The following is a 121,932-nucleotide window of genomic DNA, read 5'->3' on the forward strand; positions in this document are numbered from 1 at the left end:
TCTGCAAGGTTCTCTCTCCTACCTTTGAACTAATTCAGATCTATCAACCACTTAGTCTGATGGGCCTTCCCTTGGCACAGTGTCTCTCTTTTTCTGAAATTCTGCCTCCCCGCCTTTACCCATAACACAGTTCTAGGAAAGAGGCCCATTACAAAACAAATGTTTCTTTGGCCTTCATTGTCAACATGCTGCCTATAGAATGAAAAGAGGCCAAAATCTCAGGACCAAACCCAAGAAGATAATAATCACTCAGCAAGCTACTTTATCTATTTTACCACAGAGAACAGACATCCCACACATTCACTAGCCTTACTGCACCTACTGTGTGCTGGGCAATGTGCTAGAGCTGTGGAATCTAAGGTGATTATGATGATGTAGTTTCTACTTTCAAAGAGCTCCAGACTAGCAAATCGATGCTAAGGAACAAAATACAGTTCAGAGCTATGTGCATCATATTGATGCTAACAGTGAAACCATCCAGGGATGAGCAGGGGTCACCTGGGAAGTAAGCACCTCAGAAGTGGTACATGAGCAGGGTCTTGAAAATGACCAGCAGTTCCCACAGAAGAGGTACTGTGGGCAAAGGAAAAATCCATCACATAGTCAGTGGCAGGTGGGAGAAACAGCTTGGAATGGGAATGATATCTTCGGCTGCCAAGAGCAAGATTTCTTTTTGCAGCCATGCTAAGCCATTATTAGGTAGTGAAAAGGTACACTTGCATTGTGTTTGGATTTACTGACCAGGTGAGAGCTGGCTTGGAAAGAAGCAGGGGTCCTGTATGAGGACATGAACAATGGAGACTGAGGGAGGCAACCTAGGAAGATAGCTCAGGGGTAAGGCTTTCCTGAGATGCCTAAGGAGAAATCCCTAAAGTTGTGAAATGACTCTGGATTTATTGGCATACAACTATGACCTATCCATCTGCCTAAGTGACTGAGTTTCTGGGAGACATTGCCTTGTTACAAAGAAGGAAGAGAAGCAAGGATACTTAGTTCAGTTGTAAGATCTGCTATTGCCTCTCAGAATGTACACCTACCCTGCAGAGTTACTTTTAGATCTGAATGTCAGGGCCCAAATTCAGATCTAATACAGCTTGCATAGAAATTTAGAAAAATTTGATGGAGCTTAGATAGATGCATGTTCAGTACCTGACTTGATCACTTATCAACGGCACTTGAACAAGTCTTTGACTCACTCAGCTTCATTTCCTTTGTATTTAAAACAGGTAATTATTACTCACCAGGGCAATGGTCAGAATCAGAATCCAATTGAAAAAGTAAGTACATTTACTGTACTACATAAAAATTTAAGGCTCTATAAAATAGGAGGACTTATTATTATTATCTCTTGAAGGTATCTAAACCAGATGGGGTGTGTTGGTACAGGACATAGCAGCGTCATGGGCTAGACTTGGTGCTCTTTTAATCAAATGAAATATTTTAAGACAGTAATGACAAAAGTCTCTCTTCATCCTATCAGTGATGTGTTAGTCTAGCCTCCTCTCATCCTTCTTTTCTATGGCTCAACAAAAGGGCCAGAGCCCAAAGAAGTGTTCTGGTAATATACATGTGCATGCAGGTTCTTCACTGCACAAGAACTTCTGAGGCCTCATGCAGCTAAATATAGCCAGAATTCTACCTGATAGGCCGCTGACCCACCCACCTAGCAGCTGAGTCAATCCACAGGTGACTTCTTTTCTAGTCCTCCTGAAGGTACCAGTTTAGCAGGTGGTAGTTCTAAATCTGGACATCAGTTATAACTAAGGTGTATTGTGGCTTTCTCTCATCCCTACCAGTGTAGCCAGTATACTGAAAAGATGCATGTGTATCTCATACTCCAACATAGTGGAGTTTGAATATTATGCCAGCATCAAGATTTTTAAGTCAGCAGAGGCTGTTTGTGATGAAAAAGAGGAAGTAACCATAGATTCAGCGACTTCAAATGGAAAAAAAAAAAAAAAAGAAAGAAAAAGAAAACCCTCCAGAGATGAACCACCCCTGCCTGCCCTTTCACTTCAGAGATGAGCAAACTGGGGTTCAGAGAGGGGAAGTGAACGCCACAGTCATAAAGCCAGTTTGTGGAGGGGCCAGCACCCAAGTACCATTGCTTTCTTTTCTGGTATACCCACTTCCATCTAAGGTTGGCATCATATGGACAGCTATACACAGGACAAATGCAGAGAAAATGAAAAGATCACATATAAAGGCTGAATCTTCTTAGAGTGCATTCTGGGGGCAAACGCCAGATCTTGAAGTGACTCAGCTAAACCTTAAAGTTTTTTGTTTGTTTTTTTAATGATTATTATTATTATTACTTAGTTTGTTTTACATACCAACCAACCCCAGTTGCCCCTCTGTCCCCTTCTCCTGCCCCCTTACCTCCTACCCTTGCCACACCCTATCCACTCCTCGGAGGGGGTAAGGCCTTCCTTGGGGAGTCAACAAAGTCTGGCATGCCAAGTTGAGGCAGGGAGACCTCATCTTTTAGGACAATATCCAGACAATCCCTGTCTCTTCCTTTTCTGCAACTTTAATCTTTAACTGTCCTCAAGAGTTTCCAAACACTGTTTGAGCAGGGGGACCACATACTGCTCAGACAGTGCCCTGAGTAACTAAAAGCCTTTCAGTGTTTGCTCAAATAACCACGAAAACTGGTCTCAGATTAGAGTGTGCTCGGAGACCAGCAAGAAGTTCCCCTTCCTCACCTGATAGCAACATGTGACTCATTTGCTTGATGAGAAAGGCTTCAGGTGAACAATTGGAGAACATGACCCTGGTCATGGTGACAGTAAGAGAGATAAGGACAGTGGCAAGAGAGATCTCTCCCCTCTCTAAGCAGCAAGGGAAAATCGACAGCACACACTCTGCAGGGCAGTCCCTAGGGCCACAAACCAGCTTAGGTGTCTGTCTTGTCCCCAACACTGTCCAGTGCTGTCTGAACAGATAGTCAGCTGAGGCTGTGGAGGAGACATTCAGTGGAGAACTGAATAGGAGAAGGAATTGTGTACAAACATGGGATATCTTTGTCAAGGCAAGGTCTCAATGGACCATGGCAGTATCAAGACCCAATTCTCATGTCTGACCAGGCACTTGCTCCCCCTATTGTAAGCAAGCTACCCCTGGAGTTTTTTCTTTGAGAGAAGAAAGGAACCATAGCCATTCCTACATTTCTTGGTTTAAACTTGAAGAAAAGGTATGCTTATACCCCACTCGAGGCCTGCCCTCACTCTTAACTCTGTAACTTCCCCTTCATTGCAGTATTTTTCAGTTGAGTTCCTTCTCTCTTCAGAAAGCCTCTCATTTCAAGATGAAGGGGTTTAAGGAAAGCCAGCAAGCAATTCCTTTTAGGGATCTTTGTTTTGGGTTTTGTTTCGCTATTAATAAAAGTTGGCAGAAGACAGACAAACATTTGAACGACTATGATAGGATAGTTGCATAGTAGAGACTTTACAATCTTCAGATGGTTCTGCAGGGAAAAGGTCTAGGGTCATGGATATAGAGATGGGACAGAGGGTAGGCCTGAAGGCAGGCAGAGAAGCAGTAGGAACTGGGAAGTTCCATCGGTGTTAGTAAATGGAGCAGAATGACACAAGGGACGTGCTGTGGATGGACCTAAATGACATGTGACAGTGGCAACAGTGAGTAAGAGAATTCAGCCATCTGAGTCAGAAACATCCCTGTTTTCTCCCCAACCCAAGTTAGACACTGAGTCTAACTCCCTCTTCCTATGATCCCTCATCTTTCACTCGCCCATGTACGGGACAAAGCTTTCAATAGTCCTTCAGCTTATGGTCTTCAGACACCCAGAGCCTTAGCCATAACCTGCAAGCCTCAGCCAGCCTGAAACCACACAGGAAGTAGTGGTAGTTGAAGTGTTGAAGTGACCTTCCCATGAGAACAGAGTAAACAAATGTTCACCATTCTTTCTGGGCTCCTCAGAGCTTCTGTGTGCATACCAGCCTCTCAGTAGTTTCTTTCAGGAGCCCTGTTAAGAATTTGAGGCACTCAAAGATGACAGCCATCATTGCCTTCTACCCTCCAGATTGCCTAATGAACACATCACAATATATTTGCTTGGTTCTTCAGCATTACACTAGGGAGAGAGTTCAAAGAGAACAGAGAATGCATCTTAAATCTAGTCCTGTGGACTGACACCCTGGCTTCCATCCCACCCCCTGTCACTCCCACCGCAGCTGCCCTTTGCTCTCTCCACTTTCCACTCCTAAACTAAAACATTACCTGCTGCCTGAAGCTGGCAGTCTGCTGAGTAGAGGTTGCCAGCTTAGCACAGCATGGCCTAGATGAAAGCCTCCCAGGTTAGTCACATGGGTGACCCCCACCATCCAAAAATGAAGGCTTCACTGGGAAAGGCGGCCTATTACTCTGCCACCCCACCTAGACACACACAGCCTGCTCTGAGATCTCCTGGCTTCTAAATTAAAAAGTCCGTCTCTGTTTTGTGGGATATTTGGACCAAAGCCTACTCTGGGTCAGGAAGAAAGCAATGCCCTGCCTGGTGGCGCAACACACAAGCTGACATGCAATGACTGCATTCTTCTTGGCACAAAGACTATTTCACTGGCCTCTGAGGAAAGGGATGGATATTTTAATTTCCATGGATGGATGGCACCACGTCCCCATGGAAAGAATACCTCTCTTTCAGACTGTCTGGGTCAAGGGAGGAGACCAGTCATGGGACATGCACCACACAGGGAAGGTGAGGTGTTCCTGGCTGGCATTTTCCAGGAACAAGAGATTAGTGTTTTGAAAAATATTATTCATTCAAGATGGGCCCCAAGAGTGAAGGGAAAACATCACCGATGTGTGTGGTCATTAAACACCTGATATTGGTATAGGCGAATAAATTCAGAGACCTTTAAAACTCTTTACACTCTTCAAATAATTAAAAGTGATAGCTGTACCATCATTTGTTTTCAAGAAATTTTGTATCATCTCTTGTATCTTTTATTGACATGAAATTAACTGTTAAAAAATAAGCAGTTCAATGGTAATTATTACCATGCAACTACCACACCTGTCTATGTCCAAAATATTTTCACTGTCCCCATATGACATCATTAAGCAGTCCTCCCTGCCCCTTCTTGGTCTCAGAGACTCTGACCTACATTCCACCTCTGTGGACTTGCTGGGAATTTCATATCAATGGAATTATGCAGCATATAACATGTAGTGACTGGCATTTTTCACTTAGCATGTTCTTAAGGTTCAGCTGTGTTGCGGCCTCTATTAGCATGTCATTCCATTTACATCCTAATCTTATTCCATCATATACACACATCACCGTTTGTTTAATCTGTCCATCGGCTTATGGGCATCTGAGTTTCCGTCTTTCAGTTATTGTGGATAATACTGCTGGATTCCCTTGAGCACCTGTTTGTAGCTCTTTGGGGTGTATGCCAGAGTGTAGAACAGCTGGATCAGATGATAATTCTATGTTGAACTTTTTCAGGAATTTTCAAGCTACTTTCCTTTTCTGTGAATGTTTATCTACACACTCACAAGTTCACTGTGCTCCAAAGTGTGCCAAAGAACATGGCATAACATTTGATGCCTGGCCTCTTATTTGATGCCTTTGAGCTTAAATTTTAACCAGAGACATGGTCAGGGACAGGGGTGGTGTCAATAGCTGTTCCATGTTCAGATAGCCAGAGCTGGGGTAGGCAGGACGGAAAGAGAAACTCAGGTCAAATAGGGTCGCAAACAGGGCACCCTGCTAAGTGGAACTGAGATCACAGAAATCCCCTCCATTGGGTATACCCATCTTACACACCATCCCTCAGCTCTCACCCACAGACTGGTCCAGCTATTTCCCAAAACCTCATTTGGTTTCCATAAACTTACGCTAAATATTGGCAGTGTTGCTATGCAAGCTCTCTCCTCCTCCATTTCCCTTTCTCCCTCCCTCTGTCTCTCCCTCTACCCTCTGTCTGTCTGTCTGTCTCTTTCTCCAGTGTGTATGTGGGGGGTGTATAGTGAAAAGAGAATGAGAATCTCTTTGAACCCAACCAGCTTTAGTTGCGCAAGGCCTTGTGACTGATCTGAAATGAGAATTACATCAAATTTAAAGGTGTGCAACAACATAAAGCATGGGTGGAGTAGGGGACGGGGGATATAGAAAAACCACCACTGTTCACTGCTTCCTTGATCAAACATGAAAAATACTTGAGGGTTTTCAAGCCTGGTATGTCAGAAGTGACTCCCCACCCCTGGACTTCCAAGTCATAATACCTCATGAAATATGTAGGAAAGCAAGTTTCCCAATAGTCTTCTCCATAGGCCATGGCCCTGAGGAATCCCTGCCATGAGCCAGGGTGCTCCCTGGAATGCCCTGGCATTTAAAGCAGCTGGAGCAAGGCCCAGGAAGAGGGAGGGCCAGAGGAGGAGACAGGTTGAGCATTGTCATAGTAACAGGGAGGTTGGAAACCTCCAGATCTGAGCTGGCGCCTGGGCCACTTTAATTGGATTCTTCCTTGGGACTACCTCTCTCCTTTAGCAAGCGGGACCACCTTCCCTTCCCATCCCTGCTGCCTTGTCATCTTACAGATGCCCTCGCAAAGCTCACCTGCCTGGATCCTTCCATACATCCCTCACACAGATTAACCCATCCTGCCTTGCTGCTACCATAACAATTTGTTTGAATTCCCTTTGGGACACATAACTAATCCTGCCTTACGGTGCTTCCCTGTGCTCACCCGGGGTGCCCCAATAAGAAACAAATGTCTAAACATGATCTGTCTTCAGCTCGGGTTTGAGTCTTTTACCCACAGAGCTTCACAGTGTTTGTTTTTCATTGTGCAGCATTTTCTGGGAAGTCGTAAAAAAGAGAGATGTCCTTTGTGTATATAGTAGGTAACAAGATGTAACTGAAACAAACTGTTGTACTGCAGGGACCAGAAAGAAATGGCAGCTCTTGGTTTCTTCAGCCTTAGTGATGTCAACAACCCAGGTTCAATAATGGAGACTAGATGACAGCAAAGAGAGTCCCTTTGGGAAGAATTGGACACAGACATTTTTGTAGTAATAACAATGGGGTAGTGAGATACTACACACACACACACACACACACACACACACTCAGTTTGTGTGACAGCTGGTGTCACTATGTGAAATGTCATCAGTTCAAGAACAGAGATATGTCAAACACATGAGCAGGCAGGGCTTTCCAACAACATGGGAGCAGTCATGTTCAAGTAACATCATCTTAAAACTCCATATGGTATCCTACGAAAGGGCCAATGTCCACTGAGTCTAATCACGTTTGCCTGCAGAGTGTGCCTACTCTGGGAATCCCAGGAACATCTGGCATCTGAGCAGTGGCCGGGCTAAAAGAGTTCTCCAGTTGCAAAATATTGAAACTCAATTGTACACTTTTTCTGGGTATCTTTTCTTTGCTGTATGTGAACCTAGACATCAGTGTGCCTGGGCAAGAGTGCTAGGTATTCACAGGTAGAAATTTTTGTAGTGGCATCTTTGGACAAGTGAGACTTCGGACAAGTCATTAAATTTCAATAAGCCTCAGATTTTTCTCATCTAGAAAAGTTGTCCATTGGTTAACTTGGTAAATATTTCTGAGGAATAAAATTGATACCATATATTGGAGATCCCATGATGAGAGTAGATCCCATGTGGAAAGAAGAGAGGGCAGTTGAATATAAAAATTACCCTAATGCTGACATGGGCTGTGTCAAGAGTACACACACAGTGAGGGGCACAGAGCTGGGACTCAGACCTTGAGCATGACCCGGGACATTTTCTCAAGAGGAACAAGGTTTTAGCTGAGGTCTAGAAGATGAGTAGACTAAGAAACTCGATGGTGTTGGGAACAATGATGGGGTACAGATAGAAGAGCTTGTGTGGGACTCCAAGCAAGAAGGAAACCACAGATCAAGAGTTTGATAAAGAGAAGACTCCATAAACTTCCAAAGTGATTAGTGGCTGCTGTTTGTTGCTTTTTAGGCATAGCGGGGAGAGGAGTGTATTATATAGGGACACAACAACTATAGCCTGTCTTCCTGTGACAACACAACAGCTTTATAACTCTGAACAAATTCTTTATTCGCCTGTGAAATGGGGCAAGCAATCCCTCCCTTTTCTACTTTACAGTGCCTCAAGGGAAAAATGTTTGCAGGATCCATTAATGAGTCCCTGAGCTGAGTGTGATAGCGTAGGCCTATAATTCTAGCATTAGTGAGGATGAGGCCAGAGAAGCTCCAGTTTGAGGTCAGCCTGGGCTACATGATGAGACCCTCTCCCCAACCACCCCCAAATCCAGAAGTTATAAGTATGAAGTTGTAATAATACTCAGTTCAATCATAAATAAAACTAAGCCCATTTGGTGTCAGTTCAAAAGCGAGAAGTGAGTGCTCAGGTGTCCTTGCTCCTGCCCCCATTCCCAAGGCGTCTGGAGATCAATAAATAACACCCCCTTTCTTGTTTGTTTGGTGATATTACATTTCAGATCATAACCAGACTTTTGTCTAAGGGAAACAGTGTGCTCTCAATTGAAGTTTTTAATTGCAATATACATAAATACTCAGCCTACAGACTGCCCCAGGGGTGGTTGCTTAAAGTTGGGTAACCCTGACTTCTAGCAAGGTGTTCTTTCATTTATGAGAGAGATTAGGTAGGACCACTGGCATTATCAGGTCTCTGGCCACAACTTCTAGAACCTCTGGGGGTTCATTGCACTGAGCCTATATCAAGCACTCAAGAGTCTCCCCGATGCCTTTTCTCATATGTTCTCAGAAGGTCTCCTCCCTGCTGGTTCATACCGACACTCTATGTGTGCCACTGCCCCGGTCCCTCTGTAGTAACTTTCCTATGTAGTCTTAATTCACCCCAGAGCCCCCTTTCCCCATCATCATGCTCAACCCTCGTGTAAAGACTAAATTTAAACACAGGCCAGCACAGCCTCTGTTCCTCTTGCCATCCACTTTAGAGCCCAAATCCATCTCTCTAGTCTGACAAACTCACATTGTGGCATTTGCTGGCTCTTAATTTAGCATTTGGATACTGCTTAGGGGGGACTGGGGATGTAACCCAGTGAGTAGAGAGTTCCTGCCTAGCATCCACACAGCCTTAGGTTCTATTCTGCTGAAAAGCATAAAACCAGCACTTAGCTGGTCAAGAATGGTGATCCCATCATGGGAGTAGATTTCACATGGACAGGAGGTAGGATGACAGAACACGAAATTACCCTAAGGTTGACATGGGCTATGACAAGAATATAGGGACAGTAAAGGTCACAGAGCTGGGACTCTGACCTGTAATATATCCAGGGAAATTCCCCAAGAGGAACAAGGTTTTGAATGAGACTTAGAAGATGAAAAGATTTTAAAAAACAAAACAGGTTTGGGAAGAGTATGGTACAGTAGAGGCAGGGAGGTCAGAAGTTCAATGTTATTTTATCCTCAGTAAAATAACAAGTTGGAGGCTGGCCTGGAATGCAGAAGAACTCTGCCTCAAAACCACAAAAGCTACTCTGCGTGGCATTTTCAAATTACAAAGAATTCACACGTCTATTACTGTGGGCTTTGGGATTAATACTGGATGATGAGTGAAGCCAATGCTATTATTATCTTCTCTGATAAGAAACCAGAGGCTTCTGAGGCTGTATGACTTGACCTACCCTCTGGCTAAGCAAAACAGGAACTTGCAATATTCTAAGGTTCATGAAGAAACTCCCTTAAGATAAAAGCCATGTCATAGCTCTTACCCCTCCTGCCCTTTAGCATATACCGATCACATAGTAGATACTTAACACTTCCTGACATGAAATCCATATGCCATCTACAAGGAAATAATTCAAATGGCATATTGCATCAACACAAATCAGTATCAGCATCATGAGCTTCTCTGAGTGTAAAGAATGGTGCTTGTAGTGTTGCTTTTATTACAGAGACTCAGTAAACAGCCAAGGGAGACCCACCAGTATTCTCTAACCCAGACAACACAGAGCAACCAGAGGGCAGCCACTAGTGTCCCTCCCTCTGTTCTCATGAGCAACCCCACTGCCTCCCAGTAATGGATGGAATGTGCATGTCAGAACTTGCCAAACAGGGTGGACATGCTGTTAGTCCTTGAAAACCCCCAGTGCACACAAGGACTCAAATTTCCAGCACCTAGACATCAAGTAGGCCTCAGCTCCATTACTCTGGCGGGAAGAACTTCTCTGGAATTAGGCAGAGTGATGACTGACTACCCCCTTTCATTCTGGAAGAATGCAGGGAGACCTCCCATCACTGGGATACATTTCCCAAGAACTCTAGGCTGCTCTGGCCCTGGGCAGAGCCAAGGAGTCAAAGCCCAAGCTGGAGGCTTGGGACCCACAGACTTCCCAACAGTAGCCTAACTGCTCACCTTGCTTAGTACTATAAAGAATTCCCCTCCTTAGGGCTGCACTAGGCCAACCCGCATCCCCAAGAGCCATCCCTGCCTGCTAACAGGCAGGTCCAGACCCACTGTTCAGGCTGTTCTCTAGGGCAGTGTTCCTTCCCCACCCCTGTTCCTTCAAGATCAGTAGCATGACAGGTGATGTAATAATCCACGCTTTCTGGTGACTGAAGAGAGAAGAAATCCAAAAGCCCACACCTTAGAATCCCTAGGGATAATTATATCTGAGGTCCCTACCCTCTCCCATCATCTAGAACATCTGGAATAAGTGTTAGGTGAGGACAATGCGTGTGTGTGTGTTTGTCTATCTTCTGTCTATCTATGCCTGCAATTAATTTTAGCTTATTAGTCATAGTAAATTATTAACAGTAAAAATAATAAAATAGAGTAATAATAATATATTGAAATAGGCTAATATATATTATTGGCAATATATATTGCAATTATACTATCTATAATATACTAAAAAGATTTTTGCATATGTATATATATGTATCTATGTACATTACCTAGCTAATCCAGATGAGGTAAATATTTAATATTTAATTTAATCCTATTAAAATACATTTATTTCAGTATAGTATAACATATATAAATGCATAATATATATAGGTATATATTACCAACATCAGTACCCATTATATTAAATGAAAAGCATTTGAACACAGCACTGCCATACTTCAGCAGGCAATCTCATAACCCAGGCAGCTACTAAGGGAGTAACAGGTAGGTAGTATATACAGTATGGAAACAGTGCAAGAGTGATTCATACCCTGAGCTGTACACACTGGCCAGTGAAGATTTCATGACAATCCCCAGAACGGTACACAGCTTAAGATTTGTAAATTGTGTGTCCAAAATGGTTTTTGATGGCAGGGTATTAGAACTACAAAAAGTGGACCCTTGGGTGAAGGAGAACTCTTGCAAATGTGTTTTCCTTTAAGAGGCATTTCAGACATGAGGAGGCACATGTTTGTTATACAGGGTAGATCAGGTAAGGAGTGAAGAGATGGAGTAGAATTAACAAGAAGGCAGCCACATCTGAAACAAAAGAAGTATCTTTGGGAGAAAGAGTACTAGAATGGTAGGCTAAAAAGATGCTATTTACCTGGCACTTGGTTGGTCTCAATATCTCAGCACAATGATCAAAAGGGAAAAGTCTCCATGCACCCTTAGAGTTACACCCATGCAGAGAACAGGTGAGGATTCACCCTCTGGGACAGAGGAGGCTGTGACCCAAAGCTGGGTGACTCTGAATCACCACACTATGCAATATATTCCACAAGGGCGACTTACTATTGAAATGACAATAGTTCTGCTCATTTGCCCTATTTGGCATGTGCATTTGAAGCCTTAACACTGTAATAAGGTAGCATTTGACTTTTAATTGCCTTGAACTTCTGTTAACATTAAATGAAGGGAGGAAATGGAAAGGAAAATAGAATCCTATCTGTACAGCTTTCAAGTCTCATAATTGTATATTTTTGCCACACCATTAGTTTCCAGCCTGAAAACCCTTTCCCCATCACCACTGAGAAAAAGAAGTCTGCCATTCTGTTAGTGCTGCAGTTTGTGGAACTCTAAATACCCTTCTCTGGTATTTAAAAAAAAAATAGGTAATGTTTTAATTGCCACTCATATAGGAACCCTTGAATCACATAAGGGTCTGGTTGTCCTCTTGAAAAAAAAAAAAAAAAACCACTCTCCCCTCCAAAAGGATATGACATTGACGTTGGAAGACTTAAGCAGCAGTGGCTGGAGTTCCCTAGGAGCTGAACTCTCCCTTTATCTGTAGAACAGAAACAGTGGCACCCCGCCCTAACCACTCCTAACCACTCCCAACTCACAGATGACCTCAGAGGCATGAGCCTTCCAAAAATAAAACCTCACCTAGCTGCTTTACCACACCCACAAAAACTGGCTCCAAACTTTCACCAAACACTTACGAAAGGTAAAAATGAGAGCTGGGTAACGGTCTTTCACCATGACCACGGCTGCAGACTTTGTGGGGACTAAGAGGAGGGTATGACCTGACTGGATGTACAGACGTGTGAGTGGTATCAGTGTGCATTCATGGATCCTCAGCCTTGGAAACCCAGCGCCTGATGACCTGAGAGTCCTGAAGGACCTGGGGGAGGAGTGGTGCGGGAGGGTGGAGCACGGCCCTGGGAAGAAAAGCTCAGGTTTTCAATTCTAGGTTTAATTCCATCTTTTTGGTGTTGTTCCTTAAAATGCCACTACCTGGCATTTTGATTGTGATTTCCCCCTCTTTAGTGTTCTTTTGAATGTCTTGTCTGTTCTTTACAAGAGTCTTGAGGGATACCCAGAGCAACAACCTCGTTTCTCAGTCAAGGAAAGGGTTCAAAAAGCTTAACTGATGCTGCCTAAGGTCAAAGACAGGGAAGACAACGGAACTGGGACTAGCCCTGGTTCCTGTGACCCCCAGCTTAATATTCCCTGCGCTTCACCCCTTTACCCACATTGTGTACCAAGCCCAGGGATATCACCATATGTACTAAGTCCACGGAAATTATTCCTCATCTTTCCTCACACTAACCAGACATGAAGCTCAGTCAACGAGGATTGCTGGCCCTTTGTCCTCATTTATGCTTTCCCAGCTGTTTCGTGGCTCTCTCTACAGTGATGGTAGCACAGAAAATATGTAATGTGGTCCCTACGCCAGGAATTTTATAATTCAGGCTGCAAGCTTTAAATGCCTCCAGGGACCAGTAGTGAACAGGACTAGATGAAATGGGGATCAGAGAGAACTCTGGCCCTTTTAAAGCTCCACAGGCTATGCATCCATGGGATGTGAGTACAGCTCAAAACTAGGGCTAGCTAAAATCCGAGGACTTTATGTAAGTGAAAAGGGACAGTGATTAATCATCATCATCATAAAGCAGAGGCATGTCCGGTGTGAGTCTTGAAATACAAGTGGGCATTGTGCCCATCACGAAGGCTCATGCTCTTCCCTCCTGCCATGTGTGGTCTTGTTAAAATATGAGCCCCATCGGGAGGTATAGCCCAGGGATAGAGCATTAGACGGCAGATCAAGAGGTCCTTAGCTCAAATCCAGGTTCCCCCTGCTGAAGTATAGTTAGGGCTAGAGAGATGATGCAGTGGTTAAGAGCACACTTGTTTTTCTGGCAGAGAATGGAAGTTCAGTTCCTAGCACCTACAGCAGGTGGCTCACAAACACTGTGTGTCCTAGGGTCTGATGCCCTCTTCTGGCCTCTGTGGGTACTGCATGCATATGGAACACACACACACACATACACATAAATAAAACTAAAATTTGAAATATGAGCCTGTTAAAGTCAAAATGTAAATATCATAGGGGTATTTCCATAGGATGTGACACACGAGGAAGTTTTCACATGTTGTAGGGAGCTACTGGGTGAGAGATCATCATCCTTACAGAAAAGGTCCAGAAACTGGTCCTTAGTCTCCTGAGAACGGAGATCACATAACTGAGTAGCTACAGCAGAACCCTTGTGTTCTACTGGGATTAGATTAAAACCTTGTTTTGCCTTTTGGTAGCTCCATGGCCTTGGACAGATTTCTTAATCTCTGATGGCCTCAGATTCCTCAAAGGAAATAAAAAAGGATTGCCTTCAGTTGTTTGATTCAACCTTGATGAAAAGGCTTAATCTCTCTCTCTCTCTCTCTCTCTCTCTCTCTCTCTCTCTCTCTCTGACACACACACGGAGGTGGGAGCAGACTTATGCGCTTAGCAAGACCTCAATAAATGGTGGCATTTAAGTCAACAGATTGTCTGTTCTTGTGAAAGGTGTTAGGACATTTGCCAATGCTGTTAGGAGGCTTTGACCTTCCGGAGCATCTAGGTCAGAAGCGGGGTCAAACAAAAACAAGTGAGTATTTTAGCTGAAACTAAGATGAGAGAGACTGATAGTGATGTCCAAAACAAAGCCCACCCATGCCCCCTGAAATCTGATCCTGGGGGTTAGGAGGGCTGGGTGAGGGGCAGAGTCAGCAATGGATGGAAAGACAGTAGAAAGAGCCAAGTGTGGCTGCCCTGGCTTCCTGGGAGCTGGTCACTGCACCCTTTAAAGCAATCCAGTGAAAAACTGATCCAACGGGGGTCAGCACAAAAATGATTTGTTAGTAAGAGGATGTTATGGAATACTATGATGCTTTGCTCTCTTCAAGGTCACTTCTAGGCACACACTGTGTGAAGGGTAGTACGTGATTTGCACACCATCAGACCCCTCTCACCTAGATGTGTTCTCTGGTTAGTCACTCAGAAGATGTTGTCAGTCCACATTCCACCAGGTACTGTGTCAGACTCGGCCAAATGCTGCAGTGCAATGGATAAACACCCTACTCTCTAAGCCAGAGGGAAAAGCGGCACAAAACAAATGGGCATCAATGCTCCCACACCCTCTACCATGCTGGCAGTAGAGACAAAGTTCTTGGCTACACATTTTCTGGCTGATGAGAATACAGGCTAAGAAATGTCTCCCTTATGATCTCTGGGGCATAAATCTGAGGATGTTGCGTAAATCTGAGGACGTTGCAGACTTGCTATGGGCTGGAGATGCTGTGCTCACCATCTAAGCACAGCTGGTTATCTCAAGGAATCAGAGAGCCATGCTCACCAGGGAATGTGCCTGAGAGCAGACCAAGTGGGATGCACTGTTCTCTGGGTCTCTAGCACAGACCCTTTGGAGGTAATGCAAAGGTGAGAAAAGAAAGGGAAGAGGAAAAAAAGACAGTGAAAACATACAGAATAGAGGAATTGGAGACTCCAGACCTTCTGTTTGTTTCATAATAGAAAATCAAAGAAAGTCCAAATAAAACCCATTTTAAACTCTTTTCTTTGTTCCCGAATCACTTGCTAATTATTTCCCTGGTATCATCTTTAAGAAGAAGGTATCTCTGACTCTCCCTGTATGTCCTAGCATGGCTTAATTAATACTTGATTGATTGAGAGATTGACTCTTTTGAACCTGAAATGAAATAGAGCTTTTTAATTTTCTTTTCTGCTGAACCTGAAATAGAGCACATAGTAATTAGGAATGGTCCCTTGTTATCTGGAAGTCCTGGCTACAATGGGCTCTTTGTAACTGAGCACATGGGACGTAGGTGATTATTTAGAAGCTGATAAAACATATACCATTCCCATCTGCTTTCCTGATGAGGGGATTTTCATGGTAGTTACTTCCCTCTCAAATGAATTCTTCAGCTGGAGGTTGTGACTAGACAGTGCTAAATGGATGGGCAATTATCATCAAAAAGTTCAGCTGTGATCAGTGCCCATCTTTTATATCCTCCATTCCGTTCTTTCTCCCAGTGATCTGAAAAACTGACTCATGTCCAGTTCAGACCCCCTGGGTGAACTTCATTCATATTAGCTACCTGCCAAAATCTGGGCATACAAACAGAAAAGCCAGGCAAAAGGCCTGGTCCTTATGTGGCTTTAAACATGTGTATCTCCATGTGCAGGGTATCATGTAGCGAGGGGTGAAAGGAGAAAAGGAAAGAGAGAATGAGGGAAAGAAAGGGGGAAGGAGGATAAAGTAGAAGACAAAAACGATGAAGAGGAGGAAAGAATCAAAGTGGGGAATTTCAAAGTCATACTGCAAAGGCATTGAGGCGATGGCAGAGGAAGCTCCTGGTTGAGGTATCATTGCAGGAAAGTTGAAATTCATTTGTGCTAAGACCTGAATGTTATAAAGTAATATCAAGCTCTGAGATTACATGGACCAAGCAAAGAGAGATAAACAAAATTTTGAGCAGGTAGAGAATCCCAGGATAGGGCAGGATGAATGAAAGAGAAAGGAATTCAATACAATGTCAGAGACAGAAACAGGACTGGACAGTGGAGACAAGGACCAGATGACAGGATACACATGGCGAAGGCAAGGACTAGATCATGGGAAACAGGGACCAGATGATGGAGGCCAGAGGCAGACGATTGGGGCATTTGTGGGATATGAAATAGTATTTACTTATCTTTTGCCCTTCATGTGATGGGGTGTCATGGAACATAAGCTGAAGATGGGAGCAGTGTGGCCTGTTCATGTATTGAGAACAAACTAGAGCAAGGGAAAAGTGGAACCAGAAAGACTGGGTGTAAGGAGTAAGGTTTTTCCTCCCGCCGCTGGTCTTGTCCCACCGCCACACCTGCCCCAATTAACACACCAAGACTCTGTATTTGATATAATGCTATTGGCCAGGTACTTGTTTCTTATTGGCTAGCTCTGTCTTAAGTATTAACCCATTTCTGTTGATCTATATATTTCCACAAGGTCTTACCGGAGAGCCGGCTGGCATCCTGCTCTCTCCAAACTCTCCATCTTGACCCCGCCTTACTACTTCCTCTTTCCTACTCATCTCCTAGTCCCTCCTATCTTCCTTTCCTATTGGCCAACTGTACTTTATTCAATAACCAGTATGAGAAACATATTTACAAAATGACATCTCCCATCATTTCCTCTTTTCTGTCTAAATAAAAAAAGGGGTTTTAACCTTAACATAGCAAAATATGTAACAAGACAGTTATCAAATAAGAACCACAGTTAACAATATTTAGTTAATTAACATTTACCAAGATTTAAAGAAAATATTCCATCATCTATCTTACCCTTGTGTGTTTAAAGTCCTATATTTAACTTATTTGTAATCCTAACTAAGGAAAACTATAACCATAACTATCTGTCTTCAATTCCATCAAAGACCACAGAAGGATAATATATAAACTCTAGAAATGACAGAGACATCATGCCTGGTCAGTCACCTGAAGTTTTTCTGTAATCTTCCATATTCAGCCCATAGGCCATAGTGTGTCTGGCAGACTCTTCAGCAAAGCAGGAAACTTTAAACTGTCTTCTTGTATTGGCAGTTTGTCAGTCACTTTTCTCTGTGCCCTGTAGACTGTCTGGCAGACTCTTCCATGAAGCAGGAACTCTGTAGCAATGTCCATCTTGAATCAGCAGTCACTTTTCTGTGGGTCCTGCATGTCCAGTTTATACAGCATAAAGTCAAACAGTCCAGACAAGAGCAGAATCTTGTCCAAATGGCTAGTCTTGCCATATTGGAAGCAAACTCCATAACGCGTTCCTTTAAGGTCCATCTTCCATTCTGACGCAGGTAGTGTTACCAGGAGCAGTAATGTCTCATTGTCAAGAAAAACCCTAAGCCATTTTAAATGCCATATTCTGTAGGTCTTTGAAAGATTTGAAGAATGCCTATCTGTTTATTTTACTTTTTATTTTTTTAGTTTTTTGAGACAGGGTTTCTTTGTGTAACTTTTATCTGTCCTGGAATTCACTCTGCATACCAGGTTTACTTTGTAATCATAGAGATCTGCTTGCCTCTGTCTCCTGAGTGCTTGGATTAAAGGCGTGTGCCACCACACCCAGCTCCTCTCTGTCTATTTAAAACCATTTTATTCCTTTTATCTCCCAAGTCTACATATATATTAGAACTCACTGTATACCTGTAGTGCTTTTTTTTTAAAATGTGAATCTGTCTTTACTGTAAATCTTTATCTATTTGTAGCCATGAATCTTTTATCTGGTAAACAACAACATTGCTAAAATGAAAGTCATAGTTGTTTCTGCCGCGGTTTATCAAAGATGGAGGCTGCTATTTTACCACCAGCTGTGCTCACTGCCTTGGTCTATGCTACATCCAGCAGCATGCTGCTGGCTTGGAGATGTGGTGGTCACTGTCATTGCCAGCTCTCGTACACACCAATGAGTTGTTAGCAGAGCTCTTTAAAAGCCTTGCAGTTTTTTGCCGCTTATGCTGAGCCAGGAAACCTCCCTTAAAGGAGCCGCGGAAATCTTTGTCTTCGCAAAGCAGAGTCCAACTCAGAAAAATGCTGCTACTAAGAAACCTTGTTTGTCTCTGTTTTTTGTTTGTAAAACCCCTTTTTTAAGCTTTTGTTAAATTTTAAGTGGAAGTTCTTATTAGCCACGTGGGCGCCACATGTAAGGAGTAAGGTTTTTCCTCCCGATGCTGGTCTTGTCCCGCCACCACGCCAGCCCCAATTAATGCACAGAGACTCTGTATTTGATATAATACTGTTGGCCAGGTACTAGTTTCTTATCAGCCAGCTCTGTCTTAATTATTAACCCATTTCTGTTAATCTGCATATTTCCATGTCTTACCGGGGCAATGGGCTGGCGTTGTGCTCTCCCCAGTCTCTCCATCTTGGCTCCTCCTTACTACTTCCTCTTTCCTCCTTGTCTCCTAGTCCCTCCTATCTTCCTTTCCTATTGGCCAACAGTACTTTATTCATTAGCCAGTATGAGAAGCATATTTACAGAATGACCTCTCCCATCAACTGGGAAGGAGGCTCCTGGAGTAACCCAATTAGCAGGGGGCAGTGATCTAGCCTTTGAAGTGCAGAGAAATGGATGAGTATGAAAGGCATTTGGGAGTTAGAATCCAGATGATGGGGTTACTCTTCTGCTTGGTTTAAATGTCAACACAATCCCTTTACATGTCAAATATTCATTATCACCTGTTATGTGAGACACACAAAGCTAGAACTTCAGGCCATACAGAGGAGTGAGAATCACTGTTATGAGGAGTCTAAAAGGTGAGCATGAAAAGCAAGTCAACAAACACAAGAGTGTTTGAGACTTATACAACACTTTTTCTGAATTCTTGCAATTTTTCAAAGAAAACACAATTATAATGCATTGAGATCAGGGCTCTGGTAGGTAATTGCTTCTGTGGAAACTCAGGAGGAAAAGCAATCATTCAGTTAGGGGTCAAGAGATCTGGAGTCACACCTCAAGGAGAGGCCTGAATGGGCAAGAGTCCTCCTGAAGAGTGCATGGAGGGAGAGAGGTGGAAGGACATCAGGCAGATGAAACACTGTAGAGCATGCAAAGGAGAAAGCCAGGAATGATGCTGGGAACTTAGTGATGGATGGAGATGACAGTGGGGTAGAAGATGAGGGCGGGATGAGAGGAGGAAGCTAAGCCAAGCTAAGAAGTTGTGATTTCCATTATCACCAAGACTTAAGCAGTGGGTACAAGTCACATATGGAGTTTAGAAAGATTGGAGGCAGGAAAAAAACAGAAAACAAAAAACTAGAAAGTAGTTTAAGCACTTGGATGAATACAGAAGCAATGGATTTGAAGAGAACATGCATTCCTCTACATCTCAGGACCCTTCCCCTAACATTCCTCTTCCCATCTACAGAGCCTGTGCTCACTCACTAAGCCCTGCTTAGACTCTGATGCTCACCTTTGGCAAGTGTACTACTTCCCTTATTCCTGGACATCCTATTCTTTCCCCCTGAGGAGCCTCACCCTTGTTGCTCCTGCCTTCTGGGGGTCCTTGTCTATAGCTCTGTGGATACATGGATATTTGTCACCTCCCATCTCGTCTCTGCAGAGACCACTATAATTATTTCCTTTATAGAAGTGAGAACACATTTGTGTTTATGTCTATGTTCACTTGTCTACTGTCTTCTCCCTATAGAGAATAAGTTGCGTGGCCATATCTGTCTCGTTCATGAGTCTGTCAGAAGTGCCTAGGATGCAAACTGGCATGTTCATGCAACTCATTAAGTACTCTGGAAGAAGGGAGAGGAAGAGGAGATAAAGGATGGTATCACATGGATATGACAAAGCAGAACTGGGTACCACTCCTGTGTGAGGTCTATGAGAAGATGAAGAGATTTTTCTGCCTCTAAGTGATGACAATTCACATTTCTAGAATCAATGGTTAGAAAAACAGCAGTGAGTGAGATACTTAGAAAGACTGTCCATGTTCTAGGAAAAATAGAGGAGACAGAGTCTCTTTTAGAGTCTTGCATATCCAAATTATTACATTAGAATCATGCTGAAATTTTAACAAGCAAACAAAATCATCATTAGCTGGGGATCTTGGGGCTGTTTATTTTAGCCAGCAAGTCTTTTCACTTGGGGTCAAATCCTCATATTTATTGCCTAGCTAGACTCAGAGACACTCTACCAACTGGCAGTTATTTCTAAAAGCACTCTAGTACTATTATCTCTGTTTTACAAGTGAGAAAATTGAGCCCCAGAGAGAGCCAGAATCTAGACCAGGTCATCTGGCCTCAGAACCACCAGTTAAAGGCACTGAGGTGACCCATTCTTAGGTGAAAGCTGCTCTCAAGGAGCATTGTAGAACTCATCACACATGTTGTAAGCAGTATCAGTGTGAGCTGTTTGTCAGCTGTATTAGTTGGGATGGGCTAACTACTGGGTGGGAAGGGGAGAAAATACAATTCAGTGGCTTCCCACAACAGTTAAGTTCTGCCCTATGCTCATTCAGATAGATACATCTTTATCTCTGATGTCCCTGGGATCGTGCTGTCTTTCCCTGGACATATGAGCAAACAGAACAAGGAGAGGACCTTGGCCAGCATCCAATGCCCAAGGAATACAAAGGGGCTGCAAGGTCTTATGGCCCACATCCAGAAAGGCAGCACACAGGTACACTTTTACAAAACATCACCTAGGTGACATTTTTAAGGACTTATTTGGAGAAAGCCTGGCAAGGTGAGCTGGGAAGAGGTTGAGAGCAGTTCTGGCTCTGACTGTGCAGATTGTTAGTGGCTGACCTCCGGCAACAGACTCCAGACTCCTCACTAATGGACTAAAGCAGTCTCACTGGTGGCCCATCTCAGGCACTTCTAATCCAGGAAGCACATTATAACAAAGTTAACCTTTGATTATTTTTAAGAACCATAATCACTTCAATATTGACAATCTATTTGTATTTCTGTTCAAAATTGTAACCATAATTGCAACATTGATTCTGGAGGAAAAGACTATCTATTTTCTTTCAACAATCAGTTTCTAGTTATATATCATAAATGCACGCTTTAGGGCAAGAACAAGCCTCCGCCTTTTATTAGAAGTAGTTATGTGAAGCAGTGCATTACATTGGAGAAATATGCTTATTTTTATAATGTCTAGGGCTGGGTTTCAGTAATAAATATAATGTTCTGCATGCAAATTATTTGCCATGATACAACAGGTTTTGTTCAACACAGTTCTTCCATGCATTAGACAGCACCTATTCATTCTAGGTTCGCAAGGCAAGAATTGTCACTAAAATACAACCCAGGTCTGCAGAGTCAATACCACTGGCTAAGGCTCCACTCTGTGCTCTCAAAGCCAGAGATGCTTGCTTTGTGAACTGTGTGATGTCCTAACCATGGGGATTTTGTAAGGTGGGTGGTTTGAGAGCTGGGGTGAGGTTTGGGTAGACAAGGTAGGATAAGATTATTAGAGATGGGGTCAGGAACTGCTTGATGGCATTCCTCTTTGCGAATAAAAGAAAATGTATATTTACACACACACACACACACACACACACACACACACACTGCCATTCAGACTCCTCATAGGAGACCAGAGCTAGAAGAAGGAAAGTAGAGTCCAAGTTCTCCTCCTCCCATCTGGAGAACATCTGAGCCACCCTCTCCACCATTATCATCCTCTGCCCTGTCTCCATTCTCTCCAAACAACTGGAATGGCCTCCCCACATCCGCCTCTCCAGTCTGTTTTCCCACACCAGCATGACAGCTTTTTCATGGAGTACATACTCATTATAGCCAAGTGCTGCCTAAAATCCAAGGCTCCCACAGCACACACCAGCCTGTGCACAGCCCTGGACACAGCCCTACAGCAGCTTTTGGCTCAGAGATTCAATTCACACTCTCTGAGGAATGAACGATGTGCATGTACTCACTCTCACATGTCCCAAACCCTGGTAGCAAGGCTTGGGTCTGCAAATGCCAATCACTGTCCTAAAGCTTTGCCTATAAGCTCAGCAGTCCTCTAAACACCAGCAGGTTTCCCTCAGGTGACCTTTCTCTCCTGTCTCTGGATGTCTGAGTCTAGAATTAAAGGCATAGGCCTGCAGGCTGGCAGCAAGCAGGAAGCCCCTCATGAAGCCCCTTTCACTTGGTGGGGTTAGGAGCTTCTTTTGGTAAATATTGAAATTATAATTACATTTCACCTTCCCTTTCTTCCCTCCAAACTCCTCCCATATCCCTCTCTCTGCTCTTTCAAATTTGTCCTTGCTTTTCATTGTTATATAATACATAAATAAACCTGCTCAGTCTGTGTAACAGTAGTTCTCCACCTTCCTAATGCTGTGACCCTTTTAATACAGTTCCTCAGGTTGCAGTGATCCTCCAACAATACAATATTTTCATTGCTACTTCATAACTGCAATTTTGCTACTGTTATGAATCATAATGTAAATATCTATGTTTTCCAATGGTCTTAGGTGACCCCTGGGAAAAAGTTTTTTGACCCTAAAGGGCCACAACCTACAGGTTGAGAACTGCAGCTGTATGTTATTTGTACAAATGTTTCCAGGGCTGACCATCTGATATTGGACAACCAATTGGTATGCTCTTCCCTGGGAAAAACTGTTTCTACTGCTGTTTGAATTCCTTAGTTGGCTATAGCTCTTTGTGTATGGTTGGGGCCTCATGGACTTTCTCCATACACTTTGGCATGTCTGTTGTTGTTGTCCTTCAGCTCATGTTGGTGAGATTATGTGTGTAGTTCCTGAAATTTGTAAAGATACTCTCCCAGCAAACTCCCTGATCCTCTGGCTTTTAAAATCTTCCTGACCCCTCTTCCACATTGATCCCTGAGCCTTAGATGTAGGAGTTGTATTACAGATGTAGCTATTGGAACTCTCTGCATTTTGATTGGTTGTAGTTTTCAATTATGGTCTCCACCTGTTGTAAAGAGCAGGAGTGTTTGTTTTATGAAGGGTGGAGGCTACTATATGTGGGTATAAGAACAAATAATTCTAATGTAGTTAGTGTTGAACCAGATTGACTGAGACGATGTGGAAATAAAAGACGGAATATAATCTCTTCAAGAGCAGCTTACTCTTCAACCAGAACACAGAAAGATACCACTCTATCCCTTGAGTAGAGACTCAGTGCACATGGTGCTGGGGGTTGGATTTTGGCAAAAGGGACTTTGGGAATGGAAGATTCCATTTTCAAGTCAGTTTCCCTGTACTCTCAAAGTGATAATTACCAAAGCAGGTTGGTATGTTCACCTTATCAGGAGGGGATGTTTTCTGAAGAAAGATTAAATCCCTTTGTTTAGGATACACCATCCTTTGTACTCCCTTATCAGGAGCTGCCCAGATCCTGACAGCTAATATCGGTGTTATTAGTCAAGTCAACCTTCCTGTCCAGTGTTTATCAGCCCTCGTGAAGCTATCCGGGCACTAACTCTTCTGTCAGGGACTATGCTGGTTTAGTCAAGTAGTAGTGGTAGGTTCTCCTCCAAGATCCATGCCCTCACTAGCCCTAGGTAGTTATCTAGGTTTCCAGTATGAGGCATGGTTTCCTCTTGTTGAGTGGGGCTTAAGTCCTATTTAGGAAACTGTTGGTTACCACCAAGATATGTGTGCACTACCAGAATCTTCTGCTCATCTTGTCATGCTGATCATTGTTGTTGTCCATAGGTGTCATAGCTGGATGGGGTTGTTGGTTGGGTTGCCTCCCTCCTTTGGAAGCTTCGTCTGGTACTGTCGTACATTTGGAAAACTACTCAGCTGTTAATAAAGGTTAAATCATAAACTTTACAGGTAATGGGTGGAACTAGAAAAGATCGTATTGAGACAAATGTTCTCTCTCATCTGAGGCTCCTGGCTCCAAAACTTCAGATGTGAGTATATAGCCTGGAGTAACTGCAGAAACCAGGAAAGTGAAAAGGGACCACTTCTGGGGTGTGAGTATGGGAACACTAAAGAGGGGAATGGCAAGGTACAAATAATCTGATGGTAAAAATGAGAAAATGGAGGGGACACTAACTAGGAATGAGGAGGGAGATAAATACAGAAGGAGAGTAACATAACAGTAACAATATAGGAAAAAGTCATAAGGAATTATACTAGTAACAATCTACCAAAAAACAAAAACTCTACGATGTACACATCTGTATATAAATACACATATAGAGTTTAAAAGAAATTTTCCCATCTGGGTTTATAGTTATCCCTCCAAGAGCCAAAGACCACCTAACAAAAACCCAATACCAGGTATCAGAAGCCCTTTTTTAGTTGGCCAAGGCTGTCCAAGAGATTTACAAGACATACAGCCTATTGCTGTCGCCTTTGTTACCTCCCAGAGATGGAAGGTAAGGCCCTGTTACTAAGGACATCATGCACTTCAGACACAGGTCCAGAGGCCTCTGAGCTGGAACTGACCTGGAAGCCCCCTCCAAGGACTACCAGCTTTCGGGGTAGTACCTCTTTAACAATGAGGACCAGGCTTGGAGGTAAGGGAAAGGAAGCCAAAGTTCAAAGCTGGAATTAACCTGTCATTATTGGAGATAACCTATTGTTTTATGGGTCATGTTTGTCTCTTTCACAGTTTACAAAATGCATGAAATAGGCTAGGCTGTTCTGATCCTCACCTCATCATAGAGATGCTTACTAGCTTCGTTTTGTGGTTGAGGTTCAGTGACTTGCCACAGTCACACAGGTTAATCTGAGGCTCGAATATTCTGGCTGTAGTTATCACTTTTTCCCTCACACTCAGGCAGATAGAAGCTAGTGGGTAAACAGCAGTGAATGAATGGCTCTTTTCCTAGCTAGATTCTACAGAGGATTGTAGAAATTAATGATATTTTGTTTCTAGGGAACTGAGGTAACTTCCCCCCATTCTCTCTCTCTCTTTCAAACCCACTCCCACAAGCACAAACACGAAGATTGATTGACACCTATTGTTCACTTTATAAGAATAGATGAATGACATTTCTGTGTCAGTGATACTTGAAGCAACAAAAGGAGAAGCTCTTCCAGCAACTTCTTCTTTTGCGTACTATCCCATGGAAGCCTGACTTTTCATTCATACCACTGAGGAGATATTTGATTGTTTCCTGAAAATGTTAATAACAGAAAGCTCATAAATACTAATGAAATGCTATAGATTAGTAGAGCTCAGCAAGTAACCTAGGGAGCCTAGACAAGAATTCTCAGATTAAAAATATAAAGAATACCTTTTAATCGAATTTTTCCCAGACTGGGTTCCCAAACGTTCTCTCTGGCTGTGTGGAGAGCTGACTCTAACAAGTATCTTTAAGAATGCAGAAGTGAATTATTGACTTAGCTTTAGTTGAAAAGAAGTCTATTTATTCAAAGGCTACTTTAGGTGCTAAGGGGTGGACATGTTTAAGACAAAGGTGGGAGGGTAGGAGAGCCTGGGACATTGAGATAAACACATCACCCAAATTCATGCTCCTATTTCAGCCAACTAAGCAATCTAAGTTGGAGTTTGCTTATTATATTTGTCTTTTATGACACAATTCTTCAATAATAATAATTGTCCTGGGCTCCAAAAGCTGGAGTTAGAAACCATAGCTTTGTCATTCATTGCTGAATCTACTATGCCCAACATGGACTCTGGCCGAAATCAAATGCCCAATAAATGTTTGTTAAATGGATAAAGGGCTCCCTTATAATATATTACAGTGCTTTGCAGATCTGTAATCTTGTCCTAAATGTCAACTCGGATCTCTGTGACTTCTACAACGCTCCCACATTAGACCCATTTTCTACCCTAGCCACCATTCGTCCTCAACTCCTCTTCCAGTCCCCTCCTCTCCCAATCTGGGCTGTAGTCTCATTGGAAGGCAGCCTATTTTGCCATCCATGTTCTAGACATTGGTCTTCCTGAGATGTTTAAATATCCTTTTTGCCCAGTTCTCCATCAAAATCTTACCTATCTTTAAGTGGTTGGAAACTAATGTTCTCCATGGCTCAGTACCCTTCCTCTGGCTGTTTCCCTTCTCCTCCTTGCAGAGCTCAGTACCACCTGATGCGGAACAGTTTATGAGTAAGTGTGGTCTTGGTGTCACTATGTGTGAATCACAGATACTGTGGAAGGAGCCCTTGACCCCAGGATGGCTATGTGTGGGATCAAGTAAGAGGAGGCCACCCCAACCACCCTCCCACAACAGAACAGAAAACTTTCTCTAAGTCTGTGGTTCTCAACCTGTGGATTTAGACCCCTTGGGAGTCCCATATCAGATATCATACATATCAGATGGTTACAATGTTTACATTATGATTTATAACTGTAGCAGTTTACAGTTAAGAAGTAGCTACAAAATACTTTTATGTTGGGGGGGGGACGGGGCTGTCACCACAATATGAGGAACTGTAATAAAGAGTCACAGCATTAGGAAGGTTGAGAAACTTTGTTCTACATAAACCAAAAAATACTGGGTATACAAGACTGAGGGAAAGCAAAGGGCCATGGGAAAAAGACAATGGAAGTTCAGAGAAGGTCTTGTGTGTGGGGGGGGGGAAGGGCACTATGGAGTTATGGCTTAAGTGTGTAGATATGGTGGGGGCACTGTAGAGTTGTGCGTACGTGTGTGCGTGCGTGCGTGCGTGCGTGCGTGCGTGTGAGTGTGTGTGGCTGGGATGGGGGATTGCCTGTGGAGTTAGAGCTGCACCAATTGTTACTTTTCTTTCCAGGAAGCCTGAAGTCTTGGAATTGAAATGGAACTTAGGCAGATAAACACCACAGGGTGTCTCCAGCCCTCCCAGAGCTTTAGGAAATAACTCCAGTGAGAGAACATGGCTCTCTAGAGTACTTTTTACTTTGGTGCAAGTTGAATTTAGTTTGGGCTTACTCTTTCTGTAAACCCACACTTAGGAAGGAGTTGGGTTTTGGGTCTTTATGCATTTGGGAAGAGTCTCACACTAGAAAATCAATCTCATTGCAGATTGCTCTACAGTAAAATGGGATAAATGCTTAAGTCAGTCTGAAGACTAGCCAAGGATTGTAAGACTGCAAATCCTGGGCTGCTTGCCAAAAATGGGTTAATTCCATACAGAGGACTAGGAGGCCTGGAGCAATGCCTGTGCACAGTTCGCTGGAGCTCTGAAGGCAAATTTTCCAGAATGAAGAAGTCTAGCTCTGCTACTCATGTATCTTGTGACTTGTGCCTCCATCTCTAGCTGAAGGATGGAAGATGATGATGTTAAGTCAAGGAGTGTAAAGTGAATTAATAGGTAGAACGTGCCTAGAACAATGCCTCACACATAATAAATGCTTTAAAAACATAGGCTAAAATCATTGTTGTACTTTTTATAGGATTTCTTTGGTTCCTGTGGGCCATGGGGTTCTATAATAGGTGCCAATCTGTGCAAATAATACCATTTGGATCAAGGCCAAATGTCAGTAGACCAGGCCAGGTAGAGCTGGGATGGGCATATGGCCACTGAGTATATGGGACAATAATAGAGCATATTATCCAAGGAATTATAGCTCCTCTAGGACAACATGTAGGGCACCTTGTAACCTATTACTATGTGAAGCACACCCTAGCTTCTAGGCAATAGTACCCAAACCTGAACTAATCTGGAATTTGGAGCTCAGCATATGCACAGGGCTCCTGGTGCACCTGTCTATAGTACAGCACCATCCTATTGCTCACTTAGAAGACAACATGCCCCAACCATTCAGGAGTTTATGGCTGGAGACTAAGTTCAAGCCTACTCTGGTTGACATATAGAGACCCTGTTTATCAGCAAAGCCCCGAGTAAAATGCAATATAATTCATATCACTATCATCCTCTGCTGGCAGCATCCTTGGGAGGATGCCAGATTTATTACCCCAAACTCTGGTCATTCCCTACAGTCCACGTAGCCTTGGACATCCTGCTGTACCACCCTAGACCTCATATAATCATCCTTAAGTGAAAGAACTGGCCAGAAAGTCTCCAGCCTGAAAACCAGTTGTTCTTGCTATTTGAGTTCAGGGTAATGTGTTAACACAACAAGGGGTTTCCTCACTTCCTCTGAATCATTTCTGTTCCCAAAGTCATCTCTGATCATAAGAACCTGTGAATTCCAGAATCCACAGGACGGACCCTCTGAGACGTTATGCTCGAATGTTGCTCCCTGACATGTGTGTGGAAAGGAAAATGTGAAGAAAGAGAATCTAATTGTATGAGAATAGGAGATCTTCTGAGCTTGGAATATGGCCCCCATGCCTATTCCCAAGCATCAGTTCCCAGGGGCTGTTAGGCTTCTCTCCCTGGGGAAAAAAAAGGACCAGGTAGGGGAGAGGCTGGGAAGGTTTGCTTGGAAATAGCAAGTGGCATGATAAAGAGAGAGAAGGCAGAAAGCAGAAAGGACCAGATACAGGAGTAGGGTGTAAGGAGAAAGGGAGCTAGGGGGTTGGGAAAAGAACAAGCACCCAGTAAGGGTGGCAGGGATGTGGCAAGATGAAGATCAATGACCTCTTATCTGGGAAGAGGAAATCTCATCCTGTGTTTAAGCTTTAGGAAGCATTACAAATGATAAGCTGTGCTCCTAGGGAGTCATACGTGAAGCTATCCTATGGGAAATACACACCGTCATCTGCCAGGTGAGCTACAGTTGAGAAAAGTCTTAAGACTTGTCACTTTAGAGGACATAGGGGTAGAATTAACTGGAAAACACGTGGTATACACACTGATTAATTTATCCAACAACTGCTGAGCACCTAGTGTCTACCAGGTCTGACATAGCATTCATTCTTTTATCCGAAGTCTAATATCATGTGTATCCATTATGAGAATAGGCTGATGGCTATTGACTCATTACATGCACTCGGCAAACTGTTGATTCCTTCTTCTTTCTAAGCATAAAGTCACCGACACTGAAAATGATGAGCCAGCTCTCCGCATTTCTCTTGAATCATGTTTTACTCTCTCCAGGTGCTCCTGGTGGCATGTCCAAACCCGAAGCCGAGAGAGGAATCAATGACAAGAGACCAGCACTGTTTTCTCTGGAGCCCAGGGCTTCTTAGGTAATTGAATCCTCAGGCTCAACACTAGCCCTGCACCATGGAGAGAAATAGTTCCTTCTTCAACTCTATCTGGGAAACTATCCAGACCAGGCATGAAAGAGGCATCTTCAACACCGTCTGCCTGGCTGTTCTCCTGGGGCTCCCCCTAGTGGTGGTTCTTACACTCCTCTTCGTCTGCTGCCATTGCTGCTGTAGCAGGCCACCCAAGAACGGTCAACAGTCAGACCAAAACAAGAAGAAGAAGAAAAAGAAGAAGAAGAAAAAGGATGAAGACCTCTGGATCTCTGCTCAGCCCAAGCTCCTCCAGATGGAGAAGAGGCCATCACTGCCTATCTAGTGAGCAAGGAAGCAGAGTGTCCTCCCTTTTGAGTCCAGCCTCCTTCCAACCACAGCAACTTGGGGGTAGCCTTAACAGTGATGCACTCATACCTACAGATTACTTAACCAAGGAACAAATGTCAGACTGAGCACCCCAATGGATGGGAGCATATGGACAATTCTTATACTGTCTTGGCAGCTATGTGTCCAATAACAGTACTCTGTGTTGTAGTCCCAAGCATGTATTACACTGTCTCTGGTATACTCTATCACAAAAGCACAGAAAACATGTATACATGCACTTTAAAAGGAGTCTGAGTATATACTCATAGCCATTGTATGTATGTATATTTGGACAACAGGTACATGGGACAGTATCTTCTGTGGCCATTTAATACATACTTTGCTCAAATGTACACACTTGCAAAAATGTCTCATGGGAAGACATGTCCAGATTTAGCCACATGCACAATTAAACAGGCATGCAAAGCTGTATGCTCTGTCTATATACCATTCAGGTTGGAGATGGGTGCTTTCCTATTCCTATACCTACATAGTATTTTACAGTAAATACATTTGGACATTTCAGGAACCTGGTACAGTCCCCCATCCTAGTGTATATTGATACAGACATAGATAGTGGTTCTCTATGCTTCTGACCTTTCACCTGTGCCTAAAAGTTTAAAGTATGATTCCAAGTCCATTCAAAGCTCTTTGCTTGCAACTCTCCACAAAGTCCTCATTACCACTGGAAGGCATTTAATGTGGTTCAAGACCTCTTGGGGATAAACAGCTCTTGGCAGTGACTACTAGAAAGCTATGGAAACCTATATATTCTCTTCAATAGGCTGCAGTTATGTGCCCATGCAATGTATACACAAATAGTACAGGTAAGGAGATGCCCCACATGAGCTAGCTATGTTCTGTGTAGATAAAGGTTTTCAGAATGGAAAAAGGCATGAAGTCATCACAAGTCCAGTCTCAAAAGCAGAACACACCCTGGAAGCAATCTTCTGTACTTGGAGCAGTACATGGTGTGTTGCAGGTGCAATATAAAAGCCATAGGTTAAATGAAAGATTAAACTATAAAGTTATTTGTTGCTATTTATGTTGATGTCAGGCAAATACCTTATACACAGTAGGTACTTATAAACTGTGGGTAGATATACAATGATGTTAAGGATAAACTTGTAATACCTCACAGTTTCCCCCAAGTGACTTGTTCTTTTAAGATACTCCACTAACAGTTACAAAAGATGAGACCAGGTATTGAGACCAGGGTTGTATTGACATATGTGCCCTATGGTACCTGAGGACACATCCATAAGATCTTTTCTGAGGGGAGGAATTCCTTTCCTCCCCAGGCTAAGAGAATGAACTGCTTGGTGTTTTGGTTATACTGTGGCCATGTTATAAAGGCAGAGAATTCCCAACTAAGAGCTAATTTGCACATCTACTGGGGAGCTCTTTAAATATTTCCCCCATGGAGACCATTGTAGAAAGTGCCAAATCACTGTCTAATTAACGGCATAGCCAAATTATGACATGACAGTAGCAAGAAAAAAAAATCCTGAATGTGATGAGACTATGGATGAAAAGCTGTACTCTGACTGCTCACTTCAGCTACCTGGTACTCACGGTGCTACTCCCAGACAGTGGAGAATGACTAGCTAGTGGGTCTTCTAACAGACGGAGCAGTTGTATTCACTCCCTCATCCTACCAAAGCCCCAGTGTCCCTAGGCAAACAGGCCTCTTTGACCAGAGCAGCACATCCTGACTCTCTGCTCCTTTATCACATGAGGAGCTTCTTGTGGTGCATCTGGCTATACTCCACATGTCATGGAATAGTCTGGCTTCTCCCCATGCACACACCCCTCTCTCTGCCAATTGCTACCCACCAGGTGTCCTTCCCACCTCTAACTCTCAGTCACCCTAAGACAGAAGACCTGGGGTAGAGATGGAGCTAGACAGCAGAGATGGGACGTCAGATAACACTCTGCAAGAATGGATCTCCAGGATCAGAGACCACACAAATAGCATGGTTTCCGTGACAACTGCCTGCCAGTTTGAATTGAGACAGCAGTCAGTTGTCACTGATGCCATAACAAGGCCTCTGTCTCTAGGCAGTGTACCTACTGCTTTCAAATCAAATGGACTTAAGCCAGTTCCTGTCACGAAACACCCGGAAAGTCGATTCTCAGTTGAGCATCTTTTCCCTGGGATCCGGGAGTGAGTCCCAACCCTGACTAGATCACCACTTCCTGACCCCTTCTTGTCACAACTTCTCTGGCAGCTTCTATAGAACAGCTAGGATGGTTCAGGGACAATGATGACACTGGGGAGCAGAAGCCCAAAGCAGTGCTTTGCTGTCCTGTCTCCCTGCTTCACTCTGTTCCATTCTACTTATTGCTTCTTCAGCCTCCGTTACGCCAGTCCATCCCTCATGGCTCTCCACCTTTCCCCCACAGTCCATCCCAGGGCTGGCACAGATACAGTCAAGGGGTGGGGGTGGGGTGCTCAGGACCTGTGTCTGCCTGACCCGTCTGGGGAGGGTAAATTATTGGAGAACATAAGAGGCTTCATGGGTAGCTGGAAGGATGGCTCAGCAGTCAAGAGCACCTGCTGCTCTTGTACAAGACCCAGGGGCCAGGCACACACATGGTGCACATGTACACATGCAGGAAAATATCCGTACACATAAATCTCTTTAAGATTTTTCATAGAGAGGATTCATTCATAAAGAAGAGGCATTCTAAACTGGCACAGGCTTGGGGAGGGGGGTGCCCCCATACAGGACTCCTAGCCTGCCTTGATCACACTTAGATACAATCAGAGGGGTCTTTTTCCATTGTTCAGTGAATTCTGTTGGTTTATTGTGAGGAAGAACAAGAACAGGAAAATGTAAAGAAAGGGCAGTCACTTTATCAAGAAGAATATATAAATGATCAAAGTTGTACAGTATCTGTCAATTTTTTCTGTAAAATTCAAATAAACATGAAGTTTATTTAAATAAATATTTTGAAACTGAAATCCCCCTCGCATGTTGGAGTGTGTTACTTGCTGTCCTATCACTAAGATGCTATTCTCACTAGAACGACAGATGAAGGGATTCTCCCTGATTGGTCACTTCCCTTCTAGGGTCCAAGGACCAGGAATGCTACATCTCTCGCCTCTGTGCAAAGGCAACTCTGGAGACCGAACTGGGCAATTGATGGCTACAGAAAAACACACTTAGAAAATATTTCTCCAGTGAAGTCCACCAGAGTCTTCTTAAAGGAAAACGAAGAAATATTATAGCTCTTTAAAAAAAATAATGTCAGGACTGGAGCCCCATCTCTAGGTCTCTGCCGGAGCACTGGGCCTCTGCTGGAGATCCTCCTATCCATGAGTCCCCGCCTGCCTGATCTTTGACCCCATTGCTGGGCCACTGCCTGAGGAGAGACCTCCTAGAGAGCTTGGACAACCCAGAGCTATGGACATCAAACTCCTGACCCACCTATGCTCTCCAGGAGAATAGCTAACAGAGAGAGAGATTCCACCTGCACCCAATGGAAAAAGTGATGAAAAACAGCAATACAAGAAAACATCTAACAATAGAAAGACAAGCATGATAACACCAGAATCTACTCTACACCAACTAGACCTGAACACACCAAAGCACATGAAGCAGAAGAGAATGACTTTAAAAATATCATCATAAAAATGATAGAGGCCCTCAAAGAAAATATGAGAAAATCCCCCCAAAGAAATGGAAGAAAAAACAAACAAAAAAAAAATGGAAGAAATGAACAAATCTCTTAAAGAAAGTAAGGATAGCCAAGAAAAAAAAAAAAAAAAAACAAGTTCAAGACTTGAAAACTGAAATAGAGACAATAAAGAAAACACAAAATGAGGGAATGCTGGAAATAGAAAAACTGGGCAAACGATCAGGAACTACAGATGCAAGCATAACCAACAGAATTCAAGAAATGGAAGAGAGAATCTCAGGCGCAGAAGATAAACTAGAGGAAATAGATTCATCGACCAAAGAAAATCATAAATCCAACAAATCCTTAACACAAAACATCCAGGAAATCTGGGACACCGTGAAAAGGCCAAACCTAAGAATGATAGGCATAGAAGAAGGCGAAGAAGCCCAGCTTAAAGGTACAGAAAACATATTCAAGAAAATCATTAAAGAAAACTTTCCCAATCTAAAGAAGAACATGCCCATGAAAGTACAAGAAGCATACCGAACACCAAATAGACTAGACCAAAGAAAAAAGACACCTCGAAACATAATAAACAAAACACCTAACATACAGAATAAAGAAAGAATATTAAGAGCAGCAAAGGAAAAAGGCCAGGTAACATATAAATGCAGACCTATCAAAATTACACCTGACTTCTCCATGGAAACTCTCAAGGCCAGAAGGTCGTGGATAGATGTTCTACAAGTACTAAGAGTCCACGGATGCCAGCCCAGGCTACTATACCCAGCAAAACTCTCAATCACTATAGATAGAGAAAACAAGATATTCAATGACAAAGCCAGATTTTCACAATAATATCTACAAATCCAGCCCTACAGAAAGTTCTAGAAGGAAACCTCCAACCCAAGGAAGTTAACTATGCTCACAAAGACATAGGCAATAAATGATCCTACTTCACCAGAACACAAAGGATAAAGCAGGGCAAATATATTCACAATACTACTGTCAACAACAAATCTAAAACAAACAAGAATTAACAATCAATGATCCTTACTTTCCCTCAACAGTAATGGTCTTAGCTCGCCTATAAAAAGACACAGGCTAACAGAATAGATATGAAGACAGAATCTATCCTTCTACTGCATAAGATAAACACATCTAAGCTACAAGGACAGACATTACCTCTGGGTAAAGGGTTGGGAAAAGATCTTCCAATCAAATGGACCCAAGAAGCAAGCAGGTGTGGCTAGCTTAATATCTAACAAGTTAAGATTTTACACCAAAATTAAAAGAGATGAAGACAGTCATTTCATATTCATCACAGGAGAAATCCATCAACACAAAGTCTCAGTTCTGAACATCTATGTCCCAAATGCAAAGGCACCCACATTCGTAAAAGAAATGCTACTAAAACTCAAAGCTCACATAAAACCTCACACACTTATAGTGGGAGACATCAACACACCACTCTCAACACTAGAAAAGACCACAAATCAGAAACTCAACAAAGAAACAAAAGAACTAACAGAAGTTATGTCTCAACTGGGGTTAACAGATATCTATACAACATTCCATTCAAAAACAAAGAATATACCTTCTTCTCAGCTCCACATGGAACCTTCTCTAAAATCGACCACATACTAGGTGACATAACAAACCTAAGAAGATACAAAAGAAATGGAATAGTCCCCTGTATCTTATCAGACCACCATATTTTAAAGTTGGAATTCAACAACAACACAAATTGCAGAAACCCTACAAACTCATGGAAACTGAACAATGCAAAATTGCACCACACCTGGGTCAAAGAATAATGAAAGAAATAAAAGATGTCCTAGAATTCAATGAGATGAGGACCCAACATACCTGAATTTATGGGACACCTTGAAAGCAGTGCTAGGAGGGAAGTTCATTGCACTAAGTGCCCATATGAAGAAAATGGAGGATAGTGACATTAGAGAATTAACAGCACAACTGAAAGTCTTAGAAGAAAAAGAAGCAAACTCACCCCAGAGGAGTAGATGCCAGGAAATAATCAATTTGAGGCCTGAAATCAATAAAGTAGAAACCAGGAAAACAATAATAATAAAAAAATTGCAACAAAGAGTAGGTTTTTTGCGAAAAATCAACAAAACGGACAAACCTTTATCCAAACTAACCAAAAGGCAGAGAGAGAACATGCAAATTAACAAAATCAGAAATGAAAAGAGGAACATAACAATTTTCAGGTCATACATTGAAAGCCTGTACTCCACAAAATTTGAACATTCAAAGAAAATGGACAACTTTCTAGATTACTATCTCTTACCAAAATTAAATCAAGAACAAATAAGCAATTTAAATAGATCTATAACCCCTAATGAAACAGAATCAGTCATCAAAAGCCTCCCAAAAAAAAAAAAAAATCCCAGGGGCAGATGGCTTCAGTGCAGAATTCTACCAGAAATTCAAGGATGAACTAATACCAATACTTCTCAAATTGTTCTACACAATAGAAGCAGGAAAAAAAAAAGAACTACAGACCAATATCCCTCATGAACATTGATGCAAAAATACTCAATAAAATACTGGCAAATCGAATCCAAGAACACATCAAGGAAATCATCCACCATGACCAAGTAGGCTTCATCCCTGGATTGCAGGGATGGTTTAACAAAAAAATCTATCAATGTGATCCAACATATAAATAAACTGTAAAAGAAAAACCACATGATCATCTCACTAGATGTTGAAAAAGCCTTTGACAAAATCCAACACCCTTTCATGATAAAGGTCTTGGAGAGATCAGGGATACACAGGAACATACTTAAACATAATAAAAGCAATATATAGTGAACCAACAGCCATCATCAAACTGAATGAAGAGAAGCTTAAGGCAATTCCTCTAAAATCAGGAACAAGACAAGGCTGCCCTCTCTCTCCATATCTCTTCAATATTGTACTTGAAGTTCTAGCTAAAGCAATAAGACAACAAAAGGAGATCAAGGGGATCCAAATTGGAAAGGAAGAAGTCTCTATTTGCAGATAATATGATAGTTTACTTAAGCGACCCAAAAAACTCTACCAGGTAACTCCTACAGCTGATGAACACCTTCAGCAAACTAGCAGGATACAAGATAATCTCAAAAAAAAAATCAGTAGCAGACGACAAAGGGGCTGAGAAAGAAATCAGAGAAACATTACCCTTTACAATAGCCACAAATAACAAAGTATCTTCAGGTAGCACTTACCAAACAAGTAAAAGACCTAAATAGCAAGAACTTTGTGTCTTGAAGGAAAGAAATTAAACAAGATACTACAAAATGGAAAAATATCCCATGCTCTTGGATAGGTAGGATAAACATAGTAAAAATGACAACCTTACCAAAAGCAATCTACAGATTCCATGCAATCCCCAACAAAATCCCAGCACAATTCTTCACTGACCTTGAAAGGATAATAATCAACTTTATATGGGAAAACAAAAGACCCAGGATAGCCAAAACAACCCTGTATAATAAAGGAACTTCAGGGGGCATCACCATCCCCAAGTTCAAGCTCTACTATAGAGCTATACTCCTGAAAACAGCCTGGTATTGGCACAAAAAAAAAAAAAAAAAAAAAAAAAAAAAAAAGACCAGTAGACCAATGGAATCAAATAAAAATTCCAGACATTAACCCACACACCTACGAACACCTGATTTTTGACAAAACAACTAAAAGTATACAATGGGAAGAGGAAAGCATCTCCAACAAATGGTGCTGGCACAACTGGATGATGTGTAGAAGACTGTAGATAGACCCATGCCTATCGCCATGCACATAACTCAAGTCCAAACAGATCAAAGACCTCAACACAAATCCAGCCACACTAAACCTCTTAGAAGAGAAAGTGGGAGGTACCCTTGAACAAATTAGTATAGGAGACTGCTTTCTGAACATAACTCCAGTAGCACAGACACTGAGATGGACAATTAATAAATGGGACCTCCTCAAACTTAGAACCTTCTGTAAGGCAAAGAACACAGATTAACAAGACCAAATGGCAGCCCATAGATTGGGAAAATATCTTCACCAACCCTACATCTGACAGAGGGCTGATCTACAAAATATACAAAGAACTCAAGAAACTAGTCAACAAAACACCAAATAACCCTATTAAAAATTGGGTACAGAACTGAAGAAGAGAATTCTCAATAAAGGAAATCAAAAAGGCTGAAAGACACTTAAGAAAGTGCTCAACATCCTTAGCTATCTGGGAAACGCAAATCAAAACAATTTTGAGATACCATCTTACTCCTGCTAGAATGGCTAAAATTAGAAACACCAATGACAACTTATGCTGGAGAGGATATGGAGAAAGGGGAATACTCCTCCACTCCTGGTGGGAGTGCAAACTCGTACAGCCATTTTGGAAATCAGTATAGTGGTTCCTCAGGAAAATGGGAATCAGTTTACCACAAGACCCAGCAATCCCCCTGTTAGGCATATACCCAAGTGATCCACATCCATGCAACAAAGACATCTGTTTGGCTATGTTCATAGCAGCATTATTTGTAATAGCAAGAACCTGGAAGCAACCTAGATGCCCCTCAACTGAAGAGTGGATAAAGAAGATGTGGTACATTTACACAATGGAATACTACTTAGCAGAAAAAAAAAAAAAAAAAACAATGGAATCTTGAAATTTGCAGGCAAATGGATGGAACTTGAAGAAACCATCCTGAATGAGGTAACCCAGTCACAAAAAGAGGAACATGGTATATACTTCCTCACATATGAATTTTAGATGTACAGCAAAGGATCACCAGCCTATAATTCACACTGCCAGAGAAACTACTGCCAGAGAAACTAGGATACAAGGGGAAAGGAACAAGATCTCCTGAGAATATTGGGGGGGCAGTGAGTGGAGAGGAAGCCTAGGATAAAGAGATGGAGAGGAGAGGAAAGCACATGAGACTAGGAAGATTGAGTCAGGGGAGTAATAGATGAGAGAGAGAGAGAGAGAGAGAGAGAGAGAGAGAGAGAGAGAGAGAGAGAGAGAGAGAGAGAGAGAGAGAGAGAGTGACCAAAAAGAGGGAGCCATTATATGTTTGCAGAGAAAACTGACTCTGGAGAAATGTCCAGAGACCTACAAGACTGATCCCAACTAACAATTTGAGCAACAGTGGAAAGGCTACTATAAATGCCCTTCCCTGATAATGAGATTGATGACTAACTTATCTGCCATCACAGAGACCTCGTCTACTAGCTGATGGAAACAGAAGCAGAGACCCACAGCTAAACACTGAGCCAAACTAGAATCTAGATGCAGAGAGGGAGGACAAGACCAGGCTACAGAAACCCACAGAGACAGCTGACCTGAACAAGGAGGAGCTAATGGGCCCCCAGACTGATAGCTGGGAATCTAGCATTGGACCAACTCAGACCCCCCTGAACATGGGTCTCAGTTAGAAGGCCTGGGCAGTCTAAGAAACCTCAGACAGTGGAACCAGGATGTTTCCCTGGTACACAAAAAGACTTGGGGAGCACATCCTCATGGAGGGATACTCCCTTAGCCTACAGGCAGGAGGGAGGGCCTAGTCCCTACTCCAAATGACTTGACAGATTTAGATGACACCTCCAGGAAGGCATCACCCTCCCTGTGGAGTGGGGGGAGGCTGGAAAGGGGGGATATAGAAGGTATGGGAGAGTGGGAGACAGGGAGGGAGGGAGAGGGAACTGGGATCGATGTGTAAAATAAGGAAAAAAAAAAAGTCAGGACCTCTGGGTAATCTGGTGCTGTGAAACAAAGGACTGAGGACCCCTGCAGTAACTGTTAGGGACACAGATGTGTATGTCTCTGTGCATGGATTTTTAATCACACATACCCCTTTTCTATGTCAACCACAACTTTGCGGTAGTTAGAAAATGAAGTGACTTAGATGTTCCTGGTTCCTCTCTCACCCATGCTTAGCTTGTCATTAAAGCAGAAGCCACCTAGCCTGCTGGCAAGATGGTGGAAATGTTCTCTAAGGGCACCTGCCCAGTCTGCTACATTGGCTTAGTTCACTAAATTTAAATCAAATTAAAATTCAGAGCTCAATCAAGCTAGCCATATTTCAAGTGCTCAAAAGCCACCCCAGGGCTTCAATTCCTGTAATGGCATGGGGCTAGTAGCACCTTGTGGGAAGAGTAGTCACACGTGTGTCAACAGCTGCGTTGTTTTAGTGGGAGCTCACGAAGGAAGATCCACCGTGCAGCTGCACAGTTTTTTGTTTTGCCCGAGGCAGGCTGTTTCACAGTTTCAGTTGATTCTTGAGCTCCTTCCCCTATCACTACTCATTCGTGACAACCAGAGAGCAGAGTCTTGAGTCAGCCTGCTATTCATTCCTCTGGGACATTGCAAAATTTCCAGTGCAGAGGAGGGGCTGCCCAGAGGGTCATAGCACCTCCCAGGCTCCTCATAGGCTCACCACTCCCAGAAGGCGCCTCAGCTACACCTCTCCAGGCCCGCCCATACTCTGAGTGAGAAGATGGAGTTGCACAATGCAATTAACCATTAGCATTCTCAACTCACTGGAGTACTCTATTGGCTGCTTGCCCTTTGGCCTTAGGATTATTTTTTAATTCAAAGTCGCAGGCAAACAAAACTGAACAAAATAAATCCCTTTGAACAACGTACTGTAGCTTCCTTAGGTTCAACTTATTGGGATGTTTTCAGATTCCCATGGGGACAAGAATCATACGTTATTCAGTAATGGTAAGGCATACACATGAAAGTATTTTCGCTTTTACTATGTGCCAAGTCCCAGTTATAAGAATCTGTCCTGATGGGTCACAGCCTGCCTAAAGGGACAGACCACTACAATACAGTGTGCTCACTGCTGTCTCAGAGGCACACACACCAAGGCTGGCATCGCATCCGGCTAACAAAGAGTGGCACTGGGCTGAACTGAGAAGGGAGGTCACCACTGGCAGAATGGATGAGAGTCCCTAGGCATTGTGAGCTAGGACTCAAGACTAGGATGGTCCAGATCCTGATGTCCACACAAATTCTCACTGTATGATGTCATCTATTAAGACATATCTTCAAAAATTAAACAGGAAGGATGCACATAAGACATTTAGCAGGGGCCTGGCTTAGGGAAAGTGCTCAAGTAGAGTGTTGTTAATGTGACTAGAAGGAAAATCACAGCTTGTATTCTAAAAACCAAAGGAGAAACTTCCAGAGGAGGGAATCAAATTACCACCTTGGCTTTCACTCACCTTTCTCCTTCTTCCATTCATCATCCCAATGACCATTCATAGAAAACCAGCCTTGGGACTGGCTAGTTCTATACTCCTATTGAGGAAAAAGAAGAGTCAAAAGTTTGGACTGATGATAGACAGCCTTAAGATCCAAACACTCACCTGCCACCCCAGAGGGCCTTGTAGTACATAAGGACCATTCATGATCACATACGATTCCTACTTCACAAACAAAAAATGAGGTCCCAAGAAAAGAAACCAGTGTGCCCAATGGAGACCACAATCTTCTTCCAGGTGTTTCATGGGACTGGTCATAAGTCTGTAAGTCTCCAAATGTCCTCGCCATGTGTCCCACAGCAAGCCCCACCTCCTTGGCCTCCCTGATAGTTTTTACTAACAAAAACAGAGAACTGTATTCGTTTATTTTTCTTTAAACTTCCAATCCTGGGCTGGACAGATGGCTCAATGATTGGCTCAGTGATCAAGAACACTTGCTATTCTTGCCAAGAGCCCAGGTTTGGTTCCCAGCCCCACATGGCAGCCCACAACCATCTGTAACTTCAGTTTCAGGCCATCCGTGTTTTCTTCTGGCCTTTATAGGTACCAGACATGTGCTGGTGCATATACATATATAAAGACAAAATGCTTGTGCACACAAAATAAAATACTTAAGTCTAAAACAAATCTTTTTTTTAAATTAAAAAAAAACTGGCAAGACAAATGTACAAAGAGCTAAATTTTATAGTACTACTTCAGAACTATTCATTTCTATTTTTGCCCTTACAATTATATAGAAGTTCACCCATTTCTGTGACAAGCAGGGTTTTGTGAGCTAACCTGGCAACTTTATTTACATAACGCTGAGACTGGAACTCAAAGCATACACAGAAAGGACCCACTCACAGAGGCACTTTGGGAAGAATTTTGAAATACCCCTGCAGCTGTCTACCCACTGCCCAGCCCAGTGCAAGGAGGTAGATGGGTCCGGGATAGGCAGAGCTAGTCCAGGTAAAACACTGCCTTAGCAACCACTAAGTTCAGACTGGATGCTGACCCCACTGGTCAACTCTCCTGAGAATGGCACTCAAAAAGGAAAAAAAAAAAAAAAAAAAAAAAAAGTGGAGAACCCTCCAGAACTTTCCCTGTGTGGAGAACTTTTCACTTAAATGGAGAGGCACCTGGTAATGCAACACTGCCATCTCCTGGCAAGGCTAGGTATAGCAGGCCTCTTGCCCCTGGCGGCAGGCTCCAACCATATCAATTGACTCCCATTGACTGTTGATCCTTTCCAAGACCCTGGTGAAAGGCTTATGACGAGGTTTTTGTTTGTTTGTTTGTTTGTTTGTTTGTTTGTTTGTTTGTTTGTTTGTTTTTGTTTTGTTTTTTTAAGTGCAGCATTTTGTAGGAACTAAGTGTCATCCACACCTTTTCACCATCTTTTCTTTTTCTTTAGCTCTTTGCTTGTCTTTCTTGTCGGCATGTTCTAGATTTGCACAGCCCATACCTGCTTTTTTTTCTTTATCACAATTCTTTAAAAAAAAAAAAAAAAACCTCAATCTCTGTCTCTCCTCTCCTCTCTCTGCCTCTGCATCTCTCTCTCCTGTAGTACTCCTGATAATTCTAAATTATAAAACAGCGTTTGAACTCACTTGCCAAACATAAACACCACACGTTTCCAGAGGAAGCAGCCATGACACACAAGTAGTTCCAAGCTCCTTGGTTTGCCAGCTAGGCTTTGAAGGCAGTCTGCCCTAAATCCTGATGGTTCTACAGCTCTCTTCCCCAACACAGACCAAAGGGATCATTACCTTTCCTGGAACTATTAAGGCAGCTGTGAGCTGGTCTGGGAGTCTCCATCCTTTCCCTGTGCCCCAACCCTTGTGGATGGTTAAGGGCATAGGGTGCCATCAGATAGGAGGAATGACTTCCAATGTTCACAGTGCAGTGACTGGCTGGCAAGGACTAACTGTATATTTCAAAGTAACTAGTAGAGAGGATTTTGTGTTTTCTCTACACAAAGATGATAAATGTCTGAAGTGAGGCATATGTCAGCCACACTTACCTGATCATATCACATTGTATTTGCATATTCAAGTGTCACACTTTACCCATCAATATGTGCCGATTAAAAATAACCTGAAGAGTGGGGAGATAGCTCAGTGAATAAATCGATTGCTACTCAGGTGTGAGGGCTTGAGGTAAATGCCAGTTCCACGTGGCAGCCCACCTGAAGTCAGTCTTTACTCATGCACTCACGAGGCAGAGCAAGCTGGCTGGCTACACTGGCCAAATCTGTGAGGTCTAGGTTCAGAAAGAGCGCTGTCTTAGTGAGTGAAGTAGAAAGTAATGAAGGGAGATGCAGGGTAAACCTCTGTCCTCCACACAGGCATGCCTACCCATGTTCATACACACGTGTGCACACATGCACATACACACATACACACATACACACACACACACACACACACACACACACACACACTTTTAAATAGTTCTCAAAAACCCCACTATGTTGCCTTCTCCACTGAACTGGTATTTCCTAGATACTAGCCTGGCACATCCCTTCAAGGTTTCAAAACCTCTGATCGTTGCCCACTTCCCAAATGCTTTCATGGGAACAGTGGCTCTCATACCTGAGTCCATGTTAGAGTCCCCTGGGGAACTTTGAAAAGCTCAGGTACACAGAACTCACCCGAGAAGTTCAGTCTCTGGAGGGGCAGTGAGCAAAAGGACACACATCAAAGCTCACGCTGGCTCTGACTGGCGATGTGAACTGACAGACAGTACAGTGTTGCAGCAATGAATCCCTGCCTGTCCTTCCTGCTGGTTCCCTGGGCTTCTCACACACTGAGAAGCCGCTTGACCTGTCTCAGTCACAGCCTTACTCTCCCAGGTGTCTGTCTTTTTAGATTTGATGCTATCTATCACCTTAGCTCTCTAAAGCTCCTCTGGTAATTTTGGTGGAATTGCACACACACACACACACACACACACACACACACACACACGACTGCCAACCACGTCCCTAGCTCCTCACTTTCCCCTTAAGTCGCCACTGTCCTGATTAGTTTCCAAGCTGTCTTCTCACCATTCTGAGAGTTGATCAGGGGCAGCAGCTGGCTTGCTCATCTCTTGTGCATGAGCAGAATGACAACACTCTGGAAACTTCACCAAAACAGGTGGAACAGATGTCCTGGCCTATGTTCTGCTCCTGGCTTCTAGGGTATTCCTGCTCCTCGAGCCTTTGTTCACTTTGGGTCATCCTGAAGCATGGGGTGGCTCCCGTTAAGCTTTAAAACTTCGAGGATCCATAACCTGGCTCTAAAAAGAGTGAACCTCTCTGAAAAGCAGATCTACCAGAAACCCATTTCATAGGCCCATATTCAGTTACTGGAATGAACTGCTGGGCTGGCCTTGGTAGAGCAAGGGGCAACATGGAGGAAGGTTGGGGGTGGGGATGTGGCCTACTCCTAAACATTGTTTGAAAATAAATTTCCTTCCCTGCTCACATCGGACCCTTTGAAGGTCAGTGTCTTGGTTTCAATTGCTGTGAAGAGACACCATGACCACAGCAATTCCTACACAGGAAACATTTCATTGGGGCTGGCTTACCATTTCAGAGGTTTTAGTCTATTACAATCAGAGCAGGGCATGGCAGCATGCCGGGGCAGCCATGGTGCTGGAGGAGCTGGGAGTTCTACATCTCGACCCACAGGCAACAGGATGCCACTGTGTGCCACTCTGAATGAAGCTTGAGGAAAAGAGACCTCAAAGCCCGTCCCTGTAGTTATGCACGCACTTCGTCCTTCAAGACCACACCTCCTACAAGCCACGCCTCCTATTAGTACCACTCCCCTTGGGGACCATTTTTCTTCAAACCACCACAGTTGCCTAAAGATATCTCCATAGTAACATAGGAGTTTGTTATTTATGCAAAAGATGCTGAAACAGCTCCAGTCTCCCACAGGTCACTTCAGTGACCAGCAGTGGGACAATCCTCGGGTCAATGAATGTGAGATGAACACGGCACCATCTGGTGCGATCAAAGCCACCTCTAGAGCAAAGGCAGCTGTCATAGCAGAGCTACATAAAGAGGCCACCAATGCTAGCCGTAGTTCTAATGAGTCATAACATCTGAGGCGGGAGACCCCCCCAACCTATACCCGTGGTGGTTTGAATAAGAACGGCCCCAGAGGCTCATATATTTGAATGCTTGAGCGTTAGGGAGTGGCTGTTCTGAAAATATCTCCCCACGCACGAGAATGTCTTCAAAGTCCCCACCCCTATCCACCTCCATCATTATCCACCTCCGTGGCTCCCTTCAGTAGTGATCACTTCCTGAGGTTGGAAACTGGTTTTTTTTTTTTTTTTTTTTTTTTTTTTTTTTTGTCAGTCTCTAACACTAGAGATGATTTGTTATTTGCTGTTAATGGCCACCACTAGCATAAAAGTATAATTTGCTTATTGTCAGCCTTTGGCTAGACTATGCAGAACAAAGTATGTCTGTGAATGCTTTGTTTATTTGGATAGGTTTGGCACTTAGAACAGAACCTGGTACAGGATAAGATTTAAGTAGTAAGAGTTGAATAAATGAGCCAAAGAATAAATGACAGCCTCTGAGCTCCATCAGCACCAGGACTGGGTGTGACTTGTGCATCTGTTTCCCTAGCAGGCCACCACTTACTAGATTCTTCAATCAATGGACAAAACACACACACCTGTTTAATGATTCGCCCCAGTGCTTAGTGAGCTTCGTTTAGCCCTCTCATTATCAGATCTAGCTGTTGCTGTGGCCTTACGGGGGAGGGGGTGGGAAGACTGAAACCTTGAAAGCGTGGCCAAAGAAAGTGATTTCCGGTGTGTGTCGCTTCGAACTGACCCATAGGTTAAACCTGAGAAAGCTAAGCAACAGTGTACACTCTAGACCAGAAGGGGTAGTGCAGCTTCTACATTTGCCTTCCTCCCCACCACACACTTCTGCTGCATTGCACAGAGCATGATTTTTCATCACACAGTAAGACTACAGTCAACCACATTCTAGTATAATGCTCAAATTGTCCCTTCACTTGTACTTAAGTTAAATTTAGAATTCAAGTGCACTTAAGTGAAGAAAATAACACAAGGCAATTTTGAAAAGTCAAATGGTTTGTTTATTTTTTTTTTTTTTCCTGAATAAGAATTTAAGTTACTTCAATGGTCACTGACTTGGCTACAGAAAACCTTCCAAAATGATACCAGACACACAAGAAGGAGGAGATCAGGGAGCTTCCAGTGTGGGGAGCAGGGATGGAGGGGGGCTGATGGCTAATAGGCCTGAATGGGAACCAGGAAGACTGGGGGGTGGTACCAGTTATTTAGAGAGACAGATTATTTAAAGGTGAAATGACTGCAAATTTATTTACAACATATGCAGATCTAGGAAAGAGATTATGCAAAGGGGGCAGTTAAAAATAGCAATAAAATGGGAGTTTTGGTCTCCAGCATGCTAGAGATCAGTCAGAACTTAGCTAAATATGAATGCATCATGGCCCCTCTGTACTCTCTCCCTTCTTCATCACACAAGAAATTCAAAAGAAGGAAGACTTATACTTGACTTCCAAACTCAGGGGAAACCAGTGACAAGTTTTAGGCTGCCTCAGCTCTGACCACTGAGAGATCAAGACCTCACTTTTGGTTTTTCTTCTAGAAAGATCTACATTATCAGATGCATATATAGATCTCCACCAATTTCTAAAGATTTCCAGTTGATGATCTACTGGATGATATATTTTTTCAGCCTAATCCAATACATTTGTCATTAAGGATGGACTGAAAAGCCACATGGTTCCAACACTGTGTCCTGTCCATATGTATTGTTCAATTACAACATTGTTGACTTTCTGGGCCCTCAGTAGAGACTGGTAAACATGCAGGTGACATGGTAGGAACCTCTAAAACTTGAAGTGTGATGACATCATTGGCATTGTGAGTATCCAGAAATCTAAGAAGTTAGGGCTATGTGCATCCCTCAAACTTCAGCTTCCCAGTCACAACCACCCACCCCACCCTGTGAAGACAGCTCAAACAGGCCTTCAGAACATCCTTGCTTTTCCTCCTATGGACCGCTTCTTTCTGCCTGAAAAACGGTTTCCACTGTAACCAAAGGGACGGATTTTCAGCTCCACATAAGGGATGGAGAACTCATGTCCTTTCCATGGTTCCCAGTTCACTCCCTACAAAACAAACAAACAAACAAACAAAAACAAATCTACTGAAGAAAAGGTATCTTGGAGAAGAGTAAGGTGGTTTATGGTAGAGGGGATCCTTTCGAGTGAAGTCAATCTCTCTCTGAATGAGAAGGAAGAGGACATTTGAGTAGGCACTCATTATGAGCCAAAATAGGAGGGCCAGGTCATGCACCTTCTCCTAGAATTTGACAAGCTTATGGATGGAGAAGGAAGCCTCCATGGTGGGAAGATGGATGTGGGCAGAGGCCAGAGCACAAGAACGACAAAGATGTCAATCTAGGCAGAGATCAGTAAACCAGCTATTGCCTCACTCTGTTCCTTTCCATAAACTAAAAGGCAAAAATAAACATATTAATTAGCCAATTGTGTAAAATCATTTTCAATTTAAACTGTTTAGATATTAGCGCCAGGGTAACAAATGGCCTGCTGAAAACTAAATTTCATTTTATGTCTTTTGACTAGTGAGCACAATAATATTTAATTCACTTAATAACCTTGCAACCTGGCCAATAAAGGGCCCAAGTGACCAATTTTATGTATTTTAATTTGTGAGGTAAATAATAAACAAGAAGCTAAATGCCTTGCAGACCAAGAAAAGCACATTAACCAGATGAATGTCTTTTATTAGCAAATACAGGGATGGTTTAGGGCATGCTGGCTGCTCATTTCAGATATTTGATCTCTGATCATAGGCTTCCCCCGGTCAGCCCACAAGCTGCCACTGTAATGCATGGGCCAACCCTCCTCATTGTCCTGGGGGGAAATTTCTTCTCTTTGAAAAAAAAAATCACATAAGGATTGGGAATCCTGGATGCCTGGTAAGGACCAAAGTAATAAAATGTACCTGGATTTGAGAAGCACTAATATTTACAGTAATATTGGTATGTGTGAGTTCTGGGGAGAGGTGGGTTCATGAAGGCCAGGATCAGGACCTGGTTGGAAATGAGAGACCCAGGGCAGGTCTATGGATTACAGGAGATTGATGGTAAGTATAGGAAAGTGCAATTTTCAAGAAGCCATGAGGGGTTGGCAGATGTCCTGCAGCCAGCAGAGAGTCACAGTGATATACAAGGATCATGGAGGTGCCAGAAAGTACTGACAGGAAAATTTGCAAGAGAGGAGCCCTTACATACACCCAGCCTTGAACACAGTCCTGAAGGGGGACAAGAACAGGATGCTCACAGCAGACAGATGTTTGGTGACTCGTGTTAAAGTGGAATCAAGGATGGGTCTGACCTAAAGTGGAATCTGTTCACCTAGTGATCAAGGGACTGAGAAAAGGGCTCTGGTGTAATGAGGAGATAAGAGGGAAAGATAATGAAGTGTCCATTTTTGGACAGAACATCTGTATGTTGAAGTTTTATTGTCCCAATTTGGTAATATTCAGAGGCAGCTTTCTGGAAGGTCATTTTTAGATGCCCTCACAATAGAAAATAAAGAGGTTAGAGTGTCTGTATGTATCACGTGAAGATATAGCTAGAAGGTGTCTATTTCCATGTTAAGAAGCAAGGCTCCATCAAGAATGAATATGCTGGCACTCGAATCTTGGATTAGGCAGCCTCTAGAACTGAGGTATGTGTGTCTGTTTTCTTTCTTCTTTCTTTTGACGTGTTTGTTTTTCCAGACAGAGTTTCTCTGTGAAATAGCTCTGGCTGTCCTGGAACTTGCTTTGTAGACCAGGCTGGTCTTGAACTCACAGAGATCTGCCTGCCTCTACCTCCGATACTGGGATTAAAGCCACCAGGTGCATATCTGTTTTTAAACCACCTAACCTGTGGTACCTTGTTAAAGTAACCTAATCTATAACAGGGTCTTTTAGTGAATTACTAAAATACCCTCATAGCTAGGTATGGTGGCACACACCTGTGATCCCAGCCCTCAGGAGGCTAAGGAAGGAGGATTTAGAGTCCAAGGCCAGCCTAGGCTAAATAGCAAGAGCCTGTGAAACAAATGAACAACAAAACTTTAGGCAGATGTAGTGACAAATGCCTATAATCCCAGAATTTACAAGGTAGAGGCAGGAGGGTCATGGTTTATGGTTATTCTCAGGTACAAGGCCAGTGTAAGGTCATCCTGGGCTAGATGAGACCCACCCTGTCCCATAAATATTACAAAAGAAACTTAAGATGAAGTTAGATGGCAAGTGACCAGCATCATTGGTCTTCATATGTGGACAATAGCAAACCACCCACGTGCAGCTCAGAAAGTGTATGGTAGTACAATGCAGACCACAAAGTATCTGTCATCTGGTATATCATGAAGCCTGGACCACATTTTCCTTCCCTTACTGAAAGCTTCAGAGGCCGGAGGCGGGGTGTGTACTATACTAGCTTGGACAGAGTTGCTTTGAGAGTACAGACAAAGCTTGTGATAAAAAGGTGTGCACCTGTCACTTACCTCACTATGCTTGGTCTCCCCATATTTGCCATTAGGGTTGGCCAAATGACAGTTCTTATACCACCAGCCACCATGATGTGTCAGTGCACAGTTGCTGAGGGCAATATCATTGTCTCTGTCAAAAGTTGTGAATTTCCATCCATTGTGGTAGGTAAGGGCATCCCCTGCAGGAGAGATAAGAAGGTAGGCAGTGTTCCAGGGCAGCACAGTGGAACAGGACAACCCTGAGTGTTGAGAGCTTGGGGGGGATGCTGAGCAGGTTTGTAGGCCCACACTACCAAGAACTGGCCAAGAACTGGATCCCCATAGCCACCATGTGGGGCACCATGGGTGCTGTGGTGCTAGTATGGCCATGGACTGGAGGCTGATCCTGGACTAGGTGCCTTACATCAATGAAAATCTAAGAAGGATGATTAGGCAGCCATGCCACCCCACCCTCCTCACACCACTCTTCCCCACCCCTACCCCCTGCCACAAGCCTCTCAGGTGTCACAGCCTGCTGCCTCAGAGACAGCTTAGCCCTGTGGAGGATGCTGAGGGGGTGGAATGCTGAGGAAGCCTGCATCGCCAGTGGGGAGTCTCTGTATTGATGGACACTACCTTGATGATGGATGTAGCATTAAAACTTGTTCTCACACCTCCAAAATGGGGGGGGGGGTAAGAGCCATGTATAAAGTTGTCACAGCAGGAAATATCTAGGCAGGAAAATGAGGACCCAGTTGTACATCACAGGTAGTGACAGCTTTCTCAGAATGGCTTACTAACTAACTTGAGAACATGATGTAGAGAGATGAACAAGTTGTCCTCGCTGGTCTGTCACTCAAACACCAGGCCTGTTTCTCCATCAGCTTCAGCAGTCATATCACTTGGAAGTTCTACCATCACATCAAGTGTCTAACCAACCACTCATGCCTCGAGAGTACACTCTCTTTACCATGGTAACCATGCTCCCTACTGGCAGACCCAAAATGCATACACCTTGCTTGATAAGCCTTTCACATCTTTGATCTAGCCCTGTTTTCTCAAATCACCCTCCCTACCTCTACACAGCTGCCATCCAGGCCTCTTTTCACCTTAGAAAACTGTGCTCCACCAACAACCTTCCCTCTTTCTCTCCATCTCCCAGCCCCTGTGGAAATACCCATTCCACTGTCTCAAGCCTACCATCCTACCTTCTCCCACAGAGATCATTCACCCTCCTCCCTGTGCAGGTTTACCACTGAGATGTCTCCTATGGGTAACCTCCAATTCCATTGTCTCTACTAATGAAGCAAACAGGCCCATTTGCCCTCTGCCCTTCATTAGTCAAACCCTAACCTCCCTTAAAGCCCAGTTCAACTCTACTACTGGGGAAGATTCTCCTCATTGATCCACCTTCTAGACACACACACATACACACACACAAATCACCTGAACTTCTAGAGCCCTTCTGGGGGGTGTATGTACAATTTAATGCTTCATCACATCCTGTCTGGGATCTGCTTTAATTACTTCCCTCAGACTGCACCTATTTCCCTATCACATTTGTCATCCATTTATAAGTTTGCTTTCTTTTTCAGCTCATAAAATGCAATAAGAGCCCATATCAATCACAGGCTTAATCAAGTTCCCCTCCTGCAACAATGACAGTCACATTTACATCTAATTGCTGTGACTCTCACAGGCCTACAAGGTAGGCAAGACCCTTCTGGATCCCAAAAGGAAATAAACACCTGGGGATTAGTGCCAAGACTCAACTGCTGGTTCTCAGATTCTAAGACAATGATTCTTTCTGAAACACAGGTTCAACTGGGAGTCCCCCTCACTCCCACAGAGGGCTTCATTCCTACTAGTAAATGTAGTCTATCTCTGACAGCCTTCAATAATGGTTCTGGAGAGAGTTCCCAAGACCTAAAGGACAGATGTCACCTGAGAACCTACTAAAAATGCAAATTCTCAGGCTCACACAGGGCGAAAGCAGGCCATCTGTGCTTCAATGACCCTTCATGGTCCTGGCACAGCTGCAGCTTCATCCACACACTTATTCAGAGGACATATGCATCGCCTACAGTGGGTAAGCCCCATGCTAGGCTCCGGGATACAAAGCAAAGGAGTTTCTTGTTCTTGAGAACTCAGTTGGGGTAAGTTAGAGTCAATGTGGAAAGAGTTCACAAGGGCAGGGGACATGGGCACAAAGGTAATGTATACTTAGAGAGTTCAATGGCCTCTCAGTTCAATCTTCAGCATTCCTTGTCCCTTAAAAAGTGAATAGCTCCTTCTGCTAAGGGAAAGTCCCAATTTGTCCTTCCGAATCTATAAACTCAATAGCGGTCCCTTCATGTCTCACCCAGCAAAGGCAGGAGCTATAAGAACAGAACTAGGGAGGCTGCTTCTCTGACACCAAATGGCCAGGCCTCCACGGGTTTCTTCCAGTCAAAGAAAGACAGGCTGTCACTTTATTTGTGCATGTTTCCTCCTCCCTTCAGTTCCTGCAGATAATTAACTACAGCTTGAAGTAACACACAATGGCTCCCCTTGTAATATTATTTTAATAAGCACAGCTTTCCTGGTTGGAATATGAGTTCCCAGAGCTTCTTTTCCATGAATCCAGACTAGTGATATCTGGAAGATATCTTCAGTTATCTAACATTGGACCCTGGACTAGAAAAAAGCAAGAGTCTTCAGTCTGTATGGATTTTTTTTTCATTTCTGCATATGGATATTTCTACCTTCAAGAAACTGAAGTCACCCTCTTGTCCAGAGTGTAGAAAATGAGTATGCTCATGAATCGGAAAATAACTGGCCCTGGCTGAGGGAGTATTATGATTCAATTAGTTTATCTTCCTAAGCAAAACCAAGATAATCTGGGTGTGATGGAAACTCCTTAACCTCAAAACTCTGGAGGCAAAGGCAGGTTTGAGACAGCCCGAACTACAAATCAGTTCAAAAATAATAAATTTAAAAAGTAGTAAGCCAATGATGCCTAGAGTCCCTCATATTAGTATTAGGAGAAACTGCTGATAATCACTAGTCTAAGGGCCCTATTCCACTGGTTTTAGAGGTAAACTGGCTCTTCTTATGTAGGGATGGAAGGGTTATAGCAAATTCACAAAAGGTCTAAACCCACACTCAGGGTGTGGTCACCAGGCTGGTCACTGTCCATCCCATGAAAATATCATTCCAAGACCCACTCTCCTCCCCCAGTACTTTGTAGTACAGGAAGAATGATCTGAAGCCATCACCTAAGACCTAAGACCAGGAAAAGCCATAAACATCATACACCTGTTAGTCACATTCAGACACAGGGTTGTGAGTCTAGACCTTGATGTTTTGTCCCTGAGATTAGGGATAGCAAGTAAATAGTGGTGGTGAACATCTAGCTTTTCCTTTTCTCCAAGAATCTATTACTTTATCTTTCATTTTCAAATGCCAGCCTTTTAAAAATCCATTTAAAGAAGCAGACACCCACAGCTAAACACTGAGCCTAACTCCTGGAATCCAGTTGCAGAGAGAGGAATAATGAGAAAAGTGGTCAAAACCAGGCTGGAGAAAACGACAGAAACTGCTGATCTGAACAAGGGGGAGCTCATGGACCCCAGTCTGATAGCTGGGAAACCAGCATAGGACTGACCCATCCTGAATGTGGGTGTTAGTTAGGAGGACTGAGCAGTCTATGGGGCCTCTGGTAATGGATCAGTTTTTATTCCTAGTATATGAATGGACTTTGGGAGCCTATTCCACAAAGAGGGATACTCCCTCAGCCTAGATACATGGGGGAGGGCCTAGGCCCTCCTCAAAATGATATGACAGACTTTGAAGATGCCCCATGACAGTCCTCACCCTCCCTGGGGAGAAGAGAGGTGATAGGATGGAGTTGGGAGGGGGAGAGGGGAGGAGAGGAGGAGGAGAGGAGGAATGAACTGGGATTGACATGAAAAGTAAAACAAGCTTGTTGCAAATTTATATTTAAAAATCATCAAAAAAAGGAAAAAATTCATTAAAAAATATAGAAAACACTGGCTTTGGGTTAAAACAAATCTGTATGGACATTGTCATTCCTGGACCACTTTGTGCTATTAGAGATCCCCAATCACATTCCCAAGTGTCCCCAGGAGGTGAACCCTTCCCTTAACCACCCCAGCATGAGTAAGCCCCATACAAAAGGGACATGAAACAGGCTGTAAGTAGATGACTAGCCCAATGAAAACTCTGAGGCATCTCAGATGAACAGCATCTCAATGGTAGGACTCATAAGAATAAAAAACTAAGTAAGCATTCTGTGGCCTCGCTGAAGTTTTCTTTGCAATAGTAATTAATAATAATAGACCTATAAGACATGACTTTGGTGGAAGTCAGAAGCCATGAGCCCAGTTGGACACAGTCTGAAGTGAGGACAAGCTTGAAGTCTCACCTTTCCACCAAGGCTGTGCATCTCTGCTACAATATAGGCACCAATGAAGCTACACAGGGATAGGTCATACACAGAGAGAGAGCAAGACCTGACCGCCTGTCCTCTACACCCTGCCTTATCATTTATGGCATGAGTAGCCAGAAGCTTCCTAGATTTTAAAACCCTCACCCAAACCAAGAAGCATATGCAGGAAGGCTAAAACGCCAGTGAACACAGCGTCGTAATTCAGAACAGAAAGGTAAAAGTGATGGCACACCCAGGAAGACTAGAATGCTATGTGATTTGAGAGTCTCCCAAGGCTTCCTATTTAAAAAGACATCTTCCACTGACTGGCCCCATTGGCCTGAACAATCTTAGAATGGGAATTATCCCCTAGTCACAGTTAAAATGCAAACAGGGTACCTGGGAGGAGAATCAGATTAATTTAAAAGTATGTTGACTCCCCCACCCATTAGCATCAGCTCATTTGCTGGATTATGTTAACCAGGCTCAAAAAAGGCAAAGTTTAATGATCCAAGAAAGGAAAGGGAAACAGGGGACAAACTGAAAAGATGGATCTGAGTGAAGTCCCAACCAAGAGACCAGGAAGGGTGCCAGGTTTGGGGGAGATGGGAAGGTAGGGGCATCAAAGAGAAGCACCAGACTTTAAAACTTGACCAGGAGATCTCAGGAACAGGGTATGTAAAAGCTGAGACACTAACCTGAGCAGGAAAGGCTAAGTATAGCTGAAGTTTGAAGGATAGCCAGAGAGACTACAGGAGACTGACCAGAGCAGGAGGAAACCCACACAGGCCTCTGAAGACTTACAAGTCCTCCATTATCGCATGCAGACATGCAAGTAAAGCCATTAGGAATTCAGTCTGACCCTATTTAGAGATGAGGTAAGAGTTATATAATGGGCTCAGTCCTCAATGACAGTAAATTTAAATTATATTACTATTAAATTATTATAATCACCATGTGTGATGGTATATGCATTAATCCCAGCACTCAAACAGCAAAGGTATATGCTAGCCTGGGATACACAAAAAGAGCCTGTCTTAAAAATAATAATTATTATGATCATTTAAATCATTCTGTAACTAGCTTGATAATTATATGAACAAAGGTCCATGTGTGTTTCCCAGTTGTATCTGAGCTGCCTTTTCCTCTTCGAATTAAAAGAAAGAAAAAAAAAAATCCTTGCTGACTGGCCTTGTTGGCTTGTGTAGCTGTAGAACGGATATCCCCAGTCAGAGTTAAAATGCAAATAATGCACTCAGGGGACAGCCAATTAGTTTAGAATATGTTGACTCCTTCAACTCACTTTCCCAATAGCCTGCCTTCCAGAACTGACTCCCATGTTTTATATTCCACTTAGAGTGCACGCAGTGCAGCCCATCTTTAGCCCAGAAAAATGGAGATTGCCTGAGGAAGGAAGGGGTGAGTCAAAGCAGAGTGGGCCTTTTTAGCTGTAGTGCCTTTCTATGGAATTTTTTTCTCCCAGGAACAATTGTTTGCACACTCTTTCCCATTCAATCACCACTTAGAATCCATGGACAATTCAAACTTAACCAAGAGCAAACTCCATGGTGATAAGTTCCCATTTGCTCCCACACTACTGTGTCATCAGACTCAGGGTCTATTCCTATAATATGTTAAACACTTATGAGAGTAGATAGAGAAATCCTACTAGAAGTTTCCTTTTTAAAAAACTAATCAACTCTGTACCTGGCTTGATTCTATATACTAAGATACCTAAGATACAAAAACAAAATTTATATTATTGCTTTAAGAAATGAAATTATAGAACTCAAAGAAATTTTCCATTCATAGTTGACCACTCCAGATCATGACCCCAGACCTCAGAGACCCTTGAGGACACACTCTTAAGATGCCCTATAAGTCTTCTGGAGTACACAGCAATCCCCTTGCCTTGGCTTAGTCCTCTATCCCTCCTAGGCTCCCCCAGATATGGTGAGCCCCTTTCTTTTCTCCTTCTGTGTTTAGCCTTCTGTCAGAGCCCACCTCACTCCCCTGTCCTACAGGAAGCTTCCCCCAACCACTCAGGCCCTTGATGGCCCCACCATCTCCACTCCTGCAAAAGTGACTTGGTCTGCAAAAGTGACTTTGTGCTTTTATTCTCCTCTTCCCATGTGCTTTAGAGAGTAGAGACTATATCCTATACAGTCAGCCAATTTGGCTGGTAATACATTCCTATGTGGTTATACCAAAGTCAGAATCAGGCAAAAGGCAGAGGACAGACTTTGTTTAAAAGGCATAAATATAATTTTTAAAATATTGGTATTAAAGTGACAACCAAAACCACACCATCTCTTAAAACATTTGTCAATATAATCCCAGCTTTTCAGTCATGCTACTTAATTGTGTTCCTTTCCCTATAGAACTGAATATGCCACCCACTGGCCCAAATCCAATGGCCAGCTAACTGAAGCTGAAAGAATCCATACTTTTGGCTAAACTGCTCATTCTTAGGTTGCCCCTGTTGTGTAAGCTAATGGGACCTAAAGTTCTTACTGCTTGACTCAGCACTTTCATTTTTCTGTTTTAATTTACAGCAAAATACCACAAAATGTCAAAATGTTGAAATAACACACACACACACACACACACACACACACACACACACACACACATACACACACAGAGAGAGAGATAGTAATACAGACAAACCTAACAGTCACACTGTTTGTGGAAGTCCATTGGAAGGCAGAATGAAATTAAATTGCTCAAAAAGGTTAATGTACAGCAGCGTAACCGGTGGGGCAGTGGGGCATAGAAGAAGGGTCTGGGGGATGGAACATACAAACTTTCTGGTTTTATTGTTAAAGAATGTTTTGACTTCCTTTCCCCTCAAACACCTTCAGAGAGCATGACCTTCATTGTCAGTGAGGACAACCAATCGCTACATACCAATATCCCACAACCCACATCCATGGCACATGGCAAACCAATCCTTAGATGACACGAGAGAGGGAAAAACCTCTTACCTGCTGTGCCTCTGTACTTCCCGACTGACAGCTTGTACCGCTCTTTGCTGGACGCCACTTGGAAGAAATCATATACGGCATAGGCCGATTCATTGACCGTCTGTAAGTCTGCCCTCACCTCATATCGAGTAGGAGTGCCAGTGGTGAGATTGTGTAGTTTATCAAGTCCTAAAAACATGGATGGCATTCTAATAACCAATCAATTCATGTGTGTAAGCTCTCACTATCTGCATCTGAGACATTTAGAGCTAAAGGTCTTAGTATTTATCTTCTCTGTTAACAAAGGGCTTTCCCAACACTTTTCTCCAGGGGTGCTAAAATTCCCATTCCACTATTTCTTTGGCATGGCAATGACTTCATGGAATGCTATCGTGTAGAAAAGGATTCACCTCTCTAAAGCAGAAACAGACCTTCTTTCTATCCACACATCTCACAAGTGGAACAGATCAGCTACTCATCCTCAGAACTCAAAGGAGACTGTACCAAGAAAACCGCAAACATCAACTACTCTATTAGACACTGAATACCCAGATTCAATCTTTTTAATTCTGTATTTCCCAGTAGATGTTTTATTGGCTATTTAACTCTATAAACATCTGCTCCAAAAGAGAGCAGAGGGAAAATGGGCAAAATGAATGTCCTTTATATCTGGCTGCACTAGCAGAACCAGAAGATCTACTAGCACATCGTCTTAACAAGAGCCCAGGATCCAAAGCAACTGACTGTCTTTCTACTGTGGCTATATGAAATGCAGGCTCTGGAGGAAATGTTCTGTAGACCTTAGCCATGGCATAAAAGCTCCTTGCAAACATCCTATCTCTTCACCTGTCCCTAGTGTGCAAGAGCCCTCCCAATGGCATGGCCATATCACACAGTGCCCCTATCCCTTGGTGCTCTCCTTGAAAATGGGTAGCATTCTTAAACAGCCTGAGCAGACCATCAAGAGGGATGTTATTGTCTCACAACCCCACCTTCCTAATTCTCAGAGATCATACCAAGCCAGAACTCCTTCATGGGGTCCCCAAAACCTTCTACATAACTCCGCCAACGCTTGAAGAAGTCCAGCTGCCCAGTATTCCGCCTCTGGAAGACCTAGAAAGGAAATTAATACTTTGCTATTGAACAGACATAACCAAAGGGCTGGGAAATGGTAGTTGTGTTTTCCATGTGGTTCTGTGAGGCAAGAGGAAACTATGAACTTGCACATACACTGATTTCCTAAAGTGGCACATCTTCATGTTTTAGAAACAAATTTATATATCCCAGTATATTGACTATATTGTCTATTACATAAGACTTTTAGGTGATATATGCATTCCAGGTATGAAAATGTGTAGTAGCTAACAGGAAACATTCCTGCCCTCAAGAAATTTCAATCATAGAGCACAAAAAAACTTGGGAGAATCAGTAATATAATATTACTAGTAGTTGGTTGTATAGGACAGAACATTCCAGATTTTTTCAGTCTTTGACATATAACTTTTAAGTGTTTGAGTCAATTGAAGGAATATATGCTGTCTTTTATCTTCCACTTAAATAGTTTGAAAGTGGTATTTGTTTTAATTCATGAGAATCCTAACATAGCAAGTATTTAGTATTTATGAAACAACAGAATTCCATCCAACAAACAAATATTTATTGAGTATTTACTATATAGTTGAAACCATGCAAGGAGATAAACAAAATAAATAAAACAGAAATGGTTCCTGTCCAAATGGATCAAACAGTCTGGTAAATAAGAGAGATGTGAAATAAAAAATCAAATGAAGGAGAATTCCTTTAAATCCATGATAAGAGCTATGAGGGAAAGATACAGAGGGACTGCACCTACACAAGAGCCAAGAACTCTCCCATGGGAAGTAGCTGAGGCCTGCAGGGTAAGCAAGAGCATCAGGAACAGAAAGGAAGGCTGGACCATTGGTGATACTTGGTGCTCATTAAGAAGGAATGGGAGAGGAAGTTGGAATATGGAAAAGGCCAACTGTGATGGGATTCAATTTAGTTGAAGATATTGACCCAATGTAAAAAAGCAGTGGTAATTTTGCAGGATTCTAAGCAGGAAATGGGATCTTCTCCAAATCCTTCTGGCTACAGTGTAGAGAAGAGGCCAGCCAGTGGCAAGAGTGGAAGAAAGATGACCAATCTGGAGACCACTCAGACAAGAAGCTACCCTGAGAACAGACAGAAGTCGGCAGAGGTCAGCTTGACAGATGTGGTGACAGTCACAGTGTGGAACAGAAAGAAGAGAGCCAATATTGAGAGCTGATTGGTTATTGAAATTCCAGTCCATGCTTTTAGGACTTGATAAACTACCCAACCCACTGCAGCACTCCTGTTCTATAGGAGTTTTGATTGCAGAATCGGTAAGTATTACTCAGCTGTTCTTGCAGAAGGGGGATTCTGAGAGAGACAACTTTTGCAAGTATATCATAAGCTCATTTGGGGACACTGTGGGAGTTGGGGTTTCTTTGTTTTCCTTTCTTTTTAGCTGTACTAGCAATCAACCCTAGGATCTTGTGTGTGCTAGGCAAGCAATCTACCACTGGGCTACATCCCTGGTCCAGTATGAATTCTTTCTGAGGTTTCCTGGTGAAGAAAGGTCTCATGTATTCAGTTGAAGGGATTAGGATACTAAAGAGAAACGTGGGCTTGATTTCTAAGGTGAGGGTGTATGTGGGGAAAATTGTAGGAATTCACCAAGTCATTTCATTTTCTTATCCCAAAAACAGAGGACATTTTCCAGCTTTCTTTCCACTTAATAAGAGCAATGTGACTATTTCTACCCAAAAGACTTGTTAGAGGATAAGAGTTCCCCAGGCTGTCTTCCATTGCCATGTGCCATGGTAGAAGCCACATATTTAAATGTCCTAGCCACAAAATGAAAGTAACCTGAACCACTGAGTCACCACTCTGAGTGGTGACTGCCAAACCTACACAGAAGCCACAAAGAGAAATAATGGCAATAGTGTCCAATACTAATGGGAGGTGAAGGAGTGTAAGATCAAAACTCCCTGGGATTTAGAGACATGAAAATCACCAGCTACTTCAGCAAGTGGTGTGTTAGAGAGACAAGAAGCCAGGCAGGGATGGGCTGAGCAGTGAATGGGAAATGAGAAAATGGAGTGATCTGGGTTCTACTTCAGACAAATGGGTTGCTTTCTTTACAAAAAGATCTCTATTTGGAAAAGGAAGGTCAGTTCCCCTTGGAGTAACTCAGGCTCCTTAATATGAAATAAACTTGAAAAGTCACTAAACCCAAACACACTGCACACAGTTTTGAAAATGGCAATGCATATTATTCCACTTGAACTTGAGAGCCAAGCTAAAAGCCATCCTAGCCCACTCAGTAATGATTAGAAACCACTTACCAAAGACTAGTACTGTATCTCTACATATTTTTCCTTGTACTCATCTAAATGAAGACGTTCCCAACACAAAATACTATCTGTGATCCTAAATTTGGTAATATAAGCCTAGTGGTTGTATGATCCTCATGTCTTTCCCTAGGAGGAGTGAGAAAGGGCAGAACCCTGACCCTGCTGAAGTCCCACAGGGGCGCTCACATTAACTCCCTCTGAAGCACAGTGCAGCTTTGTGGCCTAGGAGGTGCTGAACAAAGACACCCATGGGAAGAGAATGTTCCAGGCTCCAAGTTAGCCACAGACACTTCCTGGCAAGGGGATAGTGAGTCAGTCATTTTGGTTTCTGATCTCAGCCAGCTCACTGTAAAGCAGAGATTAAAGAGGGAAAGGAAAGTCTACCACACCATTTCTGGGAAAACTAGATGAGATGGTATGTGCCCTACCAAAAAAAAAAAAAAAAGCCCTATGAATGGAATGAGTTGATGAGCAGAATTTAAGCAGGATTTACAGCAAGCCATTACACACAGTATTAACACTGTTAATCAACACAGCTGTTCTTGATCTGCTTTTCTCAGTTTCCCATTCATTAAACATTCCCCTCCTTTTTTGAGGGGGAAAGGGGGACTTCATTCTTCATTCACCTACTTTTACAACACATTTACTGGACATCTATTGAGTGTTGGCTCTGAGATGGCAAAGCTCAGAAAATTAGCCATATCACACAACCATTTGGTGACTCAAACAGGGACAGCACACAGTCCTACCTTTTAGTGGGAACATTTGGAAATCTAGCCCTCCCATGTCTATTTCCCAGGTAGCAAGAGAAGCACTTGGAAGACTTGTGAACCCCATTCTCAGATTCTGCTTGTATCACAGACAACTGAATCCTACACTGGGATGTGGTCCTGACAATTTCCTATGTGTTTATCCATTGTGTCACTAACATTCCCACTCCAAGGCTGAAATTGTTTCTGAGCCTGCTCTTCTGAGGACAGATGCATTAACAATGTCTCTAATTCTAATCAATGAGCATGTTTGGGGTTTGGGATTTTTTGTTTTGTTTTGTTTTAAATAATGGCCCAGTACGTTCAGGAAAGCTGATTCTGGAATCTCCACACTTCCTAGATGTATCCTTGGCTAAGCTGGCTAATTCCATGCTTAAGTTAGCTAGTTTCATTTTTGTCCCCCAAAATACAAGGTCTTGATGTAGCCCAGGCTGGTCTCAAACTCACATGTAGCCAGGGATGATCTTGAACTTCTAATCCTCTGCCTCACATGTGCTAGCATTACAGTCATGAACCAGCACATCCAGTTTTCCGTGGTGCCAGAGAACAGCCCCAGTCTGTATACATGCTAGGCAGTCACTTTACCAACTGAGCCACAACCACAGCCCAAGCTTCATTTCTCTAAACTGTCAATCAAGGTATAACTAGCCGCTATCACCTAAGAGCTTAAATGGAGGCTTCAGTAAGGTCAGCAAATCATGAAATAGCAGAATCTGGAACAAACAGATAACGATAAGTTGTTATTATATCTCAATGATTGTTAGTTTGCATTTTATTGTATCATATTTAAGTGTGCTGACCACAAAGATAATTTATACATCTTGATCAGAAGGCTTTGATTGAGGCTTTCAGTCAATTCATGGATTAAAATGCTCTGTAATGAACTATGTAAGAATAGTAAAAGGAAATAAGTCTTAAGAGGTGGGAAAATATCTTAAGAGGGTTCTACAATCCAGCATTACCCTTGTTCTGGAGATGTTACTGTCTTGAATGACTAAATCAGGAAAGTCAAGATTACATTTAAATGTCTGTGGAAATAGCCTCTGATGCAGCCCTAGACTTCCAAGACGGAAAGATTGGAGACTTTTAAGTGTTCCCTGATGTTCTTTCCAGCCTCTTCCTGGCAGCCTGGGTTGCCTCGGGGCAAAGTCCTTCTGCCAGTTCATTGAATTAGGTTCCTGCTGCCTGAGACAGAGAACAACTTCCATAAAAGGATTTTAAAAGCTCAAAAGAAGCCTGGGTCATCTTTCAGGGATAGAAGACCCTTGAACCAAGTAAAACACAGAATGGGCTGAGTGAATTCAGTGGTCTTATAATAGACTGGGTTTGAGTCAGGCTCCTTTGCTTGGGTACACAGGAGGTAAGGTCCTTGAAGGCAGGCATCCACCTGGCTTGTTCACTGCTGGGTCGTTAGTATATGAAACAGTGTCTGACACATAGTAGGTACTAAATATTTAATGCATCATGAGTTGTACAAGCAGAGAGACAAATCTCTATCTATCTCTATCTCCATCTCTGTCTCCATCTCTCAGCTGCCTTAGATAAATGATTCCTCCTCTACATAAGCTTGGCTTTCAAAAAGGCCACACTAAACAGTGCAGACATCCTGCCAATGGCCAATTATAGGCACAATGGCAGGAAATTGAGCTGTAGGCACAGTGACTGATGCTTAGAGTTACAATGGTGCTAATGAAAAGCAGCAGGCACAGCCCCATGGGTCTGCTCAGGTGGGGGACCACCCATGTTACAATCCGTTGTGTTATTTTCTAAATAGAGCATTTCTGCCATCCAACCAATTGCTGGATAAAATGGACTTTCAACTATTCTTTGCCACTGAGCAGATATTAAGTTTGCTTCATCGCTGCCCATCAGATGATATCATTTCACCTGTGCCTCCTCAAGAGCCCTGGGCAAATGTGTAAATGAACACAGTTGGGCACTATGATACCAGGCTTTCTCTTTCCCACAATGGGTGGCAATGCACAGCAGGTGAAGGCTGCCTATCATTTGAGAAAATAAGAGCCTCCATCAGTTCAGACACAGGGAGGAGTCAAGTGAGGGAGAGAAATGATCCACCTGCAATCTTCAAAGGTTCATCATAGAACTGAATCAGCAAGCAATGATAGAAGTGGGATAGTGTAAGCAGACAATGGCCCAAGAGAATAAGACTTCCCAATAGAAGGGGACAGCCAGACACAGACCAGACTTCCCTGACTCTGGACTCCACCTTTCAATTCAAAACCCTAGAATGGTGTTTCTGTCCTATAGAGCCGAAGTCTAGACCCCAGACCAGGTCCCCATTCAGAGGACTGATCCATCAAAGAGGCCATGGAATTGACATATTGGTTGATGTAAGATGAGCCATCAGAAAGACCAAGGATCTAGCAGACATGACTCCTGGAATGTGGTTCCAGTAATGTCACTGACATGTGTGACCAACTCAAACAAAGGTCTTTCTCCATTCGTCTCAGCTTCCCTTTTTGTAAAACAATAGTAATAATCCTCTCACACTAAAGCATAATGAGAAGCTCTAGGTGTTTAAAGTGCTTTGAAGAGGATAGAATATAGGAATAGCATACATACCTGGCATTATTAGATGTCAATAAACTCAGAATCATTAGCCTTCTTTTAGCCAAGTCTGTTTCTGTGACCAGTATTAAGCCCTAAATTCTATCCTTATAATGGGATAAGATCTTTCTCCAAACAACTGCAAGCTTCTTCCCCACAGATAGGGAAGAAAGAGAAGTTCCATGGGGCAGCTGTGAACATCTCCCTAGGTTAAGAAATAAGATATTCCATGGAACTCAGCTGGGCACCATTAGGACTCACAATCCAACCGCCTCCATCGGTGTCCATGTCACAGTACACCTGCATGGGCCGGCTGGCATCACCATTTAGGTAGATTGTGTAGAGGCCACTGGCAGCATTGGCGTTCTGCTGAACCTGGCTGCAGTCTGAGGGGTGTGGAAAACGGGCGTCCACTGAGACCAAGCAGAAGGACAGTGTCATTAGAAGGGAAGGGAGGAAGAGAAGACAACAAAGCTTTCCCCATTACAAGATAATTTACTTTGTTCAGAAAGCATCCTACACTACTTTGCTTCTTCCAATTCTTAGCTCATATATTAGTTTTCTCACCCACTCTGTTCCCATCAATTCTGCAAATGCACCTTTAAGTTAGCTTTGTGTCACTAGATGCCCTAGGTTAACTCTCCCAGGTATAATACTCAGTTTTGTCCTCTTTTGTCCCTTCACTATGGGGTGTATTTGTTTGAAATCCATAACCCTACTTTTATTTCTCCATAACTCCATGTTTCTCCCAGGCCTCTCCAATGCCTGCCTCTATTTATTGTCATTTTAAAGGCTGGATTTCACATTACCTGTAGAAAGGGTGGTGGATACACTTCGGCTCCAGCGATCACCCTTAAAGGCAACCAGAGAAATAGGGTAGGTGACACCCTGCTCCAGGTCTTGCAATTCAAACCTCTGCTGGCCTCTTTGAAGCTGCACTTCCTGCAAACAAAGGAGGTAACAGACAATGGGTGATCCGGTTTCTCTTCCTAGCACCCTGGCCATCAACAGCATTTACCAACATTTACTAAGCTCTCCAAATGCTCAGTGGCAGCCCAGAATTCCATGGAGTCGCTAGCAGGGCCATGCATGGAAAATCAGCCCTGCTAGAAGGGCTAGCTGAGAGCCAAGGCCATGGCCACCACCGGAGAACCAGCTAGGTTGCCTAGGGATTTGTGCCTTCAGATACTTGTTGAGACACTGACTATAGCCAGGGCTATCAGCATCAGTTTGACAATGCTGGACTAAGAACATGCTTTAAAAGAGAAGGCAAAACTGGCCATCATATCTGTGAGACACAGAAGTAGTTGGTATTTCAAGAAATCCTTCTGAATATGTCTTACTCACTCTATAAACCATGGACTAACGCAATCAGGTCAGATGCATCCATTGTAATAATGAATAAATTCATGTCCCCTTTTTTTTTTTTTTTTACTTCTTATTTCTTCTGTATCTGTTTATTTATTGCCAAAGAGAGATAATGACAATTTTCTATTGGCCAAATTTGGAAATTTGCTGGACTTAGCTATTCTTGAAAAAGGCTAGCCCTTGGAATAATAGTTATCTATTTATTCAGTGAATATTTATTTGTGGCCAGGAATTGACAAACACCTCTGATCTTAGCTGCTTTCAAGACTGAAGCAGAATTGAGTTCAAATTTAAAGTCAGCCATGGCAATTTAGTGAGACCTCATCTCAAAACAAAAATATTAAAAACAGCTAGGGACATAGTTCAGAGGTAGAGCACTTGCCTAACGTATACAGGCCCTGAGTTCAATCCTCACCATCACCAAAAATAAAATGAAACAATATATTTACACCAACTGTATGCTAAGCCCTATCCTAAATGCTTTAGATACAAAAATAAACAAAATAGGCAAAAAGGTCTCAGTACTCCTGGAACTGAAATGTATTAAGCAGACCCAACAATTTATAGAAGGGGAGGAGGGGCAGGGAGAGAAGGAAAAAGAGCAAGAAGAGCAGCAGGGGGAGGAGAGACAGGGGGAGAAAGAGGAGATGCAGGAGGAGAAGGGGGAGGTGCAGGAGGAGGGGGAGGTACAGGAGGAGGAGGGGGAGGTGCAGGAGAAGGAGGGGGAGGTGCAGGAGGAGGAGGAAATAGCAATATCAGAACTGACAGTAGAGCTTAGTGATATAGAGCATGCCTAGTATGCACATCCTGAGTTTTGGAACTGCAAAACAATCGATGAACAAGTGAATGATAAAATGGGGTCTATGCACAGCCAGCACATGTGTAGTAGCCAGCTAGAAGCAGGCACAGAGATTAGTCCTTGTGATGAGAACACAATATTCACAAATAACATCACTTAGCAATGAGATAGCAACAAGTCAAGCCAACTTGTTCTACAGGCAGGCTGTGAAGAGAAGGCACCAAGAGAAATACAAGAAATCCTCATACCTTCACTGTGCCATTTGGGAACTGGTAAGTCAAAATGTAGCCATCAATCTGAGCAGAGGGGGGCATCCAGGTCAGTACCCCACCAGAATGTGTTACCCCAAATGGACGAAGATTTTTGGGAGGGTCAATTTCTGTAAATGAGATGTCAGGTAATAATTGTCCATAAGATATGCATAATTTTAAGGTATCAGTTTTTATTTTCTTTCTATGTATTTCCCATTTCTCTCCCCACCTTTAAACAGTTGGTAGTCCTGTTCTCACTCAGGGCTTTTCTAGCCTTTGTTTCTAAAAGTACAGATCTGTGGGAGTCAAGAGGATTTAGGATTATGGCTTTGAGCAGTCTGTAGAGGGAGGAACCCTGGGCTTTGTTTCCCCAGTAGTGGTAAATATGAACAATGTAATTTGGCACATGGGTTCTCAGAGGTGGTGGAGCTTCCTGTGTTATTTGGAAGGATGAGAACTGCAGGTTTGAAAGGGCCCTGTACACAGATCCTAGAGATCACTCTGAGGAAAGTTTGCAGAGGCAATGAAAAGATGATGTGCCTGTCCAGCACTGAAAAATCCCCAAAACTTACATGCAGAGATTAGGAACCATAATGTATAAAAGAACTTAGGATAAAATTAAGATAGTATAAACATACAAAATTCCATTTCTTAAATCATCTAAGTGTGTGGCTGTCAATACGTACCCAGTACAAAAATAAGAGATAATGTTTGTATGTTAAAACAGAAAGAAACTGGGTCATACCTGTCATCCCAGTACTCAAAAGGCTGAACCAGGAGGATTTCAGAGAGTTTGAGACCAGAGGCCTTCCTGGACTGTAGAGTGAGGCATTGTCTCAGAGAGAGAGAGAGGTGAGAGTCTGTTAGCTAGGAAGGATACAGACTGAAATTTTCTTTTTCTTGTATGGACTTATTCACTCAAATACCAGAGGGTATGTACAGGTATGTGAGCATGTACCAGAAGGTATACACAGGTATGTTGGTATGTAACGTAGGCATACATGGGTATTTATGCACAGGTATGTGAGCATACCATAAGGCATGCACAGGTATGTGAGCATGTACCAGAGGGCATGCACAAGTATGTGAACATGTACATGAAAAAAAAAATCTCAGCAAAAATACTAATTCCAACCAAAACTGGTTAGAATGTTCATATTTTTTAAACAAACAAGATATGAATGGAAATTTCCATTTTGAAAAAAAAAATCATAAAAGGTGATTTTAATTTAGAATTTCCCAAAAAGCCATCTCCAGGCTATTTTCTCCCCAGTAGCATTTCAGCTGAGAACCGAATTGCAGTATTTTAATAGAAATCAGACAGTTGTTTTGAATTAGGTTGTTTTGACAAATTTTGAGTCTCTGTAATATCAGCTTGGTTTGATTTTCCAAAGCATAGCATCTGGCATGGATCATACTTTATCCATCACATAGAGAGACTGAATTTCCTTCAGAATCAAAGCAGGCATAGCTATTTAAATATATTAAGGTAGTTTCTGCCTCCTCTTCTTTGATTAACAACTGTCCTGGCTGTGGACTTGAAATGTCTGACTTGGTTACTTCCATATGTCTATGAAGCAGGAATATAAAAAATTTCATTATTGTCTTTAAAATTGGGAAACATGAGGCTGGCAAAATGTCTCTGCCAGCAGGTGCTTGCCACCAAGCCTGACAACCTGAGTTCCATCCCAGAACCTACATAAAGGAAAGAGAGAACCAGCTCCTCTAAGCTGTTCTTTGACTTCCACATGTGCCATGGATGCTCATGCCCACACATACATATGCAGAAAGAGAGAGAGGAGGGGGAGGGAAGAAGGGAATGAAGGAGGGAGAAAGGGGGAAGGAGAGAAGGAGGGAGGAAAGAGAGAGAAGTGGAATTTAATTGTTTTAAATTGGGGAAAGGAAAGCAAAGAAGATAAAGGAGGAAGAGGGGATGAGTGGGAGAGAGGAAGACAGTAATGGAGGAGATGAAGAAGGAACACAATAGCCATCCATTGCTTTTGGAGAGCCACACAGGATTCTAGAGAGACTGGGATGAGGGGGAAAGGTAATTTGGGGTTTGTTTTGAGTGTTGTTTTACACATATTTTCTAATGTGAATTTTTTCATTCCTATATGTAAATGTGGGTTTTTTTATGCTAGCTAATTTTAACTAATAAAAACCATCAAGAAATGTATGGAAACTCTCCTAACCATATAGGAGATAAATGGACCTTGTTTAGAATTCCTGAAGGGGTCACAGACTTTGGGTCCCACAGAGGCCCAGTTCAATAATGCCCATCTATTACCAGAGGCTCCATTACACATTCACATGCAACCCAGGCACCCTTGGTCATCCACAAATGGTGACACAGAGGAGCATGCTCCACCGTCACCCCCATTTCCACCTCGGAAGATTGAAACTAGAACTCCATGCTTCTTTCTTCTCCCAGCAGGGACTGAGACCCAACCCCATTTCTAGTAAAAAGCAGGGACAGAGATCCTGGCATCTGGGCTCAGCAGACAGACCTGAGGGAGAATAGCTTACATAACCATGGCACCATGTGCCCTCCACCCTACCTGACCTGTCAAAGAAATAACTTTGAGGCTGAAGAAAGGGCTCAGTGGGTAAAGCACTTCATATGCACACATGAGCATCTAAGTTCAGATCCCTACAACCTATAGAAAAAGCCAGGGTAGAGGCAGTCGAGCCAGGCAGATTCCTTGAGATTTATTGACCAGACACCCTAGCCAAATCAAAGAGAGACCATCTAAAAAAAATAATGTACAGAGCAACTGACACTCCATGTCAACCTCTGACCTCCATGCACCTGCATATATGCATACATACACTTGAACATGTGAACACATAAACACCCAAATAAAGTCAATGGGGAACCACTTTGGAAAACATCTTCATATAAAGCAATCACTCCTCTCCTTCTCAACCTATTTATAGAGGGAAGACTCACTCTTGTCAAGAGTGAAGTATCACAGTACCTGTTAGGGCCTTAGTGTCAGCCTTTTTGCTCTCCCGGGCACCCTTCTGGGCCCACACATGGATGGTATATTCCATGCCTGGCTTCAGACCTGTCAGGACAGTGCTACTTTGATCCTTTGACACTGGAATCTCCTTGGTCTCTCCGTCCGCAGAGGTGTAGCGTACCATGTACCTGTCAATGGTGGCTCGCACTGGGTCCCAGGAGATGGTAGCTGTATTCTCTGTCACTCGGTTAGTCACCAAGTTCTTGGGGCTGTCAATTTCTTTTTTTAAGATTTAGAAAAAGCTGATTTTAGAACCATGGGAAGTCATTTCACCACCCCCTATTTTCCTCCATTCAAGAGAGCTAATAACAGTATAATTATTGCTGGTAGAATTTTATCATTAATAGTGGTATAATTTTCATGAACACAGGAGTAAAGCAGATATGGCGCTCACTCCTGCAATCCTAACAGTTCAGAGACAGACAAGAAGACTACACATTTGAGCACAGCAAGGGATACATGGTGAGGACCTACTTCAAAAAATAAGTAAAGAGAGAGAGAGAGAGAGAGAGAGAGAGAGAGAGAGAGAGAGAGAGAAAGAGAGAGATGCCTATAAGAGTCCCCCAGCTTCCAAGTTTCCATTTTTCAGGGAAACGAGGCACTAGATATTACAACAGAAGGAACAAGATCTTCTCTAGATATATCAATCTGAAAGCATTCTGTCCTTCCAGTATCACCAGCATCACAATGAAAATCTGAACAAGATAAGCCACTGAAACCATTGTTGGAACAACCTCCTATAGGCTTTCTCCCATTGCACCTACTATGCTTCATCAACTATCTTCCAGCCCCCTTGACTTATAAAAGAGAAATGACTCTGGTGCCCATTTCTTCTTTTCAAACCAAGACCTCTCTGCTCTGAATTCTGAGGTCTCCCACCATCTCCAGGGCTTTCTTCTTTTCCTCTCTCCATCTCTTGAACACTAATATTTTCCTCCCCACCATCAATCTCAGGAAATCAAGCTCCAGGATCTCCCCTCTCTCCACATTCCATGCCATTTCCCTGTACCTCTCTACCAACAAACCAGAGGAGTGGTATATCTCACCATCACTCACTTCTCATTCAAGCTGCAACTCCAGCATGGTCCTGCACCAAATCTGATAGTATAGGTCACTAAAAGTTTCTGTATGGACAACTCTCTAATGGACATGGCATCCTCAGTTTACTCAGCCTTTGAGTAGCATTTTACAGAACAGATCCATTCCATTCCTGGAACACTCTCTACTCTCAGCTTCCATAATTTCACACTTTTCCAATGTTCTTTTAAGTTCATCCACACCTCTTCTCCCACTCTGCTTGCAATCCTCATATATTTGTAACATCTAAATATTGGATTTTATGTCTCTCATTCTCACTATCTTCCCCTCCCTCTCTTTCTCTCTCACTCTTTCTCCTTCCCTTCCTCTCTTCTCCCCTCCCTTCCCATTTCTTACTACCATAATCCTACCATGTCTGTGGCCTGAAATATTTACTGTCTACCCTTGTGGAACAAGAGATCGATTGTAAGTCCCTGGTTTGTATGTACTATTGCATAGCCACTACAATCACTGGCTCATCTCACACACCAAGTATATATCTGTGGAACTAATGAAGAAACAAACTATTTACCTAGCAAAAGAATCTCACTGGTATCTCAAATTTAAATATTTAAGTCTTAATTTCCTCCCTGAAGAAACAAATATCTCTTGGCCTTCTTTCTCAAAACAGTATCTTCTAAAAAAAAAAAAAAATAGAAATCTTTCATGTTGTTCAAAACAGTTATACTTTGCTTATTTTTTCTGTATTCTATGTCTTATCAATCAACATATACTATTGCTTATATCTCCAAAATACATTGCCAGCCCGCCCCTTTTCTCTATTTCTATTGCCATCATCCTTGTCCAAACCATCACTATCTCACCCATATTTTAATAGTAACTTCTTTACTGATCTTTCCATTTCTTCCTTTGTCATTTCTTCAACTTATTCTCACCGTGTCCTATAGATATATATTCCTTCAGGCACCATGTGCTCCTGTGTAACCTGATGACTTTGCTCCTTCCCACATCATCTCAGAACAATTGCTCCTTCACTTTTTGCTCCAATGGTACCTAACTCTTGTCTAGCTCAATACTCTCTTTGCAGATTAGACTGCTAACATATGCTTTTACTTAAGCCAGAATTGGCCAGTTTCCCTCAATATTGCCCTACACATAGCCATTAGTCTGGTAGCTACTGATGATGTGAAATATGTTTAGTCTGACTGAAAAAAAATAATTTATTTTACTTACATTTAACTAATAATATTAGGCTGTTTTTTTGTTTGTTTGTTTTGTTTTAGATAACAATTTAACAAGAGTTAAAGCTAAGCTAAGCATGTGTATCTGAGGACCTCATCACCTAGACTGCCTAGCAATGAGACCTGGTGCTATGTCCTAGATCTGAGAGAGAATTCTGAAAACTGATGTGTGCAATATTCAAGTCATGCCCTGCCATTTCCAGTGCCCTTTCCCATTGGCTGGAATACAGATGTATGCTTATCAAGTAAATGAATACAATTCCCTAAGGTAACTGATAAACAACAGCCAAGAAGCCTGGATCCTACACAGAGCAAGCTACCATGTTAACCCTAAGCACTTACACTCTACTATTCTATATAACCTGCATTCTTGCTTAGGTATTCTTTGGTGTGTGTAACAATGCATATCCTATGACTGCTCACTCACACTGTGCCTTCCAACCCAACTTTCTCTAGGCCTACACCATTTTCATGTCCTTCACAGGGCTTATCATAATTTACAGTTATAAAGTTCCCCTTTTTATTGCCTGCCTCTCCCACTGGATGTCAGGAGAGCAGAAAACATACTTTTGTTATTGTTGTTGTTCATCACTCTATCCCTAGACCCCATACTTAAAAGACAGCAATGAAAAGTTAGCAGCATACTGGACACAGGGCCCCCATTCCCCAGGGTGATGCTTGTAACTTTATAACATACAGTTTCTATTAGGTCAACTCTAATGGAAAGCTTACCTCAAAACAATTCCTTAGTCCAATCATTTTAGAACTTTTATATTACTTCAGATAATATTCAGTAGCTGGGAAACATTAACAGTTAAGGACATATGCTATGGAAAAAGTTTCAAGGCATTAGTAGGACCTCTCAACAGTGGGTCTATTGCAGTATTTTTTTTTCCTCTTTAAAAGTGAATGGTAGTTTTGTGAAATTTTTTTATATCAAAACCCTCAGTAAGGTTTTAAGAAGCAGAACTTTTGAGAGGTGGTTAGGTTATAATTAGGTCTGCTCTCACGAAAGGAGAGGTGGTTAGGTTATGATTAGGTCTGCTCTCACGAAAGGACTAATGTCATTCCAGAGGAGCAGGAAAGTTAGCTCAGGTCTAGGCTTAAGTTCAAGACCTTTTAGCCTTATCTTTGTCTTACATCTGTTCATTTGTCTATGTATGTTATGATACAGGACAAAGGCCACAAGACACCGGGACTCTTGTTTTGGACTTTCCAAACTCTACAACAATAAACTGAGAAACTTTTTGTCATTTACAATTTTACCTTGTCTCTGACAGGCATTCTGTATGTCAGAGAAAATGGAATAAGGTACCCCCCTAAAACAATCCAGTATCTGAGGTCACAGACCCCCAAACACCAGTGACATCATTCAGCAGTAGTAGCTGAATCTCTGTATATTAATCCAGCTTGTATATCTCTTACCACCTACTTCACATCATTGTAAGAAAGGGAAAAGAATGTTTGATCTTCTACTGCAGGTTGACATACCCAATGAACAACATTCATTACCTGTGGGGGCCTTGGTTTTGGCCTTCTTGCTCTCCCGGGCCCCCTTCTGAGCCCACACATGGACAGTGTACTCCACACCGGGTCTCAGGCCTGTGAGGACTGTACTGCTCTTCTCCTTCCTCACTGGAATCTCCCTGGTCTCTCCATCCGCAGATGTGTAGCGCACCATGTACCTATCAATGTCAGCCTGCACCGGGTCCCAGGAGATAGTGGCTGTATTTTCTGTCACCTGATTGGTCACCAGGTTTTTGGGGCCGTCAATGTCTATATGGAAAAGTCTTAGTCAGTATGTGCTGCTAAATCAGCAAGATGGCTCAGTCAGTAAAGGTGCTTGCACAGAAGTGTGGCGGCCTGAGTGTGAACCCCAAACTAATGCAAACTAGTCCTAGAAAATTATCCTCTGACTTGTGCCATGGCCTATGTATACACACACACACACACACACACACACACACACACACACACACACACACACACACGAAATAATGATGATGATGGCAACACAACAAATCAATATGAACCATTAACAGCCCCAGGGTGCAGAAATTGCTAGCCATATTGACTAGTGAGAGCTTTCATTGTCTGTGCTTTTCTCTCATACACTCTCATTTTGGTAGAGGTTTGTTCATTTGCTGTCTATTTGTTTTTGTCTTTTATTTCTGCTTCATACATGCACATCTCTTCCCAAGAATGCTGCCCTATTCAAGTAGAACCCCAACCCACCAGAATCTGAAAATCTAGGGTATGAATTCTACGAGAAGTCTGACAAAACTAATTTCTTATTTATTTAGTAAGACAAAGCAAGCCTTTGCTCTATATACAAGGCATGCTACAGGCAATATACAAAGACTCTGGTTGAAGTTTGTGTCCATTAGCATAACAGTGAAGACCTCTCATAGGACGTATCATGTACAGTAACAAATTTGTTTTATAATTAAAATATGACTTGAACATTGAAAAGAAAACCTTTACTTGTGACAGCAGATGTAAAAAAAAATAGAATCTTAAAATAAAATTTATTTAGTTTTTTTTTCATTTTCTGGCATCCTTCACTAAGAAACCATAAACAGCATCTCTAGCAAAAGAACCATGCAACTGGAAGAGGGACTGAAAACACAGTCAGCCAGACAGTTTGGAGACTGTTTGGAGAATCTAACACCTAAGGAAGCTAGTTGAGAGGAAGTAAGGCATGGTGTGTGAAGCTGATTATGGGAAAAATAACCCTACTCTTCCAAAAATAATCAAGACCCGTCTGTGTGTGTGAGGAAGAAATTAAAACTTGAACTTTTCCTAAACTTGTCAAGACATGGCTGTCATATCTCCAAACTATGCTGTGTGTTACCTGTGTGAGCTTTGGTATTGGCTTTCTTGCTCTCCCGGGCTCCTTTCTGGGCCCACACTTCAACCTTGTACTCCATGCCTGGCCTCAGGCCCGTCAGGACTGTGCTCCTCTGTTCCTTCCCAATCAGAAATTCTTTGGATTCTCCATCAGCAGAAGTGTAGCGCACCACATACCTGTCAATGTCAGCCTGTACTGGGTCCCAGGAGACACTGAGAGTGGTCTCTGTCACCTGGTCTGTCACCAGGTTTTTGGGACTATCAATATCTGAAAAGAAAAATACTAGTCAATATACACTAGAGTAGACACCAAAACTTGAAGCAATTTTGCTTAGGCTGAGTTTCCTGTTCTTATAACCCATCTCATGTGTATTTTCAGTTTTCACAGATAGAGACAACTGGACACTTGGGTTCTCCAAGGGAAAGAACAGGACTTTTGTAAAATATTTGTTTATACTGTAAGGACATAACACTGCATAAGATACCTTATGATTGGTTTAATAATGAGCTAAATGGCCAATAGCTACACAGAAGAGATAGGTAAGACTTCCAGAAAAAGAGAAGAAAGGAAGAGGAGGAATCTAGGTGCTCAATTTCTCAAAGGAAGTTGGATGTGCCATACTAAGAAGAGGTAACCAAGCCATGTGGCAGAAAATAGTAATTAAGGTATAAGTACTAATTGGGGGAAAGCCCAATCTAAAGCCAAACTTTCATAATTAATAATGTCTTGAGTCATTATTTGCATACTGGAGGCCCAAAGATAGTCCAACAAGAAAGTTTGCCACAGGGGCTAATGGAATGGCCCTCATATCCAGAGTTAGAAGGGTTATGTTTTAGTTCCAACCCCGAAAGAGCAGCTGAAGGACAGAAAATACACTAGGTTATAGTGTGTATACAAAGAATCTCAGCCCAGTTCTGCCATCAGTCAGCTATGACCTTGGACAGCTCAGCTGCTCTGAGTGTGCTTCAGTTTCCTCTTCCATAAATGTGGACCTTAAACTAGGTTATAAGGTAGGTCAACATTCTGTGAATACTTCATGAATCAAATCCCACTTTTATCAACTATAAATATGTCTTATAGCAATCAAAGATTTCGTTGTACTTGAGGGTTTTTTTTTTTTTAGTATAAAACGGGGGGGGGGAGGGACAACTCAAGAAATTCCTCGGAGGAGAGGAAGAAAGCCCTTATTTATTCCTAATGGATAGATAAAGTGGTATAAGCACTATAGAAATATACTGTCATATATAGAATACTGAAAAATAAAGAACTAAATAAGAGAATGATCCAGCAACTCTACTCCTAGGCATATATGTCTTTCAAAGAAACAAGCACACATATGTACAAGAGTAGAAAAGGAAACAATTCACATATTCACAAATGACAAATAAATAAACAAAATGTCATATAGCCATACATGAAATATTCAGTAATGAAATTAAGAATGGATCCATGCTACAATGTGGAAGATTCTAAATAATACTATTTAGTGAAAAAAGGCAAACCACTAAAGGCCACATGATATATGAATCCATGTATAACAAATGTTCAGCCTATTCAGATAGTTTATTTGTATAGTGGGTAGAAGTCAATGCAAAAAACAAAACAAAAAACCTCACAACTGGTCACAGTACAGAGAATAAATACATATGTAATGCTCAGCCACAAATGTGACATCTACATCTTATACACCCTGGCTTAGGAACCATGGAGGAAGAAGGAACAGAAAGGCTGTAAGAGCCAGAAGATGGAGGGGACCTGAACAAAAACTGTCTTCTGGACATGACAAGACCACTATAATCATGAACTTGGCAGCTGTGAAAGCTACATAAGACATGTACAACATGAAGCTAGTAAACATTCCACTGTGAATGGATAATGGACTCTTGGAACACTATCCCCAGTTGAGGAGTTATTGACAATTGATGGGTGTTAGGAAAGGGTCTTAAGGGTGTGGCTTCTGGTAGGTCAACCATGAATGGCCCCATACCCATGAGTATGTGGGCAGTATAAATTGGACTTGGTGGATTATAAAAAAGGAGGAGGCGACAACAACCCAAACTTGGGAGGAGGTGGGGAGTGGTGGTTGCATCTGGAATGAGTTGGGGGGGGGGGAGTGGGAATGATCAAAATACATTGTATGAATTATGAAACAAAAATATACTTTTATTTAAAGAGAGATGTCTAGAACAGAGAAACCTATAGAGACAGACAGCATTTGTCACTTAAGGGAAAGAGGATGGGAAGTTGCTGGTGATGGATATGAGGCTCTTCTTGCTGATGAAGTCACTGAAACAGTAGTAGTAGTTGTTCAGTTCTGTGAATATGTCAAGAATTTGCTAAATCCCCTGAACTGGACTCCTCAAGAGGATGAATTTTAGTGTGAAAACACATCTTGGGAAGGCAGATCTTGTTGAAGAGGAAACACAGATGGAAAAGCCTTAGAATTATCAACTATTCTTGTATATATTTAGTCACAAGATCTTCAGAGTAGAAAACACAGTACTCAAGAGAGTTTATTTTCTAAGAAAGCAGTGCCCTCCCCTGACCCAAAGTGAGCACAGCAAAAGCCGTTCATTTCAATAAAGTATATAACTCACAGATCCTAGAAATACTTTTTTCTTTTCAAAAAAGAAACTGACCACAAAGGAAATACACATTTTGATAAACAGTGGGTAAATGTGCCAATCACCATTAACCTTTAGGAGACAAATGAAGAGGAGGATATGAGGTCCATATTTTGAATTAATGTTTTAAATAGCATGGAGGGATGGATGGTGTGGGTGATATGACAAAAGCCTGACACTCTGGTCTTCTACAACCATTGGTTTCTTCCAAGGCCACAGAAGGAACAGCAAGTGTCCTCTTAAGGCTTACCATGAAATAGGTTACATCCTCAAACTACAACATTCATACCTGTGGGGGCCTTGGTGTTGGCCTTCCTGCTGTCCTGGGTCCCCTTCTGGGCCCACACATCCACCTTGTACTCCACACCTGGCCTCAGGCCTGTCAGGACAGTTCTGCTCTTCTCCTTTGACACAGGAACCTCCCTGGTCTCTCCATCAGCAGAAGTGTAGCGCACCATGTACCTATCGATGTCAGCCTCCACTGGGTCCCAGGAGACACTGAGAGTGGTCTCTGTCACCTGGTCTGTCACCAAGTTTTTGGGGCCATCAATATCTAAACGGGAAAGAGTCAATCAATAAATACTAGTAAAAAGGAATGAGAGCCTGGGCTGGGGGAGTTTTCAGTTCTTAGGGTTTCCCCATATCATATGTGCATTTTCAGTGCTTCATGGACAGAGACCTTATCTCCACAGCTTAACTCAAGGAGTCAGCACAGGACAGTAGAATGAGCACTGCATCCAAAGGGACCAGGTTCCACTTCAAGAGGCAGAGCTGAGGGGTGGGAAGCAACTTGGGTTCCAATCAGCAGACTGAGAATCTCATCCCAGTTCTGCCATCAGCCTGGGCAACTGGTACCTGACTACTTTCCTCATTTGTAAATGTGAACCTAGATTAATAAATTATAAGAAACCTCAATATTGAATAAATATTTCTGAGATCAAACCCACGCGATGTCAGCTACGTAACTCATGGCAACCACTCACTTTATAGAACTGGGAGACTCTCAAATGTGAAGTAGAGACATTGACTCCTGCTCTGCCAATTTAGCAAACACTCTGAGGACAAAATACTCCTCATCTGTTGCTGGTGGACATATAGCATCCTATCATAACTGTTTCCTGATATATTAAAGTTAAAATTACCAAATGATTCTGTAATTCTACTCTTAGTTGCACAACTAAGAAAAGTGACTGCATATATATGCAAAACCTTGTGCACAGAAAGGTGAAACACTGGCCTAGAAAGTACCAGGTCCTTCATTTGATCCTCAGCATTATTCACACAAAAGTATTCATATTATAAATGTCCTAACATTCTTCATAATAGACTTTGAAAACTTAAAATAATCCAAATGTCAAACAACAAATAAACTGAAAAGCAAATGTGCTGACATGTACTATGAAACACTAACTTGCATACTGATACATGTTACAATATAAACAAAGCTGGAAAGTGAAAGGCATCTCACCAGAGGCCATATAGATAAATCGACATATAAACATTGTCCAGAACAGAGAACTCTATAGAGACAGAGAGCAGCTGTTAGCAGAGCTGAAGGCAGTGAGGTTAGAAAATGCCTGGCAATGAATGTGAGCTTGGGCTCAGTTCTTTTTAGTAATGAGAACAGTCTGCAGTAATAGACTACTGTGTTAGTTACAGAACTATGAACACACCAAATTGAATGAATTGTACATTTTTAAAGGGTAAATTTTAATATGTAAATATCTCTTTTTGTTTGTTCGTTTGTTTGTTTGGTTGGTTGGTTGGTTTTGTTTGGTTTTTAGAGACAGTGTTTCTCTGTACTGCTTTGGAGGCTGTCCTGGAACTAGCTCTGTAGACCAGCCTGGCCTCGAACTCACAGAGATCTGCCTGTCTCTGCCTCTCAAGTGCTGGGATTAAAGGTGTGCACCACCAATACCCAGCTGTAAATATCTCTTAATATGGCTGTTCTTACCAAATGTGTAAGCAGGGGTGAAAAGGCCTTACAATTACCAAATGTTATGTGAACTATCCATGGTACAATTCTCAGAATGGAACACAGTACTCAGAAGACAATTTACCACTAAGAAAGTAAAATCTTCTCCTTACCTCAAAGTGATCACAGAGAAAGCCATTTTCCTGGAGTACTTAACTCACATACCCTAACATATATATCTTTTTTTTCTATCATCTTCATTAAGAAAAATGTTTGGAATTGAGCACAAAGAGAAAACACAGTTGGAAAAGCCCTGAGGAAAAGCCATCCACCACCATTGGTCCTTTTACTTTCATGCAGGGGATCAAATCCAGGGCCTTATTCATGCTATGCAGAACCATATTACTGAGCTATATCCACAGCTCACCACCAATCTCTCTGAGGCTAAAGTATAAATCTGCACATGAGATCCTTCCTAATTAAGAGATAATATATGCCCATGAACACCTGATTTTTGGCAATGAAGCCAAACTTATACAACAGAAAAAAGAAAGCATCTTCAACAAATGGTGCTGGCATAACTAGATGTTGGCATGTAGAAGATCCATATCTATCACCTTGCACAAAATTCAAGTCCAAATGGATCAAAGACCTCAACATAAATTCAGTTACACTGAACATGATAGAAGAGAAAGTGAGAGGTACCCTTGAACACATTGGCACAGGAGACAACTTCCTGAATAGAACACCAGTAGTGAACACATTGAGATCAACAATTAATAAATGGGACCTCATAAAACTGAAAAGCTTCTGTAAGGCAAAGGACTCTGTTAATAGGACAAAAGGGCAGCCTACAGAATGAGAAAAGATCTTCACCAATTCCACATCTGACAGAGGGCTGATCCCCAAAATATATAAAGATCTTAAAAATATAGACATCGAAATACCAAATAATCCAATTTAAAAAATGGGGTATAGATCTAAACAGAATTCTCAACAGAAGAATATCAAATGGCAGAGATACACTTAAAGAATTGTTCAACATCATTAGCCATCAGGGAAATGCAAATCAAAAGGACTCTGATATACCATCTTACACCTGTCAGAATAGCTAAGATTAAAACCATTAATGATAGCTTATGTTGGAGAGGATGTAGCGTAAGGGAGACAGATGCTCCTCTACTGCTGGGGGGAGTGAAACTTATATAGCCACTTTGAAAATAGATATGGCAGTTTCACAGAATACTGGGACTCAATCTACATCATGACCCAGCTTTTCTACTCTTGAACACAAACTCAAAGGATGCTCAATCATACCACAAGGACACTTGATCAACTATGTTCATAGCAGCATTATTCATAATTTACAAAACAACCTAGATCCCTCTTAACTGGAAAAAGATAAAGAAAATGTGATACACTTACACATTGGAAAATTACTCAATTGTAAAAAACAATTATATTATGAAATTTGTAGGCAAATGGATGGGACAAAGAAAAACATCATCCTGAGTGAGGTAACTCAGACCCAGAAAGACAAACATGGTATGTACTCACTCATAAGTGGGTATTAACCATGATGCAATCCATAGACCCAGAGAGACTAGGTAACAAGGAGGGCCCATAGAGGGACACATGGATTTCCCTGGGAAAGGGAAATAGAAGAGATCTTCCAGGTAAACTGGGAGTGGGGTTGATGGAATCATGAGGGATTGGATTAGATGGGTTGGGGGCAGGATGGAGGGGGAAAATAATATGAGATATCTTGATGGGGTGGGGTTTCGAGGTCATGGAGAAATCTGGTACCAGGGAAACTCCCAGAAATCCATAAGGGTGACCCAAGCTGAGACTCCTAGCAATAGTGGAGAAGGTGCCTTTTCTGGCCATCTCCTGTAATCAGATGACTACCCTAATTGTCATCAGAGAGCTTTCATCTAGTAACTGATGGAAATAAATGCAGATATCCACAACCAAGCACTGTGTTAAGCTCCAGGAATCCTGATGAACAGATAGAAGAAGAATTGTAGAAGCCAGAGGGTTCAAAGTCACCACAAGGGAACCCACAGGAACAACTTTCCTGGGCTCATAGGAGCTCATAGACTCTGGACCAACAGCTAGGGAATCTGCAAAAAACCGACGTAGGCCTTCTACATAGGTGTGACAGTTATGTAGCTTGGTCTATTTGTGGGACTCCTAGCAGTGGGATCAGGGCTTGCCCCTGGTGCTTGAACTGGCTTCTGGGGACATATTCCTCATACTGGGTTGTCTTGTCCAGCCTTAATACAAGGGGAAGAACTTAGTACTACCTCAACCTGAGGTGCGATGCTTTATTGACAACCATGGGAGGCCTGTCCCTTTCTGAACAGAAACATAAGAGAAGTGGTTGGGGGAAGTGCAGTGAGGAGGTGGGGGTTGGGATGTAAAATAAATTTTAAAATTTAACTAATAAAAAATAGTGATAATAATAAAGAAGTAACATTTATTGATTTTTTAATTAAATACCTTTTATTATTTAAAAAAGAGAGAGATAATATGTCAAAGGCACTGAGAAATGCTGAAAGCTCTATGACAATGTTCTGCCATCCTGATTCTGTCCAAATCATTGATTTGGGCCAATAGAAGTGAAAGAAATCCAAATGTGACCTTCCATTTGCATAGGATGACAACAGTTAAATTCTCAAGGAATGATGTCCATTACCTGTGGGGGCTTTGGTGCTGGTCTTCCTGCTCTCCCGTGTCCCCTTTTGGGCCCACACGTCCACCTGATACTCCACACCTGGTCTCATGCCCGTCAGGATGGTGCTCCTCTCCTCCTTCCCAACAAGGACTTCCCTGGTCTCTCCATCAGCAGAGGTGTAGCGTACCACGTATCTGTCAATATCAGCCTCTACTGGGTCCCAGGACACAGTGGCAGTGTTCTCTGTCACCTGCTCAGTCACCAGGTTTTTAGGGCTGTCAATATCTAAAAGGAAAAGCTTGATCAATAACCACTAGTAAACTGAGAGTGACTGTAGTTCTCAAGGCTGTAGTTCTAGCACTCAGAAGGTTGAGGCAGGGAATCATGAGACTATGAATATGAGATCAACATAGGCTGTCAACAAGACAATCTAAACACACACACACACACACACACACACACACACACACACACACACTCTCCAGCCACCATTAAGCCTGGGCTGAGCATTCTGGTTCTTATGCTTTTCCCATCTCCCATATTGGTGTTCAGTTGATTCCCAGTCAGAGATCTTGTCCCCACAACTAGACTCTTGGATCCTCAAAGCAGTAGCCCAGGATAGTGAAAACAGAACATACTTAGAATTAGAGAGCCTGGGTTTGTAGTCCCAGCCCAGTGGGCTCAGAGTCCTCAGCAGCTAACTGGACCTCCATCTCCTCACCTGTAAAAGTGGACCTTAGATACACGCAGGATAAGATGCTGCAATATTCCATAAGTATTTTATGAACCAAACCCTATGAATCATCCATTAACTGTGTGAACTGCAGAAACAATGTACTTCACTAGACTGAGGATTCTCAAATGTGAATGAAAACAAGGATTGTTGCTTCACCTGCACAACAAATTCTTCTTGAGACCAAGTAAATGAAGAAAATAACTCTTAGTTTTGCTTGTGGGAATGTAAAAGGGCACAACCACTTTGGAGATCAGTTTAGCAGGAACTCAAAAATTAAATATATAGAATTAATGATTCAGTTCTAATACATCTACCTAAAAGAAATTGAGGTCGAGTATCATTATTCATGATAATCAAAACATGGAAACAAACTAAATAGCCACTAAGACAAACTGGCAAATAAATGTGTATATCAATAAAAGGAAATATTAATTTTAATAAAAAATTAGTGTCAGTACATGTTATAATACAGATGAACCTGAAATCTATGTTTTATGAAAGAAGCAAATCACCCAATGCCACATACTGTATTAATCCATGTGTTAGAACTGTTCAGAACAGAGAAATCTAGAATATATAGATAACAGTTGCTACCTAAGGGGAGGGAATGGGGATAGGTAATAATTGGTAATGTATATCACATTTCTTATTAAGTTAAAAGTCTCCTAAACATACAGTCTAATAGTTGGGCAACTGTGTGACTATGTAATACTAAATGCTGAGCTGCATATACTAAAGACTTAATGTTTTATGTAAACATATCTTAATAAGGCTATTCCTTGCAAATGAATGAAGGGGAAAGTCTTAAAACTATCTGCTGTTGTTATATATGGCTGAAACTCCAGGATTGTCAAAATGGAGGACACAGTACTCAAAAATCTACTCACTAACAGAACAATAAATCCTCCTGTTCCAACAAAATCCCAGTAAAAACTATTTCCCTAAAGCCCTTGGCTCCCAGATCCTAAAGCACATGCTTTATGTCATTTAATCTTCAAGGTGAAATAATTCAGTGATTGACAATGAGAGAAATACACAATTAGAAAAACAGTGTGTAGATATGAGCAATCATTAATCTTCATAAGACCAAACTGTGAGGTCCACACTTCTGGATTAAGTGTAAAGGTATGCAAGGGTGGCGTGGGTGATATGATAAAAGCCTGACACTCTGGTCTTCTACAACCATTGGTTTCTTCCAAGGCCACAGAAGGAACAGCAAGTGTCCTCTTAAGGCTTACCATGAAATAGGTTACATCCTCAAACTACAACATTCATACCTGTGGGGGCCTTGGTGTTGGCCTTCCTGCTGTCCTGGGTCCCCTTCTGGGCCCACACATCAACTTTGTACTCCACACCTGGCCTCAGGCCTGTCAGGACAGTTCTGCTCTTCTCCTTTGACACAGGAACCTCCCTGGTCTCTCCATCAGCAGAAGTGTAGCGCACCATGTACCTATCGATGTCAGCCTCCACTGGGTCCCAGGAGACACTGAGAGTTGTCTCTGTCACCTGGTCTGTCACCAAGTTTTTGGGGCCATCAATATCTAAACGGGAAAGAGTCAATCAATAAATACTAGTAAAAAGGAATGAGAGCCTGGGCTGGGGGAGTTTTCGGTTCTTAGGGTTTCCCCATATCATATGTGCATTTTCAGTGCTTCATGGACAGAGACCTTATCTCCACAGCTGAACTCAGAGCCTCAAAGACTGCACAGGACAGTAGAATGAGCACTGCATCCAAAGGGCAGAGCTGAGGGGTGGGAAGCAACTTGGGTTCCAATCAGCAGAATGAGAATTTCACCCCAGCTCTGCAATCAGCCAGCTGTTGGTAGCCAGCCTTGGGCAACTCAGCTGCTTGTCTCTAAGTCCTGCTGCCTGTCCTCTAAAAATATATACAGACTGTTGTGTAGACTTCAGGTTCTTTCGGGAACTAATCTGCAACGTGTGTATCTACTGTCATCAATTATTTGTTTTATTACTTGGGCAAGTTGCTTCACTGTATTCTACATTTGTAAAATGGAATGTTTTAGGTGTGACGGGTGCAGTTATCTCTGTCAACAAAAATAAATACAATGTTTACAGTTATGGGACCTCAGTATATTCATTCTAAGATTCAGCATGTAATACAGGGCATTCCAGCCCTTGTCCCTCAACTTCTTCCACAGAGGAAACAAAAACAGATATTAATTTATATTTTGTAGATTTTTTACATCATAGTGTTGCATCACATGAGTTAATAACAGGCTATGGCTATCTTTAGCACTGAGTAGATGCCCAAGACCTTCAACTATCATTACTAATGATGAAATCAATTCACTGACACTTAATAAATCCTAGAGATTATCTTCCTCCATACGACATAACAGAAGGTAATCAAAAATATATTTTATCAATAAACTAGTAATATTTCCTTCCAAATAGTTCATAGCAAAATCCATTTTCCTAAGGCCATTTGCACAAAGATTCTACTTCATATGTACCTTTAGGCTATGACCACAAGAAAATTGGTATCTAAATCCCTACTTCCCACAAGTAGGCAGGATCAACAGTTTTATGATTGTTGGATGACCAACCATGTCCAAACTATTAAGGAAGTTGGAGACTTAAAGAGTAGAATTATTTGAAAAGGCTGTGAGTACCTTGAGTGAGGCCTGAACTTTAATCTGTTTCACCAGGGTCCCTGGTAGAGCTTAATGAGCTTGCTGAGGAGCAAAATATCTCAGCAGGGGTGATTAGCAATGCCTAAGGCATTCTGACTGCCACAACTCAGTATAGAAGAGGGGGATACAGGTGTATGCTAAACATACGCGCGCGCGCGCATGCGCGCGCGCGCACACACACACACACACACACACACACACACACACACACACACAGAGAGAGAGAGAGAGAGAGAGAGAGAGAGAGAGAGAGACCCCTGGAACAAAGGTGTGTCCTGTTCAAATGCCAATGGTGATGAAATTGAGAAGACTTTCTAAAGCTTGGGGAACAGCAGACTTGTGTATGACATGTAGCTATAATACCTCATCCATGAGAAAATGGCTGGCTGCTGTCACACAGAGCAAGAGGGGCTTCAGTGTTTTACACAGACTATATGTTATTTGAATGGGCATAGGATACATGTGTGATTCCCATGGACTAGATGTCAGTTGAGCAAAGTGGGGTTATGCCTAGGGTTGTGTCAAGAACTGCTCTGGAGAACCATCTGCAGGTATGAGAGGATGCCATTAGAGCAGTTTTAGGATCCTCGGCTGACCAACCTTGGTCAACCAACTATTAGAGGAAGTGTGCTGCAGTGTTAGGAGGGAGGAGAGGTAACAGGTTAGGATGGAAAAAAAATGTACTTAGCCAGCTGGGAGAATAGGACTTAAGTACAAGGAGGAAAACAGCAGAGAAGCTGAGCACTGCCCCTTCCCATGGCAGGCAGTTAGCATGCAAACAGCTAACTGCAAATGAAGGATGGAGTCTTACATGGAAATGGACATTTTCATTACTAAAAAAAATCAACACTGGGGGGACTAGACACTAGCTTATTTTTAGATAACAGAACACTGCAATTATTTCTGCCTAAAACATTCATCCAAGGGGCAGAAATAGGAACAAACTTCATTGGAAGGGTTTAAACAAGGGAGGAATTTTTAAAAAGAGAAAGTTGTTTGTGGCTCATAACCAACAAGTCTAGCTCTGCCAACATGACAGTTACCTGTGCTTTCTTCAGATTTGCTTGTTGCAGAAGTGAAACGTTTAGCCTTAACAACAAATAAGGTACACAGGCAGAAGAAGAGGGGAGGTCGTGAGCAGTGAACATCCGTCTTTAAAGACCACAGTTAGGACAATACAATATGAGACACACATTTTGAGAGAAGAGGATATACAATTGGCTAGGGGACAGTATCACCTCTAATCAACAAAATCTTCAGGTCAGAGAAAGAAAAATCAACCTAAACATGTCATAAGCTTAGCAATGCCGAAGAGATAATGTGTGCTCTATCACCTGTGGGGGCCTTGGTGTTGGCCTTCCTGCTGTCCTGGGTCCCCTTCTGAGCCCATACATGGACCTTGTACTCCATGCCCGGCCTCAGGCCTGTCAGGACAGTTCTGCTCTTCTCCTTAGACACTGGCACCTCCCTGGTCTCTCCATCAGCAGAAGTGTAGCTCACTATGTACCTGTCAATGTTGGCCTGAACAGGGTCCCAGGAGACACTGAGAGTGTTCTCTGTTACCTGGTCAGTCACCAAGTTTTTGGGACTGTCGATGTCTGAAAGGAAAATGTTGGAAAGTTTAAGCCATAGCAGTGGAAGGCTATTATCGCTTTTTGCCACCCAGAACATTCGGCAGGTGATGGGTTACCACACCCAAGTCTCTGCTGGGAGTCAAGAGGGAGTGAAGTTCCTGTGTCTTGACTTCAAAGTCAGGCTAGCTATACACTTAGCATAGCTCCTTGGCTATAGTTCCTTGTAGAAGGAACAATATCTTCATAGTAACATATGGCACATCAAGACAGCCAATTAAACACCTGCCACACTGTCAGAGTACCTAATTTATCATTTTATCAAGGGCTGCTTCACTGGTGAGAACTCTGAAAGAATTGTCACAAATATTCCCATAACCACACATCCACCAAGTCGGCTAAAAGCATCACTGATATGCAGCTATATTTCTCCCACTACACCTGAGGCTTGCTGCCTGGCCATGGCTGGCTGGCCTGTGAGCCCCTGGGATCCACCTGCCTTCCCCCCCCCACCCCGTGCTGGAATTCCAATGGGTGCTACCACAACCAGCTTTTCACACAGAATGCTAAGGATCCCACTCGGATTGTGAAGCAAGCACTCTACTGTCTGAGCTCTCTCTCCACCCCCACCCCACCCCACCCCCAGTGTCACACATCTTAACATTCCAGTTGTAGTCTCTCATCTCAGACCCCCAATCTGTGGTACCACACACACTCAAATCCTTAAGTTCACATTTGTTCCAACCGCTCATCTCTCTCTGCTCACCTGTGGGAGCCTTGGTGTTGGCCTTCTTGCTCTCTCGATCGCCTTTCTCAGCCCACACATAAACTTTGTACTCCACGCCTGGACTCAGGCCAGTCAGGACTGTGCTCCTCTCATCCTTCCTCACTGGAACCTGCTTTGTCTCACCGTTGGGGGAAGCGTAGCTCACCACATACCTGTCGATGTCAGCCTCCACTGGGTCCCACGAGACAGAGAGAGTGTTCTCTGTCACTCGGTCAGTCACCAGGTTTTCTGGGCTGTCGATTTCTTTAAGGAAGATACAAAATAAGAGGGTAGGCTTTATTACTCTCTAGTTTCTAAAAAGCCAAAGGCATAGCCAAAGTAATGATGTCAATTAATTTGAGCCAGCTATATGTCAGTGATTGAGAGAACTTAAGGCTTTGAGTGGGCAAGTGGTCAGAACAAACCACTAGCATAAATGGAAGGGTCTTCAGACCATGCCAATACATAGAGATCAATGCTTTGCAGTTTAAAAAAATGGATTTTTCATACAAAGTTTTCCTCTTCTATATATTACATAGCACTCTCCTGCAGTTCCCTAATCCCTTGTACCTAAAAGCAAGTATATTTCAATGACCTTCTAGAAATGGGAGCTATCTGTGTTTTCTACATAAAACATGTGTCTGCGGCCAGGGAATGTGGTTGTGCTTTAAACCAATGACACTGATGTGTAGATTATGAAAAGGATACTAGCAGGATCTGCCTGAGTGTCCATGTGACAAAACTGGGTTAAAGCATTGGCTCTGGTTTTCCTGGTTCCTCACTTAGGAGAAACTGTTAGATTTTAGTTTCTGTCTGTCCGGCACCTCTACAGGGAAGGAAGGAGCCAACCTTCCTCATAGATGAAGTGTGGCATGGTAAATCTCATATGGCTTGCTATTAATAATAGCATTTCAGGTATGGGATATTACTTCCTCCTCAAAATGGAAGGCCTTAGAGTCAAAACTCCAAACAATATGGTACATTGCTAAACAGCAATCCCTTTATTACCCTGCTCTAAAAGCCAGCTCCTTAGCAAGTATTCCCAGAAAAAAAGAACATTTCAGCCTGCACATTGCAGCTTGCCAGGCCTGGCAGTCACCTCGATAAAACATGTAGTCCTGTGAGACAACTGGCCTTAAAAAGCACAGAGATGGGACCACTGGCATCTGTCATAGAAGAATAAAGGCTCAAACTCCTAGGACAGTGAGCTGGTTTCAATGTCCCAGCCTCTTATACCATGTCACAGGCATGTCTACCATAAAGGGCACTGGAGATTACCTAACTTGAGACCTTTACACATACTAGTTCCCTACCAGCTCCCACCTGTCCTTCCAGGCTCTCTTCAGGGGTCATCTCCTCAAACCCTCTCCTCCTCAGATTGGTTTTGGGCAATGTTTCATCTCAGCAATAGAAAGCAAATTAGGACTTTTGCTGTATTCTGGTTGCTTTATATGAATTTAACTCATTGATAGTTTTATGTCAACTTAACACAGGTGAAAGTCATCTGAAAGGAGGAACCTCAATTATGCAAATGCTTCCATAAGATTGAGTTGTAGGCAAGCTAGCAGGGCATTTTCTAATCAGCGATGGATGGATGCAGGAGGAGCCAGCCCATTGTGGGTTGGTGGTCCTAGATTCTATAAGAAAGCAGGTTGAGCAAACCATGCGAGCAAGCCAGTAAGCAGCAGTTCTCTGTGGCCTCAGTATCATCTCCTGACTCAAAGTTCCTGCCCTGCTTGAGTTCCTGTCCTGACTTTCTATGATGATGAGCTGTGACATGGAAGGATAAGCTGAATAAATCTTTTCCTCCCCAAATTGTTTTTGGTCATGATGTTTCATCACAGTAATAGTAAGCTTCACATTCTGGTAGGCCTTGTTCAGCTAGCCATATGTACAATTAGCTTTTCCTATGGCTTTCTTCAAAGCCTCCATGGCTGATCATCCATCTCAGAGACTCCACAGCCTGTTCACATGCACACTATTCTAGAGAATATGTCTGTATCTTTCAAAGTTTAAGAATCATGGGATTTGCTCCTAGACCACCCAGTTTCTTCACAGCATGCTATGACAGTGTCAAGAGTGCACAGCTTTAGATTGGCTTTCCAAAACATATTTTACTGTGGTATTGAGATCAACTGGATTTCAGACACTCAAAACTATAATGCAATACATTTTTTGTTGTTTTCAGACACTAACTTTATAATCATGTAATTGTATAGCAAAGGAAATGTAAACAACCATTTTGTTTGTTTTTTAAGACACTTATTTATGTGTATATATGTCATGGGAAGGGGAATTTATATGTGACAAATGAATATAGAGGTCAAAAGACAAGGTGGAGAAGTTAATGATTCTCTCCCTACACCATATGGGTCCTGGGGAGCAAAGTAAAGCCATGAGCATTGGCAACAAGTGTCTTTACCCACCAAGCCACCTTGCTGACCAGCACACCTCAATTTTCCATGTGCTGTGTGGCTGTGGTAATATTTAAAATATAAATAAATGAAAATGTTCACTTGATTTTAAAAAATAGTAAGCTTCACAGACACTCAATGTAACCCTCCTCATAACCCAATGACATAGCCACTGTGTGAACTAGAAATTGACCCGCTGCCACTCAACTAGTAAATGGCAGCAAAGACATTAAAATCTGAACAGCCAAGGATCTGAAACCATGTTCCTAATTACTGTGCATACTTCTCTGAAGTTCTTTCTCTCAGTTCAGTGACTGTCCAGACCCAGTCAGAGAATCCTTTCCCTCTGACTTCCTATAAGTGTTTTGGAAGAGTAGGTGGATACCAATTAGGCTGTTGTGAATGCAGGAAGTCACCAAGGCAGTGTTTAAACACAAAGAATGGCCATTGTATGTCCCAGTATGTCTCAGAACACCTGAAGGTCTGAGCTGAGCAGAACAAGTGGATGCAGTTTGGAGATCCTTGTGTTTCTTAACATTTAAGGGAAAAATCGGTGTGTTTGGCAAATGTTGATCAAGGATGCAAACCATTCCCATGGTCTGAAAGAGATCTCCTATGTGAGAAGTGCCTCTTTGCCACTGCAAGTCAAGCTAGGCACTCACATTGATAGTTGGCCCAATGTTTCTAGTTTTTATTAAAAAGTAAAAATAGGAACCAAGGGGTCAAGGACATCATAAGAAAACCTGTCTTAGGAGAGAAGTCCTAGTCCCTACTTCAAATGACTTGACAGATTTACATGACCCCACCTGGATGGCATTGCCCTACATGTGAAATTGGGGCGGGGGATGGGAGGGGAGGGTGGTCAGGGTGCATGTGAAGGGGGAGAGAGGGTGAGAGAGAGAGAGGAAGGGAGGGAGGGAGAGGGAACTGGGATCGACATGTGAAATTAAAAAAAAGAAAAAGAAAACCTGTCTTATAGAAACTCACAGTCTGAACCAACAATCAGAGAGCTTGCCTAGGCCCAACCTAGGCTCTCTACATATATGTAACAGTTGTGTAGCTTGGTCTACTTGTGGGACTCCTAATACTGGGGCTACCCCTAACACTTTGGCTGGCTCTTGAGATCCTATTCCTCATACTGGCTTGTCTTGCCCACCCTTAATACAAGGGGAGGAGCTTAGCTCTGCTGCAACTTGAATGTCATGCTTTGTTGATACCCATGGGAAGCCTGCCTCTTTCTGAACAGAAAGAGAAGAGGAGTGGATAGAGAAGGGGTTGGGGGAGGGAATTGGAGGAGAGAAAAATACAAATAAATAAATATTACATAAAATGGAAAAATTCATAAACATGACATTGAAATTTATTTTGGGACAAGAATCTCAGCATTGAGCAGGGGAAGTGAACACCAAGTCCCACCCCTAACCAAGAATCTGTTTACAGTCGATCCACATTGGGAAAGAGAAATCCATTTTCTCCAATGGAGGATCACTGGGTATATCAATCATGTCCCAAGCAAGCCCTATGCCCAAGAGTAAACAGCCAACACAAAACAAATTTCATATTTTTCATGAACTTTTGTTATGGTTGGAGGGGAGTGTTGTTTGTTTAGTTTGTTTTTATTTTTAGTATTTTGGGTTTTATTTTGTTTCATTATTTTTCTTGGGGTCTCTTTTGAGAAAGAGGGAGAGAACATAAAGTTGCATGAGTAGGGAGGTGAGATGAAGGATCTGAGAGGAATTAGCAGACAGAAAGAAATATAGTCAAAATATATTGTATAAAAAATAAAAGTCTTTTAAAATTGCTTTTGTAACTATCCCACAACCCACAAACAAAAGAGCTGATGCCAAGTGCTTTGCCTGCAAAAGCAACCTCCTCCTTACCCAGAAGAAGCCTCCCCAACTCCCATTTTCCCATTACCTGTAAGGGCCTTGGTGTCGGCTTTCTTGCTGCCCTGGTTGCCCCTCTCAGCCCATACAAAGACTTTGTATGTCTCTCCTGGCTTCAGGCCCGTTAGAACAGTGCTGCGCTGGTCCTTGGGTACCGCTTTCTCCTTAGTCTCCCCATCAGGAGAGATGTATCGCACCACATACTTGTCTATGTCAGCCCTCGCTGGATCCCAGGAAACAGATGCTGTGTCTTCTGTCACCTGATTAGTGACCACATTGGTCGGTCCATCAATTTCTTCATAAAAATACATGAGAAAGAAAACTTGAGAAACCACTCACCTAATAAAAATCCACCATCACTTTAGGTCAGAGGTCTCCACAATACAAGGTGGTCTCTTCTTAAACTGTGACAGGTGGACATCTAACATTTGCTTTAACTTTAAACTGAGAGATTATGTCCCTGGTCCCTGATAGATTTAAAAAGAAAAAGCTGTTCTAGGTTCAGATCACTGAACACACTGAATAAACTCCATTTGGGTGCAGCTGATAGACACCTTACAAAGTATTCAATGCTTCTATAAAGTATAACTCCTTTAAAGTGTTTACCATAGGAGACACTTTACTGACGGGATGCCTCTAATTCCCTATCCAGGAGACAACTCAGTGAGTATTCAAGAATGGGTAGCCTTCCTCATTTCAAGTCTCCTGAAATTGAAACAATTGGCCTTGTGTATCTACTTCTTCCAAATTGAAGTTTCAAGAACTAGCATTTATCATCTATCTATTACAATATTCCTGTCTTCTTTCTCTCCCAAATAAATGTGTCAAAAATTTAGTTCTTTTACCTCACAACAATGTGCATAACAGGAGATGTGATGACACTCAGCAGTTATTGATAAATAAAATAGCTGGAAGTCTATTGGAAGTCTATGCTGAGGTTGTTTATATTCAAAACAATTTTCCACTTCCAGCTGTACCCTGGAGACACACACACACACACACACACACACACACACACACACACACACACACTTCTCAATAACACACCCTGTACCTATGGCTTCAATAAGTCCCCAATCTTTTTCATACCAACACGTATCAAATTTTGGGGTCCTCAAATTTTGTCAATACTAGGTCCCTGTCAAGAGCCCCCAGCAAAGATTCCACTTCAGGAAGTTTAGAATGAGCCCTAGCATCTCTATTTTTAGTGCTTCTTCTTCTTCTTCTTCTTCTTCTTCTTCTTCTTCTTCTTCTTCTTCTTCTTCTTCTTCTTCTTCTTCTTCCTCTTTTTCTTCCCCTTCCCCTTCTCCTTCTTCTTCTTTTCTCACTCACTTGTTTGTTTGCTTGCTTTGGATTTTGGTCACGGGGAGTTGGGATAGTTCTTTAAAACAGATTCATACTATTTACTTGGGCCTTGAACTCACATCCTCTACTTCAGCTTTCTGAATGCTGGGATTAGAGACAAAAAGTACCCCTACATACACAGAGCCCTGATCATGATGATACATGCCTGTAATCCCTGCACTTGAGAGACTAAAGCAGAATAATCATAAGTTCAAGATAAACCTGCGCTATATGTGAAATTCAACACCAGACTGAACCACAGACCAAAACCTTGTCTCAAAAATACATAATAAGTTTGTGAATACTATAAGACTTTTAAGTGATTCTGATGCACATCAAAGAATGAGGGCTTCCATGTTAAACCCCATCATCCCCATCTCCATTCTATGTATGTGTAATAATTCCTGACCCAACATTTCCACTTACAACTTTGACCCTCTAAGTTCCATTCATAACTTACTCTTTTGTCCAACATGCTCACCTTTTTGCCCAGCTTTCTGCCACTGGAGAATATTATAAGTAAGTCATCTATATTGAAAAATATATCAATACCCGAATGTCCTCGGCATATGGATCTACATCTTCTTAGCTTAAAAGCCACAGAATATCTTCTTAGTCTAAAGCTAAAGTCCTTTCCTTTCACTCAAATCTATGCTTAGGAAAGGATTTTTCAGAGAGAAGTTATAACTTCACACAGTCCCATTCTTCAACCTCTGCTATAGTGCACCTTTATCAAACATAAGGGCACTGTTTTATTTGCATAAAAAGATGAAATGTGTTCCATTACCAGAGGCAGCTCATATTTCATTTAGTAAGTCAACTGCCACTTACTAAGCACACACCAGGGGTCATGTGCTTGTCATACATTAGTTATCAAATCTCATGGTAAAACAGAAGGCATTTACTAGGTGCCTCACTGGTTTAAAAAAAAAAACTAATAAAGTCTTCCATTCTTAGAACAGTAAGTATATGCTAGGTATAAATAGGTTATATAATTTGTCTAAGATCAATAGTAGTAAATATTAGTGGCTGTCACTCCATTAACAATCTTCGAATGCCTACAAGCAGCTGAGGATCCATGATGGCTTGGGTTAAATTGCATCTAGTCCTCCTGCTCCAATACAACAAGCCAAAGTGCTACACCTTGTAACTCAGTTTGGAACCTTATTGTTTTGAAACAATCTTTTCAGAGATAATAAATTTATAATGGGGCCATATGGGTGGACCCAACCCAATCTAATATCTCATCAGTCTATATGGAATAAGCACTAATAACAAATTGTAGGCAAAATAAAAATATGCTCTTAAAGGCTATTGTAACCTAAAATAACATGTAGTAGTTTAGAATTTAGGGAGAATACTAAAGAAAATGGCCCTGGGCTGTTGGAATATGAGATGTATCTATCTCACTGGCAAAGAGAGCCCCATAAAATGAGAGAGGATGAAATCTGGTTGCAGAAACCTACAGAATCCCAACCCCACCTTCAGGAGGCTCTAAGAGGTTGTTCAGAAGAAAGCATGCACACAACAGAGAGAATTCCCTCCCTGCCCCTTCCCCTTTCTGTGTCCAAAATAATTCTGTGCTTTCTAGGAAGGGATGGTGACGGCCCACTGAGGCCATAGCTCTTTCTGGGTCAATAGCTATGAAATGTGAGTAGAAGGGTAAGGACACAGAGACAAGAGTGTCCTGCTCCTGAAGTCCCTGACCCTCACCCTCTCCAAAGTGACCCACCCACATCTATAAAAGCCAGGATCCTAGCAGTGCCTCTCACTTCTTCACCTTGTCCCAGTCAATATTCAGCCCATGGCTTCTGAGGCACCCTGTACAGGCCAGCAGGTTGGTAGGTTGGTAGGTGCTGAGAGATCCAACATGGACAGCCCTGGAGCTCATCTTACCTCAGTAGCCTCAGGACCCTGACGAGATAAAAGAGCTGCCAAGAAAAACCCTAAACAAGCCCTTTAGACTCTTCTGCCCTTCACTTAATAATCACTAACATTAAAAGTCACACAAGCAAGCTAAATATACTGTTCCACTAGCTTTGCTGTAGAAAACATCCAGTGTGTGGTTATAATGCTAACAGTTGCTTACGGTGCTTTTGGAGGACTTGAAGAACACTTTGCTAGGAACACAAACTCACTGATCTTATTTATCTACATGTGTCTGATGGATGACTAAAGTGGAATGGGAAGGCTTGCCACCTTTGTCTTCATGCTGTGTCTGTCCTCTGCTGCTTTATCCTTTGGTCAGATTCTACTCCGCATTGCATGTAGACATGTTGATCATTTGAGAGCTGTTTTGTCCAAATTTATATTGCAGGATTATAATTTGACCTAGACCTTGCTAAGACTCTCTTCCTCCTCTAAGGTTTAAAAAATTTACCAGATGCCACATGGACACAACAGACCATGAAAAGAGGAGGAACAGAGTTTCTGAAAGAACTCTGCTTGGTCAAAGAGAGTACCACCCCTCCTGTTCTTTAGGGGGTCTCTCTCCCACATTGTTCTTATCCTAGACTCCAAGGTGATTTGCCAGGAAATGCTCCAATTTTTTCCTTCTTCATTCACTGAATAAAACATTTCTTTCTCCATAGTACTCATCTTCCTAACACTGTTTTTTCTTTGGGATAAGATTCCAGACCTGGGTTAGGTAACAAATGAGCAAAAGCCTAAATAGATTTTAAAAAAAGACAAATAAATAAACACATCTTTTTTTATGAATTCCAGGAAAGAAAAATGAGTCTAGTTCTATATCTAGAACAGTTTTAGCTCTATAAATTTAACCACAGAAGTCCAGCTAGAGATAGGACCAGCCTATAACTGCCTCCTTCCTCTCCCCTTCCTCTCAACTCCTTAATATAAACTTGAAGGGGATCCTCACAAAGCTGGGATCCCTAATGATTCACAGGATGGAACAAGGATAGCAATCAGAGGCTGACATCCAAGAATGAGAGGTAGACCTCATGGATGGACCCCACACACTCACAAAATGCCACATTGCATGAAGCCAGTGCCGCAAAACCAAAACCTCCCTGCCTGCCAAGAGGGGATGTGGGGATCATTAAACCAATTTTTCCACACAGCAAAACCTTCCAGTAGCTGCAGTGGTGGGCCAAATCCTAGACGAGTTACAGCTGTAACCTCATTTATAAACCAGGATCTCTCCAGCCTGGCCCCAGTGTCCTTCAGCTACTTCCCACTTGCTGGACATTGAGGCCCTCATTGACCTCTGTCAGCCTTATCTTTTTCATGACACTAGTTTGCTAAAAGAATAGCTGAAGAGGAGGAGGGAAGAATATGGTAAAGAAAGTGAATCAGTTAGCAACTTTGGGTGAAACTAAGCACAAGGCCTTTCCCCCTTCCACAATGATACATAGAAACCTTGACTTAAACCTAGTCACTGCCCAGGGCCACCACCTCTGCTATTTGTAAGCTTTTAAAAGTATCAAAACCAACTTAGCAAGAGCAACAGACACTGCTTTCTTACACCCCAAATATTCTCCACTCTGTATAACTCTGAAGCAATATAGAAGACGGGAAAAATTAAAGGGGGGATGTAGGAAGGGAAAGGTTCCATCACCATATTGTAAAGACTGCATAAAAACAACATCAGTTTTCCTGAGAGATATAAAAAAAAGAACACTTAAAACAACTAACCATGTTTAAGAACAAAATGTTAGTGGCCTTTGGGTTCTATCACATCAGGATTTTTATCTGTAAACCTGTGCTTTTCCATGGGGGAGGGGGGAAAGAAATCCCAAAAATATTGTGAACAGAGTTTACAGCCAAACAGAAATCTTGATAAAAAGAGGTCTTGGTTTTTTTGTTTGTTTTGTTTTGTTTTGATCTAGGGAAAGTAAGAATCTCTTTGACCTTTTTGACCTAAACTTTTCTTGTCAGTATTCCCTTTGCTCATTCATGAACCTGAAGGATATACTCATAAACCACCTTATCATCTCATTGACACATAAAACAATTCTTGAATTAAAAATAAGCAAAAAAGAACACTTTAATTCTCTCTTTTAATTTTAGATTTTTAAATTTAGATACAGATCTTGCCCTTTGACCAATCGGACCTCAAAATCCTTTGTTGGTGTTGTTAAATACCTGTTATTCTCTGTCCCTTGAGAAGCCTATATCTATCCCTTGAGTATGTACCACCCTCTCCTTAATAAACCCTAATTTTGCTTCATTGCTTTGTCCTCGAATTCTTTTCTGACACATAATACAAGGTCCTGACTGGCAGAACAGAGATCCCTGGGAGAACTCAAGTGGCATAGCTGTCAAATTGGAGTTACATCTCCTGCTGCCAATGATAATCCAATCTCTCTTGCCTATTGTCAGTGCAGACTCAGTGTTAAGCATACGTGCTTTCCTTCCCAGAATTTTATAAGTATATTCTTGGCTCTCCATCCCACTCACATATTTTCAATTGCTATTTAACCTTGTTGCTAATAGTCAAAGGAACTTGTCCAAGAACCTAGTCAGGGTTTTGTTTTGTTTTGTTCCTGTGAAGCAGCTGTAACAGCTCAATAAACTCTTATTTGGAGACCCTTCAGTTTTACGAGTTTTGGTTTAACAAATTCCACTGGTTGACTTGTTAAATGAAAAATAACTGAACTACAGTCGCCCCTCCCTACATATGTATATGCTGTCCTTAAATTCTGGTACTCTTTTTCATATTGAGAGATCTAAAACATTTGGAGAACACAAATTTGTCTCCTAAATTAACCAATTGTCTCAATCAGGTCTGAGATTATTTCCTGACCTCTGAAACCATAGTATCTTTTCCCTTTTTGTTTTATTAGAGAACACACCATAGATTTATTTACAACCCAATAAAGCATCTCATCCCGATTTTAGGGTATAATTGACAATAAAAACACTTCTCCGATGCTAATAGTCTAGTTGGGATAATATAGTTGAAAGGTTAACTACCAATTCAATGGCACATGCATTTAATTGCTGTAAGAACTCAAAAGCTGTGACATTTAATGTAATTATAAAAGGCTTTAGTCAAGAAGTAGGAGTTTTGCTACCAGGATTAGTTGACTTGTAGGCTAATGACAGTGGTTCTTCCCTCTTGATCCTGCTTTGGACTTTACCTCCACCACTGCAATGCCCCACTCCCACCCCAGTAACATTAGGAAGGGAAGTTTCACAGTTGACTTCCTGGGGGGTTTAGAATAACACATGAAGAGATGGCGGTATCAGGGCTTCCTTTCATTCATTAAGGGAAAGCAAGCCCCTGGTCAAAAGAATGGGAGCTGAGTTTCACTACTCATCCTGGGTGTTCTGGGTGGAGACACAGGCAGTCCATCTTGTCCGGATCATAAATTAAATTACAACCCTTCCTATATAATTACCCAGCTCTCTAACTCTTCTCCAACCATTTCATAGGAAGCAGAAGTAGTTAGTTCAACCCTCACACTGTCTTATCCTCAATACTATATCACCCCCACCAAGACTGAACTGGAAATCACTAAGACACTTTTTAAGGGAAATTCAAAATGTAAAGATTCCTTCTTTGCAGGCTCCCAACATCAGTCTCTTTCAGAGCCCAATCTGCATAGGCAGGAGCACAATTACTGCAGACAGCTTCACTGTTCAATATGGACTTAAGCCTACAATGTTTTCAAGTTTCACTCCAGTTGATAAATGACAAATTGCTGCTGCATAACTTCTTACAAATATTCTCAATAGAGAAATGCCAACTATACCATGATCCCCATGTGAGGGTCTTAACCATTATTTCTCATTTCAAAGCAGATTGCTTGAATGTAGACATTAGGAAAATCTACAAATGCAACATGAAAAATAGTCTAAACCATTGACCTTGGGGAAGGCAGTTCTGCACACCCATTAAGTGTCTTAAGACAATAATTCAGTGATTGAAACAACTCAAATCAAGACATGTGCCAGGAATAGTATCTCCCTTGACTCTAAGATCCCAAGAAGAGTGTCCTATGGCAAGAAAAAAAGTGAACTGGGAGCAATTTGCTTCTGCTCTTCTGCCCCTCAGTGTAAAGATGCCCATCAAGAAAGCCAGAGCATCTCTCCATGGAAATCCTGAAATTATCACCCAGAGACAAGAAAAATCTGAGAATGGGAAGATGATGAAATATAATCTCCATACCTGTCCTGCCATTCAGGAGAATTGGCTTCCCCTCCAGATCACCTCTTATGGGGACAACTGTGATTTTATATTCCGTCCCAGGCTTCAGACCTAGAAAAAAATCAGCCAACATGGGTGTGAAGACAGGCTCCAGAACCCACTCCCACACAGCTTCTATGTGAGTTCTCTTGTGAAGGTAACATTTATGCTGACCCCCCCAAACCTAACAGTTTGTGATCAGTAGAATGTGAAGGAGTAGGGAACAGACAGCACGAAGTCCTTGGGGCTCCTGTTCTTTGTCAGCTATTGAGTACTTACTTCCCAATTTTATTTATAGTACAAATGTTTTCCAGCTCCTAACAACCAGATTCCCTCAAAACTTTTCTTATAATAGAAGAAAAGGGGGAAATCTGGCCCAAGTTATCTCCCTGTGGAAACAACTTGAGCGGTTGTTCCTCATGACACAACTATTTGGACTCCACTGGCAAAATGAAAACAAACAGTTGCTTATATGAAGCCCACTCATTCCCCTCTTCACAAACATGGAGAGCTGCAAGCTGTTCCCACAGAAAGGAACTGAGGGAGTAGGCAGAAGAGTGGGACCCAGAGGATGGACCAGGAGGCTGGGGATCCTTCACTTAGCTTGGCTTCGTCCAGAAACCTGTGTCTATGTCTATGTGTCACACATGTCATTTTTCTAAGAAGGCCTTGAAAAGTGTAGAAACGAAGTATTACGAAACTTGGTACATCCCTGAATCCCATTTCCTGAGATCCAGGTCTTAGTAATATTAATTCAGTCATCTTAGAAGGGATTCCCTACCTTTTGCCTAGCACAACCCTTCTCAGCATGGTATTCAGCAAATCATCTATCTATCTATCATCTATCTTTCATCTATCTAAATGTATGTATGTATAGATGATAGATAGATAGATACTCTCCCTCCTTACCTTACTCCCCTGCAACACTCCTCCAAAAGAAATATCAGTACACCATCAAATAAAATATACACAGGGCCTCAAAAACTCTGCTGACACTTCAGAAGTAGTCTATTAATGTAGTGTCCTGGGATTCCAGCCCTGAAACACTGTCACAGAGACAGCAGGCCTAAGGAGCTGACTTGCATCTAGAATCAAGTGTGATTCCTAAGGCCCGGTGTACACTGCCATAGCTTCTGCAACCAGCATCTAGAATCTCCCAATGTAGACTCTTACCAGTGATGTCATATCTACTCTTGGGATCACGGCTCTTGGGCACAGTGACCTCGGCTACTTCCTGCCCTGTTAAGGGACCATACCGAAGCTTGTAATAGTCCACCTCAGTCAGAGGGTTCTCCCACTCCACATCAAGGGACGTCTCTGTCTCTTCATTTACCCAGGCAGTGCCCACCACAGCAAGATCTAGGACAAAGAATACAGAAGACAAGAGAAAATGGTTGAGTGCTAAGGCCACAAAGGTCTGAAAACAGGCCATTACTTGCTAAGTTAGCATCCTTCCTTGACACATTGAGAGCTGGCTTCAGCCCCAGGACACAGTCTTTAGCAGGGATCTGAGAGCCCCCCAGGTAGCAGGCAGCTGCTGCTCTCAAGATCGTCCACAGAAGGCACACTCTTCCTAGAAATATCCCACACCTCATCCCACTATGCTCCATGCATCTCACCCTCCCACACAGACTCTGACCAAGTTGGAGGTGATCCTCTCAGGCCAGCTTCCACAATGTCTATTCCAGGGTTCAGCTGCTCTGAACTGGTATTCTCCCTGTGACTACTGAGTCCCTGTCCTTGGCAATAGCCATGGGAACAGAAGCATGTAAAGCTAGGGCAAGGAACTTCAAATTTTCAATCTATAACATTTCTAACAGAACCAGACCTTTCCTCTAACTCCCAAATTAGAGTCCATGGTGCTCAGATATGCTATAGATTAACCCAGGGCAAAACTGCAAAGCAGGTGATTTTTAATTAGGTCTGTCTCTGTATCTTTCCCGAACCTTTTATCAAATTACAAAACTTTCACAAGGTCCCCAGTATGCTCATAATGCCACATCGCCCTATCCTGTAAAGGACAGTTATTGTATGCCTTTGTTCACAGTAAAGTACATAGGGTTAACATTTGCCCTGCCACTTGGAAAGAAAATCATGAAATTATAGTACAAAGGAATAGCACTCTAAGGGAAGACCTTTGGGGAGGGCCGATAAGGACTTCTGTGAAGGCTTAGAACTGCAACCCCAGGCTAATAGAGATTGCTCTTAAAGTCTGAGACAGGGAAAAACAACTTCCAAGACTCCCAGCCTTACCCCTTCCAAGGCCATGTCACCTTCACCTTAGAGGCACTTTCATCCATTCTGACCAATTGTCAAGGATGTATGAGAAGGAACTTTCCTACTAGGCAGAGTATGAAGTCAGTTATCTCAAGATCCCTCAGCTCTGAGTATCTATGATTCTCTCATAGATATGATTCTCTATTCTGAGAATCTATGATTCTATAGACAGAGAGCGTCTCAGAGCCTTTCTTCTCACCTGCAGCTCCTACATGCTAGCCCCACATTCTGTTTGGGGACTTCTTTCAAAGACAGAATTCCCCTAGTGAGAGGTCAATAGTAATGAAGGTGACTCTAGGATTGTGGAAGACATCCTACATGGCTTAAGAGAGTTGAGAGAGATTCACAAATTAAAAACAAAACAAATCAAGGACTTAAGGAGAATGTTCAAGATGGGAATTAGTGTTAGAAGGTCTAAAGCTCCCCAAGGGGTGGAGAGGATAGATTTGAACTTGAATCAGTTTAGACAGAAAGACAAACTTCACAGTAGCAAGATTTTACAAAGCCTTGGAGGAGACTCTTGGAGGAAGAAATGTTGCTAAGGTTTTCACCAGATGTTCCTGCCCTTCCCTGCGAGTCCCAGCACTGTCCTGCCTGTGGCAGATGCAGATACAAACAAAAGCAGGCCCTACTGTCAGGAGTTGGCCTGGCTCTCACAGCTGTGTTTAGTGCTCTCCCAAGTGCATAAACCATTTCACAGAGCATCAGCATTAGCCAAGGACACTCTGCAAGCATGCGAGACCAAGACAAAAACAAAGCTATCCTATGACCATGGCTGAACACAGACAAAAGCAAGACTCTTGTTCACATAAATGACAAAATGTCCCCATGCCTGACTAACAGGCAAAGCAGCCAGTTCTTCCCAGTCACAGCTTTGGCAGCCTCTGGTGAGCCTTCTCTCTGGAGAAAATTCCCTAGGATGCTCAACCACAGAATTGCCTCCACTTCTTGACAGTATCCGCACCAAAGCAAATCCCTGCTCCCCCCAGTTATCTAATCCAGCCCCATAGTCTAGAGCCAATTGTTACATTCTTATTTAGACACCCCTGGAGTTCCCCCATGGTGGATATCTCCTAGGATAAAGTGAACAACAAAATCCAACTTGTTGCAGCTACAGGGGTGTTTTTAGTGATTGCTGATGAAGGCCTGCCCTAAAACTGCCACATCTCTCAAAGCCATTTTCAATACTGATCTACTATAGCTCACCACGTTCATGCCACCAAAACAGGACAGGCAGCCTTCTGTTTCCAAAAAGAAAACTACATGCCAGCATCTACCCATCTGGATCTCTCCCCAAGGGTTTAGAGTAGAGTGCTGGCAGTACATTTTTATCAACACCTAGAGCAGCACCTGGCACATGGAGAATCCTCAGTGAACAAGTGTGGAGAAAAGGGATGAATCAGTCACTTGGACAACTAGATTGATCCAAACTCTCCAGAGTCAATGCCGCTTTAAAAATATTCATGAAAAACTGGATTTCTGAAGAGTGTTAGCAGCCAGTCAGCCACATAGTGTAGTTCCCACCCACACTTAGAGGAAAACAGCTGCCTTTTTAAAAGACAATATAGTTTCAAAGCTGTTTTGTCTTGAAGCTGGCCTGGACCTGTGATTCTTCTGTATCTGCCTCCTGAAGGCTAGAACTACAGACATGTGCCACTACAGCTGGCTCAAAGTCACTTTGGTGATGGCGATGCTGATGCTGGTGGTGTTTTGCAATTAGGGGCCTTTAAAGCAACTAATAAGGAACCTGCAGAATGGCCCAGACACTCTAAGTCATTAATTTGCATGAATACTTCTAAATTCTTCTAAATACTTCTAATACTCCTAAATTAACACAGAAGTGTTAATATTAACCACTGTGTCTGTTTATGGTGTGTGTGTGGTCTGTGGGGGGGGGTGCACTTATACATGTGTGTGGAAGCCAGAGGACAACCTTAAGGGTTGTGTCTCAAGAACTGTCCAACTTATTTTTGGAGGTAGGCTCTCTCACTGGTCTGAAGCTCAATGAGTAGGCTAGGCTGACTGGCCAGTGGTCCACCTGGCTCCCGTCCTTAGCATTATGATCATAAGTACTTACCATGCCCACCTTTTTTAACGTGGTTTCTAGGGACTGAACTCAAGTTCCTGGCCTTTTTTGTTTATTTGTTTTAGCATGCTTAGGAATGTGTTCACCTTTACATGTGATGGTAATTTTTCCTTTAACAAAACATTTCTGAATAGAAGGCCCCAATAACCTCTGCTTTCTTTGTTTGGGAAAGAATACTGCTTAGAGAGTTAGTCCCAGCACTTTCCTTACTTGCTGCGAGTAATAAAACACACTCCTTTAATTTTCTGGATGTTCACCAAGAGATGAACCTATTACATTAGTGACAGAAGCAGTGATGTTCATTCTTCCTGTCATTTTGGTATTATTTGGTGATGCAGTGGAGACTTTACCCTTGAAGCCAGTCTCCTGTGTCCTCCACCCTGTTCTGTGTCCTAGGTTTTTGTCACTGTGAATTAAGTCTTGCAGGCCCTTCACCTTGGGTTTAGCCAGAAGGAATCAGGCATAGATTAGAGAACAGAAAAGAGTTCAGGCCATTATTTTACATTCCCTGCAAGTGTGTAGCAGACTGCCTGTAACCCTCTATCAGCATCATCCATTTAGGCAGCCTTTCCTACAGCTTCCCCTGAGTCAGTGTACCGATGCCCATCCTATCCTTCAAGCTAGAATCATTGCTGCCAGTCCTTGAGTGTTCTGCTACCCAAATACTATCTCCGTACCTCTGAAGACAACCCTGTAAGCCTTCAGTTGTCCCATCTGTGTTCTCTTCCCTCGTAACCTGATGCTACCTGCTACAGGGGACTTCAACCACTTCTCACTCATCCCTACTTGAACTTGCACAGTGAGAAAGGAGCCAGCAATTCACTCTTTGACTACTTGTGTGGGGTAACTACCTTCCTGGTCTCACAGAAACAGGAGACCTCTTAAGACTCAGTCCACCATGTTGCTGACTTGAAGGACCCAGTACCAGGTATCTGGAAGAGGGGAAGAGAGAACTAGGTTGCTTCTCGAGCACCCAGGACCTTAGCTGCTGTTTTTCAGAATCCAATCTGCTGTTTTTCAGAATCCAATGTAGGACAATCAATAGAAGGGTATTTGAGGGAAAGCAGGGGAAACATTTTAAACAGAGCCTGTCCTGGGAAACCTGGGGTATATGACTGTCCCTCACCTGTGGTGGCAAGTAGATGCTGAGGGCTGCTGGAAATGTCTTTCTTCACATTGCGCAGGGTGACTATGTACTTGGTACCAGGCAGCAAGCCAGTGATGTCATAGATATGCTGTTCCTTGGGCACCTGGACCTGCTTTGTATCCTGCTCCTTCCCCAGGGGATAGTAGCTGAGCAGGTAGTGGTCCACCTCACTGGAGGGCTCCCAGCTCACCAGCAGGCTGTTCTCTGTGCTCTTGAGAAGCTGCAGGCCCTGAGGAGCCACCACTGCAGGCAGAAAAGGAACAAGAGGTGAAGGTGGAGAGGGTGATACTTGGTGCCAAGTGGAGTGAATATTCACTGACACCTACTGCTCATCTGAGGCTGTGGCAGTAGGGCCTGCAGGATGCAGACCAAGTATCACACATTCTTGAAACCATTCCCCAGGAAGTTACTGTCGGGTTGCACACCACCAGCACCAGCACCACCACCACCACCACAAGGAGCAGCCCCTGGGGAATTTGGGCAAATGCATATTCTCAGACCTCTCCCAGAACTTCTATGTGACAAGCTCTGGCAGTGGGCCCAACACTTTATTCTTTTTTGTTTAACTCGTTGAAAATTTCATACATACATACATGGTATCTTGAACATATCTATCCCTCACTTCCTCCCCCTCAACAATTCCCTTCCCACCTTCACGTCCCTCCCTCTCCTCTTTCCTCTTCCGGTCTCCACCCCTCCCCTCTTTCTGAGTCCAGTTAGTGCTTCCTGTATACACTCGGACGTGGTGCTCATCAGCCTACTAGAAACTGCACCCAGCAGCCATCAATTGTATAAGCCCCTCAAGTAGGGGTGGGACCTGGGGAGCCCCTTCCCCACCGACCAACTCTATTGTTAAGCCCTCCACGGGGATCTTTATTTAGGTAAAGGGCAAGACTCCCAAGTAAGATATGTAATAGATTTATTGCAACTGAGACCATGGATGATGGGAAGTGTGGCCTCAAAGCGTTTCTCCAACTCTTACCCTGGGAGCAGTCAGGGCCAGTAAAGCCCAACTCGCAGTAACACTCGCCGGTGTCACAGAAGCCATGACCACTGCAATCATTTGGACAGCGCTGCTCGCTGCAATCCTCCGCCGTGAAGTCCTCATAGCACTGGCAGACGCCATGCACACACACACCATGCCCACTGCAGTCCTGGGGGCAGGAGGCATAGGCGCAATCGACCCCCACATAGGGTTGGTCACATACGCAGCTCCCGTCCACGCAGCGCCCGTGGCCGCTGCAAGCCCCAGGACAGGTGGGCAGCTCACAGTCGGCGCCTTCCCAGCCCTGATCACAGTGGCAGCTGCAAGTCTCTGGGAAGAAGGTCCCATGGCCACTGCAGTGGCGGCTCAGATCTGCCAGGAAGGGAGAAACGGGTGGTGAATAGAGGTAACTGGTTAGAGATGGCTGACATTTTCTGAATCTTGTGGGGGCTTTGTGAGGAAAAGGCTTTCCACTAAAGCCAAGTCTCAGTTTCTCTTTTGTTTGCCTAAAAAGCTGCTTCTCGGGTGAATTCACTGGGGTCCTTCTTCTCTGAATGGTGGTGACTAGTGTTTTTCCATAAAGGGACTTTAAGTGGTCCACATTGGTGGTCCAGCTCTAACCCCAAGGGGCAGGGCTTCAAATACTGGTGAATGGAACTGAACCCAGGAGACTGGTTGTGAATCGATTCTACAAGAAACTGCAATATAACCCAGGCCCAATGATGGGTGAGTCTAGGCACTTGGCCAGGGCCCTCCTTCACAGCTAGGGAAAGCTAGAGGTCAGGCTAGTCAGTGCAGTAGCTTTTGCTTCTTGGAATGTTGACTTCCCTTCTCAAGGAAACTTCCAAAGTGGGGCTCCTGGTTGGGGAGGGGCGGTTACCATGCTGCTTTCTTCACATGGTGTGTCCCTGGTTTCTAGTTTTCTAGCTGGCATTTAGGGGGTGCTCTTAACCAAAAACAATAAAAACTACCATTCACTGTCACTGGGCAGCTTATGTTCTTAAAACATGAGGCCAAGAAAAAGGTCATTCTTTGTGAAAACAAAAACAAAAAACTACAGTGTACTTTATTAGTAATAAAATGTTTAGTTGGCTGACTACTTTCTAAGGGCCAAGACACAAATGCACACTTTCTAGTCTTAGAACTGTGCTAGCTGATAAATCAGCCTCATTGGACAGTTGAAGAAATTTCTCAACACAGCATTCAGCTCCCTTCCTCTCTTTCTTATACTTCCTCTCTTTTCTGTACTTACCCCTTGAATAGCAATTGGCCCTGTCAGTAAGGCAGCCCTGAGATCTTTCCCCTCTAGTGTCATTAACCCAGGGGGCCAGCTTGCTGAACCCTCCCTGCCTAGGCTTCCACATGCCCCCTTGAGCTGTATCAGTGAATAAACAGCACAGTATGGCCTGCATCCCGAGAAAAGCTGACTGTGAGAGAGGCCTACACCAGGACTTCACAGTGCCCATGAGGCTAGAGCAGCACCTGGCACATAGCAGGCACTCACTAATGTTTACAGTGAACACCGGGTGGTGATCTCACCAGTAACTCCCTGGCAGCAGCGGTTGGCACTACACTTCTCCTTCAACTCTGCCATCTCTTCCTCCAGTTTCTTCACCCGGGCCAGCAGATCCTGGACACTGTCTGCCAAGTCACAGTTCTTCTGTGGTGTCTGAAGACGGATGTTGTGCCTGAAGATGATGTTTTGCTCCTCCCCAGCCTCCCCAGCTGCCAAGAGTGATGTCCCATCATCACTGAGGGACTGTGGGTCAGCTTCTACTTGAACCAGAGCCGACTTGGGCACATCAATCTTGTAGGTGTGGCTGACAGTGACCTGTTGCTCCTTGTCGCTGCAGCCAGGAGACTCCGGAGTGGCTGGGGCTGAAGCTACCAGGAGCACAGAAGCAAGCAGGAGCCCCAGGGGGAAGGTAAAGATCCCCCAGAGACTCATTCTTGGAGAAAGGGATCAGACACTCCAGGAGGCCTAGATCCAGGAGGGGAACACAAGGGAAGTCATGAGGCTTGCTGGGGGGAAAGCACCCCTTTTAGCAGATTCTGAGATGACACTCTGTTCAAATTCACCCAAGCCAACCTTTCAGCACTCTAACCCCTACTGTTCATAGCAGCCTGAAAACTGACCACCTCTTCGATCAACAGTAATAGCTGCACATAGAACGCTTGCTATGCAATAGGAACTATTTAGAGCATTCACATTTACTAACGCATTCAGTCATCACAACAATCCTATCGTTAACCCCATTACTTCTTTCACATGTCTTAGAACTGAGCTTGACCTTGCACATGCTAGGCAAGTGCCCTCATACTGAACTAAAATGATATGTAGAGAGAGAGACAGAGAAAGAGAGAGAGATGTAGATTAGATAGATATAGATCATACATAAATACACACACACATTTATAGACAGGGAGCTGAAGCACAATTGCAAGCACACAACTAAGAGTCATGGGGTTTTTTTTCTTTCAATACTTAGGGGAGGATATTTTGCTTACTGTGTGAGTTCTTATCACTAGGTTACATATGCCGAAGGAGGATCTGAAGCAGAGCAATCTGATTCTCAGATCCATGCTCACCATCATGCCATGCTTTAGTGCTCCAATAATAGGAGGTAGATGGTGGAGAGGTTGAGCAAGTTGTCCTGGGTACCACAGCCAGGAAGGGCAGACAGTGCTCAGACCCATGGCCACAGCCACCAAGACTCTGCTCAAGACTCCCACACATGAACCTATAGAGAATAAGGATTTCTAATAAGAAAGATCACCTATCCTCAGGCCTTCTCTATTGGCCTCCCTCACCCCAGCTAAAGTACACTCATATGCAGTGCTGATGTAAATACTTTTGCCCACATGCAATTCCCCCATTTGATCAAATGTACTGTTCTTTATACTGAAGGGAGCTGTCGCCACAGAAAACTAACCAGAATGGTACCAAACTGGTGTTCTTTTGCTATATTTGTACTTTGTGGGGCACAGTGTGCTAATCCAACACATGTGTACAGTGTGTAATGATCAAATCAGGGTAATAAGCACTTCCATAGCTTTAAACCTTAGCTACTTTGTGTGTTGGGGATTTCATATTCATTTAGTTATTTTGCAAGAGAGAGATCTTCATGTTATTCATTTGTGATACTCAGTTCTTAGCGTTGCCTGTCATTGGAGGCATGTGTTATTAATAGCAGTGAAAATAGCTCACCTGTTCCAAGGTCTTTCTGAATTTGAGGCACTGGAACACTCTCCAGATGGAATGGAATGATCAGAAGACATCTCTTACTGTCAGGATTCCATTAATACATACGTAACAAGCATCTATTGAGGGTTGGTGAAACCAGGATGAATGGAAGGGTGTGGCAGGAAAAGAGATGGATACCTGATGAGCCAGGAGCAATGTAGGGACTGGCCCTTGTCAGAGCTGTGGGTGGAGCTCCACAAAATTGCCATCCTGGAGGTTGGTGTGGTCAGGCTGATGTTATAGAGCAAGGCTCATTAAAGCCCCCCAACAGAGCAACTGGGGCTGCAGCTGAGACATGGCCCCAAGGCTCATCAGGACATGCCAGCAGGGCAAAAGGGGAGTCTCTAAAGCATTCACAAGCAGTTCCTGCAAAGGAGTGTGGGTCCAGTACTGTAGACATTTAGCATTCCATTCCCCACATCACACCACAGTTCAGAAAGCAACTTAGGAAAGCCAGAACAGTAGTACAAGTTGTGAGAAGAGGATGAACAAAATCCAGGTACATACATACACACTCACACACTCAGACACTCACACTGTGTGGATACCAGCAACCTGAGGTGGGAATGAAGAAAAGCCACAGACTGGAGGAGACTGAGGCTCTGACAAGAAAAAGGATGTGAGTTCATGAAAGTGATTTAATACCAATTCAAGAGAAGCTTGGGAATCTGCTTGAGACTTCTGCGAGAAGATGGAATTGGGAGAGCTAACAAGATGAGTTGGAAGATAAGTGTGGATTAGAAATACAGAACAGAGATTTATTCAAAAGTTCATCCCAGTGATAAAGCAACCAAATACAAACTGTCTACTTAAGTCTCAAGCTGGAAGCTGAGGAGTAAGGACCATAACAACTTGTTGCTGATTATATGACCACTAAGTGCAAGGCCATGATTTAGACCCAGTGAGCAATGGAGCCTGCACTTTTGTGTGCCCTGTGCTCATGCAAGCCTCTACTATGGATGTAGTAAGACATCTATGCTATCCAAAATCCCCTCTGGACAACCGCAGAGCCAACTAAACCAACATCTCTGCTCACTCCTATCATCCAGTACCACCACCACCCCCCAGCCTAATGTTCACTACTTCTGAGCCCTAAATGGAATGCAGATGTTTTAATTTTTTTCTGAAGATGTTCCTGACCAAAAAAAAGGGGGGGGGATCTCCTGCCATAAACCACAGCAAGGCTGTCCAAAAACCCCATCTCACAGTGTTTGTTTTTGAAGCCTGGAACATGAGAAACCCCAGAAGCTCTTGCAGGAGCCTTCTGTGTCGCCTGTCCTAAATTGTAACAAGATGTCCTTGCTAATCACAGCCTCTCATATTGCACATGTTGAGCTCAGATTTTCCTGGGCAGAGTGATTGCTCGAAAGAAGATGGTCAGGGGAAACCCTCAATCTAACACTGTCAAGTGTGAGCAAGAAGGGAAGCTGTTGGCTCTGGCTCCAAGGAGTGGCAGGAGAGAGCCTTCCCTTGCTGAACAGCATGAGGAAGGCATGACTTCACCCTCTGTATTAATATGCATAGCACACCAGAGACAGCTTGCAGTGTGGGGTGAGGGGGGATACCAAATGTCACTAAGAAAAACAATATATGATGCAGGGGGAATTCATGAAACAATGGGCATTTGTACACAGGAAACCATGGAAACCAGAGGTCCCCCAGGAACTACTGTCTCATTGAAGCTGAGCATCATTGTGGGAGGGGCATTAAGTGGTATAAGAAGATAAGAGACAGAGGTAGGAGTAAATGCTGCTCTGTGGCCATCCTGAGAAGGTCTTTTACAGGGGTTACTGCTCACCATGACCTAGATGGATGGTTCCCTGGATCTGCCTTGAGACCCACTGAAGTCACAGGGTTCTATGTTCGCATGCTCTTTCTTCTTGGTAGCTGCAGCTACTCCCGTGGCTTTAATTTCTAGCCCAAATGTACCATGTCCAAGTCTGAAAGTCTATTCCCAGGCCAGGGATGGCAATTGTTAGGACAATACAAGTCCCTCCTGTTTTCCTAGTCACACAGCATAGCATCTGCCAAATATTTTACAAATTAGATAATAAGGGACACTAGATTTGTGTGTGTGTTTACTAGGGGGGGTACTGGGCCAAACAATTTTAAAACATTTGCTTTAATTGATGCTCAAAAGGGCAATAGTCAATCAACAATATTCTTTGTAATAAGCACTCAAAATGTTAAAAAAAAATTGTCAGGTCATACAAGCAGTCAAGCATCAGAGCTGGGATCACACACCAGGTCTATCCACTCCTCATGTCTGGATTCTTCATCTTTCTGCAATATATATTGTAGATGTGGAAAGAAAAACACCAAATATCCTCTTTCCTGCCATATTTCCTTCAAGAGAGGGGCTCTGAATGGAAAGGAAGCCAAGATATACCAGGTATTCAGCAAAACATCAATAAATCAGTAACAGAAGCCTGAGCCTGCTTGGCCTGTAACCAGTACAAGCTGATGCATAGAAAGATGAATTGTGTTTCCCTCGCAGTGAGCTTAGGTCCCACCACTTCCCACAAGAAGGTAGAAAACAGTAGAGGATACCAAGACCTCTATCCACTGGGCTCATGTCAACCAAGTCTTAGCAGGAGAGAAGGGCCTTTCAGTTACCAAGGTCTTTTCATGTTAGGGTTGAATGGCCTATGTGTCACCTCATTCTCTCCAAAGAAAGACACATACTCTGAGTCAGGAAAAAAGTACTACTTACATCAAATAAGAACATGTCAGATTCTAGCTACTGGCAAAGAGCTCCGTACTTAAATTCAGGGCTTTCTCTGCTTCTGCATGACCTCATTCTGCCTAACGGTTAACCACAAGCAAATGAGTCCACTGCTTTGGGTCTAGAAAAGCTGTATTATCATGGATTTCCAGTAGAGTCACTAAGAAGATATTCTCTCCCCAAATAATAGGGTGGACCGCATGAACTATGAAGGAAAACGAAGGAGTGGGTGGCTAAGGACACCCTGATGTTACAAATGTCATTGGCAAGCTTCACTCCTCTCTCTGATCTTCTTGAGCCTAGTTTCTAGTGTTCTACAGCCTGGACCCTGAGTGGTTCTGAGTCTTGTGACAAGAGTATGTGGTCTAGGAAATCAAGTTCTCAGGGAGATGAACAACCTACTGTGGCATGACCCATTCTAGACATGAGACCTCAGACAACCAATGTCCCCATTTCCCATTCTTCAGTATGCAAGAGAATCTAGAATATGAGGCAGTGCTGTTTCTTGTAGGCCAGCCTCCTGTTGAGCCAAATTCATACAAATGTTTTTAATCCCTGACTCTGGATTCTCTGAACAAGCATCCCATACAGGATGAAACAGCAGTCAAGAATAAAGATGTGGACTGGGCGTTGGTGGCACACACCTTTAATCACAGCACTCAGGAGGCAGAGGCAGGCAGATCTCTGTGAGTTCAAGGCCAACCTGGTCTACAGAGCTAGTTCCAGGACAGGCTCCAAAGCAATACAGAAAAACCCTGTCTCAAAAAAAAAGAGAAAGGAATGGCTTTATACAATATCACATTCCAGATGTGTGCCCCTGTGCTCCTAGTTCAGCTGGTCCACCTAATGAGTGCCCAGGAAGTGTTTGTAAGGGCTCTCGTGCCTTATACAACAACCCTGTATCTATATGTTTCCTACCCACCCAGGACAGAAAAGACAGTGGATGATACACCCAGCCTATCCCTGGAGCTCAATTGCTTTTTCAGGAGTTTCAATAAGATATATATCTGCCTTTTGCAGAGGGTCCAATGAATGATGATGACAGTAGCTCCATTTTCTAAATACTCCTCATACACCAGTCTCTATGCTAAGAGCTTTAAACATTGTCTGTGAACAATGGGCAAAAACAGTCATTTATGCCTATGCGAATGGATTAATTTCTCACAGGAAGGCTTTCCATTAGTTTCCATGGAACAGTTTCATTCACAATGGAAAAATAAAATGGACAGGAGATCTAATTTCGGGAACCTGCTTTTACCAATCCAGCTCCCATAATAATACAGTGTTAGTTAGCTGATCTATAATTATCCCTATTCTCCATGGTGGTGATGGGCATCTGGTGATACTTGTGCTTCAGGTGAATGCTAATAATACCTAGTGAAAAGTTACAGTTTTTCTCCTCAGTTCCATATGTTTTTCCACACACTGAAACAACTTTAAAGTTTCGACCTTCCATTAAGCTGAAGGCAATGCTAATTTCCAAGAATCTATGCTATTCTACCCACATTGGCTGTGCACATTTTTAGATAGCAGCTGGTTGGCATCTGCCTGAGTCCTCTGTGGTGGAACCAGGCCAAGCTGCTGACCATAGGAATCAGGCCTGATACCACAGCACCATCCGCTCACAGACTGGTGGTTCCAAATGCTCCAACAGAACTTAAACCATGACCTCATGTCTGCAGCCAGATCCTATGGGAGCCTGGGATCTGGAGTGAGCCATGGAGTTTCCATGGGCCTGGGCATGATTTCCTCAGGCCCCATCTCAGAAAAGAGCTGCCCTGCCCTACATGTCAAACCACGGCACTGGAGTGGAAGCCAAAAGCCACAAGATGGGCTGGAAATAATCTGCCCTAGTTTCCTTGCTTTGTGAATCAACACCCTTAGAGACATTAAAAAAATTCAAAGTAGCATGAAAAAAAAAGCCAGGTGCTATTTTCCCTTGGTTTCTGGGGATGGCACCAGCATTTAATGCTCTCTATCTCCTCCTGTATCTCTTCTCTTGACCCTGTCACCTTCACTCTGAGTCTGAAACAGATGCAGAGCTATGGCTTACCTGTGTCAGACGTGGATAATCGGTTATTTTTATGTTGAGCTTATTCTTCTATTAATGCTTATATAAGCAAATCTCACCCTTAGGAATGTCTTTTGTCACTCGGTCTTCCTCCCTCCCTCCTATCCCAGTCCTCTCCCACCCTCAAAAATTATAAATAAAATGTCATATCTCCCAAAATTAGTCTACCACATCATTCTTGGAGTTTTCAAAATGCCTGCTTTGGGGCACTATGAAGACACCTATATGAGAGTTGAGGGGAAAGAAATTCTCCTTTCACAAATAATAATTAAAACACATATGACTAAATGAGACCCTTTGTGTGAGTCCACAAACAGCCTCTTCAATGGTTCACATGAAATCTCAGATGGAAAAGTTATAATAGTTTCCTAATCACAACTGAAACAAAAATTCTGTTTTAAGAGAACAATGAGCTATAACACATAAGAGATTACACAGAAAGAAGAGGTCTTGGCAAGAAGAAACATGAATAAACTTAGAAAACATTTCATCTAAAATGTACTGTTCCAGGTAGAATCTGGTGCCCAGACTCTGCACTTGACAGGTAAGGGAATGGTACCTCCTGGCATGGGGAGGACGGAATCTAATACTGAGGACATGATTAACAGGTCCTGGGAGGTATTTTTTAAACTCAATCTGTATTGCCTTACCTGGATTTTCAGCAGTACCCTTCAGCCTATAGCCATCCCAATCATTGATAAGCTTCTGTTGCTGTCTATCTTACCTGGGAGGTTGTAGGACACCACTTCCAACCCTCCTGCCTCCTCTGAGCTGGTCCGGGTACTGCAGACCTCAATGCTGATCTGTCCCTCGATTTCTCCTCTCTCTTCTTCCCTCCCTGGGTTTAAATCATGGCTAGGACAGAGGAGGAGCCAATCAGTGGGGACTCCGGGATTTTCCTCCTTTCCACGACTCTGTTAAGGATTGAGCAATTCATTCTCCTATTCTAACTAGGAGAGGAAAAAAAAAAAATATACATCCCCCTTTCCTTCTTACTTTGATTACACAGCAGCTAAAAATACCAGGGGCTGTTTCCATTTAAGCAGATGCAGAACAAGGATATTAAAAAGTTTGCATGTCTCCTGGCCAGGAGCTGAGTCTCGGGTTTGAAAGTATATTTATTAAGTCTTTTCCGTTTTTCAGGCATTCTAGAATTTACTGCCTACTACTTTTAAAATAAGGAAAATACTTTAGCGTAAAAAGAAGACAGCAGAAACCTTCATGGTTGGACCCCAATTTAACCCCACTCCTCCATCACCTCACACCTGTGAGAGGCAGGACTCAGAAGAGGGCTGAGGACAAGATCAGACCCCAGGCTTTGGGGTCCGGTCTGTGGCACACCTTCCCAGGCGCCTCCCACACACTGGCTACATGGGAACTCTAACCAAGGAAGGAGAGTGTCACCTTTCCCAGCCACAGTTTTCTCTTGCCACATACAGACTTTCATCCTCCTGTGGCAGTCCTGTGGGTCACAGGCCGACCTGCTTCATCCTCCCCTACCAGTCCTCCCTGGTCCTGCCCAAAGCAGATTCTGGAGGGCAGACCCACAACACAATGGAAGGAGCCCATGGCATCTGCACCACTGTCAAAGACTGCTAGAGGGAAAGAGACAAGTAAGGACAGAGGATCTATACCAAAACAATGGTTTTCAAAAGAGAAAGGGTTTGAGCATAAGTCAATTGTGATGCTTAATCTTGATGGGATTTAGAGTCACCCTGGAGACAGACTTCTAAGTGTAAATGTGAGGGTGTCTCCAGAGGTTTAACTGAGGAGGGAAGGCCCACCCTGACCGTGAGTGGCACCATCCCATGGATCCCAGATTGAATGAAAAAAGAAAGAACAACAGATTTGTCTGTCTCTGCTTCCTGATCACATGGCCAGACTCCATGCTACCATACCTCTCTTGCCATGAAGGACTTCACATAAACTGTGAGGTGAAATGAACTCATCCTCCCTCAGGTTCCATCTATCAGGTATTTTGTCATAGAAGGGAGAAGACAGCGAATGCAGTAGCTAAAGATGAGGGTGTAAAAGGAAGCCTCAAATCCCTGGAAATAGGATTCAGTGATACCTCGGGGAAAAAGGAGTAAGGTTGCCAAGTCGGATGGTGGTTGCACAGGCCTTTAATCCCAGCACTCGGGAGGCAGAGGCAAGAGGATCTCTGTGAGTTCCAGACCAACCTGATCTATAAGAGCTAGTGCTATGACAGCCTGCAAAGCTACAACAGGAAAACCCTGTCTTGAAAAAGAAAGAAAGAGAGGGAGGGAGGGAGGAAGGAAGAGAGGGAGGGAGGGGGAGTGGGAAGGAAGGAAGGAAGGAAGGAAGGAAGGAAGGAAGGAAGGAAGCAGGGTTCTTAAGAGGCACAGGGAAAGGTAGTAGAGGTGAAGAATCAGGGGCCAGCATATGCACAACCAGTCATCATCCTAGCTCTTCACAGGACATGTGTCTAGGAAACAATGGTACTAGCAGGATCAAAAAGTGGACATCAAGGGTCTTACACTTCACACAGGCCTGGGTGGAAAGGTCAGTAGTTTCAATTGATTTGAGGTAGCAAGAATGACCTCCAAATTCCAAAATAAAAAAACTTAAGCATGGTTTTTCACTTGTGACTCACAGAGCAGAGGTCATCTACATCAAAGCTGGTGGATACAATATGATCTCTAAAAGTGGTCATAAAAGCTAGTAACCAAAAGTGAGTGGAATTGGTTCAGTCTAAAGGGGTCACTCAAAATTCACCTTGGTTTCAGTTTAGAGATGAGCCCAGAGTCAGACTGCTTGATTCTGAATCTTGTGCCTGTAAATTGAGGGTGCCCTTTGGCTTAACCTCTTCGTGCATCATTTTACTCCTCTCTGAAATAGGAGCATTACATGTATTATGCAGATTGAACATGGTGAAACACATCAGATCATAGTCTAAAGGACGAGACGATGACCAAGTATCAGCTGTTGTTGTTGCTATGATTATTATCCCTTTTGATTTTTGTACATCCCACTGAATATGCTTTGATAATCTCCATCTCAGCCCAGGTGTTTCCATCGTTCCCTATCTTCTTCATGTACAACCACAAACAGTTCTTCTATCTGCCCCAGGAAGTAGGACCGAACAGTCACCAGTGTGGTGAACCTGCAAATGGCCAGGAAGCTCCCCAGCTCTTTTTATCTTCCCCACTTGGACCTTTTTCTTTGCTTCTTAACTTTGCAAGCTGCCAACAGGAGCTCCTCCTTTTGCCTGTTCTCCCCTCAGGAGTAGTCCTAGTCTACTCTCCACACTACTTTACTTTCTACACCTTCCGTAGATATAACCAAATCAGTGAAAAAAGTTCCTTGGCACCCTATTGCAGTAGCTGAACAAGATGGAGAAGGATTCCTCTTTCACAACAGAACAAAGGGTAGTTTAGACAGGGAGCTACCATTCCAGTGCTCTGCAGAACCATCTCTCATCCAAGGCAACCAGAGAAAGTATAACAGCAGAGGAGGCTGCAAGTCATTGCTTGCATGAACAAAACTACTTTATCTTATAGTTATTTCAGACTTAGAGGAAAATAGCAAACATTCTAAAGAATTTCCATCTACCCTTTTTAGCTTCTTCATCCTAAATAACTTCAGTGCACGGTAATTTCCCCCAAAGAAGAAATATACTCTTCCATACTTACACATGATAATAGAGAGCAGGAATTGATACTGACATAATTCTGTTGATTGCTTGGCTTACAGATTGCGTTCAAAGCAGATCTCTAATGTCCTTTATACCAAAAAAAAAAAAAAAAAAAAAAAATGTTGGGTTTGTTTTATTTTTGTTGTTTCGGGTTTTGGTTTTTGGTTATTTTTTGTCCCAGGACCCAACCCAGAATAATTCATGGCATTCATCTGTCTGCAACCTGGAATAGTCCTCCTCCCTTTATCTGTTATAGTCTTGACAGCTTTGGAGGGTGGGGCCAGTTACTCTGCAGAACACGCAAGTTTGCATTTATCTAATGTTTCTTCATGAGTAGAGTCAGGTTGTGGTTTTAGCAGGATACTGGGAGTCCTCCTCACCCTGGCATGTCGGAGGGCACTGAAATCAATCTATCCTACTGTTGGCAGTGCTACCTTAGCTCACTTACCTAAGGTGATCTGTACCAAGCTTCTCCAAGGTGAATGTTTGTTCCTTTGTAATTCTATATCTTGAAATCTTAAAATTCCCTACTTCTTATACATTCACACAGAACTTTTGGTAATTATTTCTGATTCTCACCTGAAGCAACTGCTTGCTGCAGTGGCAGTTGATGGAGATCCCTCTAATTCCACCATGTTTACTAGGTGGGATGATGCCATGGAGAAGAACCTTCCAGATGATTGGTCATGGGAATTTATCCCTGTAAGCTCAGCACTCAGAAGGTTAAGACAAGAGAACTGTGAGTGTAAGATCAACAGATCAACATGGACTATGCAATGAAACTCCATAGCAAAAAAAAAAAAAAAAAAAAAAAAAAAAAAAAAAGGAAGAAGAAGAAGAAAAGAAAAAAAAAGAAATGGGAAATAAAAGTTGACCTCCCCAAGTCATAAAATCTCTAACATATTAGACTTCGCTACTAAAACTTCTCAGACAACTCTTACTATGGGATTAGGCTTCTCTTACTATGGAATTATCCCCTCATAGCTCTTTCTATTTTACCCATATCCAAATTCTTCTTCCCCCACTACTTACAAATACAAATTATTAGTTTTGCCCAAGTCCTCTCCATCTGAGTAGACATGGCATTCCTCCCCACCTCCCATCACCAGCCATGTGGCCCTCACTGGCCATGCGGCCCCCACTTTCCAAGGCCCAACTCTATTTCCACTTCTATTACATCTTTCCTGATTTTTCCTACAATATCACCTTCATCAAGGTGGAAGTCTTACTTTATTTTTAGATTTATTTATTATATGTCATGTGTATGAAAATTTGCCTGTGTGTATCACATGCCTGGTATATGGAGGCCAGAAGAAAGCATTGGATCTCCCAGAAGAGGAGTTACAGATGGTTGTGAACTACCAAGTGGGTACTGGAATTTGAACCCACGCCTTCTGCAAGAACAAGTGTTCTTAACGACTGAATCCAGCCCCCAGTTTTACTTTTTAAACAACTCACTCCAAAATTTTTCTCAGGGGAGAGACTGCATTTGTTTAAGAAATTACTTAGTGATCTAAGGATGCTTACAATCAATCAAAGAAACAAGTAATAACCTCCCCCCTACACACACACACACACACAGAGAGAGAGAGAGAGAGAGAGAGAGAGAGAGAGAGAGAGAGAGAGAGAGAGAGAGAGCTAAACTGCCCTACATCAAATGAATAAGGTTGGAAATGGGAAAACAGGGTTCTGATGGATTGAGCCAGCAAGGCTACAGCCTAAGAAGAAATAAAATCAGAGTCTTTAAAAGTCAAATTCGGTGCTGGCACATGCCTTTAATCCCAGCACTCCAGAGGCAAGGGAAGGTAGATCTTTGAGTTCAAAGACAGCCTGGTCTACAGAGAGTTCTAGGACAGCCAGAGCTACACAGAGAAACCCTGTCTTGAAAACAAAACAAAAAACCCACAACCAAAACACAAGTCAAATTACTCTTAAGAACAAGAATGCCTATTTAGTATTAGATTATTTATATGTTACTCTTCATCGCTCCAAACTTTCGTTGTTTTCTGCACAGCAACACTTTTCAACTTCTTTGAAGAACGGAAATAAACCAAAGACAGGAATTGGGTCACATCATGATGAGCACCACCAAAGAGCAGGAGGTGACAGAATTCATAGGAAGTAAGAATTCAGCCCCCCCCCCCACCTTGCCTGCCCAGGACAGAAGTCACACAAGCTGGTGGTGGAAGGAGGAGCAGGGATTCTTTGATTTTTCACAAGCTGTAAGATTGAGGCCTGGGGCTGATTTCATTGAACCCTGATTGGCCTCTGCATTATAGGATTTCTTCTCAGCATCCCACTTAGATACATTCTGTGCTCATGGGCTCTTAGATGAATCTGTCCATGCAGCAAGTTCTTCATTCAGTGGGAGTCCTGGAGGAAGAGGAAGCATTTTCCTTTATTGCTTTAACATCTATCCAAAGCATGTATTGAGTTACTTGTCAGATTTGTCCCTTTAGATACCCAAGGACAAAGCCAACTACTCAAACACCCACACAAACTGAACCGAAGCCGTGGTGGTAGGTGCTGTTAGCCGATTCCCCCAATAGCCCTATCTTTCCTATTGCCTGAGAGAATCTCATTTTTAAAAATTAAAGAAATGGTATAGAATATTTACTATGCAGTTCAGGCTAGCCTTGAACATGTTGCGATCTTCCCACCTCAGTCTCTCAAATGTTGAAATTGTAGATGTGAACTCCTGTCCCTACCTAAAAATTCCAATCTCATTTCAGGATCTACTTAATCCTCTTAATCTACTACAGAGAAGTCGGGGCCAACTTTCCAGGAAATGGGTTATAATTTTTGCTGCAGCTGCTGTAGCAGCTGCTGCTTCTGCTTCCCATTCTCCTGGTCTTTTCCCTCCTCCTCCTCTTCCTTTTCCTCCCTCTGTTCCCCCATCTCCTGATCCTTCTCCTTCTCTGCCTCCTCCCCCCCCCCCTTCTTCCTTCTCCTTTTTCTTGAAACATTCATTTTGGCTCACAGATTTAAAGGCCGTAGTCTACAATGGTGAGGCATGGCAGAGTTTGTGGTGTTGGGAGCATATGGCTAGGACCCTCACACACTGTCACACCAAAAGTAGAACAGGAAGCTGGTCTGTGCTATAAAACACCAAGGCCCTCACCTTGAAAACCCATTTCTTCAAATGAGGCTCCATCTCTTAAAGGTCCCACATCCTCCTCCCAGAACAGCACCACCAGCTGCGATTCTATGGGAGGCGTCTGCACTCAAACTGTAACATCCATCTCTGGCCTTCTTAGGTGTAGGACCATCTCATAATGCAAAATGCATTCAGTCTGATTTCAAAGGTTCACATAGTCTTGACATTTTTAACATTGTTCAAAGTTTCTTCTAAGACTAAAGGCAATATCTGAACTACAATCCTCTGTAAAACAAAACAACAATAATGATTAGTAATACTACTAATTTATATACTTCCAACATACAATGCTACAGAGTAAACATTGCCATTTCAAAAGACAGTAACAGGAAGATAGCAAGGAAAGATCAGGCCAAAACACAGTAGGCCGAAACCACCAAACCTTTCAGCTCTATGTCCAGCATCCTGTACTCATGATGACATCATCTATGCCTCTTCCATCCAATTCTGTTTCTCTGCCTGGTGCTTCTGCTTTCCTTGGAAAAGGACCCAAGTTTGTATCATCAATATTCTGAGGTTTTCAATACAATATAGTCTTCATTTTCAAAGCTTCACACACAGTCTTACTCAGAAGCTATCCCTGTGTCATACTGTCTGGCCTAAGCAGTTTTTTGAAACTTTGGTGCAATCCTCCATGACCGCATAACACACCTACCTACATTTTGCAGGCCTGTAAAACTGATACTGCATGAATGACTCTGGGTTCTGTGGACAACTTGGACCATTGTGCTTTGTGAAATATTTCCCTGTACAACTATTTTCTAGGGGGTACCTTGAAGGCTATACAGCTTCAGACTACCCTTCTTACAAATGAATTTGCATTATTACACCTCTGAACCTTCTTAATTGATGGAGTCTGGCCTTCAAGGCACCTTTCTTATTTTCCCAGAGCAAAGTCCAAAGTTACTCCTTCCTAGCATGAATCTCTTGAACAATTGTAGACACTAGTCAAACAAATGCTGTTCACACCTTAAACTGGCTTTGTGCTTTTTTTTTTCCTTGCTAAGATGCACATTTTGCATAATTTTCTGCTCTTTCTCCCTCTCACTGTATATCTTGGTAAATAAAGCAAGCAACAACTGCTCCACAGACTGAGTGTTATATTGTCTTAAATTCCTTTCATCAAACAACTTAGTTCATTAGTTTTTAATTCAGCTTCATTCCTGTTTTCCAGGACGCAAAGCATAGCCAAATCCGTTGCCAACTATAACAGGAATGGTCTCAAGCCTTGTTCCCAGTAGAGTCCTTTTTGTCCCCTGAAACCACACAAACACAGGTTTTAGTATCTGCATTTCTGCTGGCATTCTGGTCTTCCAAACTTCTACAATTGGCCCACAGAGTTCAGCTTATTGCATTCCAGAATTTCTCAAGCCCATAGCTCCACACTCTTCAACATTCCTCCCATAAAAGAGTTCAGAATAGCTCCAAATCACACCATAAAAGTGTGTCACATAAATGTCTCCATTTCTCAGTATCAATTTTCTATATTAGTATTAGTTCTCTTTGCTGTGGCTAAGAGAACTTGGGGAGGAGAAGTTTATTTTGGCTCATGGTTTGAGAAGGTATGGTCCAGCATTGTAGGGAAGAAGAATAGTTCATGACAGTGCATACATGTGGTTGGAATACTTCATAGCTTGATGTAAGCAAAGCAGAATAGACAGTTGTTTTTGATTCTTCTAAACCAACCAAGATAATTCCATAGCAGTTTCTAGCAACCAATTCAGTCAAGAACTTGAAGTGCATTCAGAGTAAATGAGACATAAAGAAGAATATATTTGCAAAGACTCAAAGAAAACACACACACACACACACACACACACAAGAAGAGATGAGCATAATCTCATCTGTATAGAATGCCTAAAATTGTAATACATATGACACCTTATAACTCCTCCAGTAAGAGTAACAAGGATGACTTAGAAAAAAATGGAAGGAACTCTTGGAATCACAGCTGCAGTTGGGAAGTAATGAAGGAGAACCAGAAGTTCAAGGGCATGAGACATAGCGGGAGGGAGGGAAGGAGGGAGGGAGGGAGGAAAGGACAGAGGGAGAGAGGGAGGAAAGGAAGGAGGGAGGAAGGGAAAGAAGGAGGGAGGGAAGGAAGGAAATAAATAAATG

At 42.8% G+C, this 121,932-nt stretch overlaps 1 protein-coding gene across 1 annotated transcript; it reads right to left on the minus strand.

The window, feature by feature from the left end:
* Positions 1 to 46,484: 46,484 nt before the first annotated feature.
* Tnn (tenascin N) lies at positions 46,485 to 113,881 on the minus strand. Its single transcript, XM_051186065.1, has 22 exons — positions 113,727 to 113,881; positions 106,502 to 106,943; positions 104,960 to 105,334; positions 103,957 to 104,220; positions 99,641 to 99,826; positions 98,450 to 98,539; positions 91,004 to 91,267; positions 86,673 to 86,936; positions 85,670 to 85,933; positions 82,959 to 83,222; positions 80,967 to 81,230; positions 76,643 to 76,906; positions 73,733 to 73,996; positions 72,391 to 72,654; positions 68,555 to 68,818; positions 65,574 to 65,704; positions 63,968 to 64,100; positions 63,420 to 63,571; positions 57,439 to 57,535; positions 56,444 to 56,611; positions 49,064 to 49,227; positions 46,485 to 46,651 (listed from the first exon to the last, which is right to left on the minus strand). Exons 2-22 carry the CDS (start codon positions 106,908 to 106,910, stop codon positions 46,511 to 46,513), a joined length of 4,686 nt encoding a protein of 1,561 aa, XP_051042022.1. The 5' UTR covers positions 106,911 to 106,943; positions 113,727 to 113,881; the 3' UTR covers positions 46,485 to 46,510.
* Between the last annotated feature and the right edge of the window lie 8,051 nt (positions 113,882 to 121,932).

This window comes from Phodopus roborovskii, unplaced genomic scaffold, assembly GCF_943737965.1.
Source record: "Phodopus roborovskii unplaced genomic scaffold, PHOROB, whole genome shotgun sequence".
Classification (NCBI taxonomy): Eukaryota; Metazoa; Chordata; class Mammalia; order Rodentia; family Cricetidae; genus Phodopus; species Phodopus roborovskii.

Coding starts and splice junctions, on each gene's coding strand:
- Tnn (XM_051186065.1), bottom strand. CDS start 106,910: ATGAGTCTCTGGGGGATCTTTACCTTCCCCCTGGGGCTCCTGCTTGCT. Junction 91,268..98,449: donor TCTCCTGAATGGCAGGACAG/GTATGGAGATTA, acceptor ATTTTTATGAAG/AAATTGATGGACCGACCAAT. Junction 72,655..73,732: donor CAATACCAAAGCTCACACAG/GTAACACACAGC, acceptor TTTTCCATATAG/ACATTGACGGCCCCAAAAAC.